The 144,179-nt window shown below is 45.6% G+C and overlaps 2 protein-coding genes across 3 annotated transcripts; one reads left to right on the top strand and one right to left on the bottom strand.

The window, feature by feature from the left end:
* Positions 1–29,036: 29,036 nt before the first annotated feature.
* AKR1D1 (aldo-keto reductase family 1 member D1) lies at positions 29,037–108,699 on the top strand. Of its 2 annotated transcripts, XM_084809544.1 has the most exons (9): positions 29,037–29,318; positions 64,326–64,493; positions 81,903–82,019; positions 86,667–86,744; positions 92,871–92,993; positions 100,334–100,443; positions 101,183–101,348; positions 102,992–103,074; positions 108,032–108,699. In XM_084809544.1, exons 1-9 carry the CDS (start codon positions 29,223–29,225, stop codon positions 108,072–108,074), a joined length of 984 nt encoding a protein of 327 aa, XP_084665670.1. In that variant the 5' UTR covers positions 29,037–29,222; the 3' UTR covers positions 108,075–108,699. The 2 variants fall into 2 exon arrangements, with proteins under 2 accessions (XP_084665670.1, XP_084665671.1); XM_084809545.1 differs by lacking the exon at positions 64,326–64,493.
* Positions 108,700–117,547: 8,848 nt separating this feature from the next.
* On the bottom strand, positions 117,548–139,838 carry LOC146339491 (protein mono-ADP-ribosyltransferase PARP12-like). The gene is made up of 8 exons (XM_084809546.1): positions 139,430–139,838; positions 134,863–135,009; positions 132,397–132,517; positions 126,639–126,735; positions 124,928–125,009; positions 123,520–123,650; positions 122,865–123,016; positions 117,548–118,131 (listed from the first exon to the last, which is right to left on the bottom strand). Exons 2-8 carry the CDS (start codon positions 134,944–134,946, stop codon positions 117,851–117,853), a joined length of 948 nt encoding a protein of 315 aa, XP_084665672.1. The 5' UTR covers positions 134,947–135,009; positions 139,430–139,838; the 3' UTR covers positions 117,548–117,850.
* Between the last annotated feature and the right edge of the window lie 4,341 nt (positions 139,839–144,179).

Below are 144,179 nucleotides of genomic sequence, written 5' to 3'. Positions count from 1 at the left end.
CGGAGCCACCAGCCTCCATTGGACATGAGTGAATCTGCAAGCATATGAATGTATGTGTGAGAAACAAAGGAGATACTTGATTAGAAGAGAAAAGAAACTAGTAACTGCATTGGAAGAAATGTAAGTGGCAGCGTGTTAAGACTTACTCTCCTGGCTCATCTTGAAGATGATTTGCTTATTAAGTGATAATTTTGGGATTGTTTAAATTCCTCTCCTGCTACTAAAGTAGTAGCCTATTGCAGAAGCTCTTATTTAATATGTTAAAGTTGGTTGTTAATTCATCCTTTCATAAGTAGATATTAACATCTAACACTTCCATAAGTAGATGTTAACATTTTATGTACCATACATTCCAGATTTTGGAAAATAAATACGTAGTTCAGTCTTGTCTGAGAGTAGCTGTTTCTGCCTCTGCCCTGCTTTCCCAAGGGCGGCAGATAAATGCAGAACATCAGGACGGAAGGTAAATTGTACTATATGTTATAGAGAAGCAGGCAGAGATAGATGTGCGGTTGCCATTTTCTGTGGCAGTTGTGCATTTATCGTCAGTTCTGGTTCTGGTTCTCAAGTGTCACGCACATTGTGCACAGCAAACATATTTTTGTCACAGAGGGTACACAAGGTTGAGAGATGCAGCCAAGCTTGGCTTCCTGGCAGATGTGCTTGTATGATACATTAAACTGTAAATGTGCATGTGTTGCATGAACACATGATGTTTGTAGGTCATGTTTAATGGGTTTACCAGGTTGCCTCCATTACCTACTTCAGCTGGCAGCCTTGGCAACCTCCCCATATGAATATTAATTCTGACTACCTCGCAATCCAGTTAAAATGGCAATCGATCCATCTGATTATGCCTGCAATCAAGGGCAAAGCCTGCAAAGCATGCGGATGGGGTGGGCTGATTAAAAGTATACGGAGTTGTGAAAGTCTGAGGCCTACAGAAGCAAATGGAAAAACGGTCAGGCTTAAAGGCCTGTAGTTTTTGTCCGGAGGAGGTAACCCTGAGATGAGTAGTTTCATTTTGCTGGTTAAGTTTCTGTTTAAATTCCCCAGTTAAGTTTCATTTCTTCAGATCTGAAGTAGTACTTTCGGTTTGGGGGAGGAGGGTATAAAAAGGGAGAGTCAGAAAGACCAGGGCAGTGAGAGCAAAGTCAGAAGACCAGAGCAGGTAGGAGCAGCCTAGAGGAGTCTAAGGACAGCTAGGGTAAAGGAACTTTCATTTTGTAACTTTAATTTTCTGTTAAGGCCTTTTGTATCACTGAGCTCTATTGTGTAAATACCTTTAGTTGTGATTTACTTGCTTTAATTTACCAGTAAAGTGTGGTGATTTACACAGTAAACCCTGTATTTAGAGTGTCAATCACCCCATGCCTACAGCCTAAACCCCACATTATTGGGAAGGGGAAGGTAAAAGAAGGAAGGTGGGACTCTTAAGGAGGCAAGACAGGGGGTTCCAGGTCAGTGGTGGAACAATGACAGGGATGCACAGATGAAGAGTCCAGAGGTCTTTCCCCACCTGCCACTTCCTTCCCTGCACTCTTTCTCCCTCTTAGGCACATTCTTGTATCAGGCTCATTTCTGTTTTCACATTTAGTTTGGCCCTGAATAGGGCTGACCCAAGACATTTTGCTGCCTGAGGTAAAGTACAAAATGTTGCCCTCCATTCCACATACAGGAGCTGCTGACCTGGTGGTTGAATCTTCTTCCTCCAACTGCACCTGAGGGCCGAAAAATTGTTTAGGGACCGCAGGGTAGGCTTTGTAGCACATACAGCTTTGTAGGCCAGCGTCCTCAGTCCCCCGCCCCAACATCTGCCACCTGAGGTGGCTGCCTCATTCTGTCTCATGACAGGGCCAGCACTGAGACAATGGATGTGAAGCACTTTGAATGGGGCCAGATAAATATTTCTGGTTCTCTCACCAGGTTCTTGTAAGTACAGACATGAGACTTCTGTTCAAAAAATACAGCTTTACCAATGCAACAGATGTACACAATCTGTTACAGACCATTGCTTATTCAGAATAAATCATTTTCAATCCGGCTCCTAGTGTTGTGAATCAAAGGAAGTTGTGCAGCTGTTCCATTCTTCCCTCCCTAATAGAGTTAACAGACTGAAGCCTCCAGTGGTTAATGCCAGCTGCCAAATGCCAGGTGAGCTGCGTGTAGATTGCCCTGAGAGCTTTCCACGACTAAAAGCACAATCCTATGCATATTGGAGAGCCAGCGTGGTGTAGTGGTGAGAGTGTTGGACTGGGAGCTGGGAGATCCGGGTTCTAGTCCCCGCTTGGCTGTGGAAGCTCACTGGGTGACTTTGGGCCAGTCATAGACTCTCAGCCCAACCTACCTCGCAGGGTTGTTGTTGTGAGGATAAAATGGAGAGGAGGAGGATTGTGTAAGCCGCCTTGGGTTCCTTGCAAGAGGAAAGAAGGTGGGATATAAATGCAATAAACAAACAAATAAATAAATGTTTAGACATAAAAAAGTCCTACGGCTCCCAGCATTCCCCATCCAGCCATGCACCCTAATACATGATGTTCACAAGGGTTTTTGTTGAGTTCTGTGTTTCTGGACTTTGAGAAAGAAAACCCGAAGTGCTTTTCTTTTTTATTTTTCCAAAGGCTGGGCTGAAGGGAGCGGTCCTTAGCAATAGGGCTCAGAAACTCCCAGAGCAGCTGGACATATTAGTGTACGTTGCGAGTTTCATTCCGAATGGTGGCAGCCTATCAGTAATTCTTTTATGTGTGTTTGTGGAACAAGGGACCCTAGTAAAGAAGGGGTCCACCAGGAAGAAAGTTATCCCCCTTTCCAGCCCATAACACTCCACCAACTGGTTCCCCTGGTAAGGCCCACTCTTGTCCATTGGTGTTGAGTGGATGTTGAGTGGATGGACACAGGATGCACATCTGGAATAGGGCCAGTGTCAAGGGTAGGCATGGTCGGGCACCTGCCAAGGACCCACACCTCTTCCTTACCACTTCAGCCTGCTTGTTCAGCTGCCTCTCGTTCTGGTCCAGACAATGATGGTGGTGAGAAAGGGGGAGCAGTAGATGCCATGGCATACTTGCTCACTGGCTCTCTGCCTGCCAAGCCAGCAAACGGTGGCTATGATGAGAGAGAGGATGAGGAGCAATAGCAACTGATGGCAATGGGCTGGGGATGAGAAAGTAGACTCAATGAAGGAGGGGGCCCATTGAGGGCGTCTTGCCCAAGAACCCTGAAAAACCTGGGGCCAGCACTGATTTGGAATAAGGTTTTCAATGTTAAAAAATAATAAAATAAAATGCAGGGTACCTGGGATCCTTCTTTCCCTTGATCCTATTGTTTTTGCAACAGATCTGTGCCGGGAAGCACCAGCAGAAACTATATTACATGTTTTGTTTTTATCCACTATTAAGATTGTTAGCTGCGTATTGGGAAAATGCAGAAAGCTTTATAGTACATGCATGAAGCTTTCCCAATAAATGCCATTGTTAAGGTAAAGTAGGCAAACATCAGAGTTAAACCCAAGAGATTTCTAGAAGGAATAACCAGGACACTACTGTGCCTCTGGGCTTTGACTACATTTCCTATGGCTTCCTTTAGTTCTACATCCAAGGATAATGAACAGCTGGAGTATATTGCTCAGGGGTGGTCTGACAGCTGGTGCGGGTAGTGTCAGGTAGCATGTCAACAGAGATCTCCAGGGAATCCTGGCATGCACAGCCCCTTTGCTTATTCAACAACATTAGTAAAACAGTCCAGGCTAGCAGATGGCATTAAACACAGGCATGAAAGCCAGAGAGGCCTCCTGGAAATCTCCTAAAGCTCCTTTTAGCTCACATTGAGCATTTTTTGGCCCACCAGCTCTTCCTCCTCCAAAGAATGTGGCTGCAATCTTATGCACTTTGTGTGGATAATGTCATTATATAGCTTAGCCACTAGGTGGCACTGGACTTCGTTGTATGTGGGCGTTTCCTGTGCTTGTTCTGTTTTTGTTTAAGAGAGATAAAGTTCTTGTCTAGCTTCCTGACAGGTGTGTAGTCCTCTAAGCCTTCTATGACATAGTATAGCTAGAGTTTTATTCTTGAGCACTGGTGATGATGAAGCTAACCATTTTGATAATTTTACTATACAATAAAAATTGTATAATGGTATACACATTTGTGTAATAAATAAAAGAAGTAGAGTCAGAAGTCTAGTTTTAAACCAGAGGTGGGGAAACTTGGTCCCTCTAGACGCTGAACTCTCATCAGCCCTAGCCATCATGGCCAATTATTATGGATGATGGGAGCTGTAGTCCAACAATATTTGGAGGGGCAAAGATTCCCCAGCCCTGTTTTAAACCCCAAAATCTGTTGGGAGTAAATCCCACCGAGTTTACTGGGGCTTACTTTCTGCATGGGATTGCACTGTATATCAACTGTAGGGGAGGTTTCTAAGGAGATATTAGCAAGGCCATTGTCAGGAAATGAAGCCAGCTCCACTTCAGTCTCTTTTATTCAGTGATGCAGTAAAAATGGCAGGCACTTAGCAAAACCAGAGAACAAGCCTCAGGATGTAGGAAATAATGTTTTCTTCTAGCCCAATGTCTTTCAGCCCTGTGGCATATATTTCTGGGCCTTCTTCAGGGGTTAACATTTGTAAAGATCCTGCAGAGATCTCTGAAAATATGTCTTGAAGAATAAATCCTGTAACACATCTTTTCAGAGACATCTTTTCAGGGCTGAAATGCATTGGGCTGCTTTGAAGAATACAACTTTATTTTCCTACGTCCTGAGACTTGTACTCTCTTTTATATCAGGTCGTTTTGGATGTTCTCCAGTTTTGTCTGACTCCACTTAGCAAAACCAGCATTCTGGGACATGTTGCTCCCATTTCCCAGATACATACTCTATGGCATTAGCTTGCTTGCAAGCTAATTTTGACCCCTTGGAGGCTTTGTGGCAGCTCCAGATGCCACTTTGTTTTTATTGTTTTAATTTTTTTATTTCCCCCTATTTTCAGCCCCATGAGGTGAAAAGCCCCCCAAATGGTCTGCCAAGGACCCCCCGGGGTTGCCCACCTCTGCTTTAAAGTAAACTCCATTAAAATGAGTGAGAGTTACTTCTGAGTAAACATGGAAAGGATTGGGCTGCACCACTGCTATCCTATGCACAGCGACATAGGAGTAAGCGCCCTTGTATTCAGTGGGTTTACCTCCAAGGAAACATGCATAACCCTCAGCTTAAAAGTGCTGGAATGACACTCAAACTAATGTGAGAAAAGGCCAAATGTTCTATAAACAGAGAACAGGCAAAGGGAAATGAAAAGCTGTTACTATAGAATGAATGAAAAGAAACCACTGGCCCCATTTCAAGGGTTACATCAGGGAAATGTGCATCTGGTTTTAGATTATCCTACTATACTGTAATACAGCAATTGCCAGTTCCTGCCAGCCACTGGAATAAATTGGGGGAGAATTCCTTGCCATTACACAGGAAATTCCTACAATGCACCCATCACAATTTAGCAGTGTTGCAGTAGCATTTCACACCATGCAATAAAGAAAGAGTGTTCCACAATAGGAGTGAAAAATCAAACTCCCCAATGATATAAGTTTTAAAAGTTGATGCCGACTAAGAGAATGAGATCTTAAAAGAAAGAGGCTAAACCTCCTCTCTCGATGCTCACTGTATTATAGTAGCTGTGGCCAGACTGGGATGCTTAAGGGCTTTTGTAACAGTTCTAGATAGCAATATGGTATTATTCCAGTCATTCACCCACCATTCCCAGCCATCAGCTGGGAAGTTTGAAGTCTGAAGTTTAGGATTGCCCTTAAAGATACAATAGATCACTGGGTTGCTGCTTAGTTAATAACAAAACTCAGTTCAAATTGCAGTTCCATCACAGCTAAATTAAAAAATGACAGGCAGCCTGAAATACAAACTGAGACCGTGCAAATTTTCCAACCACCCATTGGATCCATGAAAGGGATATTCTTTCATTTACAAGTTCAAGACTATGCTATTCATGAGCCAGTGTGACTTTGACTTGAGTGGAATATGCAATCATGAAAATGACTGTGTTTATGCAGCTTTAAGACTACAAACCCTATGGTGCATTGTGATAGTGAGGGGAAAAGATCTGGGGGCTTGAAGACAGGTGCATCATTGGGGGAAATCAGTGAAGAACAGAGGCCTACATGGAACCAGCTACATTATGATTTGGACAACAGATCCTCCCATTGATTTTCCTATTGCTAGGAGCTAGGAGAACAGAATTAGCGATAAAATCCATCCAGCGGTTATTGCCCATCCCTACATATTTCCCCCATAGAATGGGTTTGTTTTGTTTTTGGAGAAAATCACAGGTATTGTTCATCGCCTAACTTCTACTTCTATTTTATTCTGCTCTGAATCATTAGAGTGATGGAGATCATAGCTAACTCAATGGAACTCTTAACACTTCAAAGTGAGCAGAAGAAATGTCTCCTTGTGCTAGAAAAATGTTAGGTAAATACAAGAATGAGGTATCCAGTGGAGGCTGGTTAGGGGCACTGTCCCCAGCCAGCCCCCTCCTCCATATGTACTTCTTTGCTTCCAGGTAACCCAGTGGGTGGCATTGGCTGATGGCCTCCTCCTTATTCAGTCTCTCAAGTTTGTGGAACTCAGCAGGGAAGTCCCTTCCTACTCACAACAAGCACACAACATTCCCCCCCGCCAAAAAAGGGTATATGAGCCTTTTCATGGGCAGAGTCTGCCCATGAAGAAGCAATGAGGGAGGGGGGAGCAACAGTGGGAGGGAAGGAAAGATTGACAGACCTGGTCAATGGACTCTTATAGACTCTATTGACCAAGGAAGGTTTCAGAAGGGTAGCAGGGACCTCTGCCTTCTGGCTAATGAGCTAGTGCATTGGTCCTTGGACTGAGTGAATGGGAGAGGTTTGGCTTAGGCCAGAGTGGGCAACTTGTGGCTATCCAGATGTTTGGGCCTATAATTCCCATCAGCCCTAGCCAGCATAGCCAGTGCTGAGGGATCAGTTAGCTTAGGCTAACTGCTGGGCTAATGTTGCAGCTTTACTTTATCATTTGATTACTGCTGAGAAGTGAGCAATAAGTGGAAATGAGTCAGTGGGGAACCTAGAAAGAGATCTCTGAGAATATTCCTGGAAAGAGAATAGTACCAATTCTCCAGGTTCAAAATCCAGCTCCTAGGCTGGGAATCTGTGTTCTGGAGGAGGACCTGGCAACCCTAGGAGAATGAGTTATTCCTTAACATGTTAGTGATCAGCTCATTCGGTACTTCACTTTTAAAATCTACTTAGTAAAAAATGCCAGTGTTGGTCCGCTGAGTATTTCCTATGCAGGCACACACTGCATTAGCCTGTGATGCTAACATACCCAAAGCCCCTGAAGCGTCCACAGGAGGACTTTTCAATAAAAGAAACCAGCAGCATATTTCGAAACATTGCCTTTAGAGTTTGCCTGCAAGGCACCTTCTCATTATGAGCCTTTCTACATGAGACAGTTAATTGGCTGTTAATCCTCTGTATCTACTTTCAGTTTTGTAAGATCTGAGCACTATACATTTCCTTTCCTGCTTTTCCACTACATAACCTTTAGGTGGCACTGTGGTATAGTGGAATAGTGCGAATACACAAGAAGAAATTGTGCTTTCTTTCGCTTTCACAATTAAATGCCTCATTTTCCCTTTTCTAAAAATCTCACTGAAAATGCTGGTTAGACACAGAAGTGAAACTGGAAGGTCATGACATCATCTAATGAACCCATAAACAACCATGAGTAGGGAATGATGAATGCACGATAAATGCCTCATATAGAAAAGCCCGATAAGCCAGCAATTTGTGATTGGTCTGCAAGAACGAATTCACAGGTGCTTCGAAGGAAAAGACCCTGGAAGGCTTTCTTCATCTCTTGCTTTTGAGATGTGGTGGGCTCAAAAGAAAGTGAACATTCAATTCCCAGAGGGGGAGTTGTGCAGCAAAAACAATGAAGACTCTTGTGGCACATAAATATGAACAAATTTATTATGGCATAAGCTTTCGTAGACTAGAGTCCACTTCATCAGATGCAAGAAATGTTATCCCGAGTTACAGGTATATAGACATATCATTGGGCAGCAGTGGTGACACCAGAAAAAAAGCATTGTGAGTGCCACAGAAGGGCAGAGTATATTTCTAGGTGGCTGAGCTGTGTCCCACATGTTAAGATCTCTGAAAGAAAAATAACAGTATATTTCATGCAAAAACTGCCATCCTATACATTTTTTTTCTAAAATATGTCGTATTATTAATTTAGTCATAATGTTTATATAGCATGTATTAACCAAATTCAAATTACGGTAAGGAAAAAGGCTTTAAAACAAGGTAGAGTCACTACACAAACATTTCCATGTCATACAAATTAGACAGATGGAACACTTTCTTTAGAAAACAGTTACTCTTGAAGCAGTGCAGGCAGAACCAGGAATGTAAACTCTCAGTGTAAGGAAAGTAAGAGCAAATTGAGACACCGGAGCCCTGTACACCTAAGAAACCCAATGCATGTTGTTGTGTATCTAAATATCCATCTCTGGTTGATTAGATTGTCACTCACTGAGAGGGAATGGAGGAGTACGCAGATGTAAAGAAGTTGAATTCATCGATTCTTATGTACTTCTGCCAAATGACTGACCACAGTTTCGAAGTCGAGGGCTTTTGATAGTTTCTTTTCAATTGCCAGTATAGTAATATTACTTCGGTGTTCATTATGCATTCTACTCCTCAAGTAGGTCTTCATTTGACCTGAAAATGTTTGTTCACATCCACTACTTGATGGCTATGATGGCTATGGACCACAGTCTATGGAGTTCACTGAAAGACCGTTTCAGTTCTTCTTGACGCTAGATGCTGAGGTTGGAGGGAACTGAAATGCAGAAAGTACAGAAAATGATCATTATCTTAACAGTAGCCACTCCCAAAACAGCTGTTGGGTGATAGCACACACATCCTTGCATTGGTGAACTGGTAAACCAAAGTAGACTGATGACCCCCCCCCCCAGTCCTTATTCAAGCTACGGGATATAGAGTTGGGCCATTTGATGAATTATAGCTCAGCTGTTTCATGTTGAAATCTCTCACTGAAGTTCCTTTGTTTAAGAATGGCCATCTTAGGGTCAGTGACAGAGTGTCCTGGGAGGCTGAAGTGTTTCCCCACTCTTTTTAAAATATTGCCATTTTTTAATGTCCGATTTGTGTCCAAAGCCGAAAGGACACTCAGCTGTGGATGTGTCTGGTGGTGAAAAGAAAATCCGATGCTGTAAAGAACAATATTGTTTAGGAACCTGGAATTCAGATCAATCAATCAAAGTAAGCTGGAGGTGGTCAAACATGAGATGGTAAGACTGAACATCGACATCTTGGGAATCAGCAAACTCAAATGGACAAGCATGGGCGAATTTAATTCAGGTGACCATCATATCTACTACTGTGGGCAAGAATCCCTTAGAAGAAATGGAGTAGCACTCATAGTCAACAAAAGGGTGGGAAAAGCAGTACTGGGGTACAATCTTAAAAATGATAGAATGATCTCAGTACGAATCCAAGGCAAACCATTCAACATCACAGTAATTCAAGTCTATGCCCCAACCACTGATGCCGAAGAAGCTGAGGTTGATCGGTTCTATGAAGACCTACAACACCTTCTAGAACTAACACCCAAAAAAGATGTCCTCTTCATCATAGGGGACTGGAATGCTAAAGGAGGAAGTCAAGAAATCACCGGGATAACAGTGATTCTTGTTGCAAAATTTCGGCTTAAATGGAAGAACGTAGGGAAAACCACTAAACCATTCAGGTACGACCTAAATCATATCCTTTATGAATATACAGTGGAGGTGAGGAATAGATTTCAGGGATTAGACCTGATAGACAGAGTGCCTGAGGAACTATGGACGGAGGTCTGTAACATTGTTCAGGAGGCAGCAACGAAATCCATCCCAAAGAAAAAGAAATGCAAGAAAGCCAAGTGGCTGTCTGATGAGACTTTACAAGTAGTTGAGGGAAGAAGGGAAGCGAAAAGCAAGGGAGAAAGGGGAAGATATATCCAACTGAATGCAGAGTTCCAGAGAATAGCAAGGAGAGAAGAAGGCCTTCTTAAATGAACAATGCAAAGAAATCGAGGAAAACAACAGAATGAGAAAGACTAGAGATCTCTTCAAGAAAATCGGAGATCTCAAGGGAACGTTTTGTGCAAAGATGGGCATGATAAAGGACTAAGAAGGCAGGGACCTAACAGAAGCAGATAAGATTAAGAAGAGGTGGAAAGAATACACAGAAGAACTATACAGGAAAGATCTGAATGTCCCTGATAGCCATGATAGTGCGGTCACTGATCTTGAGCCGGACATCCTTGAGAGTGAAGTCAAGTGGGCCTTAGGAAGCATTACTAACAACAAAGCTAGCGGAGATGACAGTATTCCAGCTGAGCTATTTAAGATCCTAAAAGATGATGCTGTTAAAGTGCTGCACTCAATATGCCAACACATTTGGAACACTCAACAGTGGCCACAAGACTGGAAAAGGTCAGTTTACATTCCAGTTCCAAAGAAGGGCAACGCCAAAGAGTGTTCAAACTACCATACAATTGTGCTCATTTCACATGCCAGCAAGGTTATGCTCAAAATCCTACAAGCTAGGCTTCAGCAGTATGTGAACCGAGAACTACCGGAAGTACAAGCTGGGTTTCAAAGAGGCAGACGAACTAGAGATCAAATCGCCAACTTTTGCTGGATCATGGAGAAAGCAAGAGAATTCCAGAAAAACGTCTATTTCTGCTTCATTGACTACGCTAAAGCCTTTGATTGTGTGGATCACAACAAACTGTCACAAATTCTGAAAGAGATGGGGGTACCAGACCACCTTACCTGTCTCCTGAGAAACCTGTACTAGGGTCAAGAAGCAACAGTAAGAACCAGACATGGAACAACCAACTGGTTCAAAATTGGGAAAGGAGTACAACAAGGCTGCATATTGTCACCCTGCTTGTTTAACTGATATGCAGAGTACATCCTGAGAAATGCCAGGTTGGATGAATCAGAGGTTGGAATTAAGCTTTCCGGGAGAATTATCAACATCCTCAGGTATGCAGACGATACCACCCTAATGGCAGAAAGCGAAAAGGATCTAAAGAGCAACTTGTTGAGGGTGAAAGAGGAGAATGCAAAAGCTGGTTTGAAACTCAACATTAAAAAAAACTAAGATCATGGCATCTGGCCCCATCACTTCCTGGCATATAGAAGGGGAAGAAATGGAAGCAGTGACAGATTTTATTTTATTGGGCTCCAAGATCACCGCAGACGGTGACTGTAGCCATGAAATTAAAAGACGCTTGGCTTGCTCCTTGGGAGGAAAGCTATGGCCAACCTAGACAGCATAGTAAGAAGCAGAGACATCACCTTGCCGACAAAGATCTGTATAATCAAAGCTATGGTTTTCCCAGTAGTAACGTATGGCTGTGAGAGCTGGACTATAAGGAAGGCTGAGCGCCGAAGAATTGATGCTTTCGAACTGTGGTGCTGGAGAACACTCTTATGAGTCCCCTGGACTGCAAGGAGGTCAAATCAGTCAATCCTAAAGGAAATCAACCCTGAGTGCTCATTGGAAGGACAGATACTGAAGCTGAAGCTGAAATATTTTGGCCACCTAATGCGAAGAGAAAACTCTGTGGAAAAGACCCTGATGCTGGGAAAGATTGAAGGCAAAAGGAGAAGGGGATGGCAGAGGATGAGATGGCTAGATAGCATCACTGATGCAATGAATATGGACTTGAGCACACTCTGGGAGACAGCGGAGGACAGGAAGGCCTGGCGTGCTATGGTCCATGGGGTCACGAAGAGTCGGACACGACTGAACGACTGAACAACAACAACAATTCTTTTGCGCAGAGACTGGCCTGTTTGTGCAACCTAGGGCTTTTCTACATGAGGCATTTCTCATGCATTCATCATTCCCTGTTCACAGTTGTTTATGGATTCTTTAAATGATGTAATGACCCTCCAGTTTCACTTCTGTGAGACCAATCCTGAGAGTAAAGTCTCACATTTTTATGGGCATCTGATACCATTGAAAGCTGGCCCCTTCCTGGATACAGGCTGTTGTTTTGTCCAGTGTTGAACTTATCTATATTTCTGATGTTGGTGGTCTAGCTAGCAAATCGGAAAATTACTTAGGGCACAATCCTCTTGATTGCACCCTTGCTACTCAGAAGCCCCAGAAATTGGAGGCTTCCGAATTTCCTGTGCCTTGCTGGACTGAAGCCAGCAAGGTGGGAGAAGCAGTGGAGGCGATCTTCACCTCCCTGTCCTCTGTCTTGGATGACATTTGCAAGACAGGCTTTTTAGTTTGTCTAGCAGGGGCACTTTGGAGGGGGAAGGAAGGAGGCTGCAGGAGGCTTAGGATATCTTGTATCCTGGTCTCTTCTCCCCTCCCCGCCCACCAGAATGCCCCCTTTCCTCCTCCTCCAATATAGCTTTTCTGACTTCAGAGAGGCAACCGGCATGGTTCTCTCTGCACCAGCTGAGAGAGGGAGGGGTCTGGGGTCAGATCTCTGACACCCCCTTCCAAGATCGGTGCGCTGTCTCCAACCTCAGAGGCGGGTTCTGAGATATCCTATGGTCCCTGGTACATTCACCCAGGGACCATATGATTGCTGTCTTAGAGGATGAACCCACCTTCTGAATGACTCTAAACTTACATGATAAAAGATGTGGCCATTTTGAACCAGATGGGGTATTTGTGAAAAATCTGTTTGGTTCTGCACTCTAGGTGGGCTAAATTGCAGATTCTCTCGGAGGCAATGTTGGTCTGTTTAAAATAGAGCTGTGTGCAAATGGCCTCGCGAAATTCTCTGCCCTATTTGTGAGCAGAGAAGTTCACCAAATTTCTTCAGGGGGAGGAGAAATTCTCCAACAATTTCTCACAGATAGGGCGCACCCTTGGCAAGGGTTGTAGTACAGCTTCTTTCTCTTCCTAAGGATTTTTGTTTTTGTTTTTTTGCACTACCACTGCAAGTGGCAACAGTATCAACTGTGCTGGCAGTCTGACCCCCATTTTTTCATCCTCAACAATACCCCATACCTAGCATCATTCCAGAGCATTAGGGACAGGGGGGCGAGGAATGCAGCCACCAGAAAAAATAATGGTGAAGAAAATTTGGAGAAAATTCTGCAAAGTTGGCCTTTTATTTCTAGGGGGGTAAGAAAAGAGAAATCACAGGACTTTTCTGAGAAAAATGTCTTCTGAGAAATTTTGGCTCAGGTCTAAAAGGTCATTCTTCAGGGTTCAGCACCTTCCCCAGGGTGTTCCAAATGTTAAATTTCTGAGGTGTGATTGTGGATACATCTTGTCTCTAATGCAGGTGCTGGTAACACTGCTTCTTCTGTGAAAGCCCTGGGGCAGGTGTAAGTTGGGGGCATGTTGTGTCCAGCTCTAGGGAACAGCTGGAACTAGTGCTGTCCCAAAATCTGACCAAAAAAGATTTATTCCCCCATGAAAGAGGTTTCCATTTTTCTGACTCATTTTCAGGGCATTTTATAATTGATTTTGAATTTCTTTTGGTGTTGTTTTTGACCTTACCTAATCACTGTGAGGTGGCCAAGGGTACTGTCTGGGTTTTTCTTTACTACCTCATGATGTCTTCCCCTGGGTGGGAAGTGCGGGAAGCCAAGAAGGCTACAGGCTGCCAGAGAGATGATTGGACGATGAAAGACAGGACACTTCTGCATTCCTCGACCACCACATAAGCAAGGTATGCACAAGAACCCTGAACCAAACGCATGAGAATTTCAAAATTTCTTCTCCTTTGGTTTCCTTTTTTATCATATTGAATGAGAATGGTTGAAAAATATGTGGGAGAAATTTTCAGCACAGCACTAGTTTAGAATGTAGGGTTTGCCACAACCTCTATCTCATCAGGGGTGTCTCTACACGAGCAGTTTATTGCACACTCATGATTGGCCACTCACGGAAGTTTGCAGGTCCTTTACATGACGTCGTCAGCCTCCAGGATGTCTCCTACCTACACTTTCGCCATTTATCCGACTTTCAAAAAGATGGGAGATAACCTGGTTTTTTTTTTAAAAAACAACAACTGTGGGATATCATCAGTGTGTAATGCTGGCATAGTGCTATAATTTGGCCACTAGATGGCACTGTTTCAGGGAAAATATACAAAGCCCAGGTAAGGCTGCGGGATTTTTCCATAATGTAGAGAAGCCCCAAGTATCTCTGCCTGACTGTACAGCAATCCTTCTATCCCCCTCCTGCCACCAACTATTTTCTGCAGGAGGTGTGTTGGTAAACTGACCATAATTGTTTATGCTTAAAAAGAAATATTTATTCATTTGTATTTTATTTAGCTTAAAGTATATATCCCACTCTCTTTTTGCCTCCACTCTCTGAAAGGACATAAATCTGTTAAATTTCAGAATTTATTTACTATTTATTATGGCATTTATAGCCCTCCATTTTTCCTCTTGTAAGGAAGCCAAGACAGCTTACATGGTCTTCCTCCTCTCTGTTTTATCCTCACAACAACCCTGTGAGGTAGGTTAGGCTGAGAGTCAGTGACTGGCCCAAAGTCACCCAGTGAACTTCATGGCCAAGTGGGGACTAGACCCTAGACCTCCCAAGTCCCAGTCTAACACTCTAACCACTATACCACACTGTTTAATTTCATGGTAAATCTGGCTGTACTTATTATAGAATTGTTGCAATACAAATACATTCAGCATCATTACATTATCTAGAGAGAGGAGGTTATGGGTGGCCATCAAAGGTGAGCAAGGGCATTGTAGTACATATATACCTATGCTGAAAAGTAATGTTTTAAAGAGCATCCCACAAACTTGTTCACAAGCACATTTAAAAATATGTTACATGCTTTGAAGCATATTCAGTCCCTTGCTTAATGGGTCATGATTTACACATGCTTGAAAGTATGGTGACCTTTCCATTTGGGTCATATTGTTCATTAAATAATAACATGGTACGTTTAGGGTTGGCAGTCCAAGGTAAACAGACTGGCCAGAGGTGTATCTTCTAGGAACTAAAGGAGGGAATGTGAAGGTATCCATGCCAGAAGTGCAGAGAACACAAAAGACCAGAGTGACCTGATTAGGGTCTGACACGTGTCAGGTCAGGTCAGGATTTTTTCTTCAAAGGCTACTAAATCAGTTTCTTCAAACCAATCTAAAGCCAAGTTCTAGATTTTTCTGACTGTTTTATTGATTCCTGTGTTGTTTGTTGTTTTGCACTGTATAGTACTGTATTCTTTTAGGGTGCAATCCGATGAAGATAATCGTCAGCCTCCGAAATTGGAGGCTGGCAACTATCCTGTGCAGGGTAGCTAGAGCATGGAGGGGATCCTCTCCTCCGTGCTCCAGCCATCCTGCATTTTTAGCCGGGGACAGCTAAAAATGTGCTGTGGGCAGGAGGCTGTGTGGAGCATAGGAAGCCTCATAAAGAGGCTTCTGCAGTCTCCTCCCTGCCCCGACAATCCATTTAAACCATGGATTGTTGGAGCTGTGTGGGAGTGAGTGAGCATATGGCCTTCTTCCCGCTCACCACTTCTGCTTTGTGTCCAGTTTGTTGTTCCACTCATCACTTCCGCTTTGAACCCATAGTTTGTTGTTGGGTTAAAACTCTGGGCTGTTTGGCCCTCAACCCCCCAGAGTTCTGGATTCACACGTCACATCAAACAACTCAAGAAAGGGTCATTCTTGGGTTGTTACTGAAAGCGGATGAAAGCAGAAGGAGCAAGACCTCACTCGCTCTGGTGCGAGCCCGCCAATTCATGGATTAAACAACCCATGAATTGGTGTTAGATGCAAACCAGATCAGTGTATCATGCCTCCCTTTTCTCCCCAGCAGGGTTAATCATAGTACCTTCTGGCTGTGCAATTTCTGTTACCTTTTAGGTGTTCCTTCCTCAGAATTCTCTCCATCCTCAATAGTATTAGAATTTTCACCTGATCTCCCAGTTCCTGTTTAGAAATCCTGACAGTTTAGTGATACTGATGAAGGCAGAAGCCGCATTGTCTCAACTTAATAATTTTAAGCTTATCTCTGTTTTGTATCCGTTACCGTTGTACCTATAATCTTCTGTATTTGCAGACTTCCATGGATCAAGAGCTTGACTAGGCACTGGACTATGTAGTTGATTTTCAGATCCTTCACAAAATGTTGCAGTACATCTGCATCCCCTAACAGATGTACTCCTGTTTAGGTTTCCAGCCAGCTGTCACTGTCCTCTGGGATACTAGAAGCTACCCTTCCCCAACCTGGTGCCCTCCAGATAAGTTGGAGACTACAACTCCCATCATCCCCTGCCAAAATGGCCAGTCCTTCTTGGTTTTCTGGTTTTCTTTTTCAACTAACCCTCAACATTATGTGGCCCCTCTCACTCCTCATGGGGCTGTTATCTGGGCAGCTGGAGGGCAGGGCAGGGCATTGGTTTGTTTAGTTTTATTTTAAGGCAAACATAAGAAGCAGGCCAGATTATTTGTCCAGCTAGCCCAATACTGTCTGTTCAGAGTGGCAGTGGCTCTCCTGGCTCTGAGACAGAAAGACCTTTTCTACATGAGGCTGTTAATTGGCTGTTAATCCACTGCATATACTTTCGGTTTTGTCACAGAATTGAGATCTGAGCACTACATGAGGACCTTTTCCTTTCCTGCTTTTCTTCTACATAACCTCTAGGTGGCACTGTGGTATAGTGGAAATACAGAAGAGGAAACTGTGCTATCTTTCACTTTCACAATTTAATGCCACATTTTTCCCTGCTCTAAAAACCTCACCGAAAGCTGGTTGGACACAGAAGTGAAATTGCAGGGCCACAACATCATCTAAAGAACCTGCAAACAACCATGGGTAGGGAAGGATGAATGCACAATAAATGCCTCATGTAGAAAAGCCCAGAAAAAGGCATTTCCCATTGTCCCTTGCTCTGTGGTATCTCATCCTTACAAGGCAACTTGTGGCTCGTGGCCTTCCAGATGTTTTGGCCTACAACTCCCATAATCTCTCACTAGCTAGGGATGATGGAAGTTGTGGGTCAAAACATCTAGAGGGCCACAAGTTGCCCACCCCTGTGGAGATGCCAGGGGTTCATAGAATTATAGAATAGTAGGGTTGGAAGGGGCCTATAAGACCATCAAGTCCAACCCCCTGCTCAATGCAGGAATCCAAGTCAGAGCATCCCTGACAGATGGCTGTCCAGCCTCATCTTGAATGCCTCCAGTGTGGGAGAGCCCACTACCTCCCTAGGGAATCGGTTCCATTGACCTATTGCTCTAACCGTCAGGAAGTTTTTCCTGATGTTCAGCCAGAATCCGGCTTCCTCTAACTTGAACACATTATTCCATGTCCTGCATTCTGGGATGATTGAGAAGAGATCCTGCCCTTCCTCTCTGTGACAACCTTTCAAGTACTTGAAGAGCGCTATCATATCTCCCCTCACTCTTCTCTTCTCAAGACTAAACATGCCCAGTTCTTTCAGTCTCTCTTCATAGGGCTTTGTTTCCAGTCCCCTGAACATCTTTGTTGCCCTCCTCTGAACTCTCTCCAGCTTGTCTGCATCCTTCTTAAAGTGCAGTGCCCAGAACTGGCCACAGTACTCCAGATGAGGCCTAACCAGTGCTGAGTAGAGGGGAACTAGCACCTCCCAGTATTTGGAAGCTATGCTTCTATTAATGCAGCCCAAGACAGAATTTGCTTTTTTTGCAGCCACATCACATTGTTGGCTCATATTCAGCTTGTGATCGACAACAATTCCAAGATCCTTCTCACTTGTAGTGTTGAGCCAAGTATCCCCCATCTTGTAGCTGTGCATTTGGTTTCTTTTTCCTAGGTGCAGAACTTGGCATTTATCCCTGTTAAATTTCATTCTGTTGTTTTCAGCCCAGCATTCCAGTCTAACAAGATCACTTTGAATTATGTTTCTGTCTTCCAAGGTATTAGCTATCCCACCCAATTTTGTGTCATCTGCAAATTTGATCAGCGTTTCCTGCACCTCCTCCTCCAAGTCATTAATAAAAATGTTGATGAGCACTGGGCCCAGGACTGAGCCCAGTGGTACCCCGCTCGTTACCTCTCCCCAGTTTGAGAAGATCCAATTGATAAGCACTCTTTGAGTCCGATTCTGTAGCCAACTGTGGATCCACCGGATCGTTGTTTCATCTAGCCCACTTTGAGCTAGTTTGGTCATCAGGGTTGAACCAGGGACCTTTTGCATTGCAGGTGCTCTTGTCACTGAGTGACAGTGTTTTGTACTTCTGCAAACCCTGGGTTCCCCCACATATGCTGATACTGCCCTCTTGCTTCTCTGTGCCCCAACACCTGGTCTGCAGTCTGGGATAATAATACTGTCTTGTCTTTGTGGGTGGTGGGTGATCATCTCCTCTATTCCTGTTGTTCAGGCTTTGAGTGCTATTGCTTAAGAGACCAAAATGGCACTACTTGAACCAGTATCAGCAAGCTCCAGGATTTGCAGAAGGACAAAATATATTTAGCAAAAAACAAACAAACCCCAAAACAGCCCAATGAGGGCTGAGCATTCTCAGTGGCCACAAAATGCTGATTGACTGTTGGGGGGGAAATGGAAAAGGGGCAGGGAAGGTGGAAAGCAATCAAGTTTTAGAATCATGAGCAGGGAGCATGCCACACTGCAACATTTTGTTGTTGCAGGTCTCACAGAAGCCCAGATTAGAGTTGATGTTTCTGACGTGGGTTGCCCTTGCGTGGCTGGTTTTGTTCTGTTTTTTAACCTATGGCTGGATTGGGACTGTCGTGGGGGAAAGGGTTAAAGTCTCCCCCCACCACAAGTCCTAATCTGTCTTCCCCACCCCATAGGTATCCCCCCCACCAAAAAAAATCAGGCACATGGCACATCTAGTTTAGCCCTGAGATAAAGTATTCAAAGGTCTCTGAAGATGTGGAATGTGCCATAAATTGCTACTACTGGAGACAAGAGTGTTGAGTTTGATGGACCTTTGGTCTGACCCAGTATGGCATTTTTTTAAGTCCTGACATTATTTATAGGCCATAAAATAATTATGCACAAAGAGTGTGATACTCTTGAGGGGGTAAAGAACTAGGGTACATTTAAGGAACATGCAGTTGTGGGTGAGATACTGAAACCTCTTTCAAAAGTGGTTGCTGTTTGCATCTCCCCTCAGCAACTACAGTTCGCGCACACATACACACACACACACACACTCCTTTGAGCACCATTCTCTAGCTGGCTCAAGGAACTGTGGGTAAGCCAATCTTCTCAGAGCCCTCCTTCTAGGTTATTGAGCAATCATCAAAAGTCTGTGATAATATAGACGGTCATTCTTAAATTTCATGCCCACTGTGAAACCTTTCCACATCAACATCTGTCAAGGAACCCTCAAAGCTAGCCCAAAACATCCTGGTGTCTGAGCAACCCCTGCGGATCTGTGACAAACCTCCCCTTTCCTGTGGGTTGCAAAGAATTCCATCTAAAGGCAGCCTTTCCCCACTTTGTGCCCTCCTGATGTTTTGGACTTCAGTTTCCATCAACCCCAGCCAGCATGGCCAATGGTCAGAAATGCTAGGATTTGTAGTCCAAAACATGTTGATAGGCATTTAAAAGATTTGGGTCCTAGCCTAGGCCCTAAGTCCACAAATCTGTGTAAAAACTACATATGCTAACGTATATCTTTATATATGCAAATTTAGAAATAATGACTGGGATTTATTTAAATTTCCCATGGATCCAGTTTTGTCACTTCCCATGGAGGCACAGAGATGTGATGTTCCCTTTCAGCGGTTCTCTCTGGGTTTGTCCATGGGACTTCGGAGCTCGTCACACTCTAAAAAATGGATGGACTCTTACCAATAGTGGGTAGGCCAGGAAACCAAGGTGGTTTCAGTTCCGTGGGACTGATCTAGTGAAACAGCACCAGTGATTTTAGCAAAATGTGGCCTGCCTGGGGTGGCTGGGCTTTTAGTGATTTCAGCAGCATGGAGCCAATCTAGTGGATTGCCACACTGAGAGCTCTCCGAGCTTGGAGCTCTTATACTTCAGCTTGGTGGTCCTCTCCCTGTAGAACTCCCTCCCTTTGGAGGTCAGGCAGGCTCCAGCGTTGTGTTGCTTCCAGCACCTCCTGAAGACATTGTTATTTCAGGAAGCCTTCCCTGGGTGACCAGCTGCAGTTTATTACATTTGGTCTTATCAGAACTTGTTTCTTTTAAAAATGGTTTAGGGAGCAATCCTACCAGGATAGGTTGGAGGCGACCGCCTATCCAATGCAGGGCAGGAGAAGTGCAGAGGGGATCGTCCCCTCCGCACTTCACCTGCCCTGCATTTGCAGCATTTGCAGCTAGACAGCCAATTTCGCTGTCTAGCCACGGGAAAGAGGAGGGGGGGAAGCACCTGCCAGACAACACGTTGGATGTGCCATATTGGCATTTCCACCTCCCCGGCTCCAGAATGTCCCCATAACGCCCTGTTTTCGCCGCTCCATGCTCCTCTTCCAAGCACGGAGCGTGAGGCCGTTCTGAGCTGCCTGCGAAGCAGCGCGGAAAAGGGGGAAGGTCGGATCTCAGGGAACCGACCTCGGAGCGCCGGCTCCGGGGTCGGTTCCTGGAAATCGACGTATCCTATGGCCATCTAGCGCTGACTAGCAGCCACAGGATTGCTCCCTTAATTGTTTTAACCTGGTGTTTTAGAATAGAATCATAGAATAGTAGGGTTGGAAGGGGCCTACAAGGCCATCGAGTCCAACCCCCTGCTCAATGCAGGAATCCAAGTCAGAGCATCCCTGACAGATGGCTGTCCAGCCTCGTCTTGAAGGCCTCCAGTGTGGGGGAGCCCACCACCTCCCTAGGTCATCGGTTCCATTGTCGTATTGCTCTAACAGTCAGGAAGTTTTCCCTGATGTTCAGCCGGAATCCAGCTTCCTGTAACTTGATCCCATTATTCCGTGTCCTGCACTCTGGGATGATCAAGAAGAGATCCTGGCCTTCTTCTCTGTGACAACCTTTCAAGTACTTGAAGAGCGCTATCATATCTCCCCTCACTCTTCTTTTCTCAAGGCTAAACATGCCCAGTGCTTTCAGTCTCTCTTCATAGGGCTTTGTTTTCAGTCCTCTGATCATCTTTGTTGCCCTCCGCTGAACCCTCTCCAGTTTGTCTGCATCCTTCTTAAGGTGTGGTGTCCAGAACTGGCCACAGTACTCCAGATGAGGCCTAACCAGTGCTGAGTAAAGGGGAACTAGTACTTCCTGGGATTTGGAAGCTATGCTTCTATTAATGCAGCCCAAAATAGCATTTGCCTTTTTTGCAGCCACATCACATTGTTGGCTCATATTCAGCTTGTGATAGACAACAATTCCAAGATCTTTTTTGCTTGCAATGTTGTTGAGCCACATATCCCCCATCTTGTAACTGTGCATTTGGTTTCTTTTTCCTAGGTGCAGAACTTGGCATTTATCCCTATTAAATGTCATTCTGTTGTTTTCTGCCCAGCGCTCCAATCTATCCAGATCACTTTGAATTTTGTTTCTGTCTTCCAAAGTATTAGCTGTCCCGCCCAATTTTGTGTCATCTGCAAATTTGATCAGCATTCCCTGCACCTCCTCCTCCAAGTCATTAATACAAATGTTGAAGAGCACTGGGCCCAGGACTGAGCCCTGCGGTACCCCATTCATTACCTCTCCCCAGTTTGAGAAAGTCCCATTGATAAGCACTCTTTGAGTCCGATTCTGTAGCCAACTGTGGATCCACCGGATCGTTGTTTCATCTAGCCCACTTCGAGCTAGTTTGCTCATCAGGATATCATGGGGCACTTTGTCGAAAGCTTTGCTGAAGGCGAGGTATATGATGTCTACAGCATTCCCATGGTCTACAAGGGAGGTTACTTGATCCAAAAATGAGATCAGATTCTTCTGGCAGGACTTGTTTTTGACAAATCCACGTTGGCTTCGAGTAATCACGGCATTGTTTTCAAGGTGCTTCCAGATGGATTGCTTTATCATCTGCTCCAGAATTTTCCCAGGGATTGATGTCAGACTGACTGGTCTGTAGTTCCCAGGTTCCTCCTTTTTACCCATTTTGAAGATAGGGACAACATTAGCCCTCCTACAGTCATCTGGCACTTCACCTGTCCTCCATGATTTCTCAAAGAGAATAGACAGCGGTTCTGAGAGTTCTTCTTCCAGTTCCTTTATTACTCTAGGATGCAGTTCATCTGGCCCTGGAGATTTGAACTCATTCAAAGTAATTAGGTGTTCCTTGACCATATGCCTATCGATCTCAAGCTGGGGGGTCATACACCCTGTTTTGGGAGAAGACTGAACCAAAGTAGGAATTGAGCACCTCTGCCTTTTCTTTGTCATCTGTTATCGTTTTGCCATCCTTATTTATCAATATGCGGATGACATGCAGCTCTACCTCTCATTCAAATCTTCACCAAGGTTGGCCATAGAATCCCTGTCCAAATGTCTGGAGATGGTGAGTGGCTGGATGGGGAGGAATAAGCTGAAGCTGAACCCTGACAAGACCGAGGTACTTTTGGTGGGAGACAAGAGGAGGCTGGGGGATGTTGATCTGGTGCTGAATGGGGTACGGCAACCTTTGAAAGACCAGGTCCGCAGCCTGGGGGTCATTTTGGACTCCCAGCTGTCCATGGAGGCTCAGGTATCAGCTGTGAGCCGGACAGCGCTGTATCAACTCTATCTGATACGGCGGCTGCGCCCCTTCCTTCCTGACCATCTGCTCCCATCGGTAGTACATAGAATCATAGAATAGTAGGGTTGGAAGGGGCCTACAAGGCCATCGAGTCCAACCCCCTGCTAAGTGCAGGAATCCAAGTCAGAGCATCCCTGACAAATGGCTGTCCAGCCTCGTCTTGAAGGCCTCCAGTGTGGGAGAGCCCACCACTTCCCCAGGTAATTGGTTCCATTGTCGTATTGCTCTTACAGTCAGGAAGTTTTTCCTGATGTTCAGGGAATCTGGCTTCCTGTAACGTGAGCCTATTATACCGTGTCCTGCACTCTGGGATGATCAAGAAGAGATCCTGGCCTTCTTCTCTGTGACAACCTTTCAAGTACTTGAAGAGCGCTATCATATCTCCCCTCAGTCTTCTCTTCTCAAGGCTAAACATGCCCAGTTCTTTCAGTCTCTCTTCAGAGGGCCTTGTTTCCAATCCCCTGATAATCTTTGTTGCCCTCCTCTGAACCCTCTCCAGTTTGTCTGCATCCTTCTTAAAGTGTGGTGCCCAGAACTGGCCACAGTACTCCAGATGAGGCCTAACCAGTGCTGAGTAGAGGGGAACTAGCACCTCCCAGTATTTGGAAGCTATGCTTCTGTTAATGCAGCCCAAAATAGCATTTGCCTTTTTTGCAGCCACATCACATTGTTGGCTCATATTCAGCTTGTGATCGACAACAATTCCAAGATCCTTCTCGCTTGGAGTGTGGTTGAGCCACATATCCCCCATCTTGTAACTGTGCATTTGGTTTCTTTTTCCTAGGTGCAGAACTTGGCATTTATCCCTATTAAATGTCATTCTGTTGTTTTCTTCCCAGCGCTCCAGTCTATCCAGATCACTTTGAATCACATGCCCTCATCTCCTCTCGTTTAGACTAATGTAATGCACTCTATGTGGGGTTACCCTTGAAGATGGTTCGGAAGCTGCAGCTGGTATAGAACGCGGCGGCTTGCCTGATTAATGGCAGCCGCCGGCGAGATCACATCACTCCAGTGCTGAAGGAGTTGCACTGGTTACCAGTTGTTTTCTGGGCCAAATTCAAGGTGTTGGTTTTGACCTTTAAAACCCTATATGGTTCCGGCCCAGCCTATCTTAAGGAGCACCTCCAGCAGTACCAGACAGGCCGCTTAACAAGATCAGCCTCAGATGGCCTTCTCTCTGTCCCATCAGCCAGGACAGCTAGACTGGTGGGGAGGAGGGAGAGGGCCTTTTCTGTGGTGGCCCCCACTCTGTGGAACTCCCTCCCTAGGGAACTCCGCCATGCCCCCTCCTTAATGAGCTTCCGTCATGTATTAAAAACGTGGTTGTTCAGGCAGGCATTTGGGGTGGATTAGGGTATTTTAGAAAATGTTTTTACTGTAGAATTTTATTGTTTTAAACTGTTTTATTGTATGTTGTACATCGCCCAGAGTGGCTGGGTGACCAGCCAGATGGGTGATTAATAAATTTAATAATAATTATTATTATTTAATAGCTGAACAACCATTTCTTTCCTCTGCCTTTTACTAGGCATGTAGCTGAAGAAAGCCTTTTTGTTGTTTTTAGCATCCCTCGCTAACCTCAGCTCATTCTCAGCTTGAGCCTTCCTGACGCCATCCCTGCAATTCTGTGCTACCTGTCTGTACTCTTCCTTTGTTACTTGGCCTTCTTTCCACTTCCTATATGTGTCCTTTTTTGTTTTCAGGTCATCCCTATGCTTTTTGTGAAGCCACATTGGCTTCTTCTGTTGTCTTCCACCTTCTCTTCTTGTTGGAATTGTTTGTGATTGTGCCTTGAGAATTTCCTTTTTTAAAAGCTCCCACCCATCTTGGACTCCTTTTCTCGTTAGCGTCGCTTGCCATGGGACCTTACTGATCATTGTTCTGAGTTTATTAAAACCAGCTTTCCTAAAATCCAGGGTACGCGTTGACTACACTCAGTTTTTGCTTCCCTTAGAACCAAGAACTCAAGTGCAACATGGTCGCTTTCCCCCAGAGTTCCTGTAACTGCTACTTTATCCACTAAGTCATCTCTGTTGGTTAGGATCAAGTCAAGGATAGCCGATCCTCTAGTTCCTTCTTCTACTTTCTGTAGGAGGAAGTTATCCGCCACACAAGTCAGGAATTTCCTGGAGGGGCCATGTTTTGCAGAATTTGTCTCCCAACAACTTTTAAGAACTTTATTCTTTTAGCTTTGTCGTTCTCCGCTCTGAAATCTTTTGATGTGGAGCAGTATATAAATATAGTAAATGTATGTATGTATGTATGTATTTTACAATATTTATATACCATTCCACATCAGAAGCTTTTGGAGGAGTGAACAAAAAAGGTAAAAGAATAAAACACCAGGTTACAACAGTTAAAACATTTTTTAAAAAGACAAGTTCTAATAAGGTTGGATTTAATAAACTGTGGCTGGTCATGCAAGGAAGGCCTCTCGAAATAACACTGCCTTCAGCAGGTGCTGGAAGGAACACAGTGTTGGTGCCTGTCTGACCTCCAAAAGCAGGGAATTCCACAGGAAGGGACCACAACACTGAAGGCTCTTTTTCCTGGTGGACTCCAACTAGGCCATGGGTCCATGTGGAACCACCAGGAACATGTCCTCTGATGACCTCAGTGACCAGGAAGGCTGGTAAAGAAGGAGGTGCTCTCTCAGGTATCCTGGTCCCAAGTTGTTTAGGGCTTTGCAGACTAGTACTAATACCTTAAACCTAGTCCGGTAGTGAATAGGCAGCCAGTGTAGTTCCCTCAGCAAAGGAGTTGCATGCTGAAAAGGGGCAGCTCCCGGCAACAGCTGAGCTGCTGTGTTCTGCACTAGCTTCAGCTTCCGGACCAGCCTTAAGGGCAGCCCCCCATAGAGCACATTGCAGTAATCCAGACTTGAGGTTACTAATGCCTGTGCCACCGTGGTCAAGCTATCCCTGTCCGGGAGAGGCCGTGGCTGGCGAACCAGCTGAAGCTGGTAAAAGGCACTCTGAGCTGCCATGGCCCTTGGGCCTCCAGCAACAATGATGGATCTAGGAGTACCCCCAGACTACGGACCTGATCTTTCAGAGGGAGTGCAACCTCATCTGGAACAGGCAATGTGCCTATCTCCCAGACCTGGGAACCACTTACCCACAGGGCTTCCGTCTTGCCAGGACAGATGGATGGATGAATACATAGATAGATAGATAGATAGATAGATAGATAGATAGACAGACAGACAGACAGACAGACAGACAGACAGACAGACAGACAAATACTATTTAGACAAAAGCTTCAAAGGCTTTGGGTTGGGCTGACTCATTGTCAGAGCAAACACAAAAGGACTGATTCAGGATGGGCAGCAACATTGAGAAATTCCTGGCTTTACACATGTAGGGAGTTGGGATGTTAGTTTTGGTTTTGCCTACTTTACTTTGCCTGCATTAGCTGTAACAAGAAGATACCTGCTAATATTGAGTAAAGCCTGTTTAAAGCTTGCAGTTGTTTCTGTCTCAAATGTGATCAGATGAAACTTACTCTGCAACACAGTCCATAACTGTACCAAGACACATACTTACTACCTCACCTGGATTTAATGAAAACGAGAGATACAGCTGGGTGTCACCCGTGTATTGGTGACACCTCAGTCCATATCTCTGGATAACCTCCCTAGCATTTTAATGCAAAACTTTCTGCCCTCAAGGAAAGACAGTCCTGCTTATGAACTAAAGTTTCACTCCCATTCTATTCCATAGCTTCCTTCTAAGCCCCTGTTCCCAGCACTTGAACCCAAAAAGAGACCTGAGTCACATATGCCAGTAGCTTAAGCTGGCATGACACAATTTTCATGGAAACCCATCATGCCAACATATGCTGTTGGTGTACCATTCGATGTCACTTACTCTAGCAGTATATCAGTAGATAAGCAGACTGGCAGAGTGGTATACTGCCCCACCCCTCATATATATAATTAAAAAAAAATACTGATGAAATACCACTTCAATCGGGGTGGGGAACTGTTCTGGCCCTGGGGGTGAGAGCCTCTTTCAAAGCTCCACCCCTGACATCTTTAGGGAGCAATCCTGTGGCTGCTAGACAGCGGTTAGACGGCCATAGGATATGCCATTTCCCGGGAATGGACCTTGGAGCCTGTGCTTTGAGGTCAGTTCCCAGAAAACTGACCTCCCCCCACTTCCACACTGCCTCGGAGGCAGCACGGAACAGCCCTGTCCTCCGTGCTCACAAGAGGAGTGTGGAGTGGCTGAAGAGGGGCGTGGCTGGGGGCATTCTGGGGCGGGGAGAGCGTAGCCTCTCTACCAGGTCTGTGCTCCCGCGGCTAGACAGCTGCAACCTGCTGTCTAGCAGAAAAAGCAGGGCAGGAGAAGCATGGAGGGAACAATCCCCTCCATGCTTCTCCTGCCCTGCTTTGGATAGGTGGCCACCTTTGAGTTCGGAGGCAGCCACCTCTCGATAGGATTGCGCCCTTAGACTCTCTTTCTCCATGCACAGAGAGCCACAGAGGTGATTGCCCAAGTAACTTGGGCTTTAAAGGTTAAAATCAATGCTTTATTCAGTTGAGCTCAGCAATGCACACATTTACAAAAGCAGCATACAGGCTGTCTTGATGGGAGTGGCTCAGCATGTAATGGGGTATGATCCCCACTAGTTTAAAGGAAGCAGAAGTAAGGTCACCTCTGAAGAACCTAGCTGAGATCAAGTGGTTTCTGATCATTATATGCCAGTGTCAAATTTGCCGTTCTTGGGCAAGGTGCTGGAGCATGTGGTAGCTACTCAATTCCAGGCAGTGTTAGATGACGCTGATTTTTTAGATCCATTCCAATCTGGGTTCAGGCCTGGTCTGGGAACAGAAACAGCCTTGTGTCTTCTAGCTGATTTTTAACTCTGTATGTATTTATTTACATTTTAATTGCTTTACTCTTTTTGTAAACTGCCCTCAGAATATGATTGAAGGATGGCATAAAAAAACTATAATAAATCCATAATAAATAAACCTGGGGCAGAAAGAATGAACAGACAAAATTTGATCTGAAGGGGATGTGAAAGAATCATCAGTAAGGCACTAACAATGCAATCCTATGCATATCTACTCAGAAGTAAGCCCAGTGGAGTTCAGTGGGCCTTACTCCCAGGAAGGGAGTAAGTCCTATGCAACTCCATGGGGCTTACTTCTGAGTAGGCATGCATAAGATTGCGCTGTAAATTGATTTGTTCCTGAAAGCAAAGATAACACATACTGTCATGAATAATGAGTGAAGGGGCAGAGTGCAAATAGAGAAGGACAAAGGAAGAGCCAGCCTCACTCCAGAAGTGTATCCCTTAATACAGAATATCACAATTCCATGGAATATAAAGGCTGTGTGGGGTTGTGTCATCAGGCTCTCTTTAAATCAACTTGACATTTTTATTTGCTACACAGCTGGGCTTATTTAGCTCAGTCTCGGTGCAAACAATGGGCAATTTAAAACGTGCATATATTTAAATGGATTAACAAAGGGCCTACGAACTGTCCAGAGTGATGACTTGGGAGAGCAGATCCCAGTTTTGCAATGAATTATGTGACTGCCCTGAAGCAACCCCCCTTATTTATCAAACAGGTTTAAAAAAAAAACCAAAAAACTATTTGTTCTTCCTCTCGCATGCCTGGTTGTTTGCTGGGGGCACATCTGAACTGGAACGAACGGTTCTTTTTCTAAAAGAATCGGTGTTATCAATTCTGCCCCTGAAACGTCATTGATTCGGGTTCGATGGGGCTTCTCCCCAGGTCAGTGGCTCTTGGGCCCCTTTCCCAGCTCGGTGCCCTGCAGAGTCCCGTGCTGGCTGGGAAGATGCGAGCTGCCGTCCCGCGCAACTGCAGGGCACCAGCCGGAAACCAGGCGCAGTCCCCAAGCTCGTGCGCGCAAACGCCTTCCGAGCGCCGATCCTAGGCGCAACACGGACTTGGCTTGAACGCCAGTCCAGGAGCTGATTTCTGAGCGCTGCTGAGGATCAGGCTATGATAAGCAAGCAGGGGCCGGTTGCAGTCTGGGGAAAAGAGCCCCAAGGCAGCGATACAAAGGCTGCCTTGTGTGTCCTGGATTTGCTCTGGGACACTCCCTCCTCCCCCGACGCTGGTAGGAGCGCAACTCTGAGTGGAGGGTCTCCAGTCTTGCCACTCTCCTCCCGAGAGCCAAGTGGCCAACCCTTTCCAAGCAATCCGGGCCTGCCCCGGGGGCAGCTAGTCCTGCCCATTATTTCCTCTGACAAAATCCAGAGACAAAACCCGGCCCCGACGCCGGCTTGTATTTAACGGATGGCGAAGTGCTCGCCGGCCCCACAACAGGTTCAGATGGGCGCAGGCCCTCATTCGCTGCTCTCGTGCGCCCTCTACCGATAGGAGAGGCCGTAGCCCGGAGCACGTTGGATCACACAAAAGGCTTTTCTTTCTCGAGGAGCCTCTTGCATCCAGAAGTATTGCAAAATAAATAAGAGTTTAAAAATCAAGTTCCCCTTTCCATCGTGATGATTCATTTCACCGCTGAAAACCACCGCCTGACGCTGAGTGATGGCCACGGTATCCCGGTGATTGGGCTTGGGACTTACTCTGATCCCAAAAAGGTAAGATCTTGTCTTACACTCTCTCTTTCTCTCAGTTATAAACTCCATCCCGTGTTTCATTGGTGAAGGTTTCCTTCTTAAAATTCAGGCCCTCTTCCAATTTTTGGAAGCCTGTTTCGACTCTTTATGTGCCATTTGACCCGTGGATGATTATTACCCAGATGTAAAGCATATAACGTGTGGGAAAGATTGTAGCCTTTAAGAGTAAAACACCCTTAGCTCGGTCGCCTCTTTACTGGGTTGCAAAACCCATGAAAGGTCAGTCAGTACCGTCACAACTGGAAAGTGTATTTCTAACTTGATGATCTCGGCACGTTGACTCGGCTCTAATAATCCCACTAAGTTCAGTAGCGCTTAAAGGCATACTTGAGAGTGAGGCTGCAATATTTACTTGAGAATAAACTGCATTGAACACGGTGGGATCTGCTTCTGAGTAAGAGGTTGCACCAGGGAAGGGGGGCTGACTTTTGCATAAATGCATATAGGACTGGACTGCGAGCGTGTTTAGGATTTCATTGTTTTATGCACAACTTGTGGCTACAACATCTTCCCAACATTTTTCTCTCTCCCGCCCCTCTTCGCTTTGCTTGAAATCCATCCTGCTGAAGTGTTCTGGAGAACTTGAAAGCTTGTTTGCCATTTTGGGACACTGGGGTGTTGGTTCTAATAAAAGCATTGTTCGACTATATTTTTTGGATTCTTCTCTTATGTGCCATTGATAAGAACTGGAGAGTTAAAGAACATGCTTATTTCTTGCCTATAGACATCAGTGGGAATTGAGAGTGCTTCACTTCGGCTGGATCTTGCCCCTTGTGTAGATACAACAGCAGCCTTCGCAGAGCAGGGACAGGGAACCTGGTGCCTCCAGATATTTTGGACTACAATCTCCATAACCCCTGCTCATTAGCCATGAGAATTATCCAATTTTTGTAAACTGGTTTGGGTGGCTTCAGAAAGGTGGTATAGAAATATATTAAATAAATAATGAAACACAAATAAACAATGAATCATACTGATTTGGGCTGATGGGACTTGTAGTCCTAAACATCTGGAGGACACTGTTGCTTACCCCTGCTGCAGAAAGAGGTTGGAAATGGTTTTGCAGAATGCCTTCCCTAAGCTGAGGCCCTCCAGATGATGGGGGTGTAGTCCAGCACATCTGGAGGGCCACTGCTTGGGGAAGGCTTTACACTTGTTTTGGTCTTCTTCTGATTAGTATCTTTAGCTTAATAGTGGCATATATAAAGAGGGCGGTTGTGATGGGATTTGTGGTGGAAATACTCCCACTTGTTCTGAACTGGTTACTCTCCAGGAACATCCCCGTTGGCTTTCCATTAGACTTTGGGAAATAGATGCTCTCTTGCAGCCTGCACACTTTGGGTTGTGTGCGGGTTTTGTTTCGTTTTTTTGTCTCTGCGTCAGAACAGCTAATCCTTTGACTGTCCTAATACTTATCAACCCCCCAAACGCTTTGCAGTTCTATCGACACCTGGAAGTTAAATCCCTCGGGTGCAAATCAGGACTTGTTCTGATCCAGGCTGTGTGTGTTTGTTCAGCTTCAGAGCATTTCCCTAAAGGAGGCATTCCGTTTGGTGTGCTTGTTATGTCCCATCATACATGTGCGGTGCAGCTTCAGAAATGAGGGTCAGATGAGGGTTTTTGTCTCTCCGGCCAATAAGATTCAGTTTTCCATGGTTAGAAACCTGAGGCTGTTTGAATCCCTTGGCTGCTCAGTGCTTGATGAGTGGCAGCCGAATGCACCCGCTGACTCCACCCACTGACTCCTCTGGACAGCGTTGTGCTTGTTTGCATTGACATGCAAAGCAGCACTGATGCTGCAATCATCAAGCTGTGGCTAGGTGAACTGGGCCCTGGCAGTAGGAACGTTCTTGTAGAAAAGCGGATTTCCGTGAGGTATCTCCAGGTGAGACATCATCCTAACATTACCCTGCTGTTTGGCCTCTTGGCATGCAATCCCCTCGGAGTTCAAAGGAGGAGTGCAAGGGAGAAGAGACAGGGAGGGCACTTGGACGTGCTTTCTGCGCTACGCACTGGCGCATCCAGGGAGGGGGTTCCTCTTTGCCTCTGGGGTGCCACTTCTGTGTTGCAGGTGGCGTGGTGCATTTAAATGTCTGCTCTCTGGAAACCCCTCCCCCCCACTCCGCATGGGGAGAAATATGGGCATTCCAGGGGGAGAAGGCTACACTAGAACCCTTTCCCCTGACATGCTGGCTTTCTATAGGTAAGGAGGAGATTTATTTATTAAAGAGGGGGCATGGAAGTGTTTTATCTGCTGCCCCTGTGAGTTGCCTTGAACATTTCTTTGAATAGAAAGTGGGATAAAAAACCTTAATAAATCAGTGCAATTCTGCTCATGTGAGATGTGTATGGAAGCAAGAAGCCCTAGTGACAGGGAGATAGCCTTGCAATGTGTGGGAGGAGAGGGGAATATCTTCTTTGTACTTGCCTCTAGTCAGGAGGTGATACACTCACCTTCTTCAAATAACCCACCTTTTTGAAAAGGTCTCCCTTCACAACTTTCCCAAAATGATGGGGAATTTATTGAGGGTTTTTGGAGATTTTTTTAACCCACCTTTCAGGGTGCAGTGCCCTCACAAGGCAGCTCACAATACTACAAAAACATGAACATACAAATAGGAGCGCACACACACGTGCGTGCACACACACACACACACACGTAAGTAGGATGTAATGATTTTTAAGCATGAAAAATATTAGGGGGGGTCACTAAAAAAAGAAAAGAAAAGCCAGCAGTCATAAGGCTATATGTATCTCCCTCAGGAGGGAGTTCCAAAGGTGTGGGGCCACCACTGAGAAGGCCCTCAGAATTGTTGCAGGGAAAAGTGTTTCATACTTTTTAAAAGTCTTCATGAGTACCCCTCTGTGGTATGGGTGCAGTGCAGTGCAGTTAACCTCTTAAGTTTTTTTTTAAAAAAATTCAAGTATTTTTTGATCAAGTAACCTCCCTTGTAGACCGTGGGAATGCTGTAGACATCATATACCTCAACTTCAGCAAAGCTTTTGACAAAGTGCCCCATGATATCCTGATGAGCAAACTAGCTCGAAGTGGGCTAGATGAAACAACGATCCGGTGGATCCACAGTTGGCTACAGAATCGGACTCAAAGAGTGCTTATCAATGGGACCTTCTCAAGCTGGGGAGAGGTAGTGAGTGGGGTACCGCAGGGCTCAGTCCTGGGCCCAGTGCTCTTCAACATTTGTATTAATGACTTGGAGGAGGAGGTGCAGGGAATGCTGATCAAATTTGCAGATGACACAAAACTGGGCGGGACAGCTAATACTTTGGAAGACAGAAACAAAATTCAAAGTGATCTGGATAGACTGGAGTGCTGGGCAGAAAACAACAGAATGGCATTTAATAGGGATAAATGCCAAGTTCTGCACCTAGGAAAAAGAAACTAAATGCACAGTTACAAGATGGGGGATATGTGGCTCAACAACATTGCAAGCAAAAAAGATCTTGGAATTGTTGTCTATCACAAGCTGAATATGAGCCAACAATGTGATGTGGCTGCAAAAAAGGCAAATGCTCTTTTGGGCTGCATTAATAGAAGCGTAGCTTCCAAATCCCAGGAAGTACTAGTTCCCCTTTACTCAGCACTGGTTAGGCCTCATCTGGAGTACTGTGGCCAGTTCTGGACACCACACCTTAAGAAGGATGCAGACAAACTGGAGAGGGTTCAGAGGAGGGCAACAAAGATGATCAGAGGACTGGAAACAAAGCCCTATGAAGAGAGACTGAAAGCACTGGGCATGTTTAGCCTTGAGAAGAGAAGACTGAGGGGAGATATGATAGCACTCTTCAAGTACTTGAAAGGTTGTCACAGAGAAGAAGGCCAGGATCTCTTCTTGATCATCCCAAAGTGCAGGACACGGAATAATGGGCTCAAATTACAGGAAGCCAGATTCCGGCTGAACATCAGGAAAAACTTCCTGAGTGTCAGAGCAATACAACAATGGAACCAATTACCTGGGGAGGTGGTGGGCTTTCCTACACCGGAGGCCTTCAAGACGAGGCTGGACAGCCATTTGTCAGGGATGCTCTGACTTGGATTCCTGCATTGAGCAGGGGGTTGGACTCGATGGCCTTGTAGGTCCCTTCCAACCCTACTATTCTATGATTCTATAAGTAGAAATTGACCAGGATACCTAGCAGATTGCTTTCCCATTTCTCCCTCTCTCCATCCCTCTCTCTGACCTTTAAGATCTCCAGAGGAAGCCTTGCTGGTCATTCCAAAATTAATGGAATGTTACCACACAGTACCTCAATGCCACACCTTCGCCGTAGCAGCACTCACTCTTTGGAAAACCCTCCCCAGAAAATGTGGGGCAGAAAATTTGGCATCCTTCAAATGCCTCCTGAAAACACAGTTGTTCACCCAGGCTTTCCCTGGGCTGTAATGAAATTAATCATGCCGCTCCATCTTATTTCTCCTTGTATTGCTTTTATGGTAATTTGAATTGTTTTTAATGTTGTGTTTTTTATATTGTATTTTAAATGTGGTTTTAATATTTATACGTGAACTGATTAGGGATTTTATTATATTTAGAGATATATAAGTATCACAAAAAATAAATAAGTCCTGGCATGAGGGGACTTGAGCTGGTCACTAGAATTGTCAGCTTTTTTCCCTTGGTTCATCCATTCTGCCTTTGGTGGCCTCAACATGCACAAATTAAGGAGGTATAGCTTTTTCTCTTTTTTGCCAGTGACAGCAAGTGGCACCAAATGCTTTGATAGCTTTATTTGTGCATGTTGAAGCTGTTGTGAAAAGGTACAGGATCTGGGCCAAAAAACCAGGTGGCAGCTCTATTTGTCATGAATGTCACAACTGCGAGAGACAGAGTAACATTCTCAACCACAAAGTAAACCAGCCTTTCCCAACCTTGTGCCCTCCAGATGTGTTGGACTACAACTCCCCTCAGTCCTAGCCAGTATAGGCAATGGTCAGGGATGATGGGAGAGGTGCCCTCCAGTTTTCAACTACAACTGCCAACATCCCTGACCATTGGCCACACTGACTGGGCATGATGGCAGTTGTAGTCCAAAACATCAGGAGATTGGGGAAGGCTGGAGTAGATCTTACTGAGCTAGATAGACAAATAGTCTCACCTGGTATAAACCAGCTTCCCAGTGCCAGAAAAATGGCAACTTCCCTGCAACAGAAGAATTTATTTGAGAGAAAAGGACGTCTGGATTCTTAGTCACCTATGAAGGACAATTGCACATGATTGTACTCCCAGCCAACCCCTCCCCCTGGAATCCTCAATGAACTGAAAAGTCCTCTAGAAAGACCCCATCTTCTGGCTTGCAGCTTGCATAATACCACTAATGTTTGTTATGAGTTGCAAATGGGGAAGGAAATCTGATCTGTGGCGTGGACAGTCCTTTTGGCATCTGCGGTGCGGTCTCTTGTGCTTTGTCCCAAGTTCCTAGAAATTCGGGACTCCAGCTGAGTCTTCTAAAAAGCCTGCAATGCTGCTGAGCAAAAGATGGAGCCTTCTAAAAAGCCTGCAATGCTGCAGAGCAAAAGATGTTCCCCGGGGCCAGAATGGGATTGTGAGTTTCCCTAACCACCAACATCATTGCTAAGGTTTGCTTGGCCTGCTGCACTGAGCAAATATAAAAGATAATGTGTCCCACCCTCTTGCAGCTGGCTCTGATGCTCTCAGAGAAATGTTCCTGAAACAAAAGCCCAGATTCCTTCAGTTCAGTTCCTGGGGCTCCTCAAACTGAATGCCAAATACCATGGTCAAGAGAGGCCAGAGCATCTTGTGTGTGCCCCTTAATGTGATGCGCCGGGCACTGAAGCTTATCCTTTCGTCTGGGCTGCTTTAAAGATTACCAAAGCATACCTGATGCTTACAGTCTGATTCTCCTAATCCATGTTTGCTTAGAACTAAGGCAGTCTCTTACCCATGCAGCCAAAACAGGAGGTAAGATAGGCTGTACCACTTCAGAGTACAGGGGGGTGTGTGTGTGTGTGTGTGTGTGGTGGCAGCGACTGCTACTGCTGGAATGTTCCCTCACATTAACTATACATAAATCACACCACAAAGGATAATTATAACAGGATTAAAAACAAACTAGCACCTCAACAGTTCTTTGACTGCTATGCCAGTGTTCTGTTTCTGGGAAATGCTGAATGTATTAAATGCCTCTCATTCCCAGAACACCTGTGTGATGCCATCCTCTACATGAAGCATTTGCCCAACCCCTTCCTCCACATCCCCATACTGCAGGAGTGGGCGAGCTTTTCCCGCAGAGGGAATTTGTCAGGGGATAGCTGCTGGCAGTGGGTGAAGCTAAAGGCACCTCTGCCCCCTCTTCCTCAGGGCTGGCCCTAGTGTTAGGCAGAGTGAGGCAGCCACCTCAGACAACAGATCGTTGTTAGGCAGGAAGCGGTAGTGAGGTGTCGGGAGAACTAGGTGTGCCACAAGACCTGCTCTGCACCCCCTACGCCAGGGGTGGGGGAAGCTCAGGACCAGGGGCCAAATCTGGCCTTCCAGAGGTTCCTCAGATGGCCACACCCCATTTCTCCCAACCATCAATGCTTTGGTGATTTCCCAGCTTTTGTGCAGTTTTTCCCCATTCTAAATGGTTGAAAAGCCTCTCCCAAGGCTTCGTTCCTGGCCGTAAGAGCTTTCTGCTAAAATATGCTGGTATTTTGGGCCCCTCCCCTTTTGCCTTTGGACCCGCCCAGCCCTGGAATGTGGCCCCTGAGAGCTTCCCTGTAATTGAATTCAGCTCTCAGGTAGAAAGAGGTTCTCCACCCCTGCCTTAAGCTAGCCTGCTGCTACTAGGTTTGGTGGAGACGATGCTGTCCTGTCGCCAGTGTAGAAATAAAATGCAGCTGCTTGTCTGGTAAATAGAATTGAGGGTGTTCTCTCCATTGCCTCAGGCAGCAAAATGTCTTGGGCCAGCTCTTCTCTCTCTCTCTCTCTCTCTCTCAAGATCACCCCCCTCCCTCCCCCCGCCCCCCCACCAACACACAGGGACCCACCTACTATCTATTCCAGCCTGCCTCAACCTGGTGACCTCCTGATGTTTTGGACCTCAACTCCTATCAGCCCCAGACAGCATGGCCAATGGCCAAGAATGCTGAGAGTTGGTCCAAAATATCTACAGGGCACCAGGTTGTGGAAGGCTGATCTGTTCTCTCTCTCCCTCTCCCCTAGGCTTCTATAACAAAACCTAAGTATGTGTGCCTGAAATGAATGCATGTTCTTCTCCTGTTTACTCCCCCCTACCATTTCCGTCCTTCCTGGTATGTGTTTTTGAAAAGCACGATGCACTTTGAGGGCACATATAAATATATATTTTTTTAAAATCTGGAATGTGAAGTGGTTTAGTCGATTCAGCCACCTCATTCTGTTGCTTGCCTTGAATCAGTCTTGGAAACTTGATGGAAGTTAAGCATGATTAGCATTGCATATTACACTCTAAAGGTATGGCACTGGGTGAGTGAATTACCCTTTTCACTTGCATTTCTGGTTTATATTGCCCACCATAATCTCTCTGCAACACAGGCAAGATAAAAGAATGGGGGAGGGCATAGACAATTTTGGACTTTGAAGCGAAAGCCCTGCGGGGGGGGGGGGGAGTGGTCAGGAGAGTTACAAAGCCAAATTATTGTTCCTGTAAGGTCTTTAAGCCAAATACCATTGTCCCATATGCAAAAAACAAGGTAGACTTTACCTGGGAAATATTTCCCAGTAAATAAGATCAAAAGAAACAAGCAATTTGAATAAGTTGAGTTTGGACAAGAGAGAGTCAGTGTTCTAATATAAGGCCATGATCCTAGCACGTTTGCCACTTTTTCTCCCCGATGGAGGCTCTTTGACTTGACACCTGCATGACAGGCAGAAATTCAATAGGTGCAGATCCTTCATCATGGCATCATTATGCTGGAGGAAAGGGACACCTGTTGAATTTCTACCTGACATTCCATTGTTTGGGTTTTTTGGTTCAGTCATTATCTTTTTCCTTCCAGAGAGGTCAGGATTGAACCTTCCCAAGAGCGATGCGGAACCTGTGTCCCTCCAGATGCTGTTGGACTACAACTCCCATCATTCTTGAAAATAGGCCATGTTGGCTGGGGCTGAGGAGGGTTGAAGTCCTACAACATTTGGAGGGCTCCTGAATTAAGACCTTCATCATAATGCCTTCCCTGTTTAGCCTGCCTTCTGAGGTGAGGCAAGAGGCTACTAGGAAAAGAATCTTCGCTGTGGTACTGCTGGGTGCCAGGAGAAGTCTGCTCAGTTCTCTCATGTTTTAAATCAGAGCTGCATCCTTTTAATTGATTAAAAATCTTTGCAGTTGATTAAGTCCCCAGCTGATTAAGTCTCTAGTTAATCAGGCAGCACTTTTTAAAAGGTAATTATTTTTTAATACAAGTACCATCTTGGAAGAGATACCATCTTGGAAGAGGCATTCCATCTTGTGTGAAAGTGAAGGGGGAATGCCTTTCAAACCGTGGATATGTCACAGTAGTTACCATCTAGAAATAAAAAATTGTAGGGAGCAGTGTTGGTCCGTTAGGAAAAATCCAAGATCTACAGTATACAAATACCTTTATTAGGACCAACCCAAATGTCACATTTTGGTTGACACACTCAAAAGCTGGTTTACAACTTTGTGAGATTCTGATTGGACCTAATACATTTCTGTACTGTAGATTTTTCATCTAAAAACAAGGTATTCTTTTTCTTCAAATCTATTGTGTCATATATGCAGATTCATACAGTGTTTATGGACTTGGGTATGTGCACTCAGAAGTAAGTCCCATTAATTCAATGGGAATTACACCCAGGTAAATGAGCACAGGATTGCAGCCTGAGATTCTTCAGTTGGATGACAGCCCTACTTTTAATGGTATTTAAGATCCTTTTAATGGTGGTTTGCCCCATGCTGTTTTTAACTGTCTGGATTTATTGTTGTGTAGCTTGTATTTTATTATTCTAAACTACCTTGAGGGAGTTTGGATCAAAAGGCAGGATGTAAGTCTTATACATTTAAGAAAAATGCAATTAAAATTCCTGTTACAAATAGAGAGTCGGTTTTAATATATGCCTGCTTAACCATAGCTAAATTCCAGGGAAAATATTATACATCTGGAAAATGTTTAGCCCTGGACTCTGACAGACTCCTGCATCTAGGGATATAAGAACATAAGAAGTGCCATGCTGATCAGACCAAGGTCCATCTAGTGGCCGACCAGCTGCCCACAGGAAACCCACAAGCAGGGCATGAATGCAACAGCATCCCCACGCCTATCTCCCCCAGCAACTGGTGTACATAGACATACTGCCTCTGATACTGGAGGTAGCATATAGCCACAAGGACTAGAATCAGAATAGTAGGGTTGGAAGGGGCCTACAAGACCGTCGAGTCCAACCCCCTGCTCAGTGCAGGAATCCAAGTCAGAGTATCCCTGACAAGTGGCTGTTCAGCCTCGTCTTGAATGCCTCCAGTGTGGGAGAGCCCACTACCACCCTAGGATTAGTAGCCATTGATAGCCTTTTCCTTTTGCTTTCAACCAATTTACTCAGAATGGACATTATGCTTACCAGACATCCTGTAATTTCCTGGATCTGCCCTAGATCCCTTTTAAAAAATTGGCATTACATTGGCCATTCTCCAGTCCTCTGGTACCATGTTACATATTTTTGTAAAATATTTTGTAAATATTTTAACAAAAATATTTTGTAAAATATAAATTATCAATGAAAGATAATAGAAGACTCAGATATGAGGGGGAAGGGGGTGGGGGGGAAGGAAGCATGTGAAAAAGGGAGTTGGGATCCTGCTTTTAAAATGGAAGCAGAAAGCCCTGTTTTAAATGCAGGATTTTAGGCTGGTGTAGCGATGCCCCAAAGCTCGCCGCCTATAATGCAATGGATTGAAGACTTAACAATGCTAGCAACATTTGAAAGAGTGGCATTTAGGTGTAACTTGCAAATGGACTCAGATGTGGGTATCTGGTCTGCTTTTACTGAGGTTTATGTGTAACCTATTCTTTCTCTCTCTTTTTTTCTCCCTAGAATATTGTAATATTTGAAACTGAGGATTTTAGAATATGTTGCTATATTTTTATTATCTTTGGGGGGTTTCGTTATGTTTTGTTTGTTTTGTTTTGTTAAAACTCACAATAAAAATTGATTTAAAAAAAAAGAAGTCTAGCATGGATGCCATCTGGACCTGGTGATTTAGAGAGCAATCCTGTGGGGATCGACGGTCGCCTCTGAACCTGGGGGCGACCACCTATCCACTGCAGGGCGGGAGGAGCGGTGAGGAGTGCATCTCCTCTGCGCTCCCGCTGCCCTGCTGTCTAGCTGCGGGACCTCAGAGCACTGGGTGGGGAGGCTGGACAACACATAGGAAGTGTTGTTCTGGCACTTCCGACCACTCTGCCCCAGGAATGCGCCATTTCCCCCACTCCACGCTGCTCTTCTGAGTGCCGATCTGTGCTGCCTATGAGGCGGTGCGGGAGGGGGTGCAGGCCGGTTCTCTGAGAACTGACCTCGGAGTGCAGGCTCCAAGTCAGTTCCTGGGAACCGACCAATCCTATGGTCATCTAGCCACTGACTAGCGGCCATAGAATTGCGTCCTTACTAACTTTTAGTTTGTCAATATGTTTGAGAATGTCACCTTTTGTCACCACTGTTTGCCTCAGTTCCCATGACTCCCTTCCTGAAAACGTCAGTTCAGGCACAGGTATCTGTCCTACATCTTCTGTAGTGAAGACAGAAGAAAAGAATTCATTTAGCTGCTCTGTCATCTACTTATCCTCCTTTACTACTCCTTTAACTCTATTGTTATCCAGTGTTCCAACTGCCTCCCTAGGTGGTTTCCTCTTCTACTATATTTAAAGAATTATTTATTATTGGCCTTGAAGTTGCTAGTGATCCTCAAAGTGGGTGTTTTTTTTTTTGCATCTCTTATTGTGTGTTTTCATCTCTTTTGCAAAAGTTTGTGCTCCCTTTTGTTCTCATTTGGGTAAGACTTCCATTTTCTGAAAGAAGGCTTCTTTTCTCTAATAGCTTCCATGTCCAAGAGGTCACCAGGTCCTTGCTAGTGACTTTTGCTTTTGCTAGTGCTTTTGCTAGTGACCTCTTGGACATGGTGCTACCTTTGACTTTTCCTAACTTGTAGTATACATTCTAGCTGAGCTTCTATTATTGTGGCTTTGATTTATCTCCAAGCATTTTAAAGGGATTTAACTCTCCTGACTCCACTTTTCAGCTTCCTTTTTACCAGTTCCCTCAGTTTAGAGAAGTTTCCTCCTTTGAAGTCAAATATGACTGGATTTCCTTGGCAATTTCCCTCTTAAATATATATTGAATCTGATAGCACTGTGGTCACTGGTTTCAATTGGTTCAACTGTTTTCAGTTGTCTCAACAACACTTAAATCTCACACTAGGTCCTGGGTGGCAACACTTGGAATTAAATCCAGGGTCACCTTCTCTCTGGTCAGTTCTATGGCCGCTGTGCCCTAAAACAATTAAAGTATAATTGAGAATGGATCTTTTAGGGTAGCCAGATGTAGAGGAAGACTGAACTCCTGCACCTTTAATAATAGCTCAGAAGAGGGAATTTCAGCAGGTGGAGAAATTATTTTTTTTCTACACAGCTGTAAAAAGTTCAGGAGTCCTGTCATCTTTTGTATCTGGCCACTCTACTTTCCATACCAGCCTTCCCCAACTGGTGTCCTCCAGATGTTTTGGATGTCCACTCCCATCAGCCCCAGCCAGCATGGCCAGTGGTTAGGAATGCTGGGAGTTTTAGTCTAAAATACCTGGAGGGCACCAGGTTGGGGAAGGCTGCTCCATACGCTTTTTCTCCAGACTTGGCGGACAGATGGTGGCATCTAGGGATGATGCGGGTGCCCAATTCAGTCCGGGAATCCAGTGGAACCACCCCTTCCTGCACCGCTGAGCCCCGCTCGCCGAGCTCTTGTTCACCCCTTGCCCGCGATCGGCAAATCGCCTGCACTCACCCCAGTGGCCTCGTCAAGCTTCATGGTCACCATTTTTTGAGAAATAAAATGGTGATTGCAAAAATGCACATATTTGTGCACACACGAAAATGTGCATTTTTGCAAATGTGCATATTTTTGCGCACACACAAATAGGAACCTTCATAAAAATGCACATTCACACATGAGAATATGTGCATTTGCAAAATGCACATTTTCGCACATACAAAGACATACAAAGCACATACAAAGATACACATACAAAGATACAAAGGTGCAACTTTATGACCGGCAGAAAATCAACAAGCGTAGGTTTCCCTGTCTCTGCATAGCTGTGCCAAGAAATGATCAGCTCTGCTCCAGTGCCTTTAAACAGCAGTTTGCACCCAAATCAAGCTGGTCAGTCTTTTCCCCATTGCATTATTTTCATGCCAGGAAATGTTTCTCCTGCTTATGTAGGCTGGAGTTGGCTGCTGACTTAAAAAAAAAGAATGAAAAAATTTGTTAGCCTTCCTTTGAAGCAAGGCCTATTGACTTAATGAAATCGATTGCTCCACGCAATTGGTGGAATGGACTCTAGTCAACAAAATTGATGAAATGGACTCTAGTTGACAAAAGCTTGTGTCATAATCAATTTGTTGGATCTTTAAGGAACCACAAGACTCTCTGTTGTTTCAACTACATACAAGAAAGTGGAAGGACTGCAGCTTAAAAAGGGGGGGTATTATTATTGTAATTGTTATTTGCAATGGCTTACAACACTTGTTTAAAAACAAAACAATAAAATCACAGAGCCAATTAAAACATTTTATTTATTTATGTATTTATTTAAGCAATTAATATTGTTACACTGGCCTTCACCAACCTGGTGCCCTCCAAATGTGCTGGCCTACAACTCCCAGCACCTCCAGCCAGCATTGCTGATGGCTGGGGATGATAGTAGTTGTAGTCCACCCTATTTAGAGGATTCCAGGTTGGTGGCTGTCCAAGTGGTGAGAAGTTATTGGGATGTAGCACTCAGATTTGGTTGCCTTTGGAAGGAGGTCGCTAGAAGCTTATTGGCATTTTTTAAATATATGCGCCTGTTTACACATGCACGGGTTAACCATAGGTGGAGGCACACAACTTAAACGCTCCCAATAGGCAGCCAAAGTCTTTTGCTCCCACATCAGACCTTCAGTGAGATAGCCAGTACCCCAAGATGCGTAGGGTGGGATATTCAGAAAAGGTAAAAGGAAGTATGTCTTCACATGGCACATAGTTACACCAGTGGCAGTTGATGGTCAATCGGCCTGATGGGGCAGAAGGTGGGTCAGTAGAGGCAGAGCCAAGGTCATGTGCCCGAGCAGTTTCTCAATACATTACATGGTGGTGCAGCGCAGGACTTGATGCAAAAGACTTTGGAAAAGCATGAAATTTGGAAAGGGCATTCTCCCACCCCCGCCCCCGGCAAGCCTTAAAAAATGCAACTCTTTCTCAGTCAAGCAAGCCTGCCTGCCTGCCTTTCATTCTTTCTTCCCTTCTTTGTTTAAATGCAACTCGCTCTGTGTGTCCAGCATGCCTTTTTAAAAATTGCAACTCTATCTTATCAGAAAGCCTTTTTTTTTTTTTAAGGAAGTGTTTGCTACTCAATCCCTCAGCGGCAAGCCTCTTTTTTTTTTAAAGGTGCTTGCAACTCCCTCTCTCACCACCAAGCCTTATTAAAATATGTTTGCAACACTCTCCCACCATCATGCCTTTAAAAAAAAAGTAATTGCAACTCTTTCCATTTACACTGCAATCCATAATCCACAATTTATTTCCACTCGCCAATCTATTTTAAAAATGCACAATCCCCTTGTTTCCTGCAAAATAACAAGAAATAAATGGGGGGGGCACAATAGCACAGCACCACATGCAGCTCTGTTGGAAATGGATGATCATAAGAAGAGCCCTGCTGGACCAGACCAAGGGTCCATCTAGACCAGCATTCTGTTCACACAGTGGCCAACTAGCTGTCGACCGGGAACCCACAAGCAGGGCATGAGCACAACAGCACTCTCCCACCCATGTTCCCCAGCAACTGGTGTACATAGGCTCACTGCCTCTGGTACTGGAGGTAGTACATAGCCATCAAGACTAGTAGCCTTTGCTAAGCTTTTCCTCCAGGAATTTGTCCAACCCCCTTTTAAAGCCATCCAATTTAGTGGCCATCACTACATCCTGTGGTAGCGAATTCCATAGTTTACCTATGTGCTGTGTGAAGAAGTACTCCCTTTTATCTGTCCTGAATCTCCCACCAATCAGCTTCATAGGATGACCCTGGGTTCTAGTATTTTGAGAGAGGGAGAAAAATGTCTCCCTATCTATGTTCTCCACACCATGCATAATTTTGTAGACCTCTATCATGTCTCCCCTTACCTTCCTTTTTTTGCAGGTTAAACAGTCCTAGATGTTGGAACCTTCTCTCATAGGGGAGATGCTTCAGCCCCTTGATCATTTTAGTTGCCCTTTTCTGCACTTCTTCCAGCTATACAATGCCTTTTTTTAGGTGTGGTGACCGGAACTGTACACAGAATTCCAAGTGTGGTCGCACCATAGATTCATATAGGGGCAGTATGATATTGGCAGTTTTATTCTCCATTCCTTTTCTAATTATGCCTAACAAGGAGTTTACGTTTTTTACAGTGGCTGCACACTGGGTTGACATTTGACCAAACTGTCCACCACAACCCCAAGATCTCTTTCCTGGCCAGTCACCACCACCTGAGATCTCATCAGGCTATACTTGATGTTGGGATATTTTGCCCCAACATGCATCACTTTACACTTGCTTACATTGAACCGCATTTGCCATTTGGATGCCCATTCTCCCAGTTTGGAGAGATCCTTTGGAGCTCGTCACAATCCTTTTTTGTTTTAACCACCCTAAATTTGTTGTCATTGGCAAACTTGGCCACTTCACTGCTCACTCCTAATCCCAGATCATTTATGAACAGGTTGAAAAGCATTGGTCCTATTACAGATCCCTGTGGGATGCCACTGTTCTCCATTGGGAGAATTTACCATTTATTCCTACTCTCTGCTTTCTGTTCTTTAGCCAGTTACTGATCCATAAGAGGTCCTGTCCTCTTATTCCATGACTGCTAAGTTTGCTCAGGGGTCTTTGGTGAGGGGCTTTGTCAAAAGCCTTTTGGAAGTCCAAGTAAACATTGTCTACCAGATCACCCCTGTCTACATGATTATTGACACTCTCAATGTTTTCACTTTATCATTGATGAGAACTTCATCTTTTCCCACCAACCTTATAGTTTTTGGCAAAACCACATATTGCCTCAAGACAGTCCACACTGATAGCCCTAAATCTGATAGCTGATAGGCTGCCCTGAAATCCAAGTTTTCAGGACAGCAAAGAGCAGTAAATACAGAGATCAGTGCCCCAGATAAAACCAATTTTTTAAAAAGAAGGATCAGTCACAAAATAATTCTCTATCTGGCAGGTCAAATGCCTCCCAGAATAGAAGAGTCTTAGCCAGGTGGGGCTGAATGGACCTCCCAATGTAGGGAACTCCACAGTCTTGATGTGACCACAGAGAAGGTCCATTCCCACACCCAAATCAGCTGTGCCTTGGTCACCATTGGGACATGAACAGGAGACTCCTCTGAAGTCTCCTAGGGGCAGCTTGGTTTGGGAGGAGACAGGCCCTTAGGTGTCCTGGCCTGAGCCATTTAGGGCTTCAAAAGTAATAACTTTGACACTTTGAGTTGTGCCCCGAAATGAATCAGCAACCAACGCAGCTGTTAAAAATGGGCTGCAATTCACTCCCATGAGTGAGCATTCACTAGCATCCTTTCTGCTTCCTTCTGGACCATCTGACATTTCCAGAGTCTCTTCAAAAGGAGACCCATGAAGGGTGCATCCCAAGAATCCAATCCAATCTGGAAGTAACTGAGGTATGCATGTGACCAAGTTCTAATTGGCTGAGATTGGATTGGAGTGTATGCAGCAGTTTGCAGTAAGAATTTGGACTTGAAGAAGGAAAATCTCTTTCTTTCTTTTTAGCAATCATTATCGGGAAGTGAAGGGATAGTAATATGAAATTAGACGGGACCTTGAAGAAGTTTCTCCTAACATTTAGCTGAAATTTACTTCCCTGCAACTTCCAACCATTGGTTAAAGTCCTGTCCTCTAGAGCAACAGAGAACAACTCTGCTCCATCTACTGCATGACACCCGTTCAGATATTTGTAGGCTGCTATCATGTCTCCCCTTAATCTTCTCTTCTCTCCAGGCTAAACATGCCCAGCTCTTTCAACTGTTCCTCATAGGACTTGGTTTCCAGGATGCTCACCATTCTGGTTGCTTTTCTCTAGACATGTGGCATATGCTCCAATTTGTCAGTGTCACACATGAAATTTAGGAGCAGAGGTGACTTGCTCTGAAATTTTTTTCCTGTCCTATTTATACTGAAATTGTCATGAAAAGGTGGCTAATGGAAAACTTAGCCTCTCTTTTTGTGTAGTAACAGGAATAATAGAATCAAAGTGCTAGAACCTGGAAGATATCTATTGTAGTCTAAACCAACCCCCTAATCTGAGGAGGCCTATATAGATAACTCATTCTTGACAGAAGTTTATCTACTCAGCTCTTTAAAAACCTAAAATGGAAAATTTTCATCTACCTTAAACCCATTTGTTTAAATGAGCAACTACATAATATTTAAGCAATATCTGCTTCCTAGAATTTGAATGTTGCTCCTCCCCCTTGGCACCACAAACTTCGTACCTCAAATAGTCCCACAATGGGCAGAAATTCAGTGGAACAGCTCTCACACACCCCATCACTGCTACTCACTATTGGGGGTGGGGAAGCTGCATTTATTGGATTTCTACCTGTCACGCTGCTATGAAAGACACAAAGTTTATGCCAGCGGTGAGAGGAGATGGTAATCCTGATATAAACTCAGTGCAATTAAGTGTAGGAATATTTTGTTCATCACCTTCATGGCAGTCTTTCAGCTCTGTGAAAGTAGTTAAGTAACTCTCTTTTTATTTTTGGTTTATTTTTCCATTCTTCAACATGCTTTTGAAATCTCCTTGATCAAAGCAGAACTTCTCAATTATGTAAGCATGCAGAAATGTAGCTGGTGAAGCTGTTCCTGGCATGGAGAACGAATGATTGGGGGTGGGGGGGGTGGACACTGCAAACCTTCTGGACATTAAGCACCTATTCAAGTCACAGGATCCATGTCAGAAGGTGAGTTAGCAACCCTGCTGGCTTGCATGAGTTGATATATTAGAGAGCTATGGAAGTTTATATATTTACGTATTTATTAATGTATGTATGTATTGTATTTGTATTCTGCCCTTTTCCTCTTGCAAAGAACCCAAGGCAACTGACATGGTCTTCCTTCTCCTTTTATCCTCACACCAACCCTGTGAGGTAGGTTAGGCTGAGAGACAATGACTTGCCCAAAGTCACCCAATGAGCTTCATAGCCGAGGAGGGACTAGAACCTGGATCTCCCGTCCAACACTCTAACCGGTATACCACACAGGCTTTTGCATATTAAAGGCTTAAGAATCCTCAAGGTGCTGTAAGAAATAATAAATATTTACCATATTGGGATTGCACTGAAGCCTTTAAAGCTTCTGTTCCTCCCAGGTGTCTTACACAGTCAGTCTGGGCAGAGATATTGCTGGATTCCATGGTGGAGTTTAAAATGGCAATATAAGAACACACATGTCTAACTGAAATGTTGTGAACAAGGTACATAAAAGAAAAGGGCTCAATATTATTTGCTGGACTGAAATGTTCCTTCTTAATCCTGAACAGAGACAGGTCCGTTCTGCCACCCTGGAGGGGCAGGGGGAGTGGGGAGATACATGAAAGTTCTGCATCTAGCAGGGTCGGCCCTACCATTAGGCAGAATGAGGCAGCTGCCTCAGAGAGCCGATTTGTGGTGCCATGTAGGGGCAGCAAATAGCTTGTTATTTAATTTGTTGTAATTTTACTGCCAGGGAGAAAGAGAGGTGCTTGTGGGATGTTCTGCCTCAAGTGCCAAAATCATTCATTTTAGCAGGTGACCTGCAGTGGAAGCTCACTGACCATAATTTGGTTCGGGGCTGAGGCAGCCCTCAGGAAAAGTGCCCTCAGGCAGGGCCCCTCCTATGTTGTTGGAGCCCCAGATGCAGGTAGTGGTGAGCAGCAACAAGCCACCATTTTAAATTCCTCAAACTGTCTCAAAGCAAGGCTACGTTAGGAGAATTGTGGGACAACTTAAGATGGTGGCTTGCAGGCCCAACTGCACAGTGCTGGTAGCCCAGGGCACAGAAAAATGAGGTGGGAGGGATATGATATTACTCTTCAATTCGCTGATGGGCTGTCGCATAGAAGACAGCAAAGACTTATTCTCTGTTGCCCTCAGAGGGCAGGACTAACTCAGGTGTAAATTACAGGAGGGTAGATTTTGGTTGAACATTAGAAGAAACTTCTTAATGGTATGCGCCATTTGACAATGAAACCAATTACCTAGAGGAGGAGGAGGCTTTCCCTCACTGGAGGTCTTCAAGCAGAGGCTAGACATCTATCTGCTGGATGGACTAGATGCCCCTCCACTCTGTGATTCTATGAATAAGCTGTTGTTTGACCCTAAATCTGCCCCTCCTTTTCAGTCTTCAGCTTGCCCCTGTGTCAAGTCTTCAGTCTCAGCCATGTTGCCTTTCCAGTTGGGCTGCAAAGTGAGGAACAGAGCATTCCATTGGCACCCTATTTGCTCAGCCAATCAATGCTGGAGGCTTCACCACCCCAAAACACCACACAGTATACATGGTAGCCCTGTTCAGCTGTTCTGTAGCCCTGGGTCCTAAATGTGTGAAGGGGCTTCATAGAATGCACCCATTTAGCCCTGTCTCCTAGAGTATGTTGGCTGAAGCATGATTAGTGTCAGACTGATGGGCACCTGTGTGTGTACAGAAGTATGGATGTAGGGCCCCTTCCATTGGAACATGAACCCTGGTTGACCATAGTTTTCCTTCCTGTGGAGGAAGCCCTATGCACATACACCTGATCAGATCATGTGTTGCCTGATCACCAGTGCTCACATGGGTATCTAGGGGACATGTTCTCAGAAGGCCCTTTCACAAAAGACTGAACAAGTCTGGTGCGTATTGCTCCTAAGGAAGCAATTGGGCAGTAATTTCTTATAGCTACTTTGGCTAAACTGCCCTCTGGTATGTTACAATACTGACTCTTCTATACATACCTATTACTGCTTCTTTCTTTCCATTTTGTGTGTGGAAATTTTGACAGTAATGTTCTGAGATTTTCACCTGACTTGCTCATTTTGCTCCGTCAACTCGTTTTTCAAACAGTGAAACTAGCAATACATTTTTTAATTGGAGAGAGCAGGTTTCGATTGTGGTACAAACATTTGTTCCCAATAATGCTAAGAGAGCTGGAGAGCTAAGAGTCCCATAAGTAATTTGATAGTTTGTTGAGACTTGATAGTTTGTTGAAAAGACACTTCTAAGTAATGGGGGAATGCTTCTCTCCCCCTCCCCTCTTCTGAATGTAGGGCAGAGAGCACAAGTCATTTATTTATCCCGCACTGATTATTGGTCACTTTCATCATGTGATGGCTTTATTTCCCAGAATATAGATCATGAATATGGAATTCCTGACTCAATCGCAAGACTTCATATTCGCTGGAGTGGATGGGAACCTGTTTTGTTGTTGTTCCCAACCGGTGGTTCTTGAAGATTCCAGTTCCTAGTCAATGCTCCACTACTCAAAATAACATTTCCATATCTCCTATTTTAAGACTGAATTTGAAGCATGCTTATTTAGAAGCAAATCAATGGGATTGAACTTCCAAATACATGTGGTTAAGATCTGGTTAGGGAGGTACGAAAGTCGCTTACCTTTTCGAAGGGTAGTGGTGCACGAAAGTCACTTACCTGGTCTCGCAGCTTTTTGCGGTGGGGGGAGGCGCTTCGCTGCTCTCCCCCCGAAGTTCAGGCTGTGAGGGGGAGGCTTCCCGCCTCGCCCGGCCGAAATTCAGGCCGGGGGGGAGGCTTCCCGCCTCGCCCGGCCAAAATTCAGGCCGGGGAGGAGGCGCCTCGCCTCGCCCGGCCGCGAAATAAAAAGTAAAAAAAAAAACAAACACCCCCGTGATAGGCTACGTGACGATTAACGTAGCCTATCACAGCTAGATCTGCAAAGTCAGCCGTGATAGGCTACGTAAATCGTCACGTAGCCTATCATGGGTGACTTAAAAAAAAAAAAAACGCATACACAAATGGCGGCCCCCATAGGGAGCCGCCATTCGCATTCCTTATTTGGTCGCTGTAGTCTACGTAAATCTTTACGTAGACTACAGCGAAAATAAGGGCAACGCAAATAGCGTTGCCCTTATTTTCGCCGTAGTCTATGTAATCTTTACATAGACTACAGCGACCAAATAAGGAATGCGGGGGGCGGGGCGGGGCGGGGGCGGAGAATTTCTCCCCGAAACTTCTTCGGGGGGCCGAACATGTTGGCGCTCGGCCCCCCGAAGTTTCGGGGAGAAATTCTCCGCCAACCCTATCGAAGGGTGACATTCGTGGTGGAGGGAAGGCGCTTCGTCCCTCCCCCCGAAATTCTCTCCGGCCGGCTCCACTCCACAGCGATTCCGTGGAGCTGCCGGCCGGGGCCGCCCGCAGCCGGACATCCGGCCGCTGGGCAGCCTGCACAGGGATGCAAATGGCAGCTGCTGTAGCCGCCACCATTTGCGTCCCTGTATTTTGCCATGATAGGCTATGTAAATATTTACGTAGCCTATCATGGCAAAAAACCCAACAACAGTGAACGCAAATGGCAGCGGCTACGGTGGCCGCCATTTGCGTTCCCTTTTTTGGCGGGGGGGCCGTGATAGCCTATGTAAATATTTATGTAGCCTATTACAGCAAAAGAGAGGGGCACAAATGGCGGCTGCTGTAGCCGCCGCCATTTGCGTTCCCTTTTTTTTTTGGCCGTGATAGGCTGCGTAAGTATTTACGTAGCTTATCACGGCTTCCACTGGGATGCAAATGGTGTCCCTGCGTTAGCCGTGATAGGCTACGTAAGTATTTACATAGACTATCACGGCTATAATGATGAAGTGAATGGCGGCCGCGGCCACTATTCGCAAAGCAGCGCGAACAGCAGCAGGTAGGTGTCCCGTTTCGCGGGCCTTTCGTGGGGTGGGGGGAGGGGAGGGGGCTTCGTTCCGCCATGGATTTCGGGGGGCCAAATGCACTGTGGAAGAATTCTCTGACATCTCTAGATCTGGTTGTAAAAAAAAGAAGGAAAAAGGAAAAAATTTTGAGAACTAATATTCACAGAACACTTCTTAAAGTTTCTGAACCACTCTAGCAGCAGTTAATGTCATTACTAATATCACAGTTAACTGCAGTTCAACCCAGTGGAGAAAATTTGAGCTTCAGGTGTTTGTGTGTGAGTGAGTTACTGTCCCTGGCCACAGCTTCACACAGTGAACATTGATTTCTGAAATGAACATGAAATGTCCTGTCTCAGTTTCAGGATACAATCTGTGTTTCAAGTTCAAGCTCCATGCACCTGATTTCAAGAGGATTTGTAATGTGGTAGCTGTTTTGCACTCTGTCCAAAGACAGGTGTCCCCACCCCACAGGATCATGGAAAAATTCCCTACCATTGGATAGGAGCTAGAAGCCTTTCACACTGCTTCTCATAAGACTTTCACACTACTTCACATGTTCAAGGTTGTGCTATGGTGAATTTTTCTACTTGTGAACATCCAAACTGACCCATGCATTTCTTTCATGGCAATATGACTCTCACCAGACTTGAGATGCTGTTTAGAATAATTCTGTGTCTAAGCCATAGAAATTATAGAATTATCTATAGATTATAGAAAGTGATTGCCAGACCACTCAAAGTTGTCCACTAGTGATCCAAGCATTTTAAAGCTTTTACACTTCTTTCTTAGCAGTTCTGGGTAGCTAAACTTAAATGTCACACTTTTAATTTCCCACATGCCCCAGAGTGATGCTAGGTCAGGGGCATTGTGGGATGTTAAAAGGGTGACTAGAGCTAGCTCCCTCACACTGCTTGGAGTGATCAGTTAGCTGTCTATGGTTGCCAGGTGCTGATCCTGGTTCTGAGGCCCTGAGTTCAGGGGGCATTGTCATATAGCTCTCCAGGGCTGGCCCAAGATATTTTGCTGCCTGAGGCACAAGACAAGATGGCACCTTCCCATTCCAATTATGGGAGCTAACTGAACTGGTGGATGAATTCAGTAGAGGCAATGGGAAATTGTCCTCTATCACACTTGAGGGCAACAGGCTAGCATAGGGTAGGCTACATGGCCCACACAGCTCTGTCCCCCAACAGTGGGGAATGGCGGGGGAGGGCGCTGAGGAGGAATAGCCAGGGTGGCTCCTGCTGCTGACCCCCAGCATCTGCTGCCTCAGGGAGTTGTCTCACTGTGCCTAATGGTAGGGCTGGCCCTGCAGCTCACTTATCATGCAGCTCAGTCCAAGGCCTGAATTCCAATCTGAGAAAGGCCTGGGGGGAGGGGCATTCCATCTGTGCCTGGGGCCAAAAGCAGAGTGGGTAGGGGCAAAATGTGATTCTTACAGATTTTTAACCCTACTTGGAAGCAAGCAGGACTGAATCACCCAGCAGCACTTTCAAATAGCATCCCAAATACCAAACTTCTGCATTTCTACTCAGAGGTTAGTGGGAAATTATCACTTAACGAGTAGTACTTTCAGATGGCATTCCAAACATCAAATGGCATTCCAAACTCCAAGTCTCTGTATTTCTACTGAGAAGTAAGCATGAGCAGCATACCTACTTACAAGTGAGCAAAACAGGCCTAGGAAGTCAGCAGCAGATGACTCAGGAGTAAGGGGGACTGAATTGGTCAGCAGATTCCTCTTCTACCCCATCCCTGTTCCACAGCAGGGGAAAAATATTTTTTTATTTTATTTATTTCATTTCATTTCCCTTTTGGGAAAGTGGTGGGGGGAGGTCTGGGGAAGAAGGGGACAGGTTGTATGGTGGACCCCCACAGGCCAGAGGTTCCCCATGCCTGACTTTAGGATTGTTGCTGTTATCATGCAGGGTTCCAGAATGCAAGGGAAGCCGATGCAGACAGAGGTCTACACACATAGGCTTTTTCTTGAAGATGCCTATGCCTAATGCATGGATGTCAGGGACATGGGATCTGTATAATCTCAGATCCTACAGTTCTATTATATATATAATTCCTCGTCACCCAGTGCATGCATGAAGGGAGCTTATACCTCTGGCAAGTTGGCCATATGCATGGTTTTATTGTCTATAAATTAACTGGGCTCTTGTCTTCTAAGTATTTTACTGTGTGTATTTGAACTCTGCCTGATATTGGGAGGTGAATAAATGCTCCTAAAATGCCCTGTGTTTTCCAGTCTTGGAAAGAACAGAAAAGAAAACCTTGAGTATCCAACAGCAGATTCTCAGACTATTTCTCCCTGCCCCCAGCTCCTTTCTCCCCCAAAATCTGAAATGATGTTCCTATCCCAGGATTCTGATATCGAGTGGCCATTTTTCCTACATTATGGAGGATACTCTTCTCTTTCAGAGGACAATCCTCCATTGGGAGGGCTGTCCAGTCCAAGTCCAGTTTAAAGATAAAGAAACATAAGGGAGAGATTCCAAGGGCCTTGCAGCTGACCATCAGCAGTTCAGAGCCGGCCCTTTCATGAGTGTGGTGAATCCCCCACCTCAGGTGGTAGTGTGGAGAAGTGGCAAATTGTGTGTGTGTCCCCTCAACCAGGAGTACCCCCCGCTGCCGGTGCTCCAGGGAGCCTGCTGTGGCAAATTTGGGGAAAGCAGGGCCAGCGGGGCTCTCCAGAGCAGCCCCACACCCTCTGGCTCACTCTGAGAATCTCAGAGCCAGAGGGTGGGTGGGCTTTTGTGGAACTGCATTGGCCAGTGCAAGCAGTCAGTATGGCTCTTCAGAGAGCTGGCCAGGCCCAAATGCCTGGCTCTGAGGTGGTCCTTCAGAGCCAGGCATTGTGTGAGGGGTGGTCCAGGAAGGACCCCCTCCAAGACAAGCATTTGGGCCTGGACATGGCTGGCCCTCTGAAGAGCTGCACTGGCCAGAGCAGCTGATGTGGTTCTTCACAGAGCCCAGGCGATGGCAATGGAGTAAGGGGTGGTGATGGGGTGGGAAGCGTAGTGGTGACGGATGGTTGGGATGTGGCATTGGTGGATGGCAATGTGGCAGGGTGGGGGTGATGGGGCAGCAGTTGGGGGAGTGCCTCAGGCGGCAAGAGAGCTTGTGCTGGCATTGCAGCTGTTAGCCCTTAGACAGTCGACCGAGGAGGCCCGCGGCTCGCCTGGCCAGAGTCTGCCCTACTATGGTGAGTGGTATTGTATTGCTTTTTAAATTATAGCAATTTTTAATCCAAATCTGGGTGGTGGTGGTGGTGGTTGTTCTCCTCCTCCTCCCCGTCCTCCTCCCTTTCCCCCAATACTGGGACTCAAGGTGGCTTTACAGCACTAAAACCTAGAATCATAGAATATAGGGTTGGAAGGGGCCTATAAGACCGTCACGTCCAACCCCCTGCTCAATGCAAGAATCTAACTTGTACAATTAAAACCTATAAATAGAAGTATTCAAAAGTTAAAAATATAATTAAATCATCAATATTAAAATTGTATAAAATATCAAAATGTTAAAAGACAACAAGAAACACCGTATCCATCCATCTTATTCTCACAGGTCCAGACTAGCTATCCCCAAAGGCCTCCCCAAACAAAGTTTTTGCATGCCTACAAAAGCATATAAAGGAGGGTGCCGCTCTCGCCTCCCTGGGAAGGGAGTTCCAGAGCCTTGGGGCAGCCACCGAGAAGGCCCTCTCCGGCGTTCCCACCAGACATGCCTGTGATGATGGCGGGACGGTGAGAAGGGCCTCCCCTGAATATCTCAGGGCACGAGTGGGCTCATAAGGGAGAATACAGTCTTTCAGATAACCTGGACCTGATCCATGTAGGGCTTTATAAGATATGACCAGCACTTTGAATTATGCCCGGAAACTGACTGGCAGCCAGTGAAGCTGTTTTAGCAGGGGAGTTGTATGCTCCCTGTAGCCAGCCCCAGTCAGCAGTCTGGCAGCAGCTCTTTGAACCAGCTGAAGTTTCCGAACACTCTTCTGAGGCAGCCCCACGTAGAGTGCATTACAGTAACCCAAACGGGATGTAACTAAGGCGTGTGTCACTGTGGCCAAGTCAGACATCTCAAGGAACGGGTGCAGCTGGCGCACTAGCTTCAACTGTACAAATGCACTCCTGGCCACCGCTGAAACCTGGGCATCCAGGCTCAGGGCTGAATCCAGAAGTACACCCAAGCTGCGAACCTGTGTCTTCAGGGGAGTGTAACCCCATCCAGCACAAGCTGAATCCCTATTCCCTGATCTATCTTTCAACTGACCAGGAGCACCCCTGTCCTGTCTGGATTAAGCTTCAGTTTGTTTGCCCTCATCCAGTCCATTACTGCCGACAGACACTGGTTCAGCACCCCAACAGCTTCCTTGGAATTAGATGGAAAGGAAAAGTAGAGTTGGGTGTCATCAGCGTACTGGTGACACCGAACCCCAAAACTCCGGACAACCTCCCCCAGTGGTTTCATGTATATGTTAAATAGCATGGAGGAGAAAACAGAACCCTGAGGTTCTGTTTTCACCACAAGCCAATGGCCAGGGAGGCGAACAGGAGTCCCCCAGCACCACCTTCTGGGTCCGCCCCTCCAAGAAGGAATGGAGCCACTGTAAAACAATGCCTCCAAGTCCCATCCCAGCGAGGCAGCCCAGAAGGATACCATGGTCAATGGTACTGAAAGCTGCTGAGAGGTCCAGCAGAACCATTGGGGACACACTTCCCCTGTCTAGTTCCCGGCGTAGGTCATCCACCAAGGTGACCAAAGCTGTTTCTGTCCCATAACTGGGTCTGAAGCCAGATTGAAATGGATCTAGATAATCTGTCTCATCCAAGAATCCCTGGAGTTCGGAGGCCACCACTTGCCCAGAAATGGAATATTGGAGACTGGTCTATAATTATCCAATATGGTGGGGTTCAGGGAGGGTTGTTGTTGTTTTTTTAACAAAGGTCTCACCACTACCTCTTTCAGGCAGGCTGGAACTCTGCCTTGCCTAAGGGAGGCATTGACCACTCCCCTTACCCACTCGGCCAGTCCACCTCTGGCTGCTTTTATGAGCCAGGAAGGGCAAGGATCTAGAACACACGTGGTGGCTCTCACCTCTCCCAGGATCCTGTCCACATCCTCAGGCTGTACAAACTGAAAAGTATCCAACAACCCTGGACAAGCGGAGGCCACCATTAAATCCATTGAGTCTGTATCAACTGTAGTGTCCAAGTCAGAGCGGATCCAAGCAATTTTGTCTGCAAAGTGCTGAGCAAATTGTTCCAGCGGGCTGTCAAGAGGTTTAAGTTATCCTCTTGTGGGCGAGTGTATAAAAGACCCCTGACCACTCAAAACAGCTCCGCTGGATGGCTCTTTGCAGACGCAATAGTGGCAGAAAAAAAAAAATTCTTTGCTGCCCGTATTGCCACAGAGTAGGCCTTCAAATAGGCTTTAGCCCATGTTCGATCGGATTCACTCTGAGTTTTCTGCCAACGTCGCTCCAGTCGTCTTCTCACTCGTTTCATCACTGCCAGCTCCCTAGAAAACTAGGGTGCTGGTGCAGCTCCACTTCGTGAGAGAGGACGCTCAGGAGCGATTGTGTCCACGGCCCTGGTCATTTCTCCATTCCAGAGATCAGCCAGGGCTTCGACAGAATTGCCTGCCGAGGCAACAGGAAAATCCCCAAGAGCCGTCAGGAAACCATTCGGATCCATCAGCCTCCTGGGGCGGACCATCTTAATCGGCCCTCCACCCCTGCAGAGGTTCTGAGTGCCAGCAAGTATAAACCCCACCAGGTAGTGATCTGTCCATGACAACGGAACTATAGAGAGTTCCTCCAGTGTCAGATCACTATCACCCCATCCAACACAGAAAACGAGGTCCAGAGTGTGACCAGCAGCATGGATGGGGCCAAATGCCTTTTGGGACAGACCCATAGTTGTCATGGTGGAATGAAGTCCCGAGCCACTCCCAACAGGGCAGCCTCAGCATGGATGTTGAAATCCCCCTGCACAACAAGCCGAGGGGTCCCCAACACCAACCCCGAGACTACCCTGGCTAGCTCAGGAAAGGAGACTATTGAGCAGCGGGGTGGACAGTACACCAACAGAGTTCCTATTCTGTCCTGGGCACCCACCTTCAAATACACACACTCAAACCCAGCAGACTGTGGGATAGGGCACCTGACTTGTTTGTCCTCTTCTCTGGCAATGTGCAGGTGCCCCCCCCCCATCTCTTGGCTATATTTCCAACCCAATTTGCCAAATATGCTAGCATAACCATTTAAAAAAAGAAATCAGTACTTTCTTTGTTGAGGAAGGAGATCAAAGGCTTGAAACTGTATGAAATAAAGTGGTGTGGGGGGTGAAAGTCTAACTAGAATTTCAGGAAGTTTTGGTGGCTCTGGGCCTCATTTTGTGTTAATCCCAGCTGTTTGGCTATGAAGTCAAAGGATCATGGCTTCAAGTGAGGGATTAAGAGTCAAAAGACAAAAGCAACCTCGTTTATGGAAGAGACCTCGGTAATAAGCTATGGGCTAAGAGGTTGGAAAGAACTGAGTTACAGGCTGAGAAAAATGCTATAAAATAACCCATCTCACCTCTTTTTAAAGGTCACGCTTAAAAAAAAAAAAGACAACCAAAAGAGAAATGGGAAACCTTTAGATCTGGTACTCAAAATTTCCAATTTAAAATTGGCTAATTGGAGGCATTTAAGAATATATGCATGCATGGGCACACGTACACAAATGCCTGTAGATACATTAGTGGTCTTGTGTGCTTCTCCATGATGCAACAGCAATTTGCATGCAGCTGCAACATGGTGGAATTGCCATTGTGCTGGCATGGCTGGTCAGAACATAAGGAGAGCTCTGCTGCGTCAGACACAATGGGCTCTTGTTGGGTTATTTGAGGGCTGATGCCCACCCCAAACAAGCCATGCTGCCAGGTTTGGATGACTTACCTGCACAGCTTGCCATTTAGGGAAATCTGGCCGGCATGCATCTGGCACGCGTGGCAGCTGCAAGCCACAGTGCTTATTTTAACCACTATGATCATGCAAACCGGGTTAGTATCTGTCTCATCCTGTTTCCCAAACAAATGCCTCTAAGAAGCCCATAACTAGGACATGAAAGCAATCCTGCTCATCTCCCGCTACCAAGCAAGTGGTATTCAGTGGCATACTGGGGGCCCCAATGTGGTGCCCATGGGCACCATGGCAACGCTAGAGGCCTGCCATGCTCTCTGCTACTACTGTGCTGAATTTTTCTATTTATTTTCACCATTCCTTTCAGGGAGGGGCAAAATCTTGTCCAAAAATTGAGGGAAGGGGTGAGAATTTTGGAGAATTTTCTCAGTGCGAGGTGGCCAAGGTGTGTGTATATATATATGTGTGTGTGTGTGTGTGTGTGTGTGCTCGCTCTTTTTCAACTTGCGTCCCATTCTCCTGGCTTTTGCAGTCTCCCTGGGTGCTTGTGCTTTCTGAAAAGCCCCCTAGAGGGCCAAGACTTCCTCTCTTAGGGCTTTTTGGTACTGCCTCAAAGCCGAATGGGTGGCGATGGTGGTGTGGCTGTGTCTTTTTAATAACAAAAACAAAAAACTTCACCCAGCTTTCAGGCATTTGGTAGGCAGCACTACCAGAAAGCACAAGCAGATGGGGAGGCTGCAAAGCACAGGAGAATGAGATTTAGTTGAAAGAGAGAGAGAGTGCACGCGCACACATCTCAGCAATCTCATTATAGTAAAGTAAGTACTGAGGCCCTGCACGCTAAGTAATTTCTCTGAAATTCTCACTGGCTTTTCTACACAAGGCTTTTATCATCTTGCTTAAAAACAGTATTTAGAAACTGTATCAGTTTAAAAATTGTTTCAACTTCAGTAGTTTTCCTGACACAACTGAAGGTTGCTTGATACAACTCTTTTGTAAAATGTATAATGGAATTGCTTGTAAGACCTGTTCTGGTATTGTTGGTTGAAAAATTATTTATTAATGTCAATTATATATTGTATAAAACCCCCCTCAATTATTAGTCCAGTATATTGCGTTGGTCCTTTGCACTTATAGTGTTTGGTTTGAACCATTTATCTTGAGTTTGGCATTCCCTACTCATGGTTGTTTATGGGTTCTTTAGACGTCGTCGTGTCTAACCAGCACTTCGGCAATGTTGTTTAGAGCAGGGAAAATGTGACATTTAATTGTGAAAGCGAAAGAAAGCGCAATTTCCTCTTGTGTATTTGCACTATTCTGCAATACCATAGTGCCATCTAGAGGTTATGTAGCAGAGAACCAGTAAAAGAAAACACTCCCCGTATAGTCCTGAGATCTCAGTTCTGCTACAAACCTGAAAGTAGATACAATGGATTAACAGCCTCGTGTAGAAAATCTCACTAACTCTGCGAAGGAAGTAGAAAAACAGCAGCCTCTTTCACATGGAAGTCAAGAGGTTGTAAAAGACCAGGAAAGGATAGTAGACAGCACTACTATCTCCTCTTGTCTGCGCCAGATTGCTTGACTTGTTCTTTCTAAAAAGTGATTGAAATGGTCTCCCTGGCCTTTCCCATTCCTCTGCCAGCCTGCTGTTCCTCACTTGGCCTTTGGTGAGCATGTATGCTTCCATTCTGATTGCACAGTGGCCCTTGGTTTGGTTGGAGGGGAGAGAGAAGGACCAATGGCAGCTGAGGAGTGCCTGTGTGTCTGGGATTGAAAGAGGAGAGGTAAGAGTTTGCCTTCTGTGAAATGGGTATTCTGTTGGAGTAGAAAACTGTGGTTTCAAAGTAATGCATTTGTGTTTTGGGACTCAGACCACACCTCTGCCTTCTCCTCGGTTTCTTGGGCAAGTTATTTGTCCTTTTGCTTTTTATGACAGGTGTTGTCATGCCTACCATGGCAGCCACTTTGTCACTGTGCCTACAACACTTTCTCAGAGTTCCAGGAGAGATGCCTTGGGTGACTATTGGGTACTGCCTGTGACATCACTGATGACTTACTAGGGTCTAAACTATGCAGAAATAAAGGTTTTTCTTTTTTAAAAAAATGGCAGCAAGATCTTCAGAAATTGGCAGCAATGCACTTTTGCAGCACAGAGATGACCATTATCCCCTGCCCATGGTTGCAGATCAAGCTGCTATTAAAGGCAGAGGATCAGGAGCTAGTTAAAGCTGGCAACCTTACTGATGGCAAGTGACAAAACTCCCTTTCCAGTGTACTTCTGTTCCCATGCATCATGTTTATGCAACACTGCCTAAAACCCCAGGCAGAGACTCCAAGTTCAGGATACTGCATTCCATTTAGGGTGGCCATTTATGGACCATCAAAAAAGAGGACAAAAGGGGACAGTTATTTGCGTAACATTTGCATATTATAATTTATATGTATAAATGCAAATTTGGACCAACTTATTATAATTTAAATAGAAATACAGGGCATCTCACCATAGTGTGGAAGACTGTGACCAGGCGACCTGTGTGCCTGTCTTTTCAGTCTGCAGCTTTGGTGCTTACTGTCAATGGGTGAGATTTCTTGTGTTTCTTTAGCTTTACACTAGAATTAGACAGGACAGTCCTTCAAACAGAGGAGACCTTGAAATAGAGGATGGTCCACTTGGAACACAGGCACTGCTCAGCCACCATTGGCCCTTCTGTTTCCACTCCAACCCAAGGGCCAGCTGTCCAATTGAAATGGAAGTGAGCATGCTCACCGAAGCCAAGTGAGGAACAATAGGCAGGCAGAGGAATAGCACAGGCCACAGAGACCTTCAAATAGAGGACTGTCTTCTGTAAAAGAGGACACCTGGCAGCTCTCTCCCCCCCTGCCCCCTACAAAGGTTAGTCAGCATTCCATGCCCACAGAGCATGGTTAGTCCTCATTCCTTTGGGGGGCCTCCCCCTTAGAGGTTTTTTCCCCTTAAAGATTGTTTTTGTACTTCTGCAAACCTTGGTGTTCCTCCAAGCTTGTTGATACCTTCCTCTTATGCATTGATGGTGCCATTTTGGGTATGTAAGGAGTGACACTCTGAGAACTGAGATTGCTGTTGGTATACGTGATAATAGTAAGGAGGAAGCCTTCCATAACTCAACATTCTTATTTGTCAGAACTGCTGCATCTCTTCTTTCCTTCAATCATGAGTGGTGGTGATGGTGGTAGGGACGTAGGATTCCCTTGTCGGGCATTTGGCCATCTTTTAAAAATCAGACATGGTTATACTTAAAACACAACTGTAGATCTGAGCCTAACCAGTTGCTTTTAGGTTCTCTCCCCTTCACCACACCAGCCACATGTTGTACACAAACAAAGGCTACAAAGAGTCTTGTAGAACCTTAAAGACTAACAAATTTAAGCTTTCAAGGACCCACTTCTTCAGATGCTGGGAGTATTATGGAGTTTCAGGTTTAGATAATGTTTGTTGTTTTTGCTGCAGTAGACTGACATGGCTACATTCTGGAGATTGTTACAAACAAAAGAGTTACTGATGGGAGTTAGGGCAGGAAGAAGGGAAACCCCCCCCCCCACCTTCTTAATTTCCCCAGAGGAGGAAACTTCAAATATCCTACTGTGTGTTATGATGCACATGAGAGGGAGAAATCTGGCAGGAGGCTTCAGTGAGACCAGGATTCTGTGTGCTCTGGCAAAGTACCCAGAGTAAGTCCCCTTAAACTAGTGCAAATTGAGAGATTTGCTCCCATGCTTCCTTCTGATTTTTCTGGGTTCCTCCTCCAAAAATAATGTTCTGTCGGCTATCATTTTGATAGAACAGATGAACTCCAACAGAAACAGAAGTTCCTTGCAAGAGGAAAAAACGGTGGGATGGATGGATGGATAGATGGATGGATGGATGGATAGATAGATAGATAGATAGATAGGCTTGTCTAAGAGATCAATTGCTCCTGAGGGAGAGAGCTAGTCTCAAAATGCATTGAGCATTTTAGAGATCTGCATAATAAATATTTTTATAGTCCATGAAGCCATTTAACATCACAGTGATCCAAATATACGCCCCAACCACAGACACTGAAGACGCAGAAGTAGATCAGTTCTATGAGGATCTGCAGCACCTACTGGATAACACACCAAAAAGAGATGTTATTTTAATTACAGATGAAATTAACCTTTGCCAGCAAACACCTAAAAAAGCCTGCCCAGTTCTGGAATAAGATTCCTTGGACTGATGAAACCCAGAATAACTTGTACCAGAATGATGGGAAGAGAAAAGTATGGAGAAGGAAAGGAACAGCTCATGATCCAAAGCATACCACATCATCTGTCAAACATGGTGGAGGCAGTGTTATGGCATGGGCATGTATGGCTGCCAATGGAACCAGGTCACTGGTGTTTATTGATGACTTGACTGCTGATAAAAGCAGCAGGATGAATTCTGAAGTGTATAAGGCTATACTTTCTGCTCAGATTCAGCCGAATGCTGACAAACTGATAGGATGCCGCTTCGTATTGCAGATGGATAATGACTAGGGATGGGGGAGAATTTCTCCCCGAAACTTCGGGGGGCCGAGTGCCAACGTATTCGGCCCCCCGAAGTAGTTTCGGGGAGAAATTCTCCGCCCCCCCCGCCCCCCCCCAGGATGGGACTTACCTTTCCCGAATGTCCCTCCCGGCGGCGGGTCCCGGCAGCGGTTCGGGAGGTCTTCGACAGGGGCAGAGGCAACAGCCGGTCTTTCAACCGGCTGCCGCCTCCGCCATTCCAATTAAAGTAAAAAAAAAAACAACGCCCCCGTGATAGGCTACGTAACGATTAACGTAGCCTATCACGGCTAGATCTGCAAAGTCAGCCGTGATAGGCTACGTAAATCGTCACGTAGCCTATCACGGGTGACTTTAAAAAAAAAAAAGCGCGTACGGCTAATGGCGGCCCCCATAGGGAGCCGCCATTCGCGTTCCTTATTTGGTTGCTGTAGTCTACGTAATCTTTACGTAGACTACAGCGACCAAATAAGGAACGCGAATGGCGGCTCCCTATGGGGGCCGCCATTTGCGTACGCCCTTTTTTTTTTTTTTTTAAGTCACCCGTGATAGGCTACGTGACGATTAACGTAGCCTATCATGGCTGACTTTGCAGATCTAGCCGTGATAGGCTACGTTAATCGTCACGTAGCCTATCACGGGGGGCGTTTTTTGTTTTTTTTTTAACTTTTTATTTCGCGGCCAGGCAAGGCGAGGCGCCTCCTCCCCGGCCTGAATTTCGGGGGGAGCAGCGAAGCGCCTCCCCCCCACCGCAAAGCAAGCTGCGAGACCAGGTAAGTGGCTTTCGTGCACCCCTAATAATGACCCAAAACATACAGCAAAAGCTACCCAAGGGTTTCTCAAGGCAAAGAAGTGGGATGTTCTTCAATGGCCAAGTCAGTCACCTGATCTCAACCCAATAGAGCATGCTTTTCACTTACTAAGACAAGACTGAAGGCAGAAAGACCCACAAACAAGCAGCAGCTGAAGGCAGCTGCTGTAAAGGCCTGGCAAAGCATCTCGAGGGAGGAAACTCAGCATTGGGTCAATGGGTTCCAGACTTCAGGCAGTCATTGACTGCAAAGGATTTTCATCCAGGTATTCAAGGCGATCCTTAAGTTTGAAATGATGTTGGTTTGTTCCATTACTTATGAGCCACCAACGATGGGGGGGGGGGCTGTATGCCACTGGCTGTCCTTCCTGAATGGTTACTGCCCCACTTTTGTCAAACCCCTTGAATTACAGCTGAAAGTCCTGACTTCGCTCCCATCTGGGTGTGTTTCCTTTCAACTTCAATGTGGTGGTGTACAGAGGCCAACTGCCAAAACAGTTATCCTTGTTCCAATATTTCTGGCCCTGACCGTATATTGATATAAGACAAAGTCAGCTTCGAGGCAGTATAAATTTTGAAAACAATGATGCCTAAATATATGGGGGGGGGGAGACAACATAGTATGTCTGAACGTGAAAGAGAGCTGTCTGCACTGTATTTAAATGAGATCCAAGCAGCATACCAATAATGCACTCTCTCTGTCTGTCTGTCTGTCTGTCTATGGGGAGAGCAATCCTATGTTCTCTAGACAAAGTTTAGGGGCCCATCGGGTAGTTCAAATTCCTGGACCTGAGGCTGTAGTCAGAGCTCTGACTTCAGTGCCAGGAATCCAAGCTCCCTGCCCCCTCCCTCTCCCCTCCCCTTGCCACTGGTGCAGAGAAAACCATGCCAGCTGCCTTTCTGAGCTGGCAAAAGTGACCTCAAAGAGGGGGGAAAGGGGGCATGCCAGTGGGCAGGGAGGGGACTGGGGAGGCCAGAGTATGAAGAATCCTTCAGCATCCCTGGCCTCCTTCCTTTCTGCTCTACAAAGCCCCAGCTAGACAGGCGAGAAAGCAGAGTGGGAGTAGCACGGAGGCAACTGTCACTGCTCTCCTCCTGCTCTGCACTGGATGGCCATAAGCCTCCCAGTTTGGAGGCTGATGGGCATCCCCATAGGATTGCACCTTCAAAGTATTTTTTATCCTGCTCTTCAGCCCAAAATGCTCCTGGAGCACCTTACATACAGTCAGTAAAACAAGACAGTCGCTGCCCACAGGCTTCAGTCTAAAAAGGTGTGACACACAAGGAAAAAAGAATGGGGAGGGAAGGGAAAAGAATTAAGTCTTTCAGCAGGACTAGTGAAATGGCCCTGGTTCCCCTTCTTATCTTCTGCAGTACATCCTGCTGGAATGGTTGCTAGTGGGGACACTTCCTATGAAATGTCTGCAATTTTTTTTGCACAAGCTGTCTTGGGGGCTGGGGTGCACAGCGAAGGGTTGCATGGCAGGTCTAAATACAAAACTAAAGCTCATTTCTCTCTCTCCCTTCTGATTACAGACCCCCAAAGGCACGTGTGCTGATGCTGTGAAGTCAGCCATCGATGCAGGTTACCGCCACATTGACGGGGCTTTTGTATATTATAATGAACATGAAGTTGGGCAGGCCATCCGGGAGAAAATTGCCGAAGGGAAGGTCAAGCGTGAAGACATCTTTTATTGTGGCAAAGTGAGAAATCCCACTGAACTATTTCCAGGGGAGGGGTGGAATAGGATGGGGCGGGTAAATGCATGATATTGGCCTTAACCCGCAATCTGTTTTCCTTAGATCAAAGGTGACGCTTGGAAAACTGATAAGTGGGAGCAGGGAAATTATTTGCAGGCAGTATTGAAAGTAGCTGTAACCCCTGTTCCTCTTCAAGCATGTCCTTTAGGCAGAACTGAGCCCCCTCTAAACCTCCTGCATAGCCCTGCCATAAGTAACAGTGTCCCTGTTGATGCCAAACTCTCTAGGCCTACCTTGCATGATCCCAGACATGGAAGGAAACAGAATTAAGCATAAACACTGGGAACAGTATGCAGTGCAGTTGCACTTAGATATATGACATCACTTAATTGATCTTAAAGTAAGAGGATCTTTGTGTATTCGTTAATAATTTGCTTGGCCGATGGCCTGGGGTCATAGCTAAACTCAGTGATCAGGGGTTACTTCTTGCAACAGCTTTGATCTGTGCCTGTAGTTTCTCTTATAACCTTCATATGCTGGGAGTACTTTACTTTTTTCTTTAAAAAAAAATAGTAGTGGTATGACAAGTGTTCCTTGCAAAGAAACCCTTCAAGAGTATCTATCTGAGAGTGTGGAAGGTTTGTGAAACTGCACAGGTCTAGACTCTTGATCAGCCTTGGATGGCCTTCTCTCTGTCCCATCAACCAGGACAGCTAGGCTGGTGAGGACGAGGGAGAGGGCCTTCTCTGTGGTGGCCCCCACTCTGTGCAACTCCCTCCCTAGGGAACTCCGCCATGCCCCCTCTTTAATGAGCTTCTGCCACGGGTTGAAAACTTGGTTGTTCAGGCAGGCATTTGGGGTGGGCTATTTTTAGAAATACAATGTTTTAATGTGGCATTTTATTGTTTTAAACTGGTGTACTATTGTACATCGCCCAGAGTGGCTGGGTGACCGGTCAGATGGGCGATTAAGAAAGTAAGTAAGTAAATAAATAAATAAACAAACAAAATCCTACAGCTGCACAACTCAAGAGCCACCGATCACAATGGGAATCTTGGTACAGTGCTGGCCCCAAGTTTTTGAGGGACCTTGGGCCAGACACCCTCAATGGGCCTGCTCCTTCAGCGAGGCCACCTTCTCACCAGCCACTTTGCTCCACATCTGCTTTCTCATCATTGCTACCATTTGCTTGCTTGACAGGGAGAGAGCATGTGAGCAAGTAGGCCATGGCATCTGCTGCTGCTCCTCCTCACCACCACTGTTGTCTGGGCCAGAGTGAGAAGCAGGTGAACAAGTGGGTTGCAGTGGTAAAGAGAAGGAGCAACTCCAGGGAGCTCTTGTCAGTGGGCCCCTGCTGGGGTGTGGGCCCTCAGAAGGTGCCCAACCATGCCTACCTTTGACACCAGCCCTGGTGGTGTAGGGTTTTTCCTACTGGTATGTTCAAGTGTTGCATTTAGTTTGTCTTTTCTTAAAGATGTCTCACTGTACATTTGTCTCGACCCAGGGAACCTACAGGTGTAATGGAAGGCTGTGCGCATTTAGTGGCTATTCTGAATAAGTGCAGAGATCCAAATGGGGGAATGTTTGTTTTACCCCGTCATGGGGTTCCCTCCTCGCACCACAGCACCAGCTGCAGCTGGCTCATGTAAGGAACCCATTTATGCATGGTGTCGCCTAGAGTAACGACATTTAAGCGTCGACAAGACAGTACACATTCCAACAACTCTGTGTGTGTGTGTGTGTGTGTGTGTGAGAGAGAGGGAGGGAGGGAGGGAGGGAGGGAGGGAGGGAGGGAGGGAACAAACCAGGACTCCCTACAGCTTAGCAGGGCACTACTACTTGGCATAGCAAAACATCTTTGGACCCCGGTCAGGAGGAATGAGTGCTATTTTTCTTTTTGTTAATGTTTAATGATGCTGCAGAAGGTTGGGCTAAAGACTGCCTAGCAAGTTCGGTTCCATGTGACATTAGGATAGAGATAACAAACCTTTTTCAGCTTGAGGGCCAAGATCCATTTTGGAGAAGCTTTCAGGGTCCATATTCTAGCTGTGCCTAGGGCCAAAGGCAAAGTGGGTGGTGCCACTCAGATCCGTTCTTGGGTTCAGGGGCTGAGAACAAAGGGCTTATCAGGAAGCCATGGAATGAAATGGGAATGAAACTTTGGCTCACAAACAGGCTTGTCATTCCTTGAGGGCAGAAAGTTGTGGCCCCAGGCACAGCTGGAGTCTGTGATGCAGAAAAACATGCTGACAAAGTAGTGGCCAAGCCGTGGAATGTTCATCCATACAGAACTGAATTTTCCAGTTGGCAAATAGGGAAAAGGGCCAATCAAAAAGCAGAAAAAATGAAGGGTGTCAGGGCATCAAAAAGCAACTGTACCCTGTTAGAGCCATTCGCCTTCGTTCCTCCCTTCCTTGCCTGATCTTTACTTTTTGCTCAACTCTGAGCTTTGTTAGCAGATTTTGATTTGTTTTGGAGGTCTTTTTAGCCCCAGCCTGGTTTTTGCCTTCCTATGAGACAAAAAGGGACCTCCTTTCTCTTTTCTCTTTTTGAACATGTTTTGGTTTTTTGTTTTTCCTGGCTTTGAGACTATTTTGGGCTATCCCCTCCTCAAGCTAGTATTTTTGAGCCAGATGCCTGGTTACTGAGCAGCTTGGTGTAGTTTCCCCACTCTATTTTATTATGCTCACTGGTGAGGTCTGGAATTCACCACCCTTTTCATCTTAAAACATTTTCTTTCCTTTCTACCTGGATTAATTTTTCTCATCTGGACTCTGCTGGGTCTTACCTCTTGGAGCCTGGGAGGGGTCTCCATCAGTCTACATCTGGGTCCAGAGGAGCCTGTTCTTCAGATCTCTGCTTGGGATAGATAGCTATACATTCCTTTTCATTCCCTTCCCCACTTCCTTTTCTCTGAAGGTTTGGACTGTACTGCTGTATAGCTGAACGCTGCAAACATAGCAGTTACCTAGTTTGGACTGGTGGAAGTTTAAGTGGAGCTAAGTAACAATTCAAACTGCTGCTAGTTGGGCCTACTATAACTTTTGTATGTCATAGCTCTTCCATTTGATACTCTAAGAGAGTAATCTTTTGCCCCCTAGACAGAGTCTGGGGGTGGGGGGTGAGGTGGGCATAGGATAGTTCAGATTCCTGGATCTGAGGTCAGAGACAGCGCTCTGACCTTGGAGGTAAGAATCTACGTTCCTTGCCCCAAGGAGGTGTGCCAGTGGGTGGGGAGGGGATTGGGGAGGCTGGCTTATGACATATCCCCAGCCTTTTTCCCTTCCGCTCCAACATGCCTCAGCTGGACAGGCGAAAAAGCCCATCCCGTCCAACTAAAATACAGTCGCCTCCTGCTCTGCATTGGATGGCCGTAAACGTCCAAGTTCAGAGGCGAATGGCCCTTGCCATAGGATAGCGCCCTAACACAATTTTCTAGTAGGTCTCAGCGAGAGTCAAACTGTAGTTTACTTTGCATGATATAATCTTAGCATGTAAGCCGTGTGGTTCATGGGCACAAATTACTCTCTAATCATTGCAACCGGTTTCATATTCTAAGTGCTGCATGTGCTGTTCTTTTGCATTTTCTTTTCTCTATAAACCATTCATATCTTAAGACTTCCTGTCTGGCATGTTTTCATTTGTTTAACAAGTTGAAAGAGTATTCATTGCTTTCCTGCTTACATTTTAAAATGTATTTTCAACCATATCGAACTTCTAAATAGCCTTAAGTCAGCTCTGGTGACACTCTCTCACCCATTCAGGCAAAGTCAGAACCTCATTTTCAGGTGAGACCAGATGTAATTTTTAACAATTTGGACATTTCCCCTCCAAGTGCACAAAGCATGCTACTCTGGAGTAAGCTCCAGTGCAACAGCTTCCATGCCTGCAAAGTACAGCTCAATTCTCTGCAGGATATGTAACAGCAAGGTATTTAAAGTTTAAATGCCATTAAATACCCTCTTAACTTGGAACTGCTGTTATCTGATTGGAGATAACAGCAGAAGAAGCTTGCAAGACAGATAGAGAAACTTCATTGGCTGCATCCTGCCCATGGGCCAGAAATTCCCCATTGCTGCATTAGGGGGTTCAGATGAACCCCTCATCTTTTTCAAATTGTATGTGAGGTGATTGGGGAGCCCCTTCTTGCACTTGTTAAACGTGCGGCTGGAGGAGGTGTGACAGATGGGGTGGCTGGCAGGGAGGAATGGGGGGAATGGGTGGCAGGTGCAGCCACAGGGGACAGGGATAATATGTGTGACCCTGCTTGCCCTCTTATCACATGAGGGGTGTTCATAAGTCCCTCTGGAGGCTCACTGTTGAACTACATAAGAAGAGCTGTGCTGGATCTGACCAGAGGCTTATCTGTTCGCACAGTAGCCAACTGGATGCCCCAGTGAGAAGCCCACAGCCAAGACACAAGTGCAAAATCACCTTCCCTCTTGTGTTCCCCAGCATTTGCTGTTAAGAAACATATTGACTGTCTGAGAAGTGCATGTTACTGTTGCTTTAAAGCCAACTCCCTGAGTGTGTCTAGCACAGGGGCTTGGACCCTCCAGCCCACAGAGGTTCCCTCCCGGGCCTTGCCCACACGTCCAGCCCTAGAGAAAGGCAGCCTTATGTCCAGTCACTGATCGAAGTTCAAAGTGTGGGTTTCCTCTCCCAGTGCTAGAGCTAGGCTGCCTTTCTCTAGTGCTGAGAGGGACTGCCCGTTCTCTGTGCAGAAAGAGGCAGGAGCAATCGCTCCGCCCCTCTTTCTGCACTGTGCCTCTGGTGTCAGGGGGAGGGGCCTGAGGAGGGTCAGCCCACCCCAGGACCTCATCTGGCCCTTGGGGATGAGTGGTTCCCCACCCCATCTCCAGTGAAAAGGCCATGGGATGGAGCTCAGCTTGTTTGAGTTATTAGTCGTATCTCTGTCAGTATATGCAGCTGTTCAGTGATCAACTTGTCTCCACTATGGCTTTGTTGACACAAAGGAAATATTACAATGATCATGCTTGAGCTTTCCTCAATTAAAAATAATAATAATTAAAATTCTTGAACACATTTGTTGAAAGGTGAGTTGGAAAGTAGGAGAAGTTGGGGTTGGGGAGCGGGGGATGGGAACTCTCCCTAATAATTACAAGGCCTTCTGAAAGAGAAGAACACAAGGTATCAATGTGGTCCTAATTAACCTTGACTCTGGCCCTGCCACTTTGAACAACGCGCTTTCTCATGGATCGAAAATAAAAGCCAGATTCTGCTAAGAGGCCCCAGGTCTGAAGCTGTTCATTGATCAGTGCCGGAAATGACTGTTGTTGATGTAGACTGCAGGAAATGGCTAATTTCTTCTGTCTGAGGCTTGATTTTCTTGCAGAGAAAGAGGAGGCCTCTGGAAGGAATCTAGATGGCAATATTTAACCCTTAACTCCAATCAAGCAAAGCTCTTGAATGAAGGAGAAGTTGGTCACAAACCATTGGGTAAACAATTCAGATCACAATCCTATGCATGATTAGACAGAAAAAAGCCCTGCAGGTCTCAGCAACCATGAATTATGGTTTTAGAAGGGGGGTAGACACATGTATGGAGGATGGCTCAATCGACAGCAATTAACTATGATCGGTGAATGAACTTCCATGTTCAGAGACACTATACTGCTTAGTACCTATTGTTAGGAAACAAAATGGTGGGGGGAGGATAGTTACTCTGTCTGCTTGCTTGTAATAGCTGGGACCAGGCCCTAGTTGTTACGGTGAAGAGTATTTTTTATTATTATTTAACGGTGCAATCCTATGCAGGTTTAGATGGCTGGCTGGGGCATGCTGGGAGTTGTAGGACTTTTCTTCTGTCTAAAACTTCAAAGGATTGCACCCTAAAGCACACATCTAAGAGTGCATTCCTATGCAGGTTTAGACAGAAAACAGTCCTACAACTCCCAGCATGCCCCAGCATGACTTTCTAATGTATCAGTGGGTCTGGACCTGATGTCATGCTGGGGGCAACAAGATGTGGTTAGCATTCCATCCATGGTAGGTAACTTGGTGTCCTTCAGATGTTTTGGACTACACCTCCCATAATCCCTGACCATTGGTCATGCTGGCTGGGGCTGATAGGAGTTGCAGTCCAAAACATCTGGAGCGTGCCAGGTTGAGTACCCAATCTATATCGCCTACTGTAGATGGAATTACTTCTCCTTGAAGAGGAGATTTGCAGCTCAGTGGTATCCCTACCCTACCCCCAGCTGTTCCACTTGCATCACAGGAGGCTGTTGTGGCCAGGAATGGCTTTTTTTTCAGTTTTCACACAGCACGGAGTTAAACTATGGAACTCACTACCACAATACATAGTAATGGCTGCCAATTTGGATGGCTTTAAAAGGAGGTTAGACCTTTTAAATTCCTGGAGGAGAAGGCTATCCATGGCTACTAGTCCTGATGGCTATATGCTACCTCCAGTATCAGAGGCAGTGAGCCTATGTACACCAGTTGCTAGGGAACATGGGTGTGAGGGTGCTTTCACACTCATGTCCTGCTCGTGGGTTTCCTGTGGGCAGGTGGTTGGCCACTGTGTGAACAGAATGCTGGACTAGATGGACTCTTGGTTTGATCCAGCAGGGCTCTTCATATGTTCTTTCTTATGGTCTTACTTCAGTTGCTGCAGATGTGGGATAGGCAGGACGAAGAAGTGGATAGCACCACGGAGAGCTCCAAGTGGGGCTGGAAACTGGACAAGTTTAACTTGTTATGTTGTTCCAACAAAAAGCCAGACTCTGAGCTTTACGTAGGGTTTGGCCTTCCTTTAGATAGTTAGCTCTACCCCCACAGTGCATGAGGCCTTCTCCCTTAAGGGGACCTTATTTGCTCTGGAAGTCTGTGTCTGCAAAGACGCGGAGTTGAGTGCAGTGTGGTGGCTGCAGCTGGAGTCCAAGGATAGTAATGCAGCCTCCTTCCCCCCTTGCCTCCCAAACAATCAACCAGCATAACCTTCCATTCCTACTGAGCATCCTCAGTGGTCCTTAGACTGGTTTGGAGTTTCCCTGCTAGGAGTCTTTCCTCCTGCGATCCTATGCATTTCATTCAGATGTGATTTCCACTTTATTCAATGGGGCTTACTCTTATGTGAGTGTGGCTAGGATTGCAGTCTTACATAGGAACATAGGAATATATGTGTTATCTTGGAAAAGGGCATGTTGGGCTTGCTGGTATGCTGAGCAGAAGTGCTCCACATGTAACAATTTGCAGGGGCCCACTTGTCCAAGATTTAAAAAGGGGAGGCTAGACTCCAGTAGAAACCCATTTCATGGAGGCAAACTGAGATCATGATGGCAAGGGAGTGTTTGGGTCTGATCACCAAGGTACGCTAATGCCCTGCTTTGAACCTACATTACTCTGCTCCACAGCATGCACCCACTTCACCCCAGGGGTGCAGAGCAGGGGTTGTGGGGGTTGCTCACTTGCACAGAGTAGCACCAAGCAACATTCCTTTCAACCCACCTTGCCCTGCTCCACCAAGCCAGGCATTGAGCAGAAAGGGGGAAACTGAGCAAGCCGGCTGACTTTAACCCCAGAAATGCGAAGCAAGAGGTTGTTGGGCAGGGCTCTGACTTCCACATCCAACAGCAGCAACCCTTATTGCATAGAAGAGGCAAACTGGGGGCGGGGGGACGGGACTGAGAAATGTTTAGAAAGTTAAGGGAAATACGTTAAAATAAATGGGGGGGGGGAGAAGTCAAAGAAATATGAAAGTTTGGGGAAGACCCCCTCCCTACACACACACACACACACCAACGATTGCTCCCATTCACCAAGGCTACCAGTTCAAGAAAGAACATTTTGTTTAAACACTAAAGCAATGCCAAAAAAATTAAATAAACAGCGAGGATGCCCCCCAAAGCAAAGCAACATACCTGCCTGTGTTGGCAATGCAGTGCTGCTTCTCTCAAGCAGTATGGAGGGTTTGCAGTCCAACACATAAATTTCTGCATATCCATAGGAATGAATACATGTGAAATGCATATATATGAAAACACAATTTACTAGCAATTAGATATAGACTTCAACAAAAGTGGACCAGATATCCAAATAAGTATCCAATTGAAGGTGGCATTCATATGCCACCTGTTCAAATGTTGAAAGTATTGTAAGGTTCTCTATCCATTGCATTACAGGAAGTGAACATTTATCCTTCCAGTGTTGCAAGAGGAAAAAGGCGGGATATAAATAAATAAATAAATAAATAAATAGTAATATCAGTCCTTTAGCTGTCAATAGAGCATAGAGAATCTGTTTACACTGATCATTCATCAATTTCCACGAAGGAGGAAAATTATTTAAAAGAATGTGTCCATCAGCGAATATTAAAGACTGTTCCAGTACAAAACCCGTATCTAGCAGCTATGACCCCCCCCCATTCTTCATTTAGGGTGGGTGCAGGGGGCCCAGCCCAGGTTGGGACCAGGATGGGGGTAGAGGAGCTTTTAAGATCTGGATCCTGTCTCCTATGCCTACTCTAGAGTAAAAATGAAAAAAGACATAGATGCTAGATACAGATTTAAAGTAATATCTGCTTTGGCCCTAGGCCCCACCAAAATCTATGTGAAAAGTTAGTCATGATTTAATTGCCATTGAAATCAATGGGACTTAAGTCATTGTTAACTTGCAGCACATTCCTATGCATATTTGCTTGGAAGTAAATCCTACTGTGTTCAGTAATATTACTCCCTAGCCAGTGTGATTAGGATTTCTGCCTTAGTCCGGATCCAACCCTATATAATTTTAAAGCAAAGCAATATCAAGGACAAAAACATCTTGGTTGGCAGTACTGGGATATATACAGGAATGGAAAGGATGATCACATAAATATCTAACACCACTGTTAAAGGCTGCAAGAATAACAACACCACATTGGAAAGATCCTGTGAAACGATAAACTATTACTTGATGCCCTGGTCTCTTCTCATCTAGACTACTTTAATGCACTCTACGTGGGGTTACTCTTGAAGATGGTTCGGAAGCTGCAGCTGGTACAGAACGTGGCGGCTCGCCTGATTAAAGGGAGCCACTGGTGTGATCACATCACTTCAGTGCTGAAGGAGTTGCACTGGTTACCGGTTGTTTTCTGGGCCAAATTCAAGGTGTTGGTTTTGACCTTTAAAACCCTATGTGGTTCCGGGCCAGCCTATCATAAGGAGCGCCTCCAGCAACAGCAACACCAGGCAGGCCGCTCAACAAGATCAGCCTCGGATGGCCTTCTCTCTGTCCCATCAGCCAGGACAGCTAGGCTGGTGAGGATGAGGGAGAGGGCCTTCTCTGTGGTGGCCCCCACTCTGTGGAATTGCCTCCCTGGGGAACTCCACTGTGCCTCCTCTTTAATGAGTTTCTGCCATGCATTGAAAACTTGGTTGTTCAGGCAGGCATTTGGGGTGGGCTAGGGAAATTTTCCCCAGCAAAGGAGATTGTTACCTTGTCGTGGTGCTGGAGCTTTAGCACCTCAATGATGTCATGAGCTAAACCGTAAAGGGACACCCAAGATGGGAAGGTGATGGCAAAGAGGTCAGACTAAATACGATCCCTGGGGAAGGAAATGGCAACCCACCCCAGTATTCTTGCCATGAAAACTAAATGGATCAGTACAACCAGAGATATGTCAGTATACCATCAGAAGATGGGACTCCCAGGTCGGAAGATGGTCAAAATGCTACTGGGGAGGAACAGAGGATAAATTCAACTAGCCCCAGATGTGATGATGCAGCTAGCTCAAAGCCAAAAGGACGGCTAGCAGCCGATGGTGCTGGTGGTGAACGACGAATCTGATGTTCTAAAGATCAACACACCATAGGAACCTGGAATGTAAGATCTATGAGCCAGGGCAAATTGGGTGTGGTTATTGGGGAGATGTCAAGATTAAATATAGACATTTTGGGTGTCAGTGAACTGAAATGGACTGGAATGGGCCACTTCACATCAAATGACCACCAGATCTACTACTGTGGACAAGAGGACCACAGAAGAAATGGAGTAGCCTTCATAATTAATAATAAAGTGGCTAAAGCAGTGCTTGGATACAATCCAAAAAAAATGACAGAATGATCTCAATTCAAATTCAGGGTAAGCCATTTAACATCACAGTGATCCAAATATACGCCCCAACCACAGATGCTGAAGAAGCAGAAGTAGATCAGTTCTTTGAGGATCTGCAGCACCTACTGGATAGGATGCCAAAAAAAGATGTTATTTTCATTACAGGAGAGTGGAATGCTAAGGTGGGTAGTCAAACGACACCTGGAATTACAGGCAAGCATGGTCTGGGAGAACAAAATGAAGCAGGACGTAGGCTGATAGAATTTTGCCAAGACAACTCACTGTGCATAACAAACACTCTCTTCCAACAACCTAAGAGACAAATTTATACATGGACTTCACCAGACGGTCAACACCAAAATCAGATTGACTACATCCTTTGTAGCCAAAGGTGGTGGACATCTATGCAGTTGGTAAAAACAAGACCTGGAGCTGACTGTAGTTCAGATCATGAACTTCTTATTGCACAATTTAGAATCAGACTAAAGAGAATAGGGAAGACCCAGAGATCAGTTAGATATGAGCTCACTAATATTCCTCATGAATATGCAGTGGAGGTGAAGAATAGATTTAAGGGACTAGATTTAGTAGATAGGGTCCCGGAAGAACTATGGACAGAAGTTCGCAACATTGTTCAGGAGGCGGCAACAAAAAACGTCCCAAAGAAAAAGAAAACCAAGAAGGCAAGATGGCTGTCTGCTGAGACACTGGAAGCAGCCCAAGAAAGAAGGAAAGCAAAGGCAACAGTGATAGGGGGAGATATGCCCAATTAAATGCAAAATTCCAGAGGTTAGCCAGAAGAGATAAGGAATTATTTTTAAACAAGCAATGCGTGGAAGCAGAAGAAGATAATAAAATAGGAAGGACAAGAGACCTCTTCCAGAAAATTAGAAACATGGGAGGTAAATTCCAGGCAAAAATGGGTATGATCAAAAACAAAGATGTTTTGTTAGGCAAGGACCTAACAGAAGCAGAAGAGATCAAGAAAAGGTGGCAAGAATATACAGAAGATCTGTATAGGAATGATAATAATATCGGGGATAGATTTGACGGTGTGGTCAGTGAGCCAGAGCCAGACATCCTGAAGAGTGAGGTTGAATGGGCCTTAAGAAGCATTGCTAATAACAAGGCAGCAGGAGATGATGGTATCCCAGCTGAACTGTTTAAAATCTTGCAAGATGATGCTGTCAAGGTGATGCATGCCATATGCCAGCAAATTTGGAAAACACAAGAATGGCCAACAGATTGGAAAAAATCAACTTATATCCCCATACCAAAAAAGGGAAACACTAAAGAATGTTCAAACTATCAAACAGTGGCACTTATTTCACATGCCAGTATGGTAATGCTGAAGATCTTGCAAGGTAGACTCCAGCAATTCATGGAACGAGAATTGCCAGATGTACAAGCCGGGTTTCGAAAAGGCAGAGGAACTAGAGACCAAATTGCCAATATCTGCTGGATAATGGAGAAAGCCAGGGAGTTTCAGAAAAACATCTATTTCTGTTTTATTGACTATTCTGAAGCCTTTGACTGTGTGGATCATAACAAATTGTGGCAAGTTCTTGGTGGTATGGGGATACCAAGTCATCTTGTCTGCCTCCTGAGGAATCTGTATAACAACCAAGTAGCAATGGTAAGAACAGACCACGGAACAACGGACTGATTTAAGATTGGGAAAGGAGTACGGCAGGGTTGTGTACTCTCACCCTACCTATTCAACCTGTATACAGAACACATCATGCAACATGCTGGGCTTGATGAATCCAAGGCTGGAGTTAAAATCGCTGGAAGAAACATTAACAATCTCAGATATGCAGATGATACCACTTTGATGGCTGAAAGCGAGGAGGAGCTGAGGAACCTCATGACGAAGGTGAAAGAAGAAAGTGCAAAAGCTGGGTTGCAGTTAAACCTCAAAAAAACCAAGATTATGGCAACCAGCTTGATTGATAACTGGCAAATAGAGGGAGAAAACATGGAGGCAGTGACAGACTTTGTCTTTCTAGGCACAAAGATTACTGCAGACACTGACTGCAGCCAGGAAATCAGAAGACATTTACTTCTTGAGAGGAGAGCAGTGACAAATCTTGATAAAATAGTGAAGAGCACAGACATCACACTGACAACAAAGGTCCGCATAGTTAAAGCAATGGTATTCCCCATAGTAACCTATGGCTGCGAGAGCTGGACCATAAGGAAGGCTGAGCGAAGGAAGATAGATGCTTTTGAACTGTGGTGCTGGAAGAAAATTCTGAGAGTGCCTTGGGCTGTAAGAAGATCAAACCAGTCCATACTCCAGGAGATGAAGCCAGACTGCTCACTTGAGGGAATGATATGAAAGGCAAAAGTGAAGTACTTTGGCCACGTAATGAGAAGACAGGATATCCTGGAGAAGATGCTGATGCTAGGGAAAGTGGAGGGCAAAAGGAAGAGGGGCCGACCAAGGGCAAGATGGATGGATGATATTCTGGAGGTGACGGACTCGACCTTGGGGGAACTGGGGGTGGCGACGGCTGACAGGAAGCTCTGGTGTGGGCTGGTCCATGAAGTCATGAAGAGTCGGAAGTGACTGACCGAATAAACAACAACAAAGGGAAATTTTAGAAAAATGATGTTTTAATGTGTAATTTTATTGTTTTTAAACTGTTTGTATTATTGTACATCGCCCAGAGTGGCTGGGTGACCAGCCAGATGGGCGATTAAGAAAACAAACAAACAAACAAACAAATAAAAATTGGAAACAACTTATAATGGGTTCATCAACTCAGAAAAAAATGTAGCTTATAATTGGTTGGAAATTTGTTCTTGAGATACATGCATATAAAAAGGACACATTTGGTAGTGCAAATGAATACATGTCTACTAAGAAGTATGGTTCACTGAGTTCAGTGGGGCTTATTCCTGGGTAAGTGGATATAGGCTGCAATCCTGTAACCATTTACCTGGGAGTAATCCCCACTGAACTCAGTAGGGCTTACTTCTAAGTAGACTATAAGTTTCCAGTGCACTTTCAGTTCTCCATTGTATTACCACATTGTTTTGGGTAGTAGTCAAATATATTCTAAGTGATAAATGTATTGTTGAGATATTTATAGATTATAACAATGTTTTGTTTCTTTCCCTATCACAGAATTATGACAGTTGTTGTTTGTATATGGTACTGTTTTGCTAAATCAGGACTGGCATCAAGGGTAGGTATGGTTGGGCACCTGCCAAGGGCCCACACCCCAGCAGGGGCCCAATTACAAAAGCCCTCGGAGTTGTTCTTACTCTTCAGCACTGCAACCTGCGTGTTCACCTGCCTCTCACTCTGGCCCAGGCAACAGTGGCAGTGTGAAGGAGGAGCAGGAGATGCCACTGTCTACTTGCTCCCTGGCTCTCTGCAAGCAATGATGAGAAAGAGGATGAGGAGCAATAGCAGCTGGGGACAATGGCTGTGAGAAGGTAGACTCACTGAGGGAAGGGGCCATTGTGGAAGTTTAGCCAAAGGGCACTCAAAAACCTGGAACCAGCATTGTGCTAAATGTCTTGGTCTGTTAATAGCATTTATTCTTTTTCTGTTTTCTTCTGGAAAAACAAACCCAATATAAAGGACACTTAACAGCCCAATCCTCCCTATTTTTACTCAAAAGACCAAGACCTCTGAAATTTGTGCACAGTCTAAAGCTAGGCAGCTGACTCATCAGAAATTGCATAAAAATGAATAAGTGCCATAATCCTTAGAATAATGGCTGTGCACAGTAATCCTAAAATACTAGCTGGCTGAAAGCATCAGCATCTGGACTCTGGCACATTCCTCAAAGGCAAAGCATTTATTTTTTTTTTTTTCCATGCAAGGACCTTGCCGGGTCATCTCCCACCCCATCAATTGCCAGTGCTTTTGTTCATTGTTACTTGGTTGCTTCTTTGGGGTCTCAGTTTTCATCCCACTAGATCTTTTCTTTCATGCAGCAAAAGTAATGTTTCTACTGAAAGTGATGTCCTTGGACAGGAGGGTAATTTGGCAGCTTTCTTGTGTTCTCAGTTGTTAACACATCGCTGTCATCTGCACTATGGAATCTAATTTTTTGAAATGGTAAAAAAGGGCCCATTATGAAATGGGGGAATATCTTCAAATGTCTGTCTGTCTATCTGCATGATCCAAAAAAGTCAGTTAAACGTGTTCATAGTCTCTCCTAGAAGAGGCTTATTTCCTAGAAGCCATTTTTCATGTAAACTTTGAAAAGGATCTAATGAGGCCAAGAATTAGTTCCTATTCACATAGCACAATTCTATACATGTCTATTCAGAAGCCCCACTGAGTTCAGTGGGGCTTACTCCCAGGTAAATGGGGATAGCATTGCAGCCTTAAGTTACAATCCTGTGCCCATTTACCTGGGAGTAAACTCCATTGAACTCAAGGGGAGTTACTGCAAAGTAGACATGTATAGGATGGCACGGTCAGTAGGAGCTGATCAGCAGGTTCATAGAATTATAGAATCATAGAACAGTAGGGTTGGAAGGGGCCTACAAGGCCATCGAGTCCAACCCCCTGCTCAGTGCAGGAATCCAAGTCAGAGCATCCCTGACAAATGGCTGTCCAGCCTCGTCTTGAAGGCCTCCAGTGTGGGACAGCCCACCACCTCCCCCCCAAAAATGGGGAGAAAATGGTTCAGAAAAAATGGCTCAGAAAAAAAAATCCTGTTTGTATAACTGTTTTGGAACCGTACCCATTCAGAAAGCAGATACCAGGTAACACGTCTGAATGTTCTCCTTTCCAAAATATAAACCTGCACAGAGCAAATTTCAGGAAGAAAGCAGGGCTAAAATGCTGACATCCTAGTTTTCCACATGCAGTGAGGTAAAATGTATATTTATATCCTATTATTCATGTAAGCCTTAACACAGCCAACAAAACCATACAGTAGTAATGAATGGAATAAAACATTTTAAAGCACAACAAATGAAACTGCAAATTAAGGAGCAATAAAGAGGTGATGACTAAAAATCCATTAAAAAGCAGTCAGTTCATTGAAAAGCATGGCAGGGTGGGCTGGGGGAACTAGTTATCTCTGTCTGTCTGTCTATCAATCACATTTATCTGCCATCCAGTAACTATGTTTTCTGAGCGGTTTACAGTATCAACAAAATATTTAAAATACGTAGGAACATAGGATGCTGCCTTATACTGAGTCAGACCATGGGCCCATCTAGCCCAGTATAGTTGACACTGACTGCCAGCAGCTCTCCAGGGTTTCAGGCAGGATTCTTTCCTTGCCCTACCTGGAGAAGCTGGGGATCGAACCTGAGACCTTCTGCATGCAAAGCATATGCTGTATCACGCTTAGCTACAGCCCCTCCCCAATATAATAATCAACAATAAAAAAGGAGATTAAAAGAGAATTGAAAAGATTTAGAAAGTCTGGAAAAATAAAAACTCCTTGCCTGGTGCCAAAATGATCCCAAAGCAGGCGCCATGCAATGGTCTTCAAGGAGAGCATTCTACAGTCAGAGGTGCCACCACCAAAAAAGATTCTCTCCCTAGTAGCTACATGCCAGAGTTCACTTGGCAGAGAACCCAGAGCTGGGCTTCTGAAAATGATCTTAGGGTATGGTTAGGTTTTTGTCCCAGCATCCACTCTTCATCCCTACCCTTCAAAAGGAAAAAGTATGTTTTTCGGTTCCCTAGTTGTCTGATGGTATACCTGAACCTCTCTATAACACTTCATGCATAACAGTCCAAAAAAGCTTACACCAGAATAAATTTGTTAGTCTTTAGATGCTACAAGCCTCTTTGTCTTTTACTGGAGAATGGGGGATGGGGAAGGCTCAGTCTTACATCACAATCTTATGCATGTTTCCTTGGAAGAAAGTCCCATTGTATTAAGTGGCACTTACTCACAGGTAAGTGTGCATGGAATTGCAGCCTTAATTAGTTTAAAGAAAAAAATAAATATTTCTGATTGGCACTTCTGGTATTAAATGTGTTGCCACTCAAATTGGCCAGTGCCCAGACCCTGGGCTTTCATGATCCCTGAGATGTCAGAGTAGGACTACATGGTAGAGTGACATGACCAACAGTCCCTTCAGTTCAGTACATTCAGTCTCTGGGCGCATTCACACGACACGCCAACCCATCGTGGGTGACAAGCTACACGCTATGAGATGTTTTGTGAACAACCCACAGTGTGTGGTTGGTGCACCCGACAGACAGTTGGGGTTGGCATGGGTTGTGCCCCCTCTCCTTCCCCTGCGGTTCTCCAGCTGGCTCCGTTTGGCATCCCAGGGGCCTTGGCGGCAGAACCTGTCCTGTCTGCTGCCGAGTCCCCCGTCCTGACTTCGATCGTGATCCTGATCGCGGTTGGAGCCCTTTTAATTTTCTTTTTTCTTTTTTGCACAAAAATGGGGCTGAGAATTTAATTTTTTTTCCCCATTTTCCTGGCCTCAGGGAATGTGCGCAAGTGCCCGCACTTCAATTTTTAAAGACGCTTTTATTCGCAGTTGCACACTTATTTGTAGATAGTTATTGTTACCATGCTAGAAATAAAAGATAAGAAATGCATCCCCCACCCCCCATAGGAGTGTATGGCAGGAACAAGTTTGGCTAGAACCATGCTTCCTTTCTAAGGGGGAATCTCTTTTAGACAGTTTGATGAAAATGTCAACCCTGGGTTGTCCCATGAAGCTGATCTCTTTTTAATGCTCTCCTCCACGGCCCATGTGGACCATGTGATTACCCTTCAGGAGGCAAACTGTACTGAGACTTTTCCCAAACATGGATTGGCCCATTCAATGCAATGCAATGCCAGTGTGGTGTAGTGGCGAGAGTGTTGGACTGGGAGTTGAGAGATTCGGGTTCTAGTCCCCACTCGGCCATGAAAGCTCACTGGGTGACTTTGGGCCAGTCACAGACTCTCAGCCCAACCTACCTCACAGGGTTGGTGTTGTGAAGATAAAATGGAGAGGAGGAAGAGCATGTACTCCACCTGGGGTTCTTTAAGGAGGGAAAAAGGCGGGATGTAAATGCAATAAATAAATAGATAAACCCTATACCTCTCTACTCAGAAGTAATCCCCACTGAGTTCATTCAAGTGGCTATAGGATTGCAGCCTCCATTCCATTACTGACATTATCATAAGTATTTATGGAGAATTCCTTGCCCTCTTTTTTTAAAAAAAGTGGTCTTGTTTTGTAAACCTGCCAGTTATTATTATCCTCTAATTCAAGTATTTTTTGTAAGGGTAACTGTCTCTGGTTAACCTTTGTTAATATACTCGAGATGCCATGTTTTTCATTTCAGTCCTTAATCTTCAAGAGTTCTAAGATGAAGGTTCCTAATGTATTTATTTTTTTCTTCCTCTTTCTCCCTAGTTGTGGAACACACGTCACCCACCAGAACTGGTGCGTCCAACTTTGGAGAACACACTGAAGACTTTGCAGCTGGACTATGTGGATCTCTACATTATTGAGCTGCCAATGGCTTTTAAGGTAAAGAGAAGAGTTGTGTTAGAGCTCCTCCTAGTGTGTGCCAGTGTGAACTATGTACACTTGGAGTGAATGCTTCACATTTACAGACCACCATTTTTTTTGCTTTGGACACTTCCACACAAACATGTTTGTAGGTGAGCACCACTTGAACTGAATCTTTGGCTGCAAACCACACATTCATGAAGGTGAATCAACAGCTGCAAGTCAAGATGGGCTAGCTGGATTGGCATGAGAGACATGGCTGTCCCAAAACAACAGTGGTGTGCCAGTGCGGTGTAGTGGCTAGAGTGTTGGACTGGGAGTCGGGAGATCTGGGTTCTAGTCCCCATTCTGCTATAGGAGCTCACTGGGTGACTTTGGGACAGTCACTGCCTCTCAGCCCAACCTACCTCACAGAGTTGTTGTTGTGAGGCTAAAATGGAGAGGAGGAGGATTATGTATGCCACCTTGGGTTCCTTAAGGAGGAAAAAAGGCGGGAAATGTAATAAATAAAATAATTAAATAAACCATGGTAGCTCTGTTTCCCCACTTCCACACTAAGAAAGACCTCTTTAGGGTGGAACTCTATTGGATTGCCACCCATTAGTTGGAAGCCTCTGATACTGGAGGGAGACAATTTTTGCCTCCAGCAGGGCAGGAGGAACAATGGAGACAATTTTTGCTTCTCTGTCTGGAGTTTTTAATTTTTTTTCTCTAGGGGAGTCATGCTACCAGGAACAAGGACAGAGCTGGAGAGGCCATAGAGGTCTGCAGATCCCAGCCTCTCTTCTCCCCTCCCCACCCACTGGAATGTCCCCTTTATGACCTCTAATCCAAGGTCACTTTTGCAACCTCAAAAAGCAGGCACCGTGGTTCTTTGTGTGGTGGCTGTGAGAGGGAGAGGGAGGGACAGCAGGAGGGACTGGATCTTGAAATCCCCCTCCTGAAGTTGTAGCAGTGTCTATGGCTTTGTGAGAGGGAATCCAAAAAATCCTATGTCCCTGGGACGCTGTCCTGGGACCATAGGATTATACCCTTAATGAGGCACTTCCTGCTACATGTCCTGTTTGTTTGGCATTAAGGCTGCTTCCACTGATGCTGTAATGAGCAACAGTTGTTGGCAAAATATTATAGCCCATGCTATTTAAACTCACATTTGGTTGCCATACTGTGCCTAGGAGGATTTATCTTCTCCGCTTGAGCTTCCCTGTTCACTTGTGGAACTGCCAAACAAATAAACGAATTAGCTGGATGGATATGTTCTTTAAACTGACCATAAACCAAAGTTGCTAAGGCTTATCGCAAGCCCTAAGCAATCTGGTACCCTCCAGATTAGCCATTGCTAATGGCTAATGGTCAGGTATTATGGGAGTTTTAGCCGAAAACATCTGGAGGGTATCAGGTGCTTAACCCTGCTCTATAGGATTTGAGACACAGGTATCCAAAGGACCACCTTCCCCCACAAGAACACGATGGATTACTACCATAATCATTTGAGGGCTTTCTCCAACTGCCCCCACTATCAGAGTTCCGATGGGTAGTGATCAGGGGAAAGGGCTTTTCCAGCTCTGGTGCCCCATCTTTGGAATGTTGTCCCCAAAGAAATTCACTGGGTACCAAATTTAATTGTATGTAGGTGCCAGGAAAACAACTTTTTATCTACCCAGGCCTTGAAGTATTTGGCTGATGATGATGTTTGTGTGTTTTAGCTGCTGCTGTTGCCATTTTATCTGCTCTGTTGCTTTTGAATGTTGTGATAAACTATTAAAGATAATCAGAGCTAATTTAGTCTCTCTACAATCTTTGAGCAAGCTAGATATTTTTCTCTTTGGCTTTGAACAAGAGGTAGCTGACTAATTATATAGAGACTGGTGGTTTTTTTTTTTCATATACACTCCCCAGTCAATTAATCCATCTCTTATTCTTCTCACCTCCTACAGTCTTTCAAAAACAGCACACAGGACTCCTTGCCTATCCTCCATTCACCACACTCTTCTATCTATCTTGGCCCCATTTATATTTCTCCCTCTGTGGCTTGGGTTCTTTAGTTGCATGTGACAACTGGATCCCACCACCCTAGCAATAACTTTCAGATGGAGTAGCAAGACTAGCGAAAGTTCCACCCATGCATGACATCTCACAGTTTTGTATTTTTGAAATTGCATTTTAGAGAACAATCCTATGCCCCCTAGACAGTGTCTGGGGGGCTAGGACAGAAGATTATTCAGTTTCTGAGATCCGAGGTCAGAACCTGGGCTCTGTCCTCAGAGCCCAGAAACTGCGCTTTCCGACCCCCTTGTAGCTGGTGCGGTTCTCTCCATGCTGGCTATGTCTCCACGCTTGGAAATCTATTTCTATTTAAACTTATATGCTGCTTTTCTCCCATGTGGCTGTCGGAGTAGATTAGAATATAGTCTCCCAAACACCATAAGACATCATAAATAAAGCCCCATCAGATCTGTAGCCTGTGCCAATACCTTGTTAGTCCAGAGAAAAATGATGTCCATTGTTACAACACAATCCACATGGTGGACAATTGTGCAAATTTTCCCCTTCTGGGAGGGAGGAAGGGGGAGTGCTTTATAGAGATAGCCAAGCTGTGGCTAGTGTCCATTTACCATGTTCTTGAAAGATGGGGGGGGGGAACCCAAGAGCCCAAGATGGAGAAACCTCACTATACAAGAAGTATCCAGCTTCATGTTATTAATTGGCTTCAGATGTCTGGGATTATCAAAACAAAGCTGCAATATGGAACACTTTTAGGCGCAGTTTGAAAAATAGTTCACAGCATTTGGAATTTCCTGTTGCTCCCATTTTCCCTCCCTCCATATATACATTCAAGACACTGGCCGTTATGAAAGGGATTGACAGCTGCTTCTCCCCTCCAGGCCTTCATCACAACAACAAAATATGATTATTACCCTAGAGCTCTACTGGAAACTCCATCTCCATCTGTTTTCTTTCTGACCAAATATACAGATGGGGCTGGTTCAGCTATATGCTCCCAGTGTTTTAAACCATAGTTTAGCCAGATAGAGACATGCGTCAAGCTAATGCTGTCAATAGTGGTGAAATATCAACATCATAGCTTTTTAATTGCCATTTTGATAATCTTTATATCTCCCATGAGTTTTTTTTTAATTGGGCAACCGAAGGGAGGCCTTTGGTTTAACTAAGGTAGCTGCTGATGAATAGCCCAAAAAGAGGACACCCCCTTGCATAATATTTGCATATGCTAATTTATATGTATATGTACAAATTTAGATGGAATTAGCATCATTTAAATAGAAATACAGCACATTGCACCATAGTGGGGGAGACTGTGACCAGACAACCTGTGTGGCTGCCTGTTTAGTCTGTTGTTCAGATGGCCAAAAGTTTTTAGAGTTCTTTATCTTTAAACTGGAATTGGACAGGGCAGCCTTTCAAACAGAGGCCACCTTTAAATAGAGACTAGTCTTCTGTAAAAGAGGACTTACAGGGTGAAATCAACATAGGTCCTCCTTAGAATAGACCCACTGAAATGAATGGGACTTAAGTTAGTCATGCCTAACTCATGTCCCATTCATTTCAACGGATCTACTCTAAGGAGGAGCTATGTTGGATTTTACCCATGGCCGCCCAACACATGTTGTGTGTTTTTTAAAAAGCACTTTTATTTTAAAGGGGCTACGAGGACCCTGATGCAGCGCCACGGTCCTGATCAGGATCCTACACCAGTTTCCAGCTGAACTTGCTTCCCCAGCTGTAATTTGCCTCTGCACAGTAAATGGCACTTTGGAGGTTAAATAGCTAGGGAGGGGTTGTTTTGGGGTGGGGGGGAAGGAAACTGACACAGGGCCTTGTCGAGCCAGATTGGGCGCAAGGCCCCGAATTAGGGCCCTGCAGCTGCTTTTCCTTCCAAATAAAAGTGACATTGTTAACCACACTTCTTTAAAGTGTGATTAACATGTTGTTTGGCCTTCACACACAATCTGCAAAGCTGTCATCCCTGCAGGGGGATTGCCCATTCAAGCAGTGGGGCTGGTGGCTCTGATTTCAGTGGGGCTGTGAATCCGTTTTGGGTTTCAGTCAGAAAGCATCAGAACCCTAAAGGAGCTCCATGCCTTGGACAGCTCCGTTAGAGTTCTAACTGAAACCCAGAGCAGATTTATCGCCCCACTGACATCAGAGCCACCAGCCTCCACTGCATTCAAGGGACCATCCACAGTCATTAAGAAACACTAATCTTTTTTTTTGGTCAGACCTCAGATCTTTGCCTGTTGCCCTGCAACAGCAGTGACAGGGGAAAGGACATTCTGGCCTCAGCTTCATCCATCCATGCACCTATCTTCCAAGAGGTCGCAAAGCATGCGTGGCCTGTCAAACCCCATGCTTTACTAGATTTATGATTGTTGGGTACTTTAATGCTGAAGGAGGGACTCTCATATTCTGCACCTATCATATAGTAGATTTTCTGTCATTTATTAGAGCTTTCTTCTTGTATATGCCTTACCCCCACCCCCCAATGTACTCCTTTACCACCTGCTTCTGCACACAACTTTCTGACTTCTTGGCAAGCCCCAAGGAAAGGGTATGTTTTTTTTTCTCCCCTGAGGAGTGAAAGGAGAATATTGATACATTGTGGATTTCTCTCCCAATCCCCCACAACACCTTTCATTTTTCCAGCCTGGAGAGGTCATCTACCCTAAGGATGAAAACGGGAAATGGCTATACCATGAAACAGACTTATGTGCCACTTGGGAGGTGAGTAGTACTTTGTTGCTGTTCAGTCATTAAGTCATGTCTGACTCTTCGTGACCCCATGGACCATAACACGCCAGCCCTTCCTGTCCTCTGCGATCTCCCGGAGTGTGCTCAAGTACATATTCATTGCATCGGTGATGCTATCTAGCCATCTCATCCTCTGCCGTCCCCTTCTCTTGCCTTCAATCTTTCCCAGCATCAGGGTCTTTTCCAGGGAGTTTTCTCTTCACATTAGGTGTCCAAAATATTTGAGCTTCAGTATCTGTCCTTCCAATGAACACTCAGGGTTGATTTCCTTTAGGATGGACTGATTTGACCTCCTTGCAGTCCAGGGGACTCGTAAGAGTCTTCTCCAGCACCACAGTTCGAAAGCATCAATTCTTTGGCGCTCAGCCTTCCTTACAGTCCAGCTCTCACAGCCATACATTACTACTGGGAAAACCATAGCTTTGATTATACAGACCTTTGTTGGCAAGTTGATGTCTCTGCTTCTTACTATGCTGTCTAGGTTTGCCATAGCTTTCCTCCCAAGGAACAAGCGTCTTTTAATTTCATGGCCACAGTCACCATCTGCGGTGATCTTGGAGCCCAAGAAAATACAATCTGTCACTGCTTCCATTTCTTCCCCTTCTATATGCCAGGAAGTGATGGGGCCAGATGCCATGATCTTAGTTTTTTTTAACGTTGAGTTTCAAACCAGCTTTTGCACTCTCCACTTTCACCCTCAACAAGAGGCTCTTTAGATCCTCTTCACTTTCTGCCATTAGGGTGGTATCGTCTGCATATCTGAGGTTGTTGATAATTCTCCCGGCAATCTTAATTCCGACCTGTGATTCATCCAACCCGGCGTTTCTCATGATGTACTCTGCATATAAATTAAATAAGCAGGGTGACAATATGCAGCCTTGTCGTACTCCTTTCCCAATTTTGAACCAATCGGTTGTTCCATGTCTGGTTCTTAGTGGTCTGGTACTCCCATCTCTTTCAGAATTTGCCAGTTTGTTGTGATCCACATAATCAAAGGCTTTAGCATAGTCAATGAAGCAGAAATAGACATTTTTCTGGAATTCTCTTGCTTTCTCCATGATCCAGCGAATGTTGGTGATTTGATCTCTAGTTCTTCTGCCTCTTCGAAGCCCAGCTTGTACTTCCGGTAGTTCTCGGTTCGCATACTACTGAAGCCTAGCTTGTAGGATTTTGAGCATCACCTTGCTGGCATGTGAAATGAGTGCAATTGTACGGTACTTTGAACACTCTTTGGCGTTGCCCTTCTTTGGAATTGGAATGTAAACTGACCTTTCCCAGTCTTGCGGCCACTGTTGAGTGTTCCAAATTTGTTGGCAAATTGAGTGCAGCACTTAACAGCATCATCTTTTAGGATTTTAAATAGCTCAGCTGGAATACTGTCATCTTCGCTAGCTTTGTTGTTAGTAATACTTCCTAAGGCCCACTTGACTTCACTCTCTAGGATGTCCGGCTCAAGTTCAGTGACCGCACTATCATGGCTATCAGGGACATTCAGATCTTTCCTGTATAGTTCTTCTGTGTATTCTTTCCACCTCTTCTTAATCTCATCTGCTTCTTTTAGGTCTGTCTTCTTTGTCCTTTATCATGCCCGTCTTTGCACAAAACGTTCCCTTGAGATCTACGATTTTCTTGAAGAGATCTCTAGTCTTTCCCATTCTATTGTTTTCCTCGATTTCTTTGCATTGTTCATTTAAGAAGGCCTTCTTGTCTCTCCTTGCTATTCTCTGGAACTCTGCATTCAGTTGGATATATCTTTCCCTTTCTCCCTTGCTTTTCACTTCCCTTCTTTCCTCAGCTACTTGCAATGCCTCATCAGACAGTCACTTTGCTTTCTTGCATTTCTTTTTCTTTGGGATGGATTGAGTTGCTGCCTCCTGAACAATGTTACGGACCTCCGTCCATAGTTCCTCAGGCACTCTGTCTATCAGGTCTAATCCCTTAAATCTATTCCTCACCTCCACTGTATATTCATCAGGGATATGATTTAGGTCATACCTGAATGGTTTAGTGCTTTTCCCTACATTCTTCAATTTAAGATGACATTTTGCAACAAGAACCTCATGATCTGAGCCACAGTCAGCTCCAGATCTTGTTTTTACTGACTGTATAGAGCGTCTCCATCTTTGACTGCAAAGGACATAATCAATCTGATTTCGATATTGACCATCTGGTGATGTCCATGTGTAGAGTCGCCTCTTGTGCTGTTGGAATAGCATAGTGTTTGCTATGATCAGCGTGTTCTCTTGGCAAAATTCCATTACCTTTGTCCTGCTTCATTTTGTACACCAAGGCCATGCTTGCCTGTTATCTCGGTTATTTCTTGACTTCCTACTTTAGCATTCCAATCCCCTATGATGAAAAGGACATCTTTTTGGGGGTGTTAGTTCTAGAAGGTGTTGTAGGTCTTCTTAGAACCCATCAACCTCAGCTTCTTCAGCCTCAGTGGTTGGGGCATAGACTTGATTTACTGTGATGTTGAATGGTTTGCCTTGGATTCGTACTGAGATCATTCTATCATTTTTGAGATTGTACTGCTTTTCCCACCATTTTATTGACTATGAGTGCGACTGCATTTCTTCTAAGGGATTCTTGCCCACAGTAGTAGGTATAATGGTCACCTGAATTACATTTGCCCATGCTTGTCCATTTTAGTTCACTGATTCCCAAGGTGTCGATGTTCAATCTTGCCATCTCATGTTTGACCACCTCCAGCTTACCTTGATTCATTGATCTGACATTCCAGGTTCCTAAACAATATTGTTCTTTACAGCATCAGACTTTCTTTTCACCACCAGACACATCCACAGCTGAGTGTCCTTTCGGCTTTGGCCCAGCCGCTTCACTCTTTCTGGCGCTACTTGGAAATTCCCTCTGCTCTTCCCCAGTAGTATATTGGACCTTCCAACCTGAGGGGCTCATCTTCCGGCGTCATCTCTTTTAGCCTTGTGATACGTTCCATGGGGTTTTCTTGGCAAGAATACTGGAGTGGGTTGCCATTTCCTTCTCCAGTGGACCACATTTTGTCAGAACTCTCCGCCATGACCTGTCTGTCTTGGGTGGCCCTGCACGGCATAGCTTATGGCTTCACTGAGTTACGCAAGCCCCTTTGCCACAACAGGGCAGTGATCCATGAAGGGGGAGTAGTACTTACGAAGCCTCAACATGGCCATAATGATTTCATCTCCTGAGGCAGGTGTGGACAACATGTGGCCCTCTAGATTTTTGGCTTACAGCTCCCGTCATCCCTCACCATTAGCTCTGCTGGCTAGGGCTGATGGAAGTTGCAGCCAAAACATCTGGAGGGCTACAATTTAACTACCCCTGTTATAAACTATGTGTATATAAAATGACCTCAGTGGAGCAAAGCAAGGCTGAATCTACACTTAGCAGTTTTACCATTATCATACTGCGATGATAACTGTTGGTGCAACATGACACCAACGGGCACCAATAGTTATCACTGCAGTATGATAATGGTAAAAATGCTATGTGTAGATTCAGCCCAAAAGTCCATCTAGTCCAGTACTAGACATCCAGCAACGGCTAGCCAGATGTCTTGGGAAACAGTCATAATGGAGATAGTTAAAGTCATATTTTGTTACTCTGCCTTCCCCCTGCCCCCCAACATCTAATAATCAGAGATGCCACCTTGGAACATGGAGGTTCTAGGTGTCATGCCTAATTGATTCTGCAAGATTTGTCCTTTGGGAATTTGTGTAAACCAGCCTTCCCCAACCTGGAGCCCTTCAGATGTGTTGGACTATCACTCCCATCCAACATGGCTGGGTGGGGTTGATGGGGAAATGTAGTCCAACGCATCAAAAGGGCAACAGGTTGGGGAAAGCTGGTATAAAGCCTCCTTTTAAAAATCTAAATATATAAAAATATAATATAATACAATATAATATAATATAATATAATATAATATAATATAATATAATATAATATATAGATATATAAAGCCTCCTTTTAAAAGATGCCGTCTGGCTGGATGCACCCGATCTCGTCTGATCTCGGAAGCTAAGCAGGGTCAGCCCTGGTTAGTACTTGGATGGGAGACCACCTGGGAATCAGGCATCCTGCACTGAGCAGGGGGTTGGGCTCAATGGTGTTGCAGGCCCCTTCCAACCCTGTGATTCTGTGATTCAAAGACTGATTCTATGCTAATTTGTGTCACGGATGCATTCTGTGAGTTATGCACTGCACTGAAACAGGGCTCCTGAGCAGCAGTCCCCAACCTTTTGGGCATCAGGGACCGGTCTCGTTGGACGATTTTTCCACGGACTGGGAGTGAGGGATGGTTTCGCTGGCGGACTTCCGGCTGCTGGGACGCAAATGGCGTCTGCATAGCGGACACCATTTGCATCCCTATTCTTTGTGGTAATAGGCTACGTAAAGATTTATGTAGCCTATTACTTGAAGAACAGGGACACAAATGGCATCCACTACATGGACGCCATTTGCATCCCAGTGGCCGGAAGTCCACCGGCCAGCAGCTCCACGGACTCGCCATGGAGCGGAGCTGGCCAGGGCCAGTGAGGTTTCTGGTGGGAGGGAGGGACAGATCACCTCCCCCCCACGGACCTCTGTGGACCCAAGGTAAGGGGGTTTCGCACACCCCTACTGTGGCCTGGTTGCTAACAGGCCACGGACCGGTACCGGTCTGTGGCCCGGGAGTTGGGGACCCCTGCTCCTGAGCATTTCCATTTGACTTGTTCCAAGATGTGTCCATCTGCCTGCCTAGCTGCCTGCAACAAGAGCTGCTAGGTGACCAGACAGGGAAGCATTTCTGAAATGTCAAAAAGAGTGGATACTTTCAGCCCTCTTCATGTAGAAGTGCAGATGAAGAGTTGCTCACTTCTGACTTCATCAACCAAAATGCATCGGTAGAGCATTGATGCACATGGAACTTTGTATGTGATGATTTAAGGATATTTAACATGTTTACACCTCCGTAATTTGACAAGAGAAATGGTTATTTTCATTAATGCAGCCTTCCCCAACCTGCTGCCCTCCAGATGTGTTGGACTTCAACTCCCAGCATCCCCCAGCCAGCCATAGACATTGTAGCCAACACATCCAGAAGGCACGGGTTTGGCAAAGGCTGCATTAATCTGTTTCAGCAAAAACAGCTAGCTTGCTCATTGTGGCATAAGATCTTGTGGGCTAATCCCGCTTTGTCCTATGTGTGAGGTTGCCTCCTGCATTTCCCCACATGAGAGCTACATATGACAGAATCAGTGCTGTGTGAGGACCTCCATGTACCGCAACATAATGAACCCTTTTCACATCTCAGTGCAGATGTTCCCCAAGTAAACTGAAATGTCCCAGTGGCCAGATCAAAGGTTCTTAGCCTGATTCAAAGCAACTCATTTTTTAAGGAACAGTTCGGCCCTCCTCTTGAAGAACATTGAACATACATAATCATAAGATAAATTACTGCCAAATATTGGAAGCATGTTGTGACCCCCTCAATCAGGGAATGGTTGATGGAAGGATCAATCCTATGGGCCCTAGACTGTGTCTGGAGCGCCATAGGATACTTTGGATTCCTGGATCTGAGGTCACAGACAGTGCTCTGACCTTGGACCCAGGAGTCCAAGCTCCCTGCTCCCTCACCCTTGCAACCAGCACAGAGAGAACTGCGCCAGCTGCCTCTCCAAGGTCACAAAAGAGGATGGAAAGGGGACGGTTCTGTTAGGCGGGGAGAAGAGGGGACTGGGGAGGCTGGCTTATGAGGAATCCTTTGGCCTCCTCAGCCTCCTTCCCTCCATCTCCGCATCTGGGCAGGATTGCGTCCTAAGTGTTTGGATACTGCAGAAATGGATAAGTAAACCAAGTCAATACATAGAAATATGGAAAATTCAGATGTTATTCATACCACAGATGAATGGAATAGTTTTATTCTTTCCTGGAATTGTCACTGTGGACATATAAATCTTGACAGAACATTGTTTTGTTACAACCAGAAAAATATGTTTGCTCTCTTTTTCAGTCTGTATTGGATTTGATAGTTTTGTAAATTGAAATAAATAAAACAAAATTTAAAAATTATGGCACAGTTATCCTCCCACTGATTTGTCTACTTCATCCTGGCAGGCTCTAGAAGCATGTAAAGATGCAGGGTTGACAAAATCCATCGGCGTGTCCAACTTCAACCGTAGGCAACTGGAGATGATTCTGAACAAGCCAGGCCTTAAGCACAAACCTGTCTGCAACCAGGTAATGGTGATGAGTGGATGAAGCGGTGAAGTGCATGCTTGTGTTTCTCACATCTGACCTGCGACATTATCTATTTGCTGCTCAAGTATCGTATTGCAGTATGAAGACATCTTGTACGAAGTAGCCCTATGACTTAGCAGCTGTGTTTGAACCAGCGGAAGGTGAACATATGCTCTCAGGTTCCCACACCGAACTCCTGCCTGAAAGGGCCAGCCCTCCCATGAGTCAAGTTGAGAACCTTGCCTCAGGGTGTAGATTGAGAGGGGTGGTGGATCGCAAAGGGCACGGAACACACCCCTCCCATCCACCACCAGGAGGGGTACCTGCTTCCACCAGCTGCATTTCCTTGGCTGGCAGTGGTGGCTGTTGCTGTGGCTGCTGCCACAGCCTACCTGCTGTGGGGAATTGCCATTGGCTGCTGCAGCATTTGACATAACAGGAAAGCGACTGCCGGGTCTCTCTGGAGCGACCACTGGGTCCAGTGACTTGCTGTGAGGGTTATTCCCCAGAGCGAGGCATTGTGGGCTAGGTGGCTATGGAGACTGCCTGTGCTGCTGCCAGAGGAGGGGAAGGACCCCCTCAGAGTGAGGTATTGTTGGGAGAAGTTGCCCATGCTGCCACTGCAAAGATCACAGCAATTTAAACAGAAGGAATGGGGGGAGGAGGAGGCTGAATAGAACAAGGAGCCAACCAGCACATCTTCATTAGGCAACACGACCAATGATGCAAATTGAAGCACTACACAGTACAGATACAGGAGGTGTTTTAAGCCCAAAGAATGGAAGGTGTGTGATCAGTGGAGGCTGATGGCTCCCATTTTGGTGGGGTTGTGAATCCATTCCGGGCTTCAGTCAGAACCAGCCAGAACTCTAAAGGAGCTATCTGGGATTCTGAACCCTAGCCCCAAAATAGCTTCAGAACCTTGGATAGCTCCATTAGAGGTTTGGCTGAATCTGACTGAACCCCGCATGGATTCACAACCCCACCGAAAGTGGAGCCACAGGTTCCACTGAGTAAGATACACCTCGTGCAAGCATGAGTACAGACAGTTCTGGCAACACACTGCCCCTTTTTATGTTTTGCAGGGATATACTGCAGTCAGCCACACTGAGTGATCTGATCCCCTAACTGTGACCCATCCTCCAGACTGGCTCCCCCTCCTTCTCTTGGAGGACAGAGCTGTGTGTAGCTTGTCCTGTACCTCCTAAACCAGTCTGCTGCTCTGACCAAGTCACCCCAAATACTTTGCATTACAACAGGGATAGCTCACAACAAATTATTGTTGCTGGGAAAATTCATTTTCCTCTAGCGACTTCTAAAGATTGCAGTGAAGCTCAGAAGAAACAGGAAAGCTTTTTTTGAGGGGTGCAGATGACATCATTGTCCTGTTCATCAAAAAGTCCTGGTGCATGGACCCTGCAGCCCTGGATCCACGACACCACTGGTGACAATGGCCTGCTCAGCACCTGGAGGGAGGGAGTAGACCAGCCTTCCTCAACCGGGTGCTCTCCAGGCATGTTGGACCACAGCTAGGGATGTTGGAGAAATCTGCAGCAGAACCAAATGAGTTTGGATTTTCGTGAATCTGCCTCTCGGATTTTGCAGCAGACCGTCTTTCCCCCTGTCGGGTGGAATCTGCAGACATGTGAACCATTTTTCTAACTTTCCCGAATGTTGCACAAATTTCATTGTAGAAAAATACTCAAAATTTTAAAACACCTGGCCAAAAATGTGCATTTCCCCCATAGGCTAAAGCGTGAAAATATGCATGGGGGGATTTGTGCATTTTTGCACGTGTGAAATTGCACAAATGCGAATTTGTGCAAATTTGGTAACAAAAACATCCAATTCCAGCGATGGGCGGATGACAGAGTGAAAGGCACCTCACAATCCGCAAAACACAGAACGGATTCTATACAATCCGTGCATCCCTAACAACAGCCCTATCGTTCCCAGCCAGCATGGTCATTGCAGTCCAGCATGTCTTGAGGACACCTGGTTGGGGAAGGCTGAAGAAGACACTGGGGGAAATCAAAGTAAGGAGTCCTGAGTTAGTAGCTGGCACAGAAGCCACAGGCTCAGGCAGGGCTAACCTGTCTATGTCCAGACTCCAGCTGAGCTGATGACCTTCTGCTCCATTTCCTGCTCCTCCTCTGCAACCCCTCTATGAGTTGGGCAAGCAGACAGCCAGGTGCAGCCAGGAGCATCAAGAAATGCTCTGCCTCAGCTAGTAAAAATACAGGTCAGCACTCCTATAGCTGGCATGCTTCAGGCAAGAAGCTGATTGGTGGGGGATTCAGGAGAGATAAAAGGAAGGACTTCTTTACACAGTACATAGTTTAACTGTGGAATTCACTTCCACAAGATGTTGTTTGGATGGCTTTAAAAGGGGACTGGACAAATTCATGGAGGCGAAGGCTATCAATGGCTACAAGTTCTGATGGCTCTATGCTACCTCCAGTATCGAAGGCAGTATGCTTACGTACACCGGTTGCTGGGGAACATGGGCAGGAGGGTGCTTTTGCACTCATGTCCTGCTTGTGGGTTTCCTGCGATGGACCTGTGGTCTGATCCAGCATGGCTCTTCTGATGTTCTTATGAGATGGGGTGTGGGTACAGCAAAGCAACCTTCCTGCTCTCTTCCCAGCTCTCCCAACAATGGAGCTTCTGATTCCTCCATCCCTGCATGCTCCCCCTCCAGGCCATTTTTTGTTTTAAAGCAAGGGAGCTGCTGGTTTGGCAGTCCTTTTGCTCATTCTGCTGGGGAGGCCCCCAGTCCTCCACCCCAAAGTCCAGCCCTGAGTGTGGAGACTGCCTCCATGCCAATATGAGCAGCTGCCAGGGGAGTACGCTACTGGTGTCATGACTTTGACACACACTACAGCCCCCAAATGCAGAAGAACTGTTTAGGGTGAGGGTAGGAGGAGTCTAGGGTAGCTACCTATGTATCACCAAAAAAGAGGTCATTTGGATATTCTAATTTATAGATTTAGATGCAAATTTAGAAATAATTATTATAATCTAAATAGAAATGCAGGGCATCACACCATAGTGTGGAAGACTGTGACCAGGTGAGCTGTGTGTCTGCCGGTTCAGTCTGCTCTCCAGGTGCTCACTGGTTAGGGGCAACAGTTCTTGGGGTTCTTGATCTTTAAACTGGACTTGGACAGGACAGCGCTCCAAATAGAGAGTACTTCCAAAAAGGGGACTGTCCTCTGTAGAATAGGACCCTGGCCACCCTACAAATGCACAAATCCCTTTTCTTAAAAAATGGGGTGACGTCATCCTGGGTTGATAATGTTGCTTTACATCTCAGGGCCTGGTCTGAAGGTGCATCATGGGGCAATCTTGCAGATGCTAAGAAGCATGGTACACAGGAAGAAGCCTTGCACCAGGTCAGGCTATTTGTCCATCTAGGCCTGTATTGTCTACTCCAGGGGTCTCCAACATGGTGCCCATGGTGCCAGCATGCTCATGGACACCTCTCTTGATGCACTGCAGTCTTCATGCCCCTCCTGTATTTTATTTTATTTCTTAAGATTTTTTTAAAAATTGAAACTGGGAGGCTGGCATGCTTTAAATAAGTGCGTTCCCCCAGTGCCTTTATTTAGGTTCAGAAGAGTGGTTTGGGGGTTTGGAGCTCAGACCCCAGGTCTGCCTTGTACTTCTGCTACTGGACAAATTATTTTTCTTTTAGCCTCACCAGTTTGCCTTCTGGGAAATGAGTGTTTTGTAACCAGCCAGGCCCACCATGGCAGCCAGCTTCAGAATGGGCAAACCCCCTTGGCAGCCATTTTCTGAGCACACCGACAACACTCTCAAAATTCCAAATGTGCCCAGTGACCACAAAAGGTTGGGGACCCCTTGTCTACTCTGACTGGCCGACTGGCGATGGCTTTCCAGTGTGTGAGACAGAGGAGTTTCCCGTCTCCTGCTCTCTGCTCCTTTTTTAAGTTGAGATGCCAGCGATTGAACTTGGACCTTCTACATGCAAAATCGGTGTACTACTCAGCTATAGTCCCACCCCATTAATGGGAGACACCTTGGGTTGGATCCAGACTTAGGCACATGCAACTGGGCTGGCAGAAGTGGGCTTCCCCTCTCTTTCCCCTCTCCCTCAGCAGACCCTCCAGCCTCCTGAAAATGCTACACAGAAGTGTGGGAGACCCTGCTGAATGGGGTGAGCTGTGGTGAAAGGGGAAATCTCTGAAAATCAGGAGGAAGCACTTTCTGTGATCAGAGCCTTTCTGTCCAAGGAAAGCAGATCCTGGATCCAACCCCTCACGTACAGTACCTTGAGCTCCATGGACAAAACGTGGGCAATAAAACAATATGGTTATTACGCTATATTAAAGATGGGAAACAATGGCATATTCTTGAAGGACAGTTACTTTTAAAATTATATTGTGGAGAAGAAGAAAAGAGCCTGTGGCTTTGGCTGAATTTCTTGCCTCCCTGCACAGACATTTGAAACAGTGCCACCGCCATTTTTGGTGATCTCTCCACAGAGTGCAGCCATGTTGAAAAGGACCCTCCACCCACCAGGAAGCCGTGCTCAGAGTAATAACTCTTGCAGCTGTGGACCCAATACCTGAATGAGCATGGATGAATCCAGCTCTTTACTTTTTGTTGCAGGCATTTGGCCTATGTCTTGATTAATAACTGGAAATGAGATGCTCTGAAGCTAAGGAAGCTGTGTCATCAAAAAGAACCTAGTAATTTGTGGGTCTGATTATAAAAAGGGTTATCTAGGAGGTGTTGGATTTCTAAGCACTGTGCACTTTTTAGACAAACCCCCCTGTGAGAGGGCTGGAACACAGTTTTCTTGGCAACCAGAAAAGGTCAGTGTGTTCCACCAGCTTAAACTTGCAGTTGAAATGCATGGACTAGCCTAATTGAAGCCTTTTTGCACATCCCATAGAGACTCTAATTTTAGCAAAGGGGTGGGGAAAGGTTAGCAAGGACTAGAATTCATGCTTTACTGGGGCTAGTGTTCTAATCAACCTCACACACCATTAATCAGTCCTGGGATAAATTAGGACAACTCCTTGGAACAGATACTTCTTATCGATGAAATGTTGGCCTGTGTAGATAGTTATCAGCATCAATCTAGATATTCAGAGGCTTGGAGCAAACCAGTTTTCTTGTTCTCTTCTCCAAGGTTTCATCCCAGACCTATCACAGCTTTTCAAGGGAACTGTGTTTATGGCAAAACGATAAGAGGATGGCTTCATTATGTATTCCATTGAGCTCCAATCATATGCAATAAGCAATACCCTTAAGATGTCAACCTGGTTGTGTGAACTGATCATTTGAATGCACATACATGCAATTCTGTTTATGCAGAAGCCAAGGTTCTTTATCTGGTGCCCAAGGAACATCATCCTTGATGCTTCTCTGCCTGCTCCTCATTTCCTTACACACTCATAGACTCAGGGCTGGCCCAAGACATTTTGCTGCCTGAAGTGAAGAACAAGATGGTGCCCTTTCCCATTCCATGTAGATAAGTTGACTGGATTGGCAGATCAATCTGTCCAAAACTGATGATGGGCCATCCTCCTCTACTGCACCTAAAGGCAGCAGACTAATGTAGGGGGTTCAGAGTGGGCTACATGACACACAGGTAGATGGCAAACCTCTTGCTGCTTCCTCCCAGCATCTGTTGCCTGGAGCAACAGCTTCACCCTGCCTAACGTTTGGGTGAGTCCTGCATAGACTGAGAGCAAAGTAATGCCAATGGCTGTTACGGCTGTCAAAGGAAGCCACGACCCATGGATCCTGCAGTGGCCCAGCTCTCCCCAAGTTTGGGTGGATTCCACAGACTTGCAGAACATTTTTCCAACTTCCTGGAATTTTGCACAAATTTAGTAATAGATTTTTTTTAAACCACCAAAAATGCATATTTCCCCCATAGGCTAAAGCATGATAATGCATTTGGGGGGGGTATTTTGGGGTGTGAATTTGTGCAAGTGCGAATTTGTGCAAATTTGTATTTTTGTTTTTAAAGAAAAAAAATCCAGCTCCGTCGATGAATAGACAACTCAACGAAAGGTACCAGACAATCCTCAAAATGAACACAGAATAAATTTTACGCAATCCATACATCCCTAATGTCTCTGTTCATTTTAGAAGCTGGAATTTTGCTTTCTCCTGTATACAATTTAAAAACAAAAACAAAAACTCAAGTTCTTCCTCTCCTAGATATGAGGAACTTTGCAAATTTGGTAAATTCATATCAAAAATCAACTGAAATGAAATGGTCACCCATCTCCACCAGTCAAATTGGATAGGTCCAGCTATTCGTGGCATGGAGAGGACCAGGATGTGCCTGCCTGCCTCCCATATAGCTGTCAAAAAGGAGGAGCCTTTCAGAAAAAGAGGCGACAACCCTGACTAAACACCAACAGTTGCAGGGGGTTTGTAACCAGGTCTTTCATGCATTTCTTCATAACTGAGTTCATTGAGGCTTACTTCCAAGGAAGTGTGTGCAGGTTTGCAAACACAGTTGTGGTTTAACCTGAACTGCCCTTTGCAAAATTATATTGGAGGCTGACAGTGCCGGTTCCAGTTTTTTTAGTACCCTTGGGCTAAACACTCTTCAAATGGGGCCCCTCCCTCAGTGAATCAAGAGGAGGCTGGACAGCCGTCTGTCAGGGATGCTCTGACTTGGATTCCTGCATTGAGCAGGGGGCTGGACTCGATGGTCTTGTAGGTTGGACTTGATGGCCCCTTCCAACCCTACTATTCTATGATTCTATGAATCTACCTTCTCACTGCCACTGTCACCAGCTCCTCTTCCTCACCACTGCCACCACTTGCTTGCTTGACAGGGAGCAAGTAGGCAATGGTACCTATTGCTCGTCCTTCACACCACCACCATTGCCTGGGCCACAGAGAAAGGCAGGTGAACAAGCAGAATGTAGTGGTGAAAAGCAGGAGCAACTTTGCGGGACTCTTGTCAGGACTGAACCTCATGTTCTCCTAATCACACCCAGCAGAGCTATGCATGGGGGTGGAATGTCAGCATGAAAACATCTCGAATGGCTAGCTCATGGTCAAACTATGCAAAACACTGAGCACTGTAGAGGCTTCCTTGAGATGTGGGGTGTGTGCATATGTGTGTGTGAATTTGTTTGGAGGCTGCAGTCTGAAGTGGAAAACCTATGCAGGGAGAAGGGCTTACTCACTCCTTTTGGTCACTCACTGAAAAATATACCCTCAGCATGTTTTCATTCTGCAGGGGAAAAGGTACAGGTAGCTTAGCTGTTGCTTTTTTAAAAAACCCTTTCTTGCTGGTTTATTTTATTCTGAATCCAGTTTTCTCCAATTTGTCTGTGTAGGTTGAATGCCACCCATATTTCACCCAACCCAAACTTTCGGAATTTTGCAGACAGCATGGCATCATCCTTGTTGGGTACAGCCCTCTTGGAACATCAAGAGATGAAACCTGGTAAGATTTTGTGTTGAGGGATATTTGCTTCATTAGCGAGATGACCTTAAAGTTTGGTAAGCCTCCCGTGGCAGTGTAGGAGCTGGTGGCTCTGATTTCAGTGGGGCTGTAAAATCCTTTCTGGGTTTCAGTCGGAACCAGCCAGAACTCTAAAGGAGCCATCCAAGATGCTGCACCTATTTGGGGGATTGGGTTCAGCACCTTGGATAGCTCCTTTAGAGTTCTGGTTGGTTCTGACTGAAACCCGGAATGGATTCACAGCTCTCCCCCCCCCCCGAAATCAGAGCCACCACCCTCCACTGGGGGTGATAAGTACATCAGCTCTAGGGCATGCATGCTTCCACCCCTGCCCATTCCAGGGGGGTGTCAGGGGAATAGGACAGCTTTGGATCTGCCTCCCAGCACCCCCCCCTTTTGCCATTACTGCCATCAGAGCTCCAGCAGCAGAGTTTCAAGGATGGTGATGGTTTCCGCACCCACAACAGGGTGGCTTCCAAGGGTGGGCCTCTTCCCCCCGCAGACCTCCCTCTCGATAGGTACAGAAGAAGATCTGCTTTATCCTATGTCCCCTGGGATGCCTTTCCAGGGAACCAAAGGACTGCAGCCTGATTGTGTCTACGAATGACTATAAATGTGACCTTGCTTCAGTCCCTTCTCTCCCCCAATAGATTTCTTTTGGTGATTCAGCTCCCACACAAGGAAAATCTGTTTGTTTCATTTTTGTCCCCCTTGCAACAAGGGTTAATGTGTCTTCCCCTCCGCTACTGGATGACTCCTTGCTGAATGCCATTGGGGAAAAATACTGCAAGACAGCGGCTCAGGTGGCACTCCGCTTCAGCATCCAGCGAGGGGTGGTGGTTATTCCCAAAAGCTTCAATCCGGAGCGCATTAGAGAAAACATCCAGGTAACATTGATCTGTTTCATGCAGGAGTGGGAGAACTCATGGCCCCCGATATGGTTTTGGACTCCAACTCCCATCAGCCCAGCTAGCATGGCCCATGGCTAGGAATGATGGGAGTTGAAGTCCAGCAACCTCTACAGAGCCACAGGTTCACCAACTCCTATTGTTTTGAAACAGCTACCATTCTTTCTTTCCATCCCACTATAGAAAGCAGCGACATCCTCCAGTGTTGCTTACACAAACAAGGGGCCTTGTCGACGAGACAGAATGAAGGCCTCATCCCATGGACTTCAACCTTTTCTGACCTGCTGGGACCCACGTTTAGCCTAGCCATGCATTTGGAGCCCCATGTCTTGCTGTTGTGACTTAGCTTAGTTCAGGCTGCCCTCCAGTCGTGAAAACCATGGAGAACTCTTCCCCTGGGTTGGACATCTCTTCCCCTGACCTGGAAATACCAATAATGCCTCCCTCCATATTCGGTGGCCCCAAAGGCCATATTCTCTCCCTTATTCTAAAACAAGAGTGGGGTACCTCAGGGCTGGGGATTAAACCTGCCCCTCCGATGGTCAGATTATCACTCCCCGGCCACTTTTCCCTGGCCACCTATGTTTGGGTGGTTTCCTGGCAGTTGTGCAGTTTTGAAAGACTGAAATGCCTCTCCTAAGGCTTATGCATTGGCAGTAAGAGCTTTGCGCTAAAATATGCTGATATTTCTGGCCCTGCCCCATTTCTCTGAAATGGAATTCGTCCCTTGAAATGAAAGAGAGTCCCAGTCCTGGTTCCAAAAGCATCAGGAGTAGTTGTGATGTCAGGGTTAGAGAGCTGGACATGGCCTAGGTTCAACTGTTTTAATGAGCAAGAATCCCACTGGGGGAGCTTGGGCCAAGTATGACCTCTCAGCTTAACCCGCCTCACAGGATACCATAAAATGGGATAGCCCCACATGAGGTCTATAGGCTGGCCTTCCTCATCCTGGTGCCATCCAGATGTTTTGGACTACAATTCCTAGCATTCTTAACCATTAGCCAAGCTGGCTGAGGCTGATGGGAGTTGAGGATCAATATACCCGGAGGGCAGCAGGTTACGGAAGTGCTTTAGAGCTTCAGTCATAACATCTCACCTTTGGAATTTCTGTTGAGGGAGGATCACCTGCTAACATATTTTCCGTTGAAAACCTTTTTAGTTGCCTGGCCCTTTTATCTGTGCATTGCTTTATGCTGCCATTTAAAAAATAACTCTGTGGCTTGTTGAAATCATTATTTTATTGTGCTTTTAATATTGTTACTCCATACGCCACTGTGAGAGCCATGGCTGAAGAGCAGCTAACAAATACCGAAAAATAAACTAAAGTAAAATGGTATGATACAGATCTGATACAAATAAACAAACCTCCCAAAAGTCTTCGCTGGGTCACAGGCTGATGAATATCACTTGAAGGACAACTGTTGAAAGATGTATTGTGCGTGGTTATATACAAGATCTGTGACAGGTATCATACGTGCAGGTAATCAAACAATAAAACGATATGTGTGAATTTGGACACGGATCTTACAACATTTGTTAACTCAGAGAATGGGGATGTAAGCATCATCAGTCACATACATGGAAAATAACTGGTGTTTTTCCTGCCCTCTGTTTCTGCTAAGATCTTTGACTTTTCCCTCACTGAGAAAGAAATGAAAGAAATTGAGGCTCTGAATAAAAATACCCGCTACGTGGATTTGTTCATGTAAGTACCAGTACAATTCCAGACATGAAGTGTGTGGATAAAAGAGCTGTTCTAATGCAAGGATGGGGAATGGTGTGGCTGTCCAGATCAGCAGAATGAGCTGTTGGACTACAACTCCCAGCATGCCCCAGTCAGCATGGCCAGGCTGGGGCACGCCAGGAGCTGTAGTCTGAAACATTTGGAGGGCACCAACTTGGGAAAGGCTGCTCTAGATGTTGTTGGACTGTACCTCCCATCAGCCCTCACCACTGCCTGCTGGCTCAGGCTGATGGGAGTTGCAATCCAACAACATCTGCAGGGCCACACTTTCCCTACCTCTGTTCTCATGCAATACTCACTGCTGCGCTATCACTTTTTTCTTTCTTTAAACAAAGGTGGGGCCTGTAGACCATCAGTGGCTACTTGTCCTGGTGGCTATATGCTACCTCCAGTATCGGAGGCAGGATGCCTACATGCACCAGTTGCTGGGGAGCTGTGGCAGGAGGGTGCTGTTGCACCCATGTCGTGCTTGTGGGTTTCTCGTGGGCAGCTGGTAGGCCCTGTGTGAACAGAATGGTGGACTAGGTGGGCCCTTGGTCTGATCCAGCCTGGCTCTTCTGATGTTCTAGACCCGAACTCTAGACCTCAAGATACAAAATATGCACCAAACTGGTGGGAGCCTGTTCATCCAGACTCAGTCAGTGGTGCAGCTAGGGTTGGACCTTGGGGTCCAAGGCCCCACAACCCAGCTGCTTCCCCACCCCCAAATGACTGCCCAGACTGCGGTAGGTGAAGGCAGCAGTGGCAAAGAGTCCTGGCCTCAGCACCTGAGCTGTCATGACCATGCCAGAGCCCACCGGAGTTGAAGCTGCTTGTTTATTATCAGAATAGTTTAAAGTCTGGGGGTGGCCAGGCTGAGATGTACATAGTGACAGATGCCCAGGTTATTATTTTTCCTTTTTTTTCTCCCACAAGATTGTGCTCACCCTCAAGTAAATTGCATTTAGCATCAGAGCAGGAAGAGCAAACTCCATTTTATTCTTGCAATTTTGATGGTGCTGTGATTGAAGTGAGCATGAGCAGTTATAAAGCATGGAATGGCCATGGCGTGGGAAAGAGAGAACTACCCAAACTTTCAGCCAGCTCTAAGCATGTGGGGGCCATCAGGTCTAGGGCCCAGGGACAGAGGCTGGCCCCGCCCACTGTGCAAAATGCCAGCTCCAGCCGCCTGAGCCCAGCGTTCTTCTCTGGACTGGCCAGACACTTGCTTTCCTTTGCCCAGCGCTGGAGCCTGGGTGGCTGTGGCTGACACTTGCCATACATCAGGGCCCTAGGGGCATTGTAGGGGAATTAAAATGGCAGGCACCAAGAGTAGTGCTTGCTGATTAGACTGGCTGTTCTGCTGTGGTGCCCATTTGCCACGTCAAAGTAAGGGGAGAGGAGGTGCTGCCCAGAATTCAGCACAGTAGTTATATGCCCTCCCCCACTCCCATGTTTGAGAGAGAGGGAGAGAGGGCAGGCCATGACAAACCAGCATTGTAGTAAGTACGTATTTCCCACTGCTGTCAAAGAGCTGTATCCAATCTTGGCTCCTTGGCGCATATGTACCTGTTTGCTACAGCCATAAATCATGCTTGCGGCTGTGCTATATTTTCAAGAGCTTTGCGTGTACCCATAAAAAAACCCCACAACCCAGCGTTCTGACCCAATTCTAGTTGGTTTAATGCTGTCTCCGCCTTATCTAGCTGCTCCTATGCAATTCCCATTAGACGAATGGTGCTTCCATACGTTACGCCAAGAGTGAGATTAGGGTACAGATGGGACACTCAGCCGGACGCGCTGCCTGTCGGCGTGTTTACAGTTCCTACTGCTGTTCTGGCAGGACTGTAGGTCTTAGAGGAGGGCTGCTCCGTGATGGACAATGCCCACCTTGACGACAAAGAAAACAAACAACTGCAGTGAAAGTCTTGTATTGCCAGTCACTGCATTAGCCATATCGTGTTGTGTTTCCCACTGCTGTGCTGTCTCTCTTTCAGACACCAGCAGGAAGGGGGATTAAACACTAGTCATTCCACAACCCAGCCTTCCAGGCAGGTCAGATTATAACTCCCATTATCCCCTGCCAGCATGGTTATTGGCCAAGGTGGCTGGGGATGATAGGAGTTGTAGCCCAACACATCTCAAGGCAACCAGGTTGGGGAAGGCAGTACTAACCACTGTCATGTTGTTCTTTTTATTGTCCTACACTTAAGCTTTGAACAAGCAAAGGGATGGAGCACTTGCAGAATCACCCAACATAAGACGTATGTTTGTTTGTATAGACTGCTTCACACTTCCATGAGTTTGCTTCTCTTGCAGCCCCTGGCCCTAGAAGCAGCACCCCAACAGCTATGATCCCTGAAACTCAGCTTTCCCCAACTTGGTGCCCTCCAGATATTGTGGACTTCAACTCCCAGAAGCCCCAGCCAGTAGTGCTGGGAGTTGTAGTCTGAAGCATCAGGAGGGAACCAGTATGGGGAAAGTTGCTGCAACTCATTTATCAAGCACCACTGACAGCTCTGTCAGTGCTTGGTATTTCTGCTTTATTATGTGGACTGGCTGCTCTGATCGGAAGCATCAGTTGCTTAGAAAAAGACATGCATACATAGCTAAGTTGGCTAAGAACTGCAAGAAATTGAACCATGGCGAAGTCCTCACTGTGGCAATTCTGTTGATCCCAAAGCCTGAGGGAGTGCTTTGTGATTTCTGGGAAACGTGGAATTTTTTATATTCACTCATAAGAAAGATTTAGGAGGAGCACAGCACGTTGTATTATATGAGGCTAACTCTTCCCTAGGGACGACTTTACACCACTGAAGTTACTGTCAAGTCTGCAGCAAAACAGACTTGAAAACAATTGCACAAAAGGACGCCAGCTTTCCTTTTAAACGATGTCACTCTCTAGGCTCCTGGAAGCTACTTGGGCCATTAATGTCCTTACATAACCAAACACAGCATCCAAGATCCAGGTTGAGTCCCAGCTGTTTAATTAGAAGGGGGCAGCGAGGTCTAAACTGGACACCTGGCAGGCCATTGCAGGAGGCGGAAGAGATGACAAAAAATTAGATCCAACCCCCACCCCCCTGCCCCACCCCGCAGAGAAGCTGGGTGTGTTTGCCAGGTCAGGGAGCTGCAGGAAGCTCCATGCACTTTAGGCTGCCATTCTTACTGTATGTAGCGAGGACGTGGCTTACTGAATCTAACCTTGATAACGCCAGCCAATTAAATTTGTTTCAATTGCGCTAACTACAGCGTAACCACGCTGCTTATCGAGGCAGCATCTTGGAATCTGAGAAGGTGGAAAGAGGAGGAGACTCTTTCAGCAAATGTGCTATTTTTTCTATTTATTTACAGGATTTATATACCACTATATATCTAACAAGATTCCCAATCAGTGAACAATAGAAAGAAAAGAAAAAAGCACTGAAGTACAGAATTAAAATCTTTAAAATCAAATTATGCCAATAAAACCATGGCTGGCCAGTCAGGGAAGGCTTGTTGAAATAAAAAATGTCTTCAGCGGGCACCGAAAACAAAAACGTTGGTGCCTGCCTGACATCAACAGGCAGGGAGTTCCACAGAGAGGGAGCCAGTACACTGAAGGCGCTACTGGAACTGGACTCTAAACAGACCTCAGCTCCATGTAGAACCGCCAGGAGCACCTCATCCTCAGTGACTGGGCAGGCTGGTAAGGGAGAAGGCGTTCTCTCAAATATCCTGGTCCCAGGTTGTTTAAGGTTTTATACATCAGTAACCAAACCATAAACCTGGCCCAGTAATATTTATCACATTTATAGTTTTAGAGACTCCTCATAATTTAGGAGCTCTGTAATAAGTGTAACACATATCCACACCCATCCCACACATGTTTCATACATAACTCTTGGAAAGACAAAAAGGACATGTCCAAACACACTTCCATCAGTCTTGCCTTCCATTTCGAAATGATGTCTTTGAGGAAAGGAAAGGTTTCTGTCATTCAATGTGGCTCATAATATTTTAATAAGGTGGTGGTGGGAGATCAGGGGGTATGGTGGGGGAGCTAGGGGTCTTTGGATCCAGCAGATCCAAGGCCTCCCCAACACCCCCAGAAACATCCCATTTTTGGCCCATTGCCCACAGAACACCGCAGACAGTATGAGCAATGGTGGTGCAACTGCCCCAAGGAGGCAGATGGCCATTGGCAGTGGAACTCACTCTTTGCCTGCCAAGAAAGGGAGGCCCACAGGGCCCCCTCAGCTGACCTCCTTGGAGCTCAGGATTCCTCCCTCAGATACACAAAGTATTAAAATCCTTGCCATAAAGATTTAGGAAAAAACCCACCACAGAAAGAGTGATAACAATCTAAACACAGCACCATAAAACACAGAAATGGCCGTCTCCCTTGTCACTTTGCAAAGGCATCTCTTCCTAGAAATACAGAAAGCCAGATTTTAAACTCTAAATTTCAGAGACCACCTCTCTAAAATTGGGTTCTAGGGGCTTTTAGAACAGGGGTGGGCAGAAGGTAGACCTCCAGATATTGTGAATTTCAGCTCCCAGCATTCCTGACCATTGCCCATGCTGGCAAGGGCTTCTGCAAGTTGAAGTCCAAAACATCTGAAGCTCTACCTTCTGCCCAGCCCTGTTTTAAAGCCTGCTTTTTGTATACTCTGCTTTCAGCTTATTTAGACTGAGTTGGTTATCTGAAGAGAGTGCTGCCATTTGAAGTTCTGTTGGGTCAAGTGCATAAACAGAGCACAAACCACTTGGCACTTCTGTTGTGGAAGCCCTATTGAAAATGACCGCATACCTCTCATTCATTTCGATGGGTGCCTTGTGCAGACAAACGTACCAGTAGATCGTCCACATCACAAGTACCATCTGTGGCCCATGCATAGGGCTGTGTGGTTGTCTGTATGTATTGTCCCTATTAATCATGACTTCTAATCCCCTACAGGTGGAAGGACCATCCTGAGTATCCATTCCATGAGGAATACTGAAAATAAAGTGGATCCAAGAGTGTATTCTCAGTTTTAGTGTTCATCACTTGTTCGTTATCTTTTAGTTTTGTATCTACTAACAGTAAAACTTAAACTTTCTACAGGTCATATGACCTATCCTGCCCCAACTCTCAATTGTATGTTTTATTATGAATATGGAAAGTAAGGCCCTTTCAGAAGAGCTTTTTTAATACCATGTTCAGAAACAAATAAAATTTGAATATTGTGACTTACACTTTGCTAGAGGAGAGTCAGATTGATTTTTGTTTGAAATGAGATTTTAAAAGCAGAAGGCCTTTCACTGCCTGCCTCAAAACTTGTCATGTGTAACAGATATTAAAGAATATTTCTGGTTAAACTTCTGTTGAACCAAAACTGTTGGATGCAAAATCAAGAAACACGGAATGAGAATGGCAATCATTCAAAGGAAATCTGGATGGGATTGTTAAAAAAATAATGTGATTGTCTTCTAGATCAGAATGTTCCCTAATCTTAGGTTTCCTTGGCACCTGTGCTCATCTTATGCTGTTTGTATAGAAGGAACAATGGACCAGTGCCATCTTTGCTTTTCTCTTTAGAGTGAAGTCAACACTCCATTGTATAAAATGAGAATACTTGCTATTGTAGCATATCTGTAGCCCTGGTCTATTTCTGGTCATGCACAATTAGGGCACAATCCTATGCATGTTTAGACAGAAAAAAGGCCCACAACTCCCAGCATGCCCCAGCCAGTTCATTGATTAGTTATATCCCACCTTTTTTCCTCCTTAAGGAACCCAAGGCGGCGTACATAAGCCTCCTCCCCCCATTTTAGCCTCACAACAACAATTCTGTGAGGTAGGTTGGGCTGAGAGTCTGTGACTGCCCCAAAGTCACCCAGTGAGCTTCCATGGCCGAGTGGGGACTAGAACCCGGATCTCCCGACTCCCAGTCCAATATTCTCACCACTACGCCACTCTTGCCCCAGCTGTAGGCCCTCTGTCTGTCTAAATGTGCATAGGATTGCATCCTTAGCCACTCAACAACTAGCATCCTCCTTGATGGCAGTGCACATTGTGACCTGCATTAAAAATGCATCTAGCACAGGCATGGGCAACACACAGCCCATGCTGCCAAAATGCAGCCGCTGCAAAAATAAGTTTTTAATGAAAACTTTTTGCTTTTAGTGTTAAGGAGTGCTGAAAGGGCATAATTTAGCTTGTCCTGAAGATAAATTTGACCATTTCAGTGCTTCATAGCCCCCACAGGGTACTAAAAGTGTCAAATTTAGCTTGAGAACAAGCTGAACTTAGGCCTTTTAGCACTACGAGGAAGGCTTTTAGCCTGCCTCGATTGATCAGCCACGGGTTTTTTTGGCACTCTGTTTTTAGAAAACCATAGTTTTTTAATATGGTGTTTTACTCTTTTTACCTTTTTATTCTTTTATCTCTTATTGTTCACTGCTTTGGAATCTGTTTAGATGAGGAGCAGTACACAAATGTTGTAAATAAATAAATGATAAATACAAAGCAGTTTACCGCTGTATTGTGGCGGCAATCTGCTGATTTGGATGGGGGCACCCCGCAGACTGCACAGCACCCACACTCCGTGTGTGTGTGTGTGTGTGTGTGTGTGTGTGTGTGTCTTGGGGGGTAAAGATACCCCTGGAACCCCTACAGTTACTCACCCTGATCTTGCAGGACCCAGACAAGCGTTGTGATGGCGTGCAATAAACAGGCCTCCACACATAGTTCTAGCAGTGCAGGCTGGTGGCTCCGAGGCCAGCGATCCCCTCTGGGTTTCAGTCAGAACTCTAAAGGAGCTATCCAAGATATGAAGCGAGGCACCTGGGACAGCTCCTTTAGAGTTCTGACTGGAACCCAGAGCAGATTCGCCACCCCACTGACATCGGAGCCACTGGCCTCCACTGAGATCTAAGAATCAGCAACCTCAAGCCAGCACATGTTGGACTGGCTCAGAAATAAGAGGAACCTCTTCCTGCCCCCACCCCAAGTGGGAAATGGCTTGGCTTGTTTCCAAGTCAATCTAACTTGGGAAATAAGCTGATGCACCCAAGCCCTCTCCTCTCTCTCACTGATCGCCTTCGTTGAACCCCATTTACCGTGCTGACAGTGCTTTGGCAACGGCAAGCCAAGGGGAAAGGGAGGTCTCTCCTCTGATGTTGCAGTAGCCCTTGGGAAAATTACATTTGTTGTTGTTCAGTCGTTCAGTCGTGTCCGACTCTTCGTGACCCCATGGACCATAGCACGCCAGGCCTTCCTGTCCTGCGCTCTCTCCCGGAGCGTGCTCAAGTTCATATTCATTGCATCCGTGATGCTATCTAGCCATCTCATCCTCTGCCGTCCCCTTTTCCTTTTGCCTTCAGTCTTTCCCAGCATCAGGGTCTTTTCCAGGGAGTTTTCTCTTTGCATTAGGTGGCCAAAATATTTGAGCTTCAGCTTCATTATCTGTCCTTCCAATGAGCACTCAGGGTTGATTTCCTTTAGGATGGACTGATTTGACCTCCTTGCAGTCCAGGGCACTCGTAAGAGTCTTCTCCAGCACCACAGTTCGAAAGCATCAATTCTTCGGCGCTCAGCCTTCCTTATAGTCCAGCTGTCACAGCCATACATTACTACTGGGAAAACCATAGCTTTGATTAGACGGACCTTTGTCGGCAAGGTGATGTCTCTGCTTCTTACTATGCTGTCTAGGTTGGCCATAGCTTTCCTCCCAAGGAGCAAGCATCTTTTAATTTCATGGCTACAGTCACCGTCTGCGGTGATCTTGGAACCCAAGAAAGTAAAATCTGTCACTGCTTCCATTTCTTCCCCTTCTATATGCCAGGAAGTGATGGGGCCAGATGCCATGATCTTCGTTTTTTTAATGTTTAGTTTCAAACCAGCTTTTGCACTCTCCTCTTTCACCCTCAACAAGAGGCTCTTGAGATCCTCTTCGCTTTCTGCCATTAGGGTGGTATCGTCTGCATATCGGAGGTTGTTGATAATTCTCCCAGCAATCTTAATTCCGACCTCTGATTCATCCAACCCGGCATTTCTCATGATGTACTCTGCATATAAGTTAAATAAGCAGGGTGACAATATGCAGCCTTGTCGTACTCCTTTCCCAATTTTGAACCAATCGGTTGTTCCATGTCTGGTTCTTACTGTTGCTTCTTGACCCTCGTACAGGTTTCTCAGGAGACAGGTAAGGTGGTCTGGTACTCCCATCACTTTAAGAATTTGCCAGAGTTTGTTGTGATCCACACAATCAAAGGCTTTAGCGTAGTCAATGAAGCAGAAATAGACGTTTTTCTGGAATTCTCTTGCTTTCTCCATGATGCAGCGAATGTTGGCGATTTGATCTCTAGTTCCTCTGCCTCTTCTAAACCCAGCTTGTACTTCCGGTAGTTCTCAGTTCGCATACTGCTGAAGCCTAGCTTGTAGGATTTTGAGCATCACCTTGCTGGCATGTGAAATGAGCGCAATTGTGCGGTAGTTTGAACACTCTTTGGCGTTGCCCTTCTTTGGAATTGGAATGTAAACTGACCTTTTCCAGTCTTGTGGCCACTGTTGAGTGTTCCAGATTTGTTGGCATATTGAATGCAGCACTTTAACAGCATCATCTTTTAGGATTTTAAATAGCTCGGCTGGAATACTGTCATCTCCGCTAGCTTTGTTGTTACTAATGCTTCCTAAGGCCCCCTTGACTTCACTCTCTAGGATGTCCGGCTCAAGTTCAGTGACCGCACTATCATGGCTATCAGGGACATTCAGATCTTTCCTGTATAGTTCTTCTGTGTATTCTTTCCACCTCTTCTTAATCTCATCTGCTTCTGTTAGGTCCCTGCCTTCTTTGTCCTTGATCATGCCCGTCTTTGCACAAAACGTTCCCTTGAGATCTCCAATTTTCTTGAAGAGATCTCTAGTCTTTCCCATTCTGTTGTTTTCCTCGATTTCTTTGCATTGTTCATTTAAGAAGGCCTTCTTGTCTCTCCTTGCTATTCTCTGGAACTCTGCATTCAGTTGGGTATATCTTCCCCTTTCTCCCTTGCTTTTCGCTTCCCTTCTTTCGTGAGCTACTTGTAAAGCCTCCTCAGACAGCCACTTGGCTTTCTTGCATTTCTTTTTCTTTGGGATGGATTTCGTTGCTGCCTCCTGAACAATGTTACGGACCTCCGTCCATAGTTCCTCAGGCACTCTGTCTATCAGGTCTAATCCCTGAAATCTATTCCTCACCTCCACTGTATATTCATCAGGGATATGATTTAGGTCATACCTGAACGGTTTAGTGGTTTTCCCGACGTTCTTCAATTTAAGCCGAAATTTTGCAAGAAGCAGCTCATGATCTGAGCCACAGTCAGCTCCAGGTCTTGTTTTTACTGACTGTATGGAGCTTCTCCATCTTTGGCTGCAAAGGACATAATCAATCTGATTTCGATATTGACCATCTGGTGATGTCCATGTGTAGAGTCGCCTCTTGTGCTGTTGGAAAAGAGTGTTTGCTATGATCAGCTTGTTCTCTTGGCAAAACTCTATTAGCTTTTGTCCTGCTTCATTTTGTACACCAAGGCCATGCCTGCCTGTTATCCCGGTGATTTCTTGACTTCCTACTTTAGCATCCCCTATGATGAAGAGGACATCTTTTTTGGTGTTAGTTCTAGAAGGTGTTGTAGGTCTTCATAGAACCGATCAACCTCAGCTTCTTCGGCCTCAGTGGTTGGGGCATAGACTTGAATTACTGTGATGTTGAATGGTTTGCCTTGGATTCGTACTGAGATCATTCTATCATTTTTAAGATTGTACCCCAGTACTGCTTTTCCCACCCTTTTGTTGACTATGAGTGCTACTCCATTTCTTCTAAGAAAAAAAGAAGAAAAAATTACATTGCCCGGGGACTACAGCAGGACCTGGCAACCTGGTCCACTGCAGTACAGCATGCAGGCACCAGAGAGGAGAGGGAGGTAGCGCCCCCTCCTTTTCCTATAGCTTGTTTCTGTTGCCAATAATTGCAGTTCAGTAGAAGAAGGGAGAGAATTCTTCTCTGGTTCAAATTAAAATCTGAGCCAATGAAGAGTTTAGGGCCCATAATCCCCACCTTGTAGATGAGGAGAGTATTATGAGCCCCATGGAGCTTATAATCCTATGCCCAGCAGTACAAGCTCAGCACCATCTGTATGTGCACCTTTTTACTAGAGTGTAAAGTTCTAATCCAGTTCTATTAAGATCAATGGAAGCCCTGCCCATTGATGTCAACAGGAGTAGGATTATACCCTATGCTGTAGCAAAATGTGCTGCCGTTTAACTTTTTCGTGATACAGCCACCAAGAGGAGTTCAGGAGGGAGCAAATAGAATTTTTAAAAACCAAGGCCACCATCCAGCCAAAGTTAGTTATGACTAAGTCCTTAAAGCAATGGAACGTATTCATCTCTTAGAAGCCCAATGTTTGCTTTTACCCCAAAACCACACTGGAAAGTGAAGGCTGGCTTGACACATTGACCATTTGGCTCTGAAAAACACACACACGCGAGATGAGAAATTTGCACTGAGGTGAAAGATCCAAAATCTGAGTAACTGAAGCTAAAAATGGACCTCTCATTTTGTCTTGATGCCAAAAGGTTGACTGCGTTCATGTCTGTCTATAGGTTTAACATGTAAAGCAAAGTAGGCAAAGAGATCCCATTGGCAAGGGGATGGTGGATTCCTGATCTTACAGAAGGGTGGAAGTTGTCCTGTTGAAGTAACCTCGGAAGGGAACATAAAACCGTCAGGGTTTTATGTTGCTCCTCTAAATACAGGAAGCTGCCTTGGGTCCGACCATTGGTCCATCTAACTCAATACTGTCTACATTTCATGGCAGCAGCTCTCCAGATCCTCAGGCAGGATTCTCTCCTACCCCTTCCGGGTTGAACTTGGGACCTTCTGCCTGCAAAGCACTTGCTCTGCCACTGAGCTACAGCCCCTCCCTGAAACATCACCCTCATTTAGCAATTAACAATTCATGGGTATACGGTTAGTTCCCTGTTCAGTTCCCTGTTTGAGACAACAAAGGTAGGCAGCCATCTGGTTGAGTATTGGCCATTTCCCCCTCCCCAGAACATGATCAGCACTGCCAGCCATGCTGAGTATATGCACACCTAATGCTGCATATTTCCCACGTTCACAGTCTAACATGTGAGTTTGTTCAGACTTCTGTACTCTAGAGCTAGAAATCCAAACACTGCGCGGTTGTGCTATCGAAGTGACAGCACCTTTTCCTCCTTCATGCTGCTTCATTGCCTATTCCAATCCCTTTTGAAACCAATTATCTGACATCACAAGTGTGTAACTGGTTCCAGAAGAGGGCAAAATAATCTTAAGAAGAGCCCTGCTGGATCAGACCAAAGACCCATCTAGTCCAGCATTCTTTCACAGTAGCAAACCAGCAGCCAGTGAGAAGCCCACTAACAGGGCATAAGTGCGACAGCACTTTCCAGATCATGTTCCCAAGAGCTGGCATGTAGAGGCATACGTCAGGCGGCCACAGAGAACACATGAAACGAGCACTGACTCTGGTGCTGCAGCCTATCCTAAATGCAGTTCTTAACAGCATTGCAAGTACATCACAGGACTGGACCTTTCAGGTTGAAACCATTTGTAGGCCCAACTTACATTTTATACTTTTTGGTGCATAGCTGAAAATGGATGCGTGAGACATGGGTCAAGAAGACACACAACTTACACGCATACACAGCAGAGAGCTGCAACTGGTGCACCTCCTTGTCAAACGTGGGTCACAGAGCCATACTGGATGCTGTCTCATGTGCAGAACGGCTCGCAAGATGGGTGGCCTGCTTCATATTTGCCAGTACAGTAAGAGCTCTGCTGCTAGCCAAAGGCCTTGGATTTATTTTGGGTCTTGCGTTTATTTGAGAATTGCCAGTTCTGTAAGAGGTCTCTGGGAATTCACTTAAAGAAACACATCAAAGGGGTTTGCATAGCAAAGGAGAACATCGGCTTCTCACTCAGAGGTTACAAGGGCAGGTGGGAGATGGGGAGTTCTAATATATAGCACAGCAAATTGTTGAATATGACCAAAGTATCACAATTTCTTTTAAAAATGAAATATGTGCTGGACATGCCATTATTTGGAAAAAATGTGAAAACTTACTCTTCAGATGTGAGGAACAAAGCTCAGGAGTTTGCCCATTTCCAAATGTTGCCATGAAATAATTTGTAAAGCTTAATCACGTCTTGCATGCGTGAAACCTGAGAGCGATAACATGGTGCCAATATTATACTTTAGAGAGTAGGAAATGCTGTTCTCTGAACAGCTTAGCTCCAGACTTGCTGGGCCAGCACATAAATGCTCAGGATGAGGCCTTCCAAGAGCCATGCTGGCATATCACCATAAGGCATGTTATTTAAAATGACTTAGCATTAATGGGGCACATTTACACTATTTCGAAGCGTGCATCATACGCTTACACAGCACCCAGCCGAGGGAAAGTTTGTCACCCTTTCAGTTCTGTTGAAGTCAATGGGGCTTCACACTTGTTTCCTCTGGATTGGGGCTACAACCTCAGTAACACAACAACTAGCCATTAAAGAGGTCCATATCATTCTCCCCATATTAGTGGGGAGACCGGGTAAGCTTATCCAAGCACACCTAATGCATTTGTGTTGAAGGTGAGATTCTAACATCAGTGTTAGTTTAGTCAATCATAGGGCAGTATCCAATAGTGTCCCAGCATTAGCACTAACCAGGGTTGATGTCAAAGGTAAGCATGGCCGGGCACCTGCTGAGGGCCCGCACCCCAGGAGGGGCCCATTGAAAAGAGCCCCCTGGAGATGCCCTTCTTCACCACTGCAACCTGCTTCTTCACCTGCCTTTCGCATTGGCCCAGAGAACAGCAGTGGTGGGGGGGGGAGCAGCTGATGCCCCTGCCTGTTTGTTAGCACCCTGCTTGCAATGCAAGGAAGTGGTAGTGAGGAGGAGGTGCAATAGCAGCTGGTGACAAAGGCAGGGAGGCGGCAGGCTCAGCGAGGGAGGGGGCCCGTTGAAGGCATCTTGCCCCAAAACCTGTAGCCGCCACTGACACTAATGCTGTTTCACTAGCATAAATGCACACGCAATGTGACTTGTGCAATTGGAAAAAACAGCGAAGCAATAAAATGCTGCTTTCTCCCATTGCACTAGTTACATTGCGAGAGCCTTGGTTTGTGTTCCTGGAATAGTAGCACTAGTGCTTGGACGCTATTAGATACTATGCTTCTGACCAGGCCCAGACTTGCTTAGCTTCAGCAAAGTTGCAGCATCATGTTCTTTCAGACCACACACTTTAGGCACTCTGCTATACCAGCTCTCATGTTGACAGTCACCTGTACCCATTCATCTGCCAAGCCATAACCTACTACAAGGTACACACAATTGCATACAAGGAGCTGGTCATGTCATGAGACACTTACCACAGGAGGGGACGGTGCCGCCAACCAGTTTGCCAGTTGGTTGACAACATGGCTAAAAAGGAAATCAGCTATAGAAAGATTAATTTACAGTTCTTGTAGATTAGAGCCCTTAAGGGTTCCAGGAAGCTATTTTTACAGCTAGCTCTATTGCTTCTTCTTAGGGCACTCACCTCCCAAACCTCCTGAGCAATCATGATTTACACCCTACATAGGTAACTGTGATGGTTGTTCTCTCTAATAGCAAACCTGATGCTAAAATGCCAACAGATATGGAGCCACTGGGAAACAAGAGGGTAATATCAGCATGCTCAGAAGAACCCTGAGGTTCTGCAAAATTACAAAAAAAAGCCCACACCAAAAAGGGGAATGCCCCTCCCCTTGCCTAGAATAGCCTAATGAGGACTGAGCATGCTCTGTGCTCATCAGGAGCCATAGAATATTGGGAAAAAAAGCAGGGAGGGAGGTCTCAGAGAGTGAGAGCTTTTGTACATGAGGCATTTGTTGTGCTCTCATCATTCCCTACTCACAGTTATTTATGGGTTCTTTAAATGATGTCATGACCCTCCAGTTTGGCTTCTGTTTGTAAATAACACTTTCCACTATTTTTTTTTAGAGCAGAGAAAATAGGGTATTATTTCTGAAAATGAAAGAAAACGCTTTTTCCACTTGTGTATTTGCACTATTCTGCTATACCACAGTGCCACCTAGAGATTATGTAGCAGAAAAACAGGAAAGGGAATGCTCGTGTAGTGCTTGGCTCTCAGTTCTGTGATGAAACCGAAAGTAGATGCAGCAGCTTAACAGCCTCATTTAGAAAAGCACTGAATTGGCTTGCATAGAGCCCCTAACAGCTTATAATATCCTCAAGGAGGCATGACTGGAACCCTGAACAGGAACGCTCCTCTTAGAGGGCCTGGGTATATTGCAACCGTGATTTATTTGACGAAAGGGGCTGTAGCTGTTTTTGTGTAAATGCACAGGTGCATAGAGTCACCCCCCTGTCCCCCCTACTCGACATCTCAAGTATTTGTGAAAAATCATTTTATGAAAGCACCAAGATGTAAAGTTTATTTCTTATTCAAAAATCATTCAACCGGCTCCTGTTTACCATGGATTATAAAACTATGCCAATAATCCGGAAAAGGATTTGGGTTGCCCAATTTGTAGAATTTCACATTCGGAAGATCCAGAAGTAGATTTTTTTAAAAAAAATATCACAGCAATTTTTTAAAGTAAGAACATTTTCAAGTTTGTTATATATATATATATATATATATATATATATATATATATAAAATCCATGTTTCAAGTCCATGTTTAAAAAAAGAAAGAAAAAAAGATTGCTGCCTTTACATGACCACGCAATGGGACACTTGCTCATACTCCATGACATATGCTGGGTAAATCTGATACTTCTCAAAGATGACAAAAATGGAAGGGTTCAGAAGATTGTCCACACAGCTGTCGTAAAAGCAGTTTGACTGGTTTGGTCTAGATGGAGGGCGAAGGTAAGCTGCATTTCCTTGAATGTAATCTCCAACCAGAACTCTAGCTATAAACATGGTCTTGACGCGGGTGTCCGACTGGCAGTACGTATGGGAGTAACTGGCATCCTTGGCAAAATAACTTCCTAAAAGAAAAGATTTTGTAGTATCTTGGTTACTTCTTTTTTAGATAGAAAGCTGATATGAATTTGCCCTATAAAACCGAGTGGGCAGAAGGTAGATCTCCAGATGTTTCAGACTTCAGCTCCCAGCATTCCTGAACATTGGTCATGCTGGCAGGGGCTTCTGGGAGTTGAAGTCCAAAACTTCTGGTGATCCACCTCCAGCCCACTCCTGCTATAAATAATCCACTTACACATTTCTGATCATTCCCTCAGTCCCAGTGTTCCGAGGTGAATGCGGACATTTATGTAGCCAAAACTTCACCATTCACACAAAAGAGGGAGGCATCAGGATGCTCAGGGAAACTACAAGGTTTGCAGGAGACACATTATCCTTAGAAGGAAACCCTAAGGGGAGGAACCCCAGAACAGGTCAATGAGGACTGAGCATGCTTAGCAGACACAGAATGCTGCGCGGTGCGGAAAATGAATAGAAAACCAGGTGGGAGAGTGAATGAAATGGAATATCCTGAAAGAAGGAATGGCCAGCTGGAACCTGAGTACAAGCATTCCACACTGCAACATTTTGTCGCAGGTGCCACTTGTGCATTTCTGATGCCATTATTAGCCAGCTGACATCTAACTACATATACTTGACAACCACATAATATTAAAATGGTTCTGACTTTCACAATTTGGCAAGACTGTTTTATAGATGCTATTTATATTGTGACGTTCCTTCGTGGATCACTGCCTTGTTGTGGCGAAGGGGCTTGCGTAACTCAGTGAAGCCATAAGCTATGCCGTGCAGGGCCACCCAAGACGGACAGGTCATGGCAGAGAGTTCTGACAAAATGTGGTCCACTGCAGAAGGAAATGGCAACCCACTCCAGTATTCTTGCCAAGAAAACCCCATGGAACGTATCACAAGGCTAAAAGATATGACACCGGAAGATGAGCCCCTCAGGTCGGAAGGTGTCCAATATACTACTGGGGAAGAGCAGAGGAATTTCCAAGTAGCACCAGAAAGAGTGAAGCGGCTGGGCCAAAGCTGAAAGGACACTCAGCTGTGGATGTGTCTGGTGGTGAAAAGGAAGTCCGATGCTGTAAAGAACAATATTGTTTAGGAACCTGGAATGTCAGATCAATGAATCAAGGTAAGCTGGGGGTGGTCAAACATGAGATGGCAAGATTGAACATCGACATCTTGGGAATCAGCAAACTGAAATGGACAAGCATGGGCGAATTTAATTCAAGTGACCATCATATCTACTACTGTGGGCAAGAATCCCTCAGAAGAAATGGAGTAGCACTCATAGTCAACAAAAGGGTGGGAAAAGCAGTAGTGGGGTACAATCTCAAAAACGACAGAATGATCTCAGTACGAATCCAAGGCAAACCATTCAACATCACAGTAATTCAAGTCTATGCCCCAACCACTGAGGCCGAAGAAGCTGAGGTTGATCAGTTCTATGAAGACCTACAACACCTTCTAGAATTAACACCAAAAAAAGATGTCCTTTTCATCATAGGGGATTGGAATGCTAAAGTAGGAAGTCAAGAAATCACCGGGGTAACAGGCAAGCATGGCCTTGGTGTACAAAATGAAGCAGGACAAAGGCTAATAGAGTTTTGCCAAGAGAACACGCTGATCATAGCAAACACGCTTTTCCAACAGCACAAGAGGCGACTCTACACATGGACATCACCAGATGGTCAATATCGAAATCAGATTGATTATGTCCTTTGCAGCCAAAGATGGAGAAGCTCTATACAGTCAGTAACAACAAGACCTGGAGCTGACTATGGCTCAGATCATGAGCTTCTTATTGCAAAATTTCAGCTTAAATTGAAGAACATAGGGAAAACCACGAAACCATTCAGGTATGACCTCAATCATATCCCTTATGAATATACAGTGGAGGTGACAAATAGATTTAAGAGATTAGACCTGACAGACAGAGTGCCTGAGGAACTATGGATGGAGGTCCGTAACATTGTTCAGGAGGTAGCAGCTAAATCCATCCCAAAGAAAAAGAAATGCAAGAAAGCCAAGTGGCTGTCTTGATGAGGCTTTCCAAGTAGCTGAGGGAAGAAGGGAAGCGAAAAGCAAGGGAGAAAGGGGAAGATATATCCAACTGAATGCAGAGTTCCAGAGAATAGCAAGGAGAGACAAGAAGGCCTTCTTAAATGAACAATGCAGAGAAATCGAGGAAAACAATAGAATGGGAAAGACTAGAGATCTTTTCAAGGAAATCAGAGATATCAAGGGAACGTTTTGTGCAAAGACGGATGTGATAAAGGACAAAGAAGGCAGGGACCTAGCAGACGCAGATGAGATTAAGAAGAGGTGGCAAGAATACACAGAAGAACTATACAGGAAAGATCTGAATGTCCCTGATAGCCATGATAGTGCAGTCACTGAACTTGAGCTGGACATCCTAGTGAAGTCAAGTGGGCCTTAGGAAGCATTAGTAACAATAAAGCTAGCGGAGATGACAGTATTCGAGCTGAGCTATTTAAGATCCTAAAAGATGATGCTGTTAAAGTGCTGCACTCAGTATGCCAGCAAATTTGGAACACTCAACAATGGCCACAAGACTGGAAAAGGTCAGTTTACATTCCAATTCCAAAGAAGGGCAATGCCAAAGAGTGTTTGAACTACCGTACAAGTGTGCTCATTTCACATGCCAGCAAGGTTATGCTCAAAATCCTACAAGCTAGGCCTCAGCAGTATGTGAACCAAGAACTACCGGAAGTACAAGCTGGGTTTCGAAGAGGCAGAGGAACTAGAGATCAAATCACCAACATTCGCTGGATCATGGAGAAAGCAAGAGAATTCCAGAAAAACGTCTATTTCTGCTTCATTGACTACGCTAAAGCCTTTGATTGTGTGGATCACAACAAACTGTGGCAAATTCTGAAAGAGATGGGAGTACCAGACCACCTTACCTGTCTCCTGAGAAACCTGTACGAGGGTCAAGAAGCAACAGTAAGAACCGGACATGGAACAACCGAGTGGTTCAAAATTGGGAAAGGAGTACAACAAGGCTATATATTGTCGCCCTGCTTATTTAATTTATATGCAGAGTACATCCTGAGAAACGCCGGGTTGGATGAATCACAGGTCGGAATTAAGATCGCCGGGAGAATTATCAACATCCTTAGATACACAGACGATAGCACCCTAATGGCAGAAAGCGAAGAGGATCTAAAGAGCCTCTTGTTGAGGGTGAAAGTGGAGAATGCAAAAGCTGGTTTGAAACTCAACATTAAAAAAACTAAAATCATGGCATCTGGCCCCATCACTTCCTGGCATATAGAAGGGGAAGAAATGGAAGCAGGGACAGATGTTATTTTATTGGGCTCCAAGATCACCACAGACGGTGACTGTAGCCATGAAATTAAAAGACGCTTGCTCCTTGGGAGGAAAGCTATGGCAAACCTAGACAGCATAGTAAGAAGCAGAGACATCACCTTGCTGACAAAGATTCGTATAATCAAAGCTATGGTTTTCCCAGTAGCAACATATGGCTGTGAGAGCTGGACTATAAGGAAGGCTGAGCGCCGAAGAATTGATGCTTTCGAACTGTGGTGCTGGAGAAGACTCTTACGAGTCCCCTGGACTGCAAGGAGGTCAAATCAGTCCATCCTAAAGGAAATCAACCCTGAGTGCTCATTGGAAGGACAGATAATGAAGCTGAAGCTCAAATATTTTGGCCACCTAATGTGAAGAGTAAAGTCACTGGAAAAGACCCTGATGCTGGGAAAGATTGAAGACAAAAGGAGAAGGGGACGGCAGAGGATGAGATGGCTAGATAGCATCACCAATGATATGAATATGGACTTGAGCACACTCCGAGAGAGAGCGGAGGACAGGAAGGCCTGGCGTGCTATGGTCCATGGGGTCACGAAGAGTCGGACAAGACTGAACGACTGAACAACAACAACAACAACAACATATTTTGACGAGATGGCATCGTTTCCATGGAGGAGTGGAGCGAGGGAAGGGGAAAAGAGTCACAGGTGAGGAAAGTGCTTTCTGCTCTTGCAGGGGTGGATGTCAAAGGAGATTAATCGGGGCTGTGTATCTGTCTCCTTCCACTTCCATCTGAGGTGATTCCACTTGCTGGGAGAGTTCATTTGCATTCTCTGCCTACCTCTAGTACCGCCCCATTCGCGACTGCACTGGGCTACTCTAAAGGCATGAAGAATGGGATTCTGAAGAAGAGGGGCAGGGAAGCAACTAGATACATGACACAGTTCAAAAGCCAATATTTAATTGGTATTCTATATTGCATGGGTGGGCAGATGGTAGATCTCCAGATGTTTTGGACTCCAACTCCCAGAAGCCCCTGCCAGCATGGCCAATGCTTAGGAATGATGGGAGTTGAAGTTCAAAATATCTGGAGATCTACTTTGTGCCCACCCCTGCAATTTTGTGCATTACTTTTTTTAAAACAATCAACACCGATGTCCCCAAACATATTCAAGTTATCTGCATGTTTTTTAGCACACTCATCAGGGCTTGATTGGTGCTGGAATAGGATGAAAGGGCCTGTTTGGAGGTTGATAGGTACACACACTACATGACAAATAACTATGCTTGACACTGTTTTATCTTGGACCAGAAATCTTAACATTTGTGTGTTTTCTGATAACAGTCAAGGTACAAGAAATTTAGTCCTACAAAGTTCTGTGCAAGATGAACAGCATATGTGCACGTACATACGTGCACATACCTCCATCCCCGGTACCTTTTCCATATAGTGTTCCATGGGTCCCACAGATTCTCCAGTCAAAGTTCTGGCCACAGATGTCATGTAGATGGGACGTGCTTGTGCCATGGAACAGGAGCCTTTCATCTACTTCCTTCCCTCCATTCAACTTCTTCATCTGCTCTCTCTGCCTAGAAACAGAAGCATCTACTTGAAAAAGGTGCATAGTACCCTTGACCAGTCAACTTATTTTGGCATCTAAGGCAAAAAAATTCCACAAGCCATATCGCCTTTTCTTGGAAGCAACAACAAGAACTAATGATGTGCTGCCATTCCATGACACCCATAATCCACTGCCTAAGGAGGCTGTCTCACTTTGCCTAATGGTAGAGCCAGCCCTGAAAACGTGTTTGAGTGAAAGCATGACAGAGAATGCCGAGTGTGTGTAACCTAGTCAAGAACAGCTCAGTCACATCACCTTTGAGTCTCTGAAAAGCCATAATCTGTGCACAGCTACGTATTTGTGAATCCAGACTACACAATCTAAATTCTCAGGAGAGTTAGGTGTCCTTTGCAATTGCATTAGTTACCCAGAGAGGCAACAAAGAAAATAGCTCAAGATTCTTCAACCAGGACCCAGTTCTCATACCATGATTCCCCACCCCTAGGAATAAAATGAAAATCAAATACAAACCACTGGAAGACTTGCCAAAGGGAAGGGTTCTGAACCCTTTGGAGTCTATGGATAACATAACCCTCCATAGTCTTCTCAAATAGTTCCTTGATTTCATAATACTCTTCAGAAGAATTGGAGATCTCCACCAACTGGGCAAAAATCAAGAGCTATTGTGAATAGTTGCTTTTGGTCCACAGTTATATTATTTTTTTCTCATATTTAAATACACCACCCTTCTGGCCATGACAGGGGGGGGGGGGGCGTCACAATAAAATCTACATAGAAAAAAATCAAACTAGTTTAAACACACACACACACACTCTCACACACAAATCTATCAAAAATAAAGGAAAGTAGAACAAGTCAATAGTATAACACAGTAAAACAAGCAACTCAGCCCATAAATCAGCTTTTCCCAACCTTTGGTCCAACCTTGTTGGACTACAACTCCTATCATCCCTGACCACTGGGCATGCTGGCTGGGGTGATGGGAGTTGTAGTACAACATCTGGGGACTCAAAGTTGAGAACAGCTGGCCTATATGACACTCTTGCCAGGTGTGTCCTATTCTAGATTCCCCCATCTCTGTACAAGATTCTTATTCTGCAGGCCAACTCAGGAAGTCACTGTCCGCTGCAGTGGGGTTGCCAGTGTAAAGTTGCTTCCACATGGTCCAGCTCCATGTGGTTACAGAAGCATCTAGATCTGACTGACCTACATTGAAGCCAGAAATGCTTTTCAAGCTTCTGAAGCCCCTAGTTTTAGAACACCCATTTCCAGACAAAGACTCAGCTTATTTCTTTGAAATCACACAGACCAAGAGTTATGGTTGCATAGCAGAGGCAGGTTCAGTGCTTGGGCATTTATCGTGGGCTCATCATTCCCTACTTAAGGTTATTTATGGGTTCTTTAGACGATGTCATGACCCTCCAGTTTCGCTTCTGTGTCTAACCAGCACTGTCTGCGAGTTTTTTTAGTGCAGGGGAAATGCAGCATTTAATTACGAAAGCAAATGAAAGCACTGTTTCTACTTGTGCATTTGCACTATTTTGCTATACCACAGTGCCACCTAGAGTTTAGGTAGCAGAAAAGCAGAAAAGGAAACGCTCTTCACGTAGTATTCGGATATCAATTCTGCGATGAAACCGAAAGTAGATACAGATTAACAGCCGATTAACAGACCCATGTAGAAAAGCTCACATTCACAGGAACTGGCACTTCATATTCACTCTTCCCTTTTGGAAGAGGGTTTAGTTGAGCACTACTGAACAGACATGTCTTGGCCAATACTACTGGTAACTTGGTCTTCTACTTCTACCAATGGGCTGCGGTCAGCTCTTCTCCCTTGCATTCAGGGTCTTGAATTTGGCTTGTCAGAGGAAGCAGTGGCTCCCACTATGCAGAGTGGAGCGGCCAAATGGAATACCTTATAGCCTGTGTCAGGCAGCGCTGATTGGTCCCAGCTGGAAGGAAACAAGTGGAAGAGAAGAGACGATTCGAAGCGATGGCTGCCAACAGGAGGCAAAAATAAAACAGTGACCCAATGGGAGGGAGATCCCACCTATTCCCAAAGCACCTGTGATTTTCTAAGGCACCCTCCCCCAAATTGGTGCCCTCCAGATGTTTTGGACTATGGCTCCCAGGATTCCTGTCCATTGGCCATGTTGGCTGAGGCTGATGGGAGTTGAAGTGTCCAACACATCTGGAAGGCAACAGGTTGGGGAAGGCTGCTGCAAGAGTTGCGTCAGAACAGCCTTGGCCAACCTGATGCTCTCAGATGTGTTGGACACTCCAGTTCCCATCAGCCCTGGACAACATGGTAATTGGAGAGTCAGGTCAGAATTTCCAAAGAACGGCCACCTAACTCTATCGTATGTATTTCTCCTTGCCCAGTTCAGGCTTTGGCGGGCTGGGTGGACTCCCCTAATCTCATCAGTACAATAATGTACCTTTTTCATTTTGCTTCTTTCAATCTGGAAGACGGCTTAAGAGATAAAGGGACAGCAGCAGTGGAGGCTGGTGGCTCCGATTTCGGCAGGGCTGTGAATCCATTTTGAGTTTCAGTCAGAACCAACTAGAACTCTAAAGGAGCTCTCCAAGGTGCTGGAGAAAAGGCTGGCTGGGGAATGCTGGGAGTTGTGGGCCTTTTCTCCGTTTAAACATGCATAGGATTGTGCCCTTAGTCTGTTAAGAAAAATGATGGAAGTAGTAGTGGTGAAAAAATGGAACAGGTACAAATGGAAAACATCATCATCTGGGAACTCCCATAGAATTCCATGTTTGAGACCGTGTGCAACAACAGGTGGTTCTGGATGGGGTCTTTGCACACATCCTATGAGCATAAAAAGTAGAATCCATTTGTTCCATGGGACCCAGAGAATCCCTGGGATATGCCTGTAGGTGTGCACCTGCAATCACATTGGCTATACATATTACATTTTTCTGGATTCAGGGAAAATATATTTTCCTTGCAGCACATTCTCTACATAAATAGATTTAGGGCACAATCCTATGGGTTGCACCCTCAATGATCATAAGCCCCTGGACTTGGAGTCTTACAAGCATCTACTGCAGGGCAGGAGGAGCAGTAGAGGTGATCTTCGCCACCCTGTCCTCCCAAACAGCATTTTTTGCTAGATGGGCTTTTTTGCCCAACTAGCAAGGCATTTCAGAGGGGAAGGGAAGGAGTTATCCTGATGCCTCTCCAGCCTCCTCCCCTCCCCACTCACTGAAACGCCCTCATTCCCAGCCTCGGAGCCCAGCCAGCATGGTTCTTTCTATGCCAGCTGTGAGGGGGAGGGGGGTCGCAGCACGGGTTCCCCCCTCTGAAGTTGGATTGCTGTCTCCGACCTCGATTGGGGAATCCAAACTATCCTATGGGGCCTCAGACCCTGTCTAGAATTGCTCCCTCTGGAGTTGTTGTTTTTAAAGATCATTTCTATCCTGCCTTTCTGCCTCAATACAGGGCACTCAAGGCAGTTCACAAAAAACAACAATCAAAACTGCAGAAATAGTCCAAATCAACAAAAACATACCCATACTAAAGAATCATACAATAAACTACAACAGATAACAAAACCAGACTGAGAACAGTACAGTACAGTACAGTAGTGGTTAAGGGGGAAAATACCCAATACCTTTTCTTGCTTTCATGCCCACCACCAAAGAACACAAGCCTAGGCCACCGGCAGACTCTTCTCCGGGTTTGGTGATACATGTTCCTCTGAACCATCTCTTAAGGGAAACAGCAAAAGTTCTGTGTTAAAAACAACCCATCTCCTCCATCCGGGAACAATTCATTTCTATCACCACAGCATAGATACAGAGCATGATGGGACAGTATAGAGTTGACCTCACTATATTCCACTCTCCCTCACCACCCTGGCCTCCCCATAGGATTTGTTGGACCAACTCCCAGAATTCCTCACGAACTTGGCAATCTTTTACCAGGTTCACACCCAACACATTGTAGCAGTCCTTTAGTCAGAAATCCTATTGTTCCCACCCTTGAACCACAAAGGTTACAGAAGGCACATACCATAACACTCAAGCCACCTTGAGTGTCATTGCTCAGTTGAAAGTGGGGTACAAATCAAATAAATAAATAACAAAACTGTTTTTGTTTCACCCACTAGGTTGTTCTCAGGCCTAGGAAACAGGTGAAACAGGAAATCACAGACAGAAAACTAAGCACAAAGGTGGCTTCCACACTCTGGAATTGCCACTCTTTGGCCAGTCTTTATGGAGAATCCAGATGATGTTGCCAAATTGTTGCATTCCAGTGTTTTTTGTGTTGGCCTTCACCTCCCACTCCCACCACTACCAACAATGACCTGATTTGTGGCAGTTTAATGCTGCCATTCCCCTTCATGGATCACTGCCTTGTCATGGCAAAGGGGCTTGCGTAACTCAGTGAAGCCATAAGCTATGCCGTGCAGGGCCACCCAAGACGGACAGGTCATGGCAGAGAGTTCTGACAAAATGTGGTCCACTGCAGAAGGAAATGGCAACCCACTCCAGTATTCTTGCCAAGAAAACCCCATGGAACGTATCACAAGGCTAAAAGATATGACGCCGGAAGATGAGACCCTCAGGTCGGAAGGTGTCCAATATACTACTGGGGAAGAGCAGAGGGAATTTCCAAGTAGTGCCAGAAACAGTGAAGCGGCTGGGCCAAAGTCGAAAGGACACTCAGCTGTGGATGTGTCTGGTGGTGAAAAGGAAGTCGGATGCTGTAAAGAACAATATTGTTTAGGAACCTGGAATGTCAGATCAATGACTCAAGGTAAGCTGGAGGTGGTCAAACATGAGATGGCAAGATTGAACATCGACATCTTGGGAATCAGCGAACTAAAATGGACAAGCATGGGCGAATTTAATTCAGGTGTAGGGATGGACGAAAGTCCCTTACCTGACCCCGCAGCTTGCTTCGCAGTAGGGGGGAGGCGCTCAGTTCCTCCCCCCAAAATTCTGGGCAGGGGGGAGGCGCCCCATCCCTCCGGCCGCGAACCTCGTCTCCTGCCGGGATGCAAATGGCGGCGGCCATGGGTGCCGCCATTTACGTTCCTTATTTGGGCACATGTAGTCTACATAAACATTTACGTAGACTACGGCGAAAATAAGGGCAACGCAAATAGCATTGCCCTTATTTTCGCTGTAGTCTATGTAAATGTTTACGTAGACTACACGTGCCCAAATAAGGAACGCAAATGTTCCTTATTTGCGTACGCGCTTTCCCCCCCACCCCAAGTCAGCCGTGATAGGCTATGTAAGGATTTACGTAGCCTATCACGGTGTTTTTGGAAAATCTAGCCGTGATAGGCTATGTAAATCTTTACGTAGCCTATCACGTTTGTTGTTGTTGGTTTTTTTTTACTGGGAAATGGTGGCGGCGGCAGCCGGTGGGAAGACCAGCCGCCACCGCTGCCAAACCACCGCCGAACCACCGCCGGGAGCCCCCAGCACCAGGGACATTCGGGAAAGGTAAGTCCCATCCCGGGGGGGGGGCAGGGAGGGCGGACCGTTTCTCCACCAATTTTGGGGGGCCGAACGCATTGGCATTCGGCCTCCCGGAGATTCGTGGAGAAATTCTCCGCTATCCCTATTCAGGTGACCATCATATCTACTACTGCGGGCAAGAATCCCTCAGAAGAAATGGAGTAGCACTCATAGTCAACAAAGGGTGGGAAAAGCAGTACTGGGGTACAATCTCAAAAACGACAGAATGATCTCAGTACGAATCCAAGGCAAACCATTCAGCATCACAGTAATTCAAGTCTATGCCCCAACCACTGAGGCCGAAGAAGCTGAGGTTGATCAGTTCTATGAAGACCTACAACACCTTCTAGAACTAACACCAAAAAAAGATGTCCTCCATCATAGGGGATTGGAAGGCTAAAGTAGGAAGTCAAGAAATCACCCGGATAACAGGCAAGCATGGCCTTGGTGTACAAAATGAAGCAGGACAAAGGCTAATAGAGTTTTGCCAAGAGAACACGCTGATCATAGCAAACACGCTTTTCCAACAGCACAACAGGCGACTCTACACATGGACATCACCAGATGGTCAATATCGAAATCAGATTGATTATGTACTTTGTATAGAGCTTCTCCATCTTTGGCTGCAGTCAGTAAAAATAAGACCTGGAGCTGACTGCGGCTCAGATCATGAGCTTCTTGTTGCAAAATTTCGGCTTAAATTGAAGAATGTAGGGAAAACCACAAAACCATTCAGGTATGACCTAAATCATATCCCTTATGAATATACAGTGGACGTGAGGAATAGATTTCAGGGATTAGACCTGATAGACAGAGTGCCTGAGGAACTATGGACGGAGGTCTGTAACATTGTTCGGGAGGCAGCAACGAAATCCATCCCAAAGAAAAAGAAATGCAAGAAAGCAAAGTGGCTGTCTTGATGAGGCTTTCCAAGTAGCTGAGGAAAGAAGGGGAGCGAAAAGCAAGGGAGAAAGGGGAAGATATATCCAACTGAATGCAGAGTTCCAGAGAATAGCAAGGAGAGACAAGAAGGCCTTCTTAAATAAACAATGCAAAGAAATCGAGGAAAACAACAGAATGGGAAAGACTAGAGATCTCTTCAAGGAAATCGGAGATCTCAAGGGAACGTTTTGTGCAAAGACGGGCATGATCAAGGACAAAGAAGGCAGGGACCTAACAGAAGCAGATGAGATTAAGAAGAGGTGGAAAGAATACACAGAAGAACTATACAGGAAAGATCTGAATGTCCCTGATAGCCATGATAGTGCTGTCACTGAACTTGAGCCGGACATCCTAGAGAGTGAAGTTAAGTGGGCCTTAGGAAGCATTACTAACAACAAAGCTAGCGAAGATGACAGTATTCCAGCTGAGCTATTTAAAATCCTAAAAGATGATGCTGTTAAAGTGCTGCACTCAATATGCCAACACATTTGGAACACTCAACAGTGGTAGGGTTGGCGGAGAATTTATCCCCGAAACTTCGGGGGGCCGAGCTCCAACGTGTTCGGCCCCCCGAACAAGTTTCGGGGAGAAATCCTCCGAACCCCCCCCGCCCCCCGCAACCCCCCCGGGACGGGACTTACCTTCACCGAATGTCCCTCCCGGTGGCTGGTCCGGCCGGCGGTTTGGCAGATGTTCGAGTGGGGCGGGAGCGGCAGCCGGTCTTTTGACCGGCTGCCACCGCCGCCATTGCAATCAAAGAAAAAAAAAAAGCCCCCTGATAGGCTACGTGACAATTGACGTAGCCTATCACGGGTGACTTTAAAAAAAAAAAAAAGCGCGTACGGATGGCGGCCCCCATAGGGAGCCGCCATTCCCATTCCTTATTTGGTCGCTGTAGTCTACGTAAATGTTTACGTAGACTACGGCAAAAATAAGGGTAACGCTATTTGCGTTGCCCTTTTTTTCGCCGTAGTCTGCGTAAACATTTACGTAGACTACAGCGACTAAATAAGGAACGCGAATGGCGGCTCCCTATGGGGGCCGCCATTAGCGTACGCGCTTTTTTTTTTTTAAAGTCACCCGTGATAGGCTACGTGACGATTGACGTAGCCTATCACAGCTGACTTTGCAGATCTAGCTGTGATAGGCTACGTGAATCGTCACGTAGCATATCAAGGGGCGTTTTTTGTTTTTTTTAAAACTTTCGCGTTCACGGCCGGGCGAGGCGGGAAGCCTCCTCCCCGGCCTGAATTTCGGCCGGGCCGAGGCGGGAAGCCTCCCCCCCAGCCTGAATTTCGGCCGGGCCGAGGCGGGAAGCCTCCCCCCCGGCCTGAACTTCGCGGGGGGAGCAGCGAAGCGCCTCCCCCCCACCGCGAACGTCCTTCGAGGACAGGTAAGGGACTTTCGTCCACCCCTAAACAGTGGCCACAAGACTGGGAAAGGTCAGTTTACATTCCAATTCCAAAGAAGGGCAACGCCAAAGAGTGTTCAAACTACCATACAATTGCGCTCATTTCACATGCCAGCAAGGTTATGCTCAAAATCCTACGAGCTAGGCTTCAGCAGTATGTGAAACGAGAACTACCAGAAGTACAAGCTGCGTTTCGAAGAGGCAGAGGAACTAGAGATCAAATCGCCAACTTTTGCTGCATCATGGAGAAAGCAAGAGAATTCCAGAAAAACGTCTATTTCTGCTTCATTGACTACGCTAAAGCCTTTGATTGTGTGGATCACAACAAACTGTGGCAAATTCTGAAAGAGATGGGAGTACCAGACCACCTTACCTGTCTCCTGAGAAATCTGTACGAGGGTCAAGAAGCAACAGTAAAAACCGGACATGGAACAACCGATTGGTTCAAAATTGGGAAAGGAGTACGACAAGGCTGGAAAAGACCCTGATGCTGGGAAAGACTGAAGGCAAAAGGAGAAGGGGACAGCAGAGGATGAGATGGCTAGATAGCATCACCAATGTAATGAATATGGACTTGAGCACGCTCCGGGAGAGAGCACAGGACAGGAAGGCCTGGCGTGCTATGGTCCATGGGGTCACGAAGAGTCGGACACGACTGAACAACAAAAATCCTGCCATTTTTGCATTTAAATTAGCCTCTCATGTTTGAAGAGGACAGGAACAATGGATGCTTTTCAGGGCTACTGTGCCTTTAAACTGAAGTTTCCTGCTTATAGGTTCTGTCCATTTTATTGCTTCCTGCTAAGTGTGGCTGGAAGATTGCTGATCAATTACCTCATAATGTTAAATCCTGTTCTTTTGGGGGGAAGGATTTCATTATTGGTTCCTCTGCTTTTCTTATACTGAAATACACTTGCAAATTTTATTTGGTTGCAGGCAATTTCTCAGCCATTTCCAGGGCACTCTTATTTGTTTACTGAATCAGCTTGGTTCCTGTATGCTGTTCTTTGCAACGTGGGCAGTGCCTACATTCTAGCAAGGCATAAAAGATTATAAAAGTGAAAGCATTGCACTTCAGCTTGGTGAGTACAAGGTACACACATGCAAGAGGATATGATTTTCTCTTCTCTAAACGACAGTGCTACCCCATAACTGGCAGAGTTTCTGCTTTAAGAAAGGTTGAATTTGGAAACAAAAAGTTAAGAATACCAAAACCAGAGTCATATGGCACCTTAAAAGCTAACAAATGTATTATTGGAAGGAGATAACAACAAAGCTTACAAAACCTGTATGACTGAACAAAAAAAAATCAGATTTAATTAAATGGTCAAATTAAGTGTCTACCAAGAAAATGCTTATTAAAGGCAATGGGGAACATTTGACTGGTACAGTTTAAGAAAACCAAACTACCAGTGTGCCAAGCACTAATCTTAGATGTTTTTCTGTTTTCTTGTATAAATGTTTGTCTGTTTCTTATATATATATTTGTATCTGACAGTTTGATTATGATATCCATATTAAATAAGAATAATAGTAATTCTTACCTTGGAATTTTAATTCATACAGCTGAGTACCAGCATAGAAGAATAAAACACCTCTGTGGTCAGTTAGAAAAGCAGCCTCCAGCTCAGGTGATGATATTGTGGCAGCACAGTGCTCTGAATGCTACAAATACGTGGTGGGGAGGGAGAAACAAAACAAAAAAGAGAGGGGCATATTTTTTGGTTTTGACCTTCTAGACTTTACACTGACTTCAGCAAACTTTAAACTATAGACCCCCATAGTACATCACTTGGATCTTCTTTGCCCAACCTCTAGGCCAGGGATACGCAACCTGGTACCCTCCCGATGTTTGGGCCTACGACTCCCATCAGCCCCAGCCAACATGGCCAATGGTCAGGGCTTATGGGTGCTCTTGTCCAAAACATCTGGAAGACACCAGATTGCCTAGCTCTGTTCAGGACCATCTCCTGAACTGCTGTACCATAGTGGATTAAGAAAACCTGCTGCCATTTCATGCAACCCACAGAAATGAGGTGGCAAAGAGAGAGCACACTATATTAGCCTGCAGTGTTGAAAAACTGGCCCACCTTTGCTCTTGCTCCACCCACCATCAGCTTTGGCACCACCACCCATCATCAGCTGCAGCCCTTGATTTTCCCATGGGTCAATGGCCCTTCATAGGAAAACAAGTTCCCCACCTCTGCCTTAAGAGGAGAAGTGGTGAACCAAGAAGGGAAATATGAGCCATGCTGGCTTGGGATGATAGAGTTGTAGTCCAACAATCTGGAGGTTGCCAGGTTGGGGAAGACTGACTGAGCCCAGTGTTGGCAAAATCCCTCTACCACCCTCTGTTTCCACCTTTTGCCCCTGTTTGTATGGTTTTTAATGTGTACCTGTCCAACTTAGAAGATGTGCTCCTTCTTTTACAAAAGGGGATGGCAATAGCAAGATTGATTTTCTGCAATGCAGCAGTAAATATCAGTCACGACAGAAGGGGAATCTGCAGTCTTCCCACGTCAGCAAGAGCAAGGATCAAGTTAGATGAGAATGTGGCAGCCTCATGGTGAAGAGCGAGATGTTTTTTGGCCCCTCTCATAACGTTGGAACTCTGGAACTCGGGGCCAGTCAATCACTTCAATTAGCAGTAGATTCAGGACAGACAAAAGACAGCAAGCACTGCTTCAGGCAAGACATCGTTTATGGCAGGGGTGCAGAACCTCTTTCAGCCTGAGGGCTGAATTCCATTTCAGAGAAGCCTTTGGGAGCTGCCTGCCTGATCTCTTGTTCAGAGGACTTTCCCAGACTGGAGATCAGGTGGCCTCTCTGGAGATCATGCAGGCAGCATCTCTGGAGAAGCACCCAGGCCCAAATGCCGCACTTTGAGAGGTCCTTCTCGGCGTGAGGCCTTGTGTGGCGGCCCTGGAGACTGCCTGATCTCTTGTGGGGGGGGGTGGGGGGGGCATGTGGTGACGCAGCACTGTGCATCCTCCCACCCCAGGGGGTGGGACATCTTGCGCTGCTGCTGGGTGCCAGATAACTGCACTGGAGGAACGACAGCAGTGAGGTCGGCCCAATGCAGGTTCACAGCTGTTGTCTGACCACTGGCTGCCCCTCCTTGCCCATCAGCAAACTGGAGAAGTTTCACATAGCAAGTCCCAAAGGACAAACTGAGCAACAGTCCCATCCCATTACTGCTTCACCACATGGCCAAGCGGATGAGGATTTCCTCCGATCACATCTGGTTGCATGCAGAAGGTTGTATGAAGTCATCCCAGGTTTGGAAGGCCAGCATACCAAATACTAAAGTTTACAGTTTGCTCCTTTTGTTGCTGTGCCCTGCCCGGTGTATTCTTCAAATAGACAAAATGGTATAGAAATGTGATAAAATGAATCGTAACAGTTGGAAGGGGCCTTGTAGTCCAACTCCCTGCATGGAGCAAGAAATCCAGAGCTAGAGGACCCCCAAGAGATGGGGGTCAAGCTCGAAGACCTCCAATGAGGGAGAGACAACCACCCCTCTAAGCAATTGCTTCCATTGTCAAACTGCTCCTACTATAAAGAAGATTATTGTACTGCTCAACCAAAAGCTACCCTCCTCTAACTTAAGGCCAATACATCTAGTCTATGCCCTCTTCTACATGAGGCTGTTAATGCGCTGTATCGGTTTTGTCGCAGAATTGAGATCCAACCGCTACACAAAGAGCATTTCCTTTCCTGCTTTTCCACTAGATTACCTCTAGATGGCACTGTGGTATAGCAGACTAGCACAACTGCACAAGTGGAAGAAAAGTGTTTTCTTTTGCTTTCACAAACAGTATGGCATTTTTCCTGCTCCAAAAAAAATCTCTCAGAAAGCACTGTTTAAAAACAGACACAAAACTGAAGGGTCGTGACATCATCTAAAGAACCTGTAAAAACCATGAGTAGGGAATGATGAGTGCACAATGAATGCCATCTGTATTTGGTTCATCAGCCAATGGTTGAACCACAGTAGAATGAGAGCTTACCTTTTTGCCATACTCAATCCACTTGCCGTTTTCATCCAACCAATACCAGATGAATTCTATTCTGATAATGGAGTCTAAAAGCATGACTGCTGGTGTGCAGGGATGGTCGCATGTGTGTTCAAGCTCCACTCATCTTCTGAAGAGGTCCTGAACTTCAGCAAGCGCATGGAAGAGAGCAGAGTAGGGGAACAATTAATTCAAGCTTAACCCTGCAGTGAAAAGTTGCAACATTCATTCTCATCCAGCTAAGGAGATCAGCCAGTTCCTTTACAATGGAAGCTGCCTTACATCAGGGTCAGACTTTTTGTCCATCTAGGCTTGTGTTTTTACTCTGACAGGCAGCAGCGGTTCTCCAGCTGGGGTGCAGAGCCTCTTTCAGCCTGAGGGCCAAATTCCATTTCAGAGAAGCTCTCAGGGGCCACATTCCATGGGCAGGGCCAAAGACAAAGGGAGCAAAAACACCCCAAATAGCAGCATATTTTAGCTTAAAGCTCTTACTGCAAGAACTGAGCCTTAGCAAAGACAGTTCAATAGCTTAGAATAGGGAGAAAACTGCATAAGAGCTGAGAAAGCACCAAACCATCAGTGGTCAGGGGGAAAGGGGGCGGGGCCATCTGGGAAACCTGGATTGAGACTCCAGGAGGGCCAGATTTGGCCTCCGGGCCTGGGGTTCTACATTCCTGTTTTCTGGGTCTCAGGTTTCCCACCATTTGCTACCTGACCATTCTTGAAACTGGAGATGCCAGGGATTGAACCTGTAACCTTCTGCATGCAAAGCAGATGCTCCACCACCACTGAGCTATGGCTTCTCTCCATGGATGGCTTTTTAGGGACACCAACACAGATAAGAAAGCAACCTGGAAGAGATGCCAGGGCATGTGAATGGCTTGCCACACTAAGGAAAGGGGAAAAGGCTGCTAGGCTTAACTGGCCCCAAAGCAACAGGATGAGAATGACTGCAGGCACAGAAGTGAGCAACAGTGAGGAGGAACCCCAGTGGCAAAGCATCAAGGTAAAAAGAAGCTAAGCATACACATGAGTTACACACCTGTGAGAGTTCAGCAACAGGGCAGAGTCCAGGGCAATTGGCCCTTCCCCACCTTCTACTAGTAAATAACTTGGTTTTTCAGGTAACCCCCCCCCATAATTTTATTTATTTATTTACACACACACACACACACACACACACTATCTGTGAAGGTAGAAAGCCAACAGGGGCATGGGACCTATTCTATTTATTGTACATATATAACTACCTGCCTGTTTGACAGATGTTGGGGGGGGGAACGTTTGGTACATTGAGCTCCTAGTCCTCAGGGAACAAGTTTGTTCCCTTGAAGCCAAGGTTGCTGATCTGGAGAAGCTGAGAGAGGACCGTGGATTAAACATTCAGGGATGAGATAGTAGTGTCCCACTTCCAGGGGCTATGATTGAAGCTCCTCTGCAATCGTAGAGAATGAAGTCTCCGGGAAGGAGGGTGTCACACAGGGGAAATGATCCCTTAGGAGGGACCCATTCTTTGGGGAAAGAAAAGAGATCTTCTCATAGTGATGATATGTCCAGCTTGTTCAGCAACTGTAATGACCTCAAATGTCTCCCTTCCCCCTACAATTTGTATGGGTAATTCCAGTTGAAGCTTTTATTGTGCAAATTCCTGCCTCATGTTATTGGTGAGGTGGGGAGGGATGACTCAGTTTAGAAATATTTCAGAGAAAAAGCTTGTCTAGTATAGACAAGGCAAAAATCATCTAATTAAAACACATAATGAAGCACGTCCTTATATTACTAGGGTACCTGAGGCAGAGATTAAGGGCTACAGAGCATGGAAGACAGAGTAGCCAGCTATTGAACTGGTCCCCATAGCTATGCCTTTAATAGCTGTTCACTGCAGATCACTTAGGCTGGGGCATGCTGGGAGTTGTGGGACTTTTTTTCTGTCTAATCATGCATAGGATTGTGTCCTTAAGGGGCAATATTCATCTCGATGTCACTAGCAGCTTCACCTACTGATTTGTGCAAATCAAACTGCTGCTAAAGGCACAGGGGCAAGCCAAGACAGTTTCTTTGGTCAGTTGGCAACCCTAGGGGAAAAATTCTAAAAAAAACCAGGAGACCCAGGAGCCTTCTGGGTATTTTCTCTTTACAAAGTGTCAATGCCATTACCTTCTTCTGATTGTTTCAAGCATTGTTTCAAGCATTGTTTCAAGCATTGTTTCAAGCATTGTTTCAAGCATTGTTTCAAGCATTGTTTCAAGCATTGTTTCAAGCATTGTTTCAAGCATTGTTTCAATTTGGAACAATTGTGGAAGCTTCTAAAGTGCTGGAAGGCCAATGAATGCCATTACCTATCCATCCCACAGACATCAAGCACCCCAACCAGTGTGCTTGGAATTAGGACATGCCCCTTGTTATACCCTCAGTTTTGATCCAGGTGGAATGACTGAGCACCAGGAGGAAGAATGGAGGGGCTTGGTATGGCCAAACCCAAGTGATTACAGCCGTGAGACTATGGGTTGGATCTAGACTTAAATCCTACTTAGAGCAGACCCATTGGAGTCAATAGGACTGGAGTTAATCACAACTAACTTAAGTTCCATTTATTTCAATGGGTGCCCTCTAAACATTCCTAAGTCTGGATTCAATCCATTGACTGGAGAGGAGAGAAATACACCCAACCATCCATTGATTTTTAAGGAAGTGTTTTATTTTTAAAGTTTGCTTTATGTGTATTAACATATGTTAAAGATCTAACAAGTACATGCAGTCCAGGAAAATGTGCCTGCCTGATATGGTTCCATCATGGGTTAAAGGCCTTTGCTCCCTTTGCTGCAAACACTTTCAGACTTTGCCTCTTTCTCGAGCAGCTTTCAGTTTCCACTAAATTGTCACTCACAACAACGATTCCCAAACGGTTTGAAGTGGGACCCACTTATAAACGAACTCTACCTTTTGAGCCCTACATTTTCTTTTACAACAAAAAACAAGAATATCACAGAGCAGGATTCCATCCCACATCCCTGTGAGTCTGTCTTCTCCCAAACTGCTTTGTCAGCTCAGGCAGGAGAAGTACCACCTGAAAACTGAGAGGGGAGGGAAGAGAGAGAGGTGGCTATGCTTGGGAACCTGTACCTTTTCCCCCTGGGACAGAGCCCCCCTCACACGTCCCCCTTCCAGGAAGAGAATAGCACTGCTTTTTCTGCTTGGGAAAGCCATCTGTGCTTTCATAATCTCAGCAGCCATTACACAATCATCGTTCTAACCCCAAACCTAATGATATACCTAGAAACCAGCATTGCTTGGGCTGAAGAAAGGGGCAAAGGCTGCCATCCATAACTGGCCTCAAAGCAACAGGCCAAGAAGGGCTGCAGGCATATGTGGAAATGACCATCAGTGAGCACAGTGGCTTTTGGAAAAATACAACTAAAAGACTGCGTTAGTCGCAGGGAAGCAGGGACCCCATGTTGTATCCAGGCAGAGTCAATTAACCATGCACTGTCTCCTTAAGAACAGCCCAGCCTCTCCACTGCATCCCTAGGAGAAAGCCTGCTGCAGCCCTGTGTTTGGAGGTTGCCAGGGAGCTGTACATAACCCTCTTATGATAACATGGTTTGACAGGCACGCTCTCTGAGGTTTGGAGAATTTGGTGAGCATCTCCGTAACACAGCTAGAGAGATAGCTACATCTGAACATGACCAAAGAGAAGGGCTGTAGCTCACTGGTAGACCACACGTGTTGCATGCTCAAGTCCCAGATTCCATCCCTGGCATTTCCAGGTAGGGCTGGGAAAGGCTCCCATCTGAAATCCTAGAAAGCCACTGTCAGTCAGTGAGCTTGCACAATATTGAACTAGATGGACCAACGGTATTAAGGCAGCTTCCTTCAAGGAAGCAGACTGTGGGCCTAACTGCACATTGACTGGGGATGCACAACACACTAATCTGTATTCAGTGGTTGAGTGTGGGTTGTTGTTAAACCGTGGGCTGTTTGTTTAACTGTGGGTTAGCATGTTGTCTGAACTGAGGGTATTTTCCGCAGAGCAGCTTGTTAACCACCCTGAACAACCCAACAACAAACCATGGGTTCTTAAGGTGGCTTGTTCAAGAAAAATAAGCCACACTGCATGGTTAACAAGCCACCCTGCAGAAAATGTCCTGGGTTCAGACAACACACTAACCCATGGTTCAACACACAACTCACACTCAACCACTGAGTGTGGGTTAGCATGTTGCGTGAACAGTCCCTGCAAATGAATGTAGCCAAACCCCCAGTAGCCATATTTCTATACCCATTCCCACCATTCAGGGGACTCTCGCTACTTTTCAACAAGTAGCATTTTCTTCCTCTATCTCTCCTGTCAATAACCTTCAGGAAAGACGTACTGACAATCCAACAAGGAACCTACATTGAATCCCTTGGAGGTACACACATTACATATGGGAGAAAATTGCACATGATTTCAATATAAACACCCCAGATTTTATCCCAAACACCACTCCTCAGCAAAGCAAGTCCCAGGTGAAAACAAAGCTTATGGGAAAGAGGGGTGGGTTCCATTTTATTCACTTACCTTTGACTATTCTCTGGAGAAGTTCCACAGTAATTCTAATACGAAAACAACATGGGGGAAAAATCTTCCTCTCCTGTGAAGTAATTCTAATACTATCAAGATATATTCATAGCCCCCAAAGCCAACCCAGCTGGAGATTCGAGACAGAGGGAAAATTAAAAATAATGATAAAAATCTACAAAAGGAGAAGAAAAAGTTCTCGATAAAAAGATCCTAACTTCTCATCTTTGCTAGCAGGTGTCATCCCCCACCTAACTCTAAAGGAAAGCTTTCACAAAGTCACTTATGAAAAATCCTAACTTTTTTCTTTCTCCTGGAGGCTAAACTTTACCAAGGGACAGAAGAAGAATCAGCCAAACCTTAACTTCGCCCTGAACCCCCTCCTATCTAACTGCTCTACACTCTTCCCAGCTGGGAAAGCTCCACCTTCGCCCTTGTATCTTTCCTGGCTGGATAATTAACTGGGACAGTCACCTGCCTCTGAGTCAAACACACACCCATTAACCCTTCCCCTTGTCTGTCTGGGAGCAGTGCCTGCCAATTTGATAGGAGGCATCACGCAAGCATCCCCATCATCAGCCAGGGTTGCAATTTTTTTTAAAGAGCTGCCAGTTTTTAAATGCCATATTTACAGCACAAGCTTAAACCAATTTAACAGTCACTCCCTCTCTCCAGAGAATGAACTTACTTACTTACTTATTTCATTTATATCCTGCCCTTTTTCCTCCTTAAGGAACCCAAGGCGGCGTACGTAATCCTCCTCCTCTCCGTTGTATCCTCACAACAACAACCCTGTGAGGTGGGTTGGGCTGAGAGTTTGCGACTGGCCCAAAGTCACCCAGTGAGCTTCCATGGCCGAGTGGGGACTGGAACCCTGATCTCCCGGCTCCCAGTCCGACACTCTCGCCACTGTAGTTCAGAGTGGGAGGAGACTCCTGATTTCTAGCAGAGAATTCGCCACACCCTCACCAAACTACATTTCCCAGGATTAATGGAGGGAAGCCATGCCATACATCCTAATAACTGAGCTATTGTCGATTTGCTGCCCTCTAGCTGTATTCCCAAATGTGCCGCCTTAGGTGGGCTGCTTCACCCTGCCTAATAGAAGAACTGAAGCAGCCAACCAGCAGTCTTAGGTCTGCAGTCTTTTGCTGTGGCTTAAGAATAGTTGTCTCTGTGTGGCTTTGAGCACATTGTCTTCATACTTAGAATCATGGAATCATAGAACAGTAGGGTTGGAAGGGGCCTACAAGGCCATCGAGTCCAACCCCCCTGCTCAATGCAGGAATCCAGGTCAGAGCATCCCTGACAGATGGCTGTCCAGCCTCATCTTGAATGCCTCCAGTGTGGGAGAGCCCACTACCTGCCTAGGTAACTGGTTCCATTGTCATATTGCTCTAACAGTCAGGACGTTTTTCCTGATATTCAGCCAGAATCTGGCTTCCTGTAACTTAAGCCCATTATTCCGTGTCCTGCACTCTGGGATGATCGAGAAGAGATCCTGGCCTTCCTCTCTGTGACAACCTTTCAAGTACTTGAGGAGCCCTATCATCTCTCCCCTCAGTCTTCTCTTCCCAAGGCTAAACATGCCCAGTTCTTTCAGTCTCTCTTCATAGGGCTTTGTTTCCAGTCCCCTGATCATCTTTGTTGCCCTCCTCTGAACCCTCTCCAGTTTATCTGCATCCTTCTTAAAGTGTGGTGGCCAGAACTGGACACAGTACCCCAGATGAGGCCTAACCAGTGCTGAGTAGAGGGGAACTAGTACTTTCCGGGATTTGGAAGCTATGCTTCTATTAATGCAGCCCAAAATGGCATTTGCCTTTTTTGCAGCCACATCACATTGTTGGCTCATATTCAGCTTGTGATAGACAACAATTCCAAGATCCTTCTCACTTGTGATGTTGAGCCACGTATCCCCCATCTTGTAACTGTGCATTTGGTTTCTTTTTCCTAGGTGCAGAACTTGGCATTTATCCCTATTACATTTCATTCTGTTGTTTTCTGCCCAGCACTCCAATCTATCCAGATCACTTTGAATTTTGTTTCTGTCTTCCAAAGTATTAGCTGTCCCGCCCAATTTTGTGTCATCTGCAAATTTGATCAGCATTCCCTGCACCTCCTCCTCCAAGTCATTAATACAAATGTTGAAGAGCACTGGGCCCAGGACTGAGCCCTGCGGTACCCCATTCGTTACCTCTCCCCAGTTTGAGAAGGTTCCATTGATAAGCACTCTTTGAGTCCGATTCTGTAGCCAACTGTGGATCCACCGGATCGTTGTTTCATCTAGCCCACTTTGAGCTAGTTTGCTCATCAGGATATCATGGGGCACTTTGTTGAAAGCTTTGCTGAAGTCGAGGTATATTATGCCTACAGCATTCCCACAGTCCACGAGGGAGGTTACTTGATCCAAAAATGAGATCAGATTCGTCTGGCAGGATTTGTTCTTGACAAATCCATGTTGGCTTCGAGTAATCACTGCATTGTTTTCAAGGTGCTTCCAGATGGATTGCTTTATCATCTGCTCCACAATTTTCCCAGGGATTGATGTCAGACTGACTGGTCTGTAGTTCCCAGGTTCCTCCTTTTTACCCTTTTTGAAGATAGGGACAACATTAGCCCTCCTCCAGTCATCTGGCACTTCACCTGTCCTCCATGATTTCTCAAAGAGAATAGACAGCGGTTCTGAGCGTTCTTCTGCCAGTTCCTTTATTATTCTAGGATGCAGTTCATCTGACCCTGAACTCATTCCAAGTAATTAGGTGTTCCTTGACCATATGCCTATCGATCTCAAGCTGCAATCCTGCTCCTTCAGCCTGTACTTTGCCTTCGCCAGGGGGGTCATAGACCCTGTTTTCGGAGAAGACTGAGCCAAAGTAGGAATTGAGCACTTCTGCCTTTTCCTTGTCATCTGTTATCATTTTGCCATCCTTATTTATTAGCTGAACCACCATTTCTTTCCTCTATCTTTTACTATGCATGTAGCTGAAGAAAGCTTTTTTGTTGCTTTTAACATCCCTCACTAACCTCAGCTCGTTCTCAACTTTAGCCTTCCTGATGCCATCTCTGCAATTCTGTGCTACCTGCCTGTAGTCTTCCTTTGTTGCTTGTCCTTCTTTCCACTTCCTATATGTGTCCTTTTCTGTTCTCAGGTCATCTCTAAGCTTTTTGTGAAGCCACATTGGCTTCTTCTGTTGTCTTCCACCTTTTCTTCTTGTTGGAAGTGTTTGTAATTGTGCCTTGAGAATTTCCTTTTTTAAAAGCTCCCACCCATCTTGGACTCCTTTTCTCATTAGCGTCGCTTGCCATGGGACCTTACTGATCATTGTTCTGAGTTTATTAAAATCAGCTTTCCTAAAATCCAGGGTACGTGTTTGACTACACTCGGCTTTTGCTTCCCTTAGAACCAAGAACTGAAGTACAACATGGTCGCTTTCCCCCAGAGTTCCTGTAACTGCTACTTTATCCACTAAGTCATCCCTGTTGGTTAGGATCAAGTCAAGGATAGCCGATCCTCTAGTTCCTTCGTCTACTTTCTGTTGGAGGAAGTTATCCACCACACAAGTCAGGAATTTCCTGGAGGGGCCATGTTTTGCAGAATTTGTCTCCCAACAAATATCAGGGAAATTGAAGTCCCCCATTACTACTACATCATGCTTCCTTGAAACATTGGCTATTTGTTTTTCAAAAGTTTCATTCTCATTTTCTCCTTGATTGGATGGCCAGTAGTAGACTCCGACTACCAGGTTCCTTTTATTCTTTGCTCCATTTATTTTGATCCAGATGCTCTCGATGGGCTTACCAAGCTCATCCTCCTGTACTTCTGTGCAGATATATTGATTTTTTCACATACAGTGCAACCCCACCTCCCTTTCTGTTCCTCCTGTTCTTTTTGAACAAGTTATATCCTTCAATTGCTTTATTCCAGTCATGAGAGTCATCCCACCAAGTCTCAGTTACACTTATCAAGTCATAATTTGCCTCCTGTATTAAGAGTCTGAAGAGACACATAAAGGATTATACTGCACTTTACTAGGAACCAAGCCCCATGGAACAGAATGTGTCTCCCTTCTGAGAAAACATGCTTAGCATCACACTGCACAGTCTTCCCTGTGGCTTTGCAGTGTCATATTCTCTTTTACTATTAGGCTCCTGCTCATTCCAGAGACCCCTTCATGGATCACTGCATTGTTGTGGCGAAGGGGCTTGCGTAACTCAGTGAAGCCATAAGCTATGTCGTGCAGGGTCACCCAAGACGGACAAGTCATGGTGGAGAGTTCTGACAAAATGTGGTCCACTGGAGAAGGAAATGGCAACCCACTCCAGTATTCTTGCCAAGAAAACCCCATGGAACATATCACAAAGCTAAAAGATATGATGCCGGAAGATGAGCTCCTCAGGTCAGAAGGTGTCCAATATACTACTGGGGAAGAGCAGAGGGAATTTCCAAGTAGCACCAGAAAGAGAGACGTGGCTGGGCCAAAGCCAAAAGGACACTCAGCTGTGGATGTGTCTGGTGGTGAAAAGAAAGTCCGAGGCTGTAAAGAACAATATTGTTTAGGAACCTGGAATGTCAGATCAATGAATCAAGGTAAGCTGGAGGTGGTCAAACATGAGATGGCAAGATTGAACATCGACATCTTGGGAATCAGCGAACTAAAATGTACACGCATGGGCGAATTTAATTCAAGTGACCATTATATCTACTACTGTGGGCAAGAATCCCTCAGAAGAAATGGAGTAGCACTCATAG

The sequence above is a fragment of the Heloderma suspectum genome, chromosome 7, assembly GCF_057233095.1.
Source record: "Heloderma suspectum isolate Gila_16-S chromosome 7, 16-S_ref, whole genome shotgun sequence".
Classification (NCBI taxonomy): Eukaryota; Metazoa; Chordata; class Lepidosauria; order Squamata; family Helodermatidae; genus Heloderma; species Heloderma suspectum.
This window is presented reverse-complemented; position numbering and strand designations above follow the sequence as displayed.

Bases quoted from the DNA above. Each gene is read 5' to 3' on its own strand.
- AKR1D1 (XM_084809544.1), top strand. From the start codon at position 29,223: ATGATTCATTTCACCGCTGAAAACCACCGCCTGACGCTGAGTGATGGC. The intron at 92,994-100,333 runs GTAATGGTGATG...TTGTCTGTGTAG, and splicing joins ACAAACCTGTCTGCAACCAG to GTTGAATGCCACCCATATTT. The intron at 100,444-101,182 runs GTAAGATTTTGT...CCTTGCAACAAG, and splicing joins ACATCAAGAGATGAAACCTG to GGTTAATGTGTCTTCCCCTC.
- LOC146339491 (XM_084809546.1), bottom strand. From the start codon at position 134,946: ATGCTTTTAGACTCCATTATCAGAATAGAATTCATCTGGTATTGGTTG. The intron at 132,518-134,862 runs GTAAGCTCTCAT...ACGTATTTGTAG, and splicing joins GGATTGAGTATGGCAAAAAG to CATTCAGAGCACTGTGCTGC. The intron at 118,132-122,864 runs GTACCGGGGATG...CTTTTCTTTTAG, and splicing joins TGGAACACTATATGGAAAAG to GAAGTTATTTTGCCAAGGAT.